The sequence below is a fragment of the Armigeres subalbatus genome, chromosome 3 (assembly GCF_024139115.2).
Source record: "Armigeres subalbatus isolate Guangzhou_Male chromosome 3, GZ_Asu_2, whole genome shotgun sequence".
In the NCBI taxonomy this organism is placed as follows: Eukaryota; Metazoa; Arthropoda; class Insecta; order Diptera; family Culicidae; genus Armigeres; species Armigeres subalbatus.
The window spans coordinates 2174362-2318540 of NC_085141.1; the positions used below are offsets into that span (position 1 = coordinate 2174362).

Consider the following 144179-nt stretch of genomic DNA (forward strand, 5'->3'; position numbering starts at 1 on the left):
TTTAGGGTAAAACGTCCTATCGTTGTGGTATGCCCTAATGTTGCGGTAGTGTTAAAGTAGTCCATTTTGGATATAATACCATTGAAAACAATTGTGGGTACGCTAAAACTCTTCGGATTAACGACTAGAACAGCTTTTGTTTGACAAAATTCCGTTCAAAATGATGAAAAATCAACATTTTTCGTTAAAAATTTGAATCCCTTGAACCTATTATTGCGGTAGTGCTAAGGTCCTATTGTTGCGGTATCGATCTCCATAAGAATTACATGCAATACCGCAACAATAGGACTGAACTTCAAAAATATCGCAACGATATGCGCAACTGCGTCCTATTATTGCGGTAGTTTGTTTCTATTGTGATAAAAACAAAACAATATAAGTTCAGCACAATTGACGTAATATTTACGCAACTATAGTTAACGAGCATCCTATTCAAGTACTACAATGTGGAAATCGACCAACAGGTAATGAAGAATTTTTGTAATCAATTTTGTTTTGACACGGTGCTTAACCCCTCCATAATAGGTCGTTTTACCCTACACGTTAACATCGTGTGGATGGTTTATGAACGGATGATGAATTCCGAATGAGCGAAGTCGTAAGTTTTACACATGACATTAATTTGCTTTGGCATTATGCGCAAATGTATGTGTGAAACACACGGTCCTCTCGTGTATTTTTTTATAGTGTATAGTTATATTTACCCGAGTCTTCCATCGAACGACACTTGATATCTCGCTTAACTTCTAAGGTCTTAATTAACATTTTTTTCATGAATTAATTTGAGTAGCGCAATCAACAGACCAATATGAAAGCTTTTGATTGCACTACTCAAATTAATTCATGAAAAAAATATTACTTAGGTCCTTTTGAAAAGTTAAGCGAGATATATTCTCAATTGATAAACAAAAATTTATTTGGAATACATGGTGGTTTGGTGCAAATTGGTCAACTGCCTGAAAAAATATCTCACTTTTACTCAATGTGTTGATTTTTTGACGTAGGACTACGTCTGTGTTCTCTATATTGGGGTACACTTTACGATTGCGAAAATCGGGGACCGTCACGAAAATATGATAGACTTTAAACCTTAATATCTCAGCCGTTTCTCGATGGATTTTCAATATTTTTGTACTGTTTGATCAAGGATGAGTCAACGTTTCTTTGTATTTATATGAAAATACTATTTTTCAACTATTTATTATCGATAATTGATGAAAAGTTTAGAAATAGGTAAACTAACCAATCATGTACATGCATCACTAGCACAGACATCAAAAATCAATCACTTGCGGGTTTGGATCTAATCCTCAGTTTGAACAAGATTTTACGTACACTGAAGATATTCTACACGCCCATGCTATTGGTTTCACACGTGAATCCTCACTATTTGAGATACATATTGAAGCAACGTGTAAAACCAGTCTCAAATGTCAAAAAATAAATCGTTCAATAGATTTGAATCGCATTATGATCTCACGTGTGAAACACGTTAAAATGCCGTAGAAGGTTTGAGAAAATGTATGATAATTTCACGTGTTTATCATGTGGATTCATTGTGTGTTATGCAAAAATACTCGTTTTAAATAATGATTAATTTATTCTTCGAGTCTATATAGGGGACTACTAATAAAACAAATTAAACACATCGGTAATTCTAAACATGAACATTTATTGATATATGTATGTTATCTCCTTTTAAATGCTCACTGAAACAGAACATGATTGTTCTGAGAACATGATGATGCGCTATCTGAGATCTGAACATTTGATTCCAGAAAACTAAAACATATAGGTAACAACAAAACAGGCTTCCACTCAAGCTTCCACTTGTAGCTTTATTGTAATAACACTTGGTACTCCTCAGCTGTGCGCGATTGTCCTTAGAACTTTCGAGATATGGTGGGATCTGTAATACAGATTGAACTTAAGAAATACTTCTAGAAAAAATTGATTATGAACATACCTCTCAGCTTACTGTTTTTTGCTGTAGGTCCGGAGAATGAAACAAGTTGACCTAGATCTTGTTTATTTCACACATTGCAGGAACTTTCGTCATCATGATTACTTTTTTATATGATTTTCTTCTACCGCTTGTCAGAAAACTGTTCAAAATAGGTTCAGTAGTCAACGATGTGCAAAACACGTTATATTGAGTAGAAATATCCAGTGGTATCGATTCAATAACATTTCTCAACATTTTAACGTGGAATGTTATTGAATTTTTGAATTGAAATAACACGTTCGATTAACGTGTAAAGGAATATTAAAGAAGCGTGTAGAATATTTTCAGTGTAGAGCGGACGCATCAAAGCGATCACAGCGGAGCGGACACAGCATCACGGAGGCGCTAATAACATTTTCAAAGAAAATCCATCACATTGGTGGTGGTGCTCGATGTGTTGCTGCAGATCATTCAATCTCAACGAACCAGCATTTCATATGAAGAAAGGGTTGACCATAAAAATAGCACTGTGGCGATCCCGCACCGCCAGTGCCGATGCTGAAAATTTATTACAAATTGTGGTGTCAGTTGGAAAGGAGCATCGAAAAAGAAAATTGGTTCTTCTCAGGACCAACATTTTATGAAAAGAAAGAGTTAACTGCGAAAATGGAGTTAACGGTGGCATCGGATTCGGCGTGGTAGCTTGGTTGCTGTTAGTAATTCCATCCATTCAAATTCACTACATCATCTCCCTCCGACGCGCTATCAAATTCGCTATTTACGATTGAGTTTTGCACTTTGAAGAAAGTTTATTTCGGATAGTCGGATCAAACTTCTTTTGTATAAAATCGATGAAGACGCCACCTCAGTAGAAACTTTCTACATCAATTACCCATCGGTGAACGTCGCTCGGACAAAAAGATGCCAAGAGATAATGTTTGGTAATATGAAGAACTTCGTCTTGAGTCAAATTTCTGCTGTTATTCCTCGCAACAATACGCATTTTGGATAAACAACATATCATAACCAAATTCAGAATCTTGCGAGAAAATTTCATAGGATTCTTAGAATTTGTCATTCTCCGAACGGTCCGTTATCTGCGGAATCCCGATCGAAATGGCTTGCGCGCGCCGGAAAGCAGCTTTCTTATATCTAATGAAGTAATTCCATTATCCCCGCCCCTTCATTAATCGTTATGAGTGCACATTATATTCACACCCATATCAGTCACAAAGGGGCGGGGCTAACGGGCTTAATTTATTAAATACAAGAAAGCTGCTGTTCGGCACGCGCGAGCCATTTTGATCGAGATTCCACAGAGAGCGGTTCGAAATTCGATGCAGCGGAGCGAACACAGCAGCACGAAGTGGGTGGCAGTGTGGCAATGCTGAAATTTTATTTCAACCTTAAGAGGCTTAGCGAAAAATCATCAAGTGGCGGTCGGACAGTTGCAACGCAAGGTGTCGACAAGCGATTGGATGCAGTTAGTTATTGGAAAGCCGCATTGGGAAAAGAAAATTGGTTCTTCTCAGGACCAACATTTTATGGAAAGAAAGAGTTAATTGCGTTAATAAACTGTTTCGGAGGCAACGGGTTTGGCGTGGTAGCTTGGTTGCTGTTAGTGATCCCATCCATTCAAATTAATTGCATCATCTCCCTCCGACACGCTATCAAATTCGCTATTTACGATTGAGTTTTGTACTTTGAAGAAAGATTATTTCGGATAGTCGGATCAACCTTCTTTTGTATAAAATCAATGAAGACGCCACCTCAGTGGAAACTATCTACAGCAACCACCCATCGGCGAACGTCGCTCGGACAGACAGATGCCAAGAGATAATGTTTTGAAATATGAAGAAACTTCGTCTTGAGTCAAATTTCTGTTGTCATCCCTCGCAACAGTACCGTCGTGCGGGGCTTCTTTTGACTCCGGGGGCTACTTTGGATTTTTGATTTCCTAGAAAAACAAAATGGAAAAAATATCAAATTTGAAACATAAAGTTGCCATTCAACTATTATCAAGACATCCACATGTTGATAATAACAATTTGAGATAAATTTACGCTGTAATTCTTGTTTCAAAATGTCCAAAGTAGCCCCCGATTTGTCAAAAGAAGCCCCGCACGACGGTACGCATCTTAGATAAACAACATCTCATAATCAAATTCAGAATCTTGCGAAAAAGTTTCATAGGATTCATAGAATTTGTCATTCTCCGAACGGTCCGTTGTCTGCAGAATGCCGATCGAAATGGCTCGCGCGCGCTGAAAAGCAGTTTTCTTATATCTAATGAAGAAATTCCATTAGCCCACCCCTTCATTAATCGTTACGAGTGCACATTATATTTACAACCATAGAGATCACAAAAGGGCGGGGCTAACGGGCTTAATTTATTGAATACAAGAAAGCTGCTTTCCGGAACGCGCGCGAGCCATTTTGATCGGGATTCCGCGGAAAGAGCGGAATAAGCGGTTCGACAAAATTTGATGCAGCGGAGCGGAAACAGCAGCATGAAGGCGTGGGTAGCAGTGGCAATGCTGAAAATTTATTCCAAATGGTGGAGGCTTAGCGAAAAATCATCAAGTGACGGTCGGACAATTTCAACGCAAGGTGCTGACAAGCGTTTGGATGCAGTTAGTTATTGGAAAGACGCATTGGGAAAAGAAAATTGGTTCTTCTCAGGACCAGCATTTTATAGAAAGAAAGAGTTAATTGCGAAAATGGATTGTTTCGGCGACATCGGGTTTGGCGTGGTAGTTTGGTTGCTGTTAGTGATTCCATCCGTTCAAATTAATTGCATCATCTCCCTCCGCCGCGCTATGAAATTTGCTAGTTACGATTGAGTTTTGCACTTTGAAGAAAGTTCATATCGGATTGTCGGATCAACCTTCTTTTGTATAAAGACCTTTTTGGAGGACACCATCCTCAAAAATGGCCGAAATAAAGGAGAAATAAGCAGAATCAGAAGTGGCGTGAAACCAAACGCAAATATATTAATTTGCAACGTTTGGTTTTCGCCCGCGATGTAAGCTTACGTGGTAAAGTAAGGACTGTAATGTCCCCGACTGAAAGCCAGTCGAGTGGCTTCAGCGGCCGATGAGTCATGTTAATTCCACGGTTAGAAAATCAAAGTCCATCCAACTGGGAACAACTATTCGACTTCTTGATTCAGTTGGCCTCCGAGCAGTTTGCTCATTGTAAATAAAACGACACCAATTATTATGGCAAATATCATCAATTTCTAATAGCTACGTAGTCCTACGTCACCTTTGCGTACAACCCGATTGGGCTGCACCTTTGAGTTTTTACAACAGTTCTAGTCCCGGAAAATTAATGACAAAAATAGGCATTCTTTCGTTTTACTCTATTTATATTGGGTTTCCGATTCTCGGGACTCTGTTGAACAATGGGAATTTATTAGAACTTACTCTACAGAAGCAACATAAAACTTAACGTCGTATACGGGTTCTTAGAACAAAACTGGGATGTAATACTGCGAGACTTATAGGATTTTGTCATGGATCATGTATTGTACGCAGGAACAGGATTTTTTTATTGGTTTGGTAGTATGAGTAGGCATTCGGTACTTACCGCTAAGAGCATCTTAAAACCGACATGCCTTCAGCTTATGCAGGAGATCTTTCAGATCCTGATGGTCAGCTTGGAGAAGTGACTTGGTGAAGATTCTGCGCTTCAACGCATCGGCTTCCATGGTTTTAGAAAGCTATTAGAAAGACATATGTTATTTTATTTGAATTCGAATAAGATAGGGTATAGAAAAGAATGATACCTCATGAGCCCGCTTGATAATGCAGGCCGGCATGCCAGCCAATTTTGCGGCATTGAATCCATACGACTTGGGACATGCTCCATCCGCATATTTGTAAAGGAATGTGACCGTTTCCTGGGTTGGATCTTCATCGTCTTCATTTTCCACCATACAAGCCTAGTTGAACAAATGTAACGTCAATTTTGAATTAGATTTGAGGATGTTGATAGATTTGCATACCATGTGACCCAACCGAACGCGACTGTCCATGGTGAAGCTGTCCACCAAGTTATGGTAATGGGTGGAAAACATCGAACGGCATTTCAGATCCGCCAAGTAATTGACCACCGCTCCAGCAATGGACGTTCCATCGTAGGTGGCCGTTCCTCGTCCCAACTCGTCCAACAGTACCAAACTTTTGCGAGTGGCGTGCTTCAAAATTGTAGACGTCTCGTTCAGCTCCACAAGAAAAGTGCTATGTCCTGCCATAATGTCATCGTTGGCTCCCAAGCGGGTGAAAATGCGATCGATCAAAGTCATCCGGCAACTTTCTGCGGGAATACGCGAACCGATTTGTGCCATGATGGCTAATATGCCGACCTGACGCATCAAAGTACTTTTGCCGCCCATATTGGGACCCGTCAGCAGCACAAGTGGAGCCCCTTCCCCACCGATGTTCACACCATTCGGAATATAATTTTCCGAATCGCTCACGCATGGATGAATCCCTTCTTCCAAGTCGAAGATCTGTCCTTGATCGTCATCCAACATTTCCGGTACGCACATATTTCCTTCGCTCCGGGCGTACTCCGCCAAAGAAGTTAGAACATCCAATGTTCCGGTAAGGTCGATGCAGACTTTCCACATTTCGTAACTGCTGGAGAACCTTTCGAAAATTCTTCGAGATAAATCTTTGAGAACCAGCTTGCGTTGATCCTCGGTTTGCAACATCCGTTTCAGAAAGTCGCGAGTCTCATCCGTGTGGTAGCGCTTGACGCCGTTCTTGCCTTTTTTCTGCCCTTCCAACGTATAACCACTGTTCGCCTTCTTGGCGGAGCTCTCTGGAATTTCCAACTGGAAGCGTTTCTTATCAGTTCCGAAGTAGACTATCTTACATCCGAAGTATTTTTCCTGCTTTCGTTTGTATTCTTCCAGTTCCTCTAGGATATCGTTAATTTCTTTTCCAACAGCATCGTACTCTGCGTCCAAGCCTTCTCCTGGGGCAATTACCCCGGTTTTGAGCGCTGCTTCATGATCAAAAGATTCTTCGAAGAAACGAATCTAATCCGCCATATCTGGGACATATTCGGGTGTCTGAGTCAATCGTATCATAAGCTTCGAGGAGGCTTTTTTAAACAATTCTGGCAGGCTGCACAGAGCTTTGAATCCTCTTAACGTGTTGATAAAGTCCTGGATTTTCTTCTTTCCGTAGGTTTGTTCTTCGTAGAGGATGGCCCTTCCATCTGGATGGTTTTTAACGCGATCTGCATTACCAAAGGTGTGAATTTGAGCCAGCATCCGCTCGAGATCTGGTAGTTCGCCGAGAATTTGTCGCACATCCTGCAGTAGCGAAACATCGTCCAACAGTTCTGAAACTGCCTCCTGACGTTCGACAATCACATGCCTTTCACAGCTAGGAGAACATATCCAATGATGGAGGAGACGTTTGCCAAACTTCGTGCAACAGTGATCCATCTTATTGATCAGTGATTGTTCCCCTTCAGTGATCCGGAGATTGTTCAAAGTAATGGAATCCAGCACCATAAAACGATTGGTGTTAACAATCTTTAAATCCTTGCGTATTTCTACATCATCTGGGGGAATATACAACTCAAAACTAGCCAGAGCTATAATTTGCTGATCCAATAGGCACCGCTTCAGATACCAAATGGAACCTCCTAAAGCTTTCAACGCTAATTTGTAATTATCATCGGGAGTCAATCCTAGATGATCGTTTTTGTCCAACAATGAACGAATCACCAGTGGCCACTTTGAATTCTGTTCCTCAGTAGAACCACCGTAGAAATTTTCCGCAAGGTATTTTAACGTTTTCTCAGCGGACCAAAATTGAGACTCGTTCGTTAGAGCCTCCTTCCTGATTCCTGCCAGAACAGTTTTAAAGATTTGTTGTGTCCCACTCGAAATCACATTCCTCTCTTGCAGAACCAGTACCGGCGCATAATGGGACAGGAGTGTGAGTAGCCGAGAACCTTGGGTGTCATCTTCGAACTCACCAACATGGAAGATTCCCAAGGAAGTGTCAATGAAACAAACGCCATATCGGCTGCCAACTTCACCTTTGATCCGTTCCGTAATAGCAAGCATATACTTTGGCTGATGGTTCAGTGTCAAATGAACTTGTTGGCCAAATACTTCTGTCCCCTTCAAAGATACTTGGCATATCTCACGCTTCACCACCTTGTCGTACTTGGTGTTGGATTTATTCTTTTTGCATCTTTCCTGCATCATATCCGGTGTTTCGGTTTGCTCGACCCTGGCCACTTTGAATCCTTTCTCGACTAACAAAGTGGCCATGCGCTCGTAGGCTTGCTCAGGAAATCCGGAGTGAGCAAATTCACCCTTCATATAAGAAAACCCCAATTCTTCAACCCCGACAGTGGCATCCATATGATAAAGTTCATAGAACTTTCCTACTTTGAAGAAAAGCACACAATCCATGTGGCGACATTTTAATTCCCACCATTGACGCATGGCCTGCAACAAAAAGAAGGTTCATATGCAAAAAAAAATTTCAAGCAACGACAAACTTACCGGCGTCAACGTATTGAGAAATGATTCCGGCACGTAAAGTGTTCGGGAGTCATACTTTTCGCTGCTCGGTCTGTTGCCCTGAATATCCTTGATCTTCTCCGGTTTTATGAAGTCCAGCTTCTGATGAGCCCACACGGTTGGTTCATCCAATACGGAGCCGGTAAGATCTTTCTCATCGCCCAGATCCGCCAAATCCTGCTGCCCTTCGCTGGAATCCGTCTTCTCGATTTTCACCCTTTTCTGCACCGGTGATTCTGAAGCATCGTCCTTTTCCACCCGCTTGAATGAGGACAACAACTCCGTCTTTGGGGGCGTCTTATCATTCTTGACACGGTTCTCGCTGTCCGAGTCTCCGTCTTCATCTTCCTGATCCACGATAATTCGCCTTCGCTTCTTCATCGGTTGAATCTCATCCTCATCTGTATCTCCGCGGGACTCATTTAAAACTTTTTCCTTTGTCGCCGGCGACGGTGCGACCTTCTCCTTTTTTACACTCTTTGGGGTGTCCGCTTTTGAAGCAACCGCTGCACTACTTACCGGTGTTCCGGGATTGGAAGCGGAGGCCGGTTTGATTTTTGGCGTTGCCGGCGATTTGGAAAAGTAATTGAACAGAGTATTCGAACTGTTCAATTTATCTTTGTTTTTGGACATGGCACTGTTATTTTTCTTCACTAGTCTTCACACAAAATCGCGGAACGTAGAAGCAAAGTTCGATACAGATGAAACGGCGACCGGCGATAGCAAAACAACGCGCGCATTTGAGTTTGGTTTGACTTTGACATCAAACAAAATAAATGAAGCTCACTGGCTGCGTACTTCAACCTCGTGCGGTAACCACAGCCAAATAGACGTGAAACTTTTTATTGCTTTTATTGTATTGAAAATTTTTGGGCACGGCAAATGCTGGGTAAAGGCACAGATAACAGATATTGAGGCAGGCAAAAGATATTTTAGTTACCAGATAAAGATTGTCGCTTCGGTTCCTTTTGTTCTTCTTAACAGGCGAACAAAATAAACAAGCGTTTAGACTCAGCGAAGAACTCAATAATACTGAATTTAGGAATGGGCGATACCGATACGATATATCGGGAATCGATATTTTCTCTCCGATTAATCGATATTTCGTATCGATTTTTTTAAGTTCGATATTTGACTGTATCGATTTTTTCTAGCGGATATCGGATTTCGATTTTTTGAATTCCAAAAATATAGCACATTAGGCACAATCTGTTAAAAACTGCGAAACAGCGAAACTTTGATGTGCGATTCGATGACCTGAAATAAAAAATCTAAACTAACCTGTTTTTTTTTTTTTTTTTTTTGCTCGTGCTTTTAATTTTTCGGGCGTATGGGCGTATCGATATATCGGAATATCGATGTTTCAACGCCGATATTTTTCGGCATCGATTTTACGACAATAAAAACATCGATTCGGCAGTATCGATATTTTTCCGAAAAACGCCCATTCCTAACTGAATTTATTCATGAAAACTAATAACAAATACAGTCATAAAATAATGGTCACATTTGAGTAAATCAATTTGCACAATGGTTACACTGTTAATATCTCCTTTCAATTGATGATTCCTAATTGTTATCTTAGTTTACGGAATCGTGGCGATGGTAATCCTTTTGTCAGAATATCTGCCACTTGTTCTTCGGTAGGCAGATACACCAATCGTATCTGTCCCTTCTCCACCAACTCTCTCACAAACGTTTGTGTTTACGAGGATCCTTTGTAACAGCGATGCACGGTTGATTGTCTTCGAAGATAGTAGTTGGCTCCTCAACTTTCTGTCCAATAGATATTAGCAAATTTCGTATCCACACCACATCGCAACTTGCTTGGCATAGAGCCATTAGTTCCGCCTCCGTAGTTGATAGGGCAACGGAACCTTGCTTCTTAGTCGCCCAAGTAATAGTTGACCCGTACAACTTAGTAACATACCCAGAAACCGATCTACGATCGTTCGGATCATTACCCCAGTCCGCATCAGCAAACGCTTCTAGCTTACTTGACGAGCTCTTTGAATGATACACCAGTTTGAAATTTTCAGTGCCTTTCAGATAGCGTAAAACACGTCTCAAGTGAATCCAATGTTCGGTTGTAGGATAACACTGAAAACCAGCAAAATAGTTTACCGCTGCTGATAAATCCGGCCTAGATGTCACCATCAAGTACATCAGACAGCCGACTAGCTCTCTGTACGGCTTGTCTGTTACCTCTTTTTTTATCTAGTCCTTTCTCTAGCTTTAGTCGTGGTTCCATTGGAGTAGCGGTGGGCTTACAATCGCTCATTCCAAATCTTTTGAGCACACTTCGAATGTATGCTTGTTGATCGATCGTCATAATTCTCTCTTCACGATTACGCCGAATATTTAATCCCAGAAAACAGCTCACTGTAGGTCTGTAGGTCTTTCATCCTGAAGGTCTTTCATTCCGAATTCTGTGGACAGTCGTTTTTCAGCATCCAAACTACTGGTGATCAAAATATCATCAACGTAGATGACCAGATACATCACCACTCCGTTTTGTCGTCGATAATACAAACAAAAATCATGTTCACTTCTGCAGAAACCAAGCCCGCTGATGAAATCATGGAACCGCTGATTCCAGCTTCGAGATGCTTGTTTAAGGCCATAAATGGCCTTATTCAGCTTACATACAAGACCATTACCCCTCTCAAAGCCAGCTGGTTCACGCATATAGATGTCCTCATTCAAAAAACCATTCAAAAATGCGCATGTGACATCCATCTGATGAACATGCCAGTCCTCTGAATTCGCAAGTGCCAATATAATCCGTAAGGTCGACATTTTAGCAACTGGTGAATAAGTCTCTGAGAAATCAAAACCAGGGCGCTGGGAAAAACCGCGAGCCACCAGTCTGGCTTTGTACCTCTCGACAGTATTGTCGCTGTTTCTTTTCACTTTAAAAACCCACTTATTGTCAATAAGCTTCCGACCAGCAGGTCGCTTCACTAAACACCAAGTATTGTTTTTCTCGAGTGATAGTAATTCTTCTTCAATTGCACTTTTCCACGACGGCCAATCGCTCCTCTTCTTAAGAGCTTCGATGTCCGATGGTATATCTTCCAAATAATCTTCGGCGCACAAGGCAAACGCTGTTGCACTCAAATCATAGTCATTATGCCACGCAGGCTGCACTCTTGAGCGACCGGTTCGTCGCAGACCCGTGTCGACGTCGTTCGAATTCATATCTGCCTCATGCCACTGTTCAGAGTCTTCGCCTGAATCACTTTCCTCTTCAAGATCAGTTGTCTCCGAGATTTTTTCTACTGTAGAAGATTGATCATTTTGATCAGTTCTACCATCATGCGCAAAGTTCTCGATCACAATCACATCACTTTCCGCTTCCTGAGAGTCTTCCGTAACGGAGCAATGTCTTAATTTTTCTTCGTTGAATATAACGTCTCGAGCAACAAATACCTTTTTCCCATTCCATACACGGAACCCATTTGGGGCATACCCGACGAAAATCACTTTTTCACTTTTCGAATCGAGTTTCTTCCGTAATTGTTTCGGAATGTGCACGTAGCACTCACTTCCAAAAACTCGAAGATTCGCAACATTCGGCTTTTTGCCATGCCAAACTTCATACGGTGTTCTGTTACCGTCCACGGCCACAGACGGACTCCGATTCAGAAGATAAACAGCTGCATAGACCGCCTCACCCCACATATTCTTCGATATTCCACTCGAAATCAACATAGTTCGAACTTTTTCCACTATCGTTCTGTTGAGGCGCTCACTTACACCATTCTGTTCGGGTGTATATGGCACAGTAGTTTGCATTCGAATACCGTTCTTACGGCAAAACATTTTGAATACGTTTCCCACATATTCTCCGCCGTTGTCGCAAACCAGTCGACCTATTTTCAAACCGAAATGCGCGAACGCCATAGCCTCAAACTCTTCAAAACATTTCAAAACCTCGCTTTTCGATCGCATGAGATACACAACAGAAACGTGAGTGTAATCATCTGTGAACGTGACGAAATAGTTATGTCCGTCCCACGTCACCGGGGTTATCGGTCCACAAACGTCACTGTGCACTATTTCCAGCGGTCGACTTGCTCGCTTTTCTACACGACACTGAAATGGTTCTCTGGTTTGCTTCCCAATGATGCAAGCTTCACATAACGTTTTCACGGATACATTTGGAATCTCTTCTATCTTCATACCTTCCACCATGTTCTTCGAAACCAGCTTCGCAAGATTTTCACTTCCCAAATGACCAAATCGCTGATGCCACAGTTCTAGCTTTTTGCAAACTTTTCCGGTCACCATAGCACTTTCACAGATGTTCTCTTTACGCTCGAAACTCATGCAGTATAACTTGCCAGCCTGCCTGCCAATTGCTACAATTTCACCATCAGCTTCCACCGTTACACAGCCACGATAGAAGATAACTTTCTTTCCAGAACTCTCCAGACGCCGAAGAGAAAGAAGATTCAATGCCAGATCTGGGATGTACAGCACATTTTTCATCACGATTTTGATCCGCTCGTTGTTCACTACAGCATACACAGCAACCGTTCCTTTCCGATGAGCCTGCAAAACAACTCCACTCTTCGCGGTCTGAACTGCAACCGGTGTGTTCAATCTTTCCATTGAATCAAATAATGTGCTGTCATTAACCATATGCTCAGACGCGCCACTATCAAGATACCACTTGGGATCATTCACCCCCTGCTCAACTGCCGCAGCAACCTCACTGTCAGCAGCTACAAAGCTTACGGTCTTCATACTCATGTGTGCTTTATGCACTAACTTTTTCTTTTCTGGCTTTCGGAGCTCGAAGCTTTCACTTTTATTACACTGTGCCTTCTTGTGGCCTAAACTACCACATCCAAAACACTTCACTTTAGACAACGCACCCATCTTTTGTTTCCCAGAAAATGCTGCTTCTTCTTTTCCTGCCGATGCTGTCCTCTTCGCTTAGCCTCGACGTCCAGGTATTTCCTTCGTACCATATCCAAAGTAAGATTCTCGGAAACCGCCTCCATAGCGGTGGTCACTGCATCGTACTTTTCCGGCATTGTAAGCATCAGATGACAAATAATGTCTTCTTCTTCCATCCTTGCTCCGGCTCCTTTAACCTCGCGCACCAATTGGTCGAACTTAAGAAAATGCTCCTGAAGACGTTCACTTTCATCGTAACGCATTGAAAGTAGCTGTCGCTTGAGCATAAAACGGTTTGTAATGCTCTTTCGTTCGAAAATATTATGAAGGCTATCCCATATCTGCTTCGGACTCACTTTATCTTTAACGTATTCAAGATGGCTATCCGCAATAGCTTGAATGAGTACGGATCGACACTTATTGTCCTGTTTAATGCGCGCCACCTGTTGAACTTTCTTGTTCTTTTTCACATCTTCGGAATCTGTACTTGGTACATGCCAAAAATCCTCATCTTCGGCAGCCATCTCGACGCAATGCAAAACATCCAGCTGCTGCAAATACGTCTTTATTCGGAAACACCAATTGTTAAATCCGGTGCCATCAAATGGCTTAATCCGAAGGGTCCTCGCTTCATCTTCCATACTAAACACCTTCTTGTGATCCGCGCTCCCGAAAAAAACTAGTTGGGCTGGTCCCATAACCTCTTAACAGGCGAACAAAATAAACAAGCGTTTAGACTCAGCGAAGAACTCAATAATACTGAATTTATTCATGAAAACTAATAACAAATACAGTCATAAAATAATGGTCACATTTGAGTAAATCAATTGGCACAATGGTTACACTGTTAATAGTTCTGCTGTCCGAAACATGAGTGGTACCCAACTGTCAAATCGTATGTATTTTTCCTTCGTTGACATTTAGATCCCTTATCCTCGCCAGCAAAAGATGTTCCGGACAGCGACGACAGCGACAATCTTCATCTGGAAACTAAAATATATTTTAGGCATCCGATACGTGTGTAAACATCCGCAACCGTTAATTCAAATATATTTTAAATTGGGACCGCGTTTGGCAATCGATTGGAGATCGAGATTACCGGCACATAAAATACAAATGCGCACAATGGAAAGCCTATTTATTCCAAGGGGTAAACCACTCGGCACATCGTGCCCGCGTCACAGTTCGGCACTCATTCGGCACATCCGGGCACCCTTCTTTTCGTTTTCTAGTTTTGACAGTTGAGCTTTCAGTATCAACTTGTCAAGAAGTTTTTGAAAAATAACGAACTCATCGGAAATCATTCTGGATGGATCGGATGGATGCATTTAACCTAGTAGAACAGAATTATGTTCCGCTCGGTTATACCACAGATACAGATATTTAGGCTAGAACAAATTTTATTGAAAATCCTGTGTAAACTTTTGAATTGATATACGTTGGTCCACTACTGCCATCTACTCAACTGATTGCGGAAGTACAATAGAGGTAATAAACTATAGAGGACTATTGTCGCTGCGGTTCCCATTGTTATCGTCCCCAAACATGTTGGGTACCTATCTGTCAAAACGTTCTGATTTTTCCTTTGTTGACATTTAGTGTCCTATCCTCGCCAGCAAAAGATGTTTCGCCAGTGACGACAGCGACAATCTTCCTCTATAAGGTTTTACATCAAATAAACATAACCTCAAAAACTCAATCGAATGAACTCAATTTGACATTTATCGGTGGTAGGTTCATGAGGTTCATCCTATCTCCCGCAGCAAGCGGATGAACCTTTGTTTATATACAAACCACCGATACCTGTCAAATATGGAAGAAATTCACCAGGACGCAGCCGTGGCTACATACGTGTGACGTCACACTGTGAAACCATATGGTCCAATGCACCGAATGAACACAATGACGTTTGAGACGGGCGCTGTTTACTAAAAATGAACACTTGCATGAACTCGATGAATGAAAAAGTATTCATTCTTAGTAAACAGCGCCCGTCTCAAACGTCAATGATCAACTCGGTGTATTGGACCATAGTTTATTACACTGATAAAAAAATACACGTTCGATTCATGTTTTTCGGAATATGGATATTTTCAATCGGCTTACACCATCAAGTCTGGTGTACTTCACATAGATGACATGTTCTTCACAAACTCATTTCATATGTCAATGTTTATGTCGTATTCCATACTTGTTCCACCATAATATGATGTGCATATCAATGGATACCGATAACAAATACACATTGGACGTATATGTTCCAAAATGTGAATATTTCATTTCAATTTACACCATGGAGTCTAATGCATTTCACATCACTAAGATGTTCTTCACAAACTCAGTTCAAATGTCATTATTTATAGCAATTTTCATACTTGATACACCACGATTTCTTATGTTTGTCTATGAAATGTTATAAAACTCAAACTAATAAGAGATGCATTCAAACAAACTTAATTGTGTTACTTTTTCAACGAGAAAGCACATGGTTCGAAAAATAAACGCTGTAAACTATAAATAATTTCTCCGATGAACATGGACGAAATCAGGAGTAAAATCGGTAGGTTGATAGTTCCACTATAGTGGAACATATTATAATCACCATGTATTTTTTCATCTCCTCATAAGTACCCAACAATCTTATATAGCAGCGGCCAACAATCCAACCGCACAAGTCGTACATCGCTGAACTACAACTTAAACAGAATTAGCAACCGTCGTCCCATCAACAGGTAATATTCGATTATGATAAGTGCTTCTATAAGGGGCTAGTTCTATAACTATATTCGTCTTTTAGTAAACAGCCGGATGTATTTGAGTATTCCAATTCCCTCCTGAGCTTTCCTGAGTCTTTCCTGAGCTCGTGAAACATCAAATAATGGAATGCTTAGAAGATCACCGTAACACTTACTACCATCTTACAAACAGGTAAGCATATTTATTTAATACACACAAGATAAATGGTCCGTGCCTCAACTCCCTCAATAAAACATATGTCTCATTAACAGTAAATCCATACAAGTACATCCACCAAACCAACATGGAATTTGGAAGCTGTCGCAGGACAGTAGTGAAGGTTTACTTCCCGATGGAGACGGTGGGGATGGGGAATAAATCAAGATCGGACTACGACACTCACGGAATTTCAACCAGAAGCATCACCTACCCATAGGAACTTTTATAACCGGCTGATTGATGCAAATAATGCTAAGTCATAACTTTCGTTCTATTGAAGAGGAAGACGGCAAAGATAAGCCCCAAACGCAATACAACGGAACGGCGACGGAAACGGCAAATTTAACAGAAAATATATGGGCTAACTGTCAAATTTTCCGTTTCCGTCGCCGTTCCGTTGTATTGCGTTTGGGGCTATACTCTCAAGCGTGAAGCGGCACCCGCTGGTAGCCAACCAATTCATTTTTATTAATTAAACGGAGCAATTTATTAATCATATATATTTTTTACATTCGTTTTCATTTTATTAGTTCCGCCCGGAATGCGATTTCCGTTAGAAGGACGAAAACCGAAGAAAGTTTTTTTTTCTATAACTCCATTGTTGATTCGGTGAAGTTATAGCAAAACAAATGTTTCTTCAATTGGGTTTCGATTCGATAACGGAAATCGGATTCCGGACGGAATTTGCATATACTTCATCATTATATAAATATGAAAGAAAACACGAAATTCATTTGTTAACAAATGAAGTTCATCTCGATTATACTTTAAAGTCATGCATAAAGCAAGCGAAAATGCCAAATGATTCAACTGAATTCGATTTGATTTACACGTTAACATCGTGTGGATGGTATACGAACAGATGATGAGTTTCGAATGATCGATGTCGTAAGTTTTACACATGACATTGATTTGCTTTGACAATTTGCGCAAATGTATGTGTTAAACACACGGTGTCTCGTGTATTTTTTTTTATATTGGCAGTACACACGGACGCAGCTGATTAACTAGCGTCGAACGCAGTCAATGCATTTGGCAGCCGCATTCGGGCTGCGTTTTCAATAAGGGTTCATTCACAAATTGCATAACGATAAAATAGACCATTTTCCAATCCAAATCCAATCCAAATCCAATCTAAATCCAATCCAAATCTATTCCAAATCCTATGTAATTATTTTTTTATGACTTTTCTTAATTTTTTTCTGACATATTATTTTCACGCGTTCTCTCTCTCTTTCTATATGCGTTTAGAATATCATGGCTTATCTTTTATCAACTGAGGTTTACCATTATTTTTTTTTGCCTTTTATGTAGCATGACTTACCATCATTTTTTTGCCATTTTTTCAGACTGAGGCTTAGGGGCCGTACACTAATTACGTAAGCACTTATGGGGGGAGGGGGGGTTGGCCATTTTCTTACGCTGCATATAAATAAAAAATTATTTGTATGGGAAAAATCTTACATGGGGGGAGGGGGGGTTGAAAAACCCAGAAAAACTGCTTACGTAATTAGTGTACGGCCCCTTACCACTATTTTTTGCTATATCTCGTCTGGGGTTTACCTTTTTTTTTACCCTTCACCAATCATAGCTTATCATTTTTTTTGCCATAATTTTCACGCCGGAGGCTTACCATATTTTTTTGCCTCATTCAGCTTTTCTCTACTGCTGACCTTTCTTACCTTGGGAGCAACGACTACGTCATTGTCGTAGCCAAGCAAATCCGTCTTCCGATTTGCCTTTTAGCAACGAAAACAAGCGCGGAACACCGAAGGATAATTCGCATGTTCACGCCTCAAATACATAACACTGAATGATCGTTTATTTTCACCGTTCGAATCATCTAGAATTCCTGTCTGTCCTGTCTATTGAGATTGAATTTCAAATTTCTTCTCATTGGCTTCTTAGTATGCTGGCATTTCAAATGCCAACTACGATTGAATTTCAAATTCGTTATCATTTTTTCTATTAATGGAATTTTTAAATATTTTAGTTTATTTCATTATTTTTATCATGAAATAAGAAATACGTTCCACTTTATCCATCAATGTAACCAACAAATGCAAATGCATTTTTCAGACTCACTTTATTCCCCACACATACTTCAGTGGACTGGTCCCTCAGTGTTAATGTTGGTAGAAAAACAGCAATAACTATTTTCAACAGAGAACCAGATAGAGGCCGTCGACTTCGTGGAGAGCCGCGCGTTGAAATCGGACCTGGGACCCTAACCGTTCGGAAAAACTGAAGGAACATCACCCAAGACCGACTATTATGGAACTCTACAATACGCCGCAGGCATAGTTGTATCGACGCAAGGTATCCAGAAAGGTATAATTAAAAAATCACTGATGACTCATGTTGGTGGTTTTGTTATAGAATGAAGTTTCTTTCAACTGACATTTTTTTCTTCAAATGGCAAATCTCATTAGGTTTATTGTTACATATGTTTTGAGAAATATTCAAACTACAATGGTTCTAAAAACAAAACATTCCTTGATTTAAGTAAAACATTAAAGTATAATATTACACATATAGTCAAATGTGTCATAATTAAATAAAATATAGATAAAACATATTGCATTCAATTGGTTAGTTTCACTAACGATTAATAGAAACAGTGTGGTGTGGTAACATCATGTTTGCTATATAATAATCATCAAACATTGCCGAATTGCGCGATGCTTCGACACATTCCTTTTTTTACTAATGAAACCTAACTCTTAAAACATACGAAACAACTAAAATCGTAGACTCAAATGTTCCTACTTGGTACTGTCTTTTTCATGTTTCACATCTCTTTTAATGTTAAATTGCTTTGGCTTAGTTAAACTATGTTTATTTGCTTATTTGTAGAATATCTCATTTTTTGTTACGTTACTCGTGATGAGGAAGGCACTCTTTTGCACAAAAGATCATACGATTTCAATCAAGGCACAACTCGCTTAGTCGAAGAATTAACGGGGACAGTTTGTTTGAGTGTCTTTTACAAGTTTGTCTAGAACAGGTATTTGATTGTTATGCTAAGGTAAAATGGAGAAGGGATTGAAGATTACTGTTTCGAGGTAGAATGACCTTTTGATAAACAATGCAATGGTTAGAATAGGAAATGATTTGGATATCTATGAAGGAACATTGATTGTGACTGACTGTTTAGAAGTTGTTGCATCAGAAAAGTCTATACAATTTGATCGACTATCACAGCTAGGGAAGAAGATATAAAAACAGAGAGAAGTAGAAAAAAGTATGTTTGTTAGGGATTTAACTAATTATAGATTTTATGTGTGTATATTACTTACCTACTTAATTTTAACAATTAATTTTAATAATGTCTTTTATAAATATGGTTCTGTGTTACTTCTGATCTGAGCATTTCTTCACCTAATTTTAAGCTTTTATATCAAAAGAAATGGTTTTGGTTCCCGCCAAATGCTATTTTTAAAGAGAAGCAAACATATCAGTGTTGCCAGATTTGGCTAAAAAATAGACTCATTTTGATGAATTTGGTTGTCCAACTTACATTTTTTATTCTGTTTATTTGCCGTAAATCACTCTTCGTTTTATCTTCAAATATTTACATAGCTCATTCAGGCATCTTATTTAATGTTGATGTTATCATTACAAAAAGTGTACTGATACCTTCAGTCGTGTATATAGAAAAACCGGCGAAGCCGAAAACAATTTAACTATTTTTACTAAATACAGTGTTCGTTCGCTAATTTGGCATGCGTGGATGTTGTTTACTCTCTTACGAACATTGAACTATCGAATATTGAATTTATCGATTTCGCTAAAAGTGAAAATAAAACGTGAGTTAGCGAATGTAGCGTAATTTGAAAATTTCGACTCAACATTCAAAAGTCAACTTAAGCTGCTAAATAAAATCCTTTATCTGGCAACACTGTATATGGCTTGGACATTTTTTTAATCCGGTCTTCTACAAACACGCCTAATTAGGTTCTGCAGCGTCTGCATCTAACCTCAAACTGATGACAGATTAGTAGTACTTCGCGTTGGACTCGGGGGCAGCCAACCAATCACGAACTCGAACCTTGTCGGAGTCAGTGGAAAGTACTACTGAACTGTCAAAAAAGTTCATTTGACGAGGACCGAATTCATTCGTGACGTCATGCTGCAGAACCTAATAGATCAATGCAAAATAAACTCCCCTAAGAAATTCTGCCGTTTGAGCGGCTCGTATAATGAACGTAAAATGAACTTTTGTTCGAGTAGACGACTCGCTCAAATGTCAAAATCCATCAGGTGAGTGAATTTGATGAACTCCTGCACAGGTCTATAGACTTATGCAGGGGTTCATCGAATTCACTCACTCGACGGATTTTGACATTTGAGCGGGTCGTCTTCTCGAACAAAAGTTCATTTTGCGTTCATTATGCGACCCGCTCAAACGTCATAATTTCTTGGGGGAGTTCATTTTGCGTTAGTCTATAGACGTGTGCTATAGAAATCACATAGTATTTTGCCTATTCCAAAATCTTTGCGATTTATACAACACGTGGAGCAGGAGACTCGACAGTTGATTTATGACTTCCCGCTTCATGAGACTCGACATTTTGAGCAGTGAAGATTTTTTATGGAAATTCTCCTAAAAATAATAAATTTACTTTTTTTGGGTGCACGAAAACATTTCACAATTATTCTGTTTTAGAAATTCTCATGCGACCACGCTTCAGCGGAGTATGGCTCATTCAGCGTAACACCTCGCCGTAACACTGTTGAAAAACAGTTCCGAAAACATTGACTAGTAGAACATTCATGGAGCAGAACCCACAACGGGAACAACGGGTTCTTCCGCAATCGATGGTTGACCTTCGTCCATGCTTACTGACGATCCTTTATTAGCCTTCGTGGCACAATCCGGGATGGACGGCGAAGGCGAACCGTTGTTCGCGCTTTCCGGTAGAAGGGTTGGATGGCTAAGATCCTTAGGTTGATTGAGGATGTCGGGTATTGGAGGTGTGGCAAGGGATGACGCAAGGGCACTGGGAATCGAAGCTGTATTGAAAAGAAGGGATTTTGGGGAAAAGGCAGACTGCATGGAGGCGGCCTGCTGTAGGAAAGTTGGAATCGAGACAATCGAATTGCCTTGCGATGTCAGATTTGCCAGAAGCTGGTTTGTGTGATGTTGTTGCTGCTGTTGCTGAAGGTGCAGCTGACTCGATTGATCGGAAAGAAATTCTTGTTTGATCATGTGGCTCATGGGGTTTTGGTCGTTGAGCATTTCCTGTTTGATTATCTGGCCCAGGTTTGCTTTGGATCGCTTTCGTTTGGTATCCGGGTCACATGGGCTAGGGGTTCCAGGATGACGATAGGATACGTGCTTTCGAAGAGCATCTTTGCTGCGGGAGACATGTGAACAAACCGTACAAGCGTACCTGTAAATAAATGAAAAAATAATAATTATGTTTTCAGAAATTTTTTTTACGAAAAATTAAATTCAATTTTTTATAAGAAGTAGTAGTATAATTTGGTCCCAGTTCGATACGACATATTTTTTCGATGAAAGATTAAAAAAATATTGTCTAAAATTATTGGGGCCTCTTCCCTTATTGTAAAGGGCATCCAGGAAGGTTACATTAGACTGGCCCAAAATGCATGAAATCCTGAATTTCAAACCTTGCACCCTTAAATGACAGTTTGGGGGTCCCAGAAGCTCCCCTGAAAATTTCAGTTCATTCGGTCCAGTGGTTGGCGTGCGCAAATGGCTCAAAGTTTGTATGGGAAAAGTGATCCAAATGTATGAGGAAACGCAATCGTTTCAGTTTTTTGCTTCTAGGTGGCGCTGTAGTCGACGGATTCCTGTTGTGGACAAAATGTTGAAATTGGCCAAGTTATAAGCATCCAACTTTATCTATTTTTCAGACGATTTTATCGTTAGCAGACAAACAATCTCAAGGGCCCGTGCAGAATATCGCGAAGAGATTGCTCAAAATATCCAAAGCAATTTTGATCTAAATGGACCACTTGTTGTACATTGGGATGAAAAGCTGCTTCAAGATCTCACCGGTAATATATTTGAGTATTTTTTATAGCATTGAAATGTGTTATTCTGTGTTATGATTTTTGGATATCTTCTAACTAAGCATGATTTGAAGTAATCGAAAGGTTTTTTTTTGTTTTTTGAAATTTCTTTCCTACAATTTTAGATTACATTTGGTATTTTTTTTTTTTTAAAGAATCTTTTTGTAACATATTTTTAACATTTTTAAATAATCTATCTGATTTTTTTTCTTTTCAGGTACTGACAAAGTAGAAAGATTGCCAGTTTTGGTATCTTCTGGAGCAAATGTTCAGCTGCTTGGAGTCCCAAAATTGTCTTCTGGAACTGGTGAAAGACAGGCAACCGAAGTTTCTAAATTGATGAATGCATGGGAACTAAGCGATCGCATCTATGCAATGGGATTTGATACAACAGCAGCAAATACAAGAATCATAAAAGGCGCTTGTACCCTAATCGAGAAGCGGATTGGCAGAGATCTTTTATGGCTGGCGTGTAGGCATCATATTGCCGAAGTTTTGATGACAGTAGCTTGGGAAAAACTATTTCCTTCAAAAGGCCCTTCTTCAAGTATTTTTATAAAATTTAAATCGGCATGGCCTACTATGGATCAATCCTTCGATGAAAATATGGTAGACGAAAACATTATTGAGATCCTTGGTGATGAAACACAACATTTGATTGAATTTTTGAAAAACCAACTCAATATTCAACAGCAACGACAAGACTATAAAGAATTGCTAAATTTATCTTTAGCATTTCTTGGTGAGAAAAGAATTAAATTTTCGCCACCAGGAGCACATAGCAATGCCAGATGGATGGCGAAAGCAATATATTGTCTTATGGCTGTTAAGAGGCCAATTTGACATGACCGTTGATGAAAGGCGAAAAATTCTAGTAATGTGTGCTTTTATTTTACGAGTTTACATTTGGTCTTGGTTTAAAGCTCCTTTACCCTCATCAGCAGCACGAAATGATCTAAACCTGGCAAAAAAATTGATAACTTTACGAGATACTTTCCCTGATCAATCAAGAAATGTGTATATGGCTGCGGCTTCAAGATTTGCAAATCATCTATGGTACTTGAGTGAAGAACTAGTCGCTCTGGCTTTTTTCGACCCAGAAATATCTACTGTTAAAAAAAATAGAAATGGCACACAATTTAAAATCTTGTAAGGGTGATGAAGTAAGAAAAATAAAATTGAAAGTATCTACGATCGATATGTTGACTTCTTGTACGCTTTCGGATTTTGTTTCTCAAAATACTTTTAATTTTTTTTTTGAAATTTCTGGTATATCTGCAAATTTTCTCAAAGAAGATCCTAGTAAATGGGATGAATTGGAAGAATTTGTTGAAAGTAGAAATAAAATTAATTCATTTTTGGTAGTGAATAACTGTGCTGAAAGAGAGTTAAACTAGTTCAAGATTTTTGTGGAAAACTGACAAAAAATGAAGAACAGCTTCAATATCTTCTCAAAGTTGCTCAACAGCATAGGCAAAATTTTCCAGGTTGCACTCGCTTTGTTATAAAGGAACGCCTAGCAGTTGAAATGAATAATTAATATAGGTATAAGTGTTGTTTGTTGATAACTTTGTAGTTTTATACAGTTAATAAATTATGCCGTAAACATTAAAACTGTTGTTTGAAAAATATATAACTTATATAATATCTCTCTGTCTTTCTGTCCTTCTGTCCCTCTGTCTGTAACGATTATATCATATCGTTCTAAAATTGATGCAACGAGCATCACGATGTCCGAAAACAACTCGTTACAAATATTTCATGAATTTTGTCTCCCCTTAAAAATTTCAGCTCGTTGGCTTCAGTGGTAAGTCACCCCCTCCCTCTCTAGCTACACTACTGTACAGAGCACGGAAAGTATTTACCAATCGGATAAAAATTCGCGAGATTGCGTGATAATCATGCATTTAATTTCGCACGGCACCGAATACGCCTGCATCGCCGCCGCAATGGTCGGAGCAACGTACCTCTCATTTTAAACACCCCTGGGAGACAGGCTCGACACCCTCGACTTTGGATGCTTATAACTTGGCCAATTTCAAAAGGATTTACATCCGGTCTTCACCAGTCGCTTCCTTATATAAAAAAGGTTCTACATTTTGTCCACAACAGGAATCCGTCGACTACAGCGCCACCTAGAAGCAAAAAACTGAAACGATTGCGTTTCCTCATACATTTGGATCACTTTTCCCATACAAACTTTGAGCCATTTGCGCACGTTAACCACTGGACCGAATGAGCTGAAATTTTCAGGGGAGCTTCTGGGGCCCCAAACTGTCATTTAAGGGTGCAAGGTTTGAAATTCCAGACTTTTCACTTTTTCCATATAAGCTTGGGCCACTCTAATGCCACATTGCTAAGTAATCAGTCTGTTGTACTGCAAGTCGCTCCGAAAAACGATTCCGAGGATGACTGTTTTAACTGATCAATTACGATTCCAGAAACGGGTGGAGTAAATTTACTAGCAATATGACGTCTGCTTGTGACGAACCAGGCCTTGTTTTAGGTGGATTTTCCCGGAGATTGATTTGCCGTAAGCAGTCTGCCACTTGTTCATGGTCCTTATTCACCATTCTGACCAGTTCTCGTGATGTAAAGCTCAACATCATCAGCAAGATATGAATTGAGCAATACTCCAGTACCGTTGGTAGATCGATGATGTGACAGCTGAAGAGTATTACTTTCACGCTACACCAGCGGTTCTCAACCTTTTTCTACCCCTTAGAACTTTTGCATTTATTGAGGTATCCACCTACATTACTAATTATTGGGACGATTAATCAACATGCGGTTTTCGTTGGGTGAAAGCTGTTGAGTATCCCTTTTAGCTATGTAGGTTTTCTTTTAACCTGCGCTTAATGGGGAAACGTCATTAACAGTATAATGAAAAAATAAAATTCCCCATACTAATTTGCATGCAAACTTGAAACGGCTTGTGCTAAATCAGTTTTAATCCAAATAAGCTCAAATTTTCAGAGGACACTCAGAACATGGTAAAGAATCAGATGAGCACTATGGAGCAAAATCGATTTTTTTGAACCACCCTAATATCTAGCCTGCTGCTACTTTCACGCGCGCACTTCTATCGATACAAGTGCCTATAATATGAATAAAAATTGAATAATATTGTTTATCTTACTATACTTTATACATACCGAAGTTTGAAGCCACACCACGATCTAGAATTGTGCATTATGGTTGCAACTAGTACGTGCGAAAGATTTAGCAGAAGAACACTAATCGGATTTTATAAAATGTTGTGGCAGCAACGGACGAGCAGAAATATTCTTTTCCGATTTGATTGAGTATCTTGAAAGGAAAGAAAGCTTCCGAGCTCCTTGGAAGAAGCTTTACGAGCTTCGTATAAGAAAGTTTATGTACCTCTTAAAATTAGGCCTTCGAACCTCTTGGGAGGATCCTTCCGAGCCTTTTGAAAGAAGGAGAAAAGAAAAAAAAAAGTTTAAAGGAGAAAGCTTCCAATTCTTTTGCAACAAAGCAACTGAGCCTTTCGGGAAAAGGTCTTCATGTCTCTCAAATGGAGGCTTCCGAATCTGTAGACTCTAGATTTTAGTAAGGAAGCATATTCTTAACATATTATTCAACTTTTTTTTCGATCAGGTAGAAGATTTTTAAAATTTGTTCATTCAATGTTTTGTACTTTTGATCTCTGCAGCTCCATCTACGATTTGTGCAAGGGTTCTATGCTATGCTATTCAAGGTTTTGTCCTTTTGATCCCTTGTCCCACTGGGCTGGTTGTGGAGGGCAGGATTTAATGGGCCATGATTATTATCAATGGGCCATTACCAATAGGTTTTGTTCAAAATTGTAATTCATCCGCCATTACGCTTTTTTGTCCTATGTACCCCCTGGGCCCTGCGAAGGTACCCCCCGGCGTACATGTACCCCAGGTTAAGAACCGCTGCCTTACACTACAACCGTGGGTTGATGCATTGTGCTATTACAACACCCCCTTTCTTTCCCATGAAAGTTGTCAAAGTCAAATACTCTTGGAGTCGTTGGGTGGGATCTGTTAGAGATATTGAGGCTTCGGCTCTGCCACGGGTTCCGGTTGAGGCGGTTCGTTGATTTGATCAGAACCATTTGCCAGTTCTATGAATTTGGCATCCCGACTGAGCGTTGATCGGTCTACAAAACGATACCCCTCTCGATCTTCTGCGTACCCTACGAAGGTAAGTTTCACCGATTAGTAATCCAGCTTCGACCGCTTTTGGTCCGGCACCTGTACGTACGCATCGCACCCGAATACTCCAAGGTTGTACAAGTCCGGTTTCTCGCTCGTACACATCTGTTACACTCAGGTCAGGTCACTGTTACATTAACAACATCTCGAATCAGGACATTACACCCACGCCTGATTGCAGGCGTACTTCGAGTCAGCAGCCGGTTGGAAATGCCCCAATTTCCATGAATCGGAAGCATCCCATTCTCAGAAAAAATATTTTACGCTCTTTTTAGTGGAATGTATTCAACCGTCTAGGACGAGTTTAGTACTTTCCATTTAATTTCACTACGTTTTGTAATCTTTGCAGATACGTATTTCGACCTCAACTGTGAGGCCGTCTTAGACCTCAGTGTTGGTAGCCTCAAGTGTTGGTAGTCAGTGTACGCGAATAATATTGGGCTCTCAACGCCCGATGTCTTGCCCGAATGATTATGCACAGATGCCTTCCTTGTTTCCGTAATAAGCCAGTGGTGCAGGATCAATTAGGCCGATCTCCCAGTGGAACGAATCACTACAGCTCCACCATTGCTCCGGGTTGGCGTTGACTATTGAGGCCCCTTCCTGATCTGCTACCCCAACAGAAGGAGAACTACGGTGAAGCATTACGCTGCAATCTTCGTATGCCTGGTGACCAAGGCGGTTCATATTGAGAATTTTGCAGAATTAACGACTCCAGGATTCCTGGGCGCTCTGAAGAGGTTCGTGGCCAGAAGGGGTAAACCAGCCCTCATAATGTGCGAACACTGGGCCTAATTTTGTTGGAACAAGGCGACAGTTAGACACATTAGCTGCACTTTTCAAGGATCAGCAGTGTTCAATCGCAACTGGTGCTGTGGACGTGGAAATTGAATTTAATTTCATTCCAGACAAGTCCCCAAATTTCTCCTCCACTCCAGACCACTCACGAAAATCCGCAACGACCCTAGTGACCTAAACGTACTGACAGCCGGCCATTTTCTTGTGTAGCGACCGCTGACTGCGGTGGCAGAGCCGTGGCTGAAGGATATTCCAGAGGGTCGACTCTCGACTTCGTTCTGCGTGTGTAGTCCAGATGGTCCACGCAATACTTGTCCGACTCGCATAACAGGATCAAGTGGTCCGGACAGAAGAACAATTTGTTCGTCGGCAATATGGTGCTGATAAAGGAGGACAACCAGCATCCTCTTAAATGGCTCCTAGGAAGGCTAGCTCAGGTTCATCCCGGAGCTGATGGAAATATCAGGGTCGTTACCGTTCAGACCAAGGACGGAAATTTTGTCCGTGCGATCTCGAAGATATGCATCCTTCCCATCTCCGACAACGACCAACCAACAACAATTGTGGAGAACTAGGCCTCTCCCAATGAAGACACAAGAGCGCCTGCGGGAGACATCCGGCTCCCGCATACTAGTTATATTGAATTAAAAACAACTGAAGGAATGTTTTGTTCGCATAGCCACCACTGCCGCAGCGGCCGACGGACGATCGTCGAAGCACCCACGAGAGACATCTTCATGAAAAACCATCGCTATCCCGCCTACACCCGAGATTGTCGAGAAGATAGGATTGCAGCATAGTCTAGCCGCTACTTCGCCGGGATGATTCCCGGATCGATTTCGTGATGAATTCTGCCGATATCATGGTATCAGGCACGGGGTGGCCTATGTTCGTTCGTCAAGCTACTACCTGTGCAACCATCAGTCTGCGGTCAATCTGGGAGGGTCCATCGCAACTGATTCATCGTGCTCTACTCGAGATCGTCACTAGGCTGCTTATTTCATCCATTCAACAAACACTGGATAACTGTCAGAGGTTTCCAAGAATTTTGGATATGCGACTTACCTAGCAGTATCCCAAATTGGTTGCGACCCAACAGGTACAAATGCATTGATTTTTATAAATTAGATAAAAATGAGTTCGCGTAAAATCATAATAAATTTATTCAAATCCCATCATTGTATCTTTTTTTCTTTTTGAATTGGATGTGGAATTTGATTGGATTTGGATGGTATTTGGATTGGTTTTGGGTTGATTTTGAATTGGATTTGGATTGAATTTTGATTGGATTTAGATAGGTTTTAGATTGAATTTGGATTGGATTTGCATTGGATTCGAAGTGGATGTAGATTTGATTTATATTGTATTTGAATTGGATTTGGATAATTATTAGATTTGGATATGATGTGATTGGATTGGATCGATTTTGTATTGGATTTAGATCGGATTTGAATTAGATTTTGATTTGAACTAGATTTGGATTTGATTTGGATTGGATTTGGATTGGATTATTTTTAGATTCGAAATAAAATTGGATTTGAATTTGATATGGATTGGATTTGGATTGTATTTGGATTGAATTTAAATTAGATTTGAAATTGAATTGGATTTGAATTAGATTTGGAATTAGATTTCGCTAGGTTTCGCAGTTTGCGACAGGATGATCTACGATGAATTACATCCCCGCTACTTCGACGTCGTGGCGCTGCAGGAGATTTGCTGGACAGGACAGAAAGTGTGGAAAAGCGGGCATCGAGCGGCTACCTTCTACCAAAGCTGTGGCACCACCAACGAGCTGGGAACCGGCTTCATAGTGCTGGGTAAGATGCGCCAACGCGTGATTGGGTGGCAGCCAATCAACGCAAGGATGTGCAAGCTGAGGATTAAAGACCGTTTCTTCAACTATAGCATCATCAACGTGCATAGCCAACACGAAGGGAGACCCGACGAAGAGAAAGAAGCGTTCAGCTGGAGCAGACATATGGATGCCCACTGCGGGTCGTCAAAATCGTCATCGGTGACATGAACGCACAGGTAGGAAGGGAGGAAATGTATAGACCGGTCATCGGACCGGATAGTCTGCACACCGTATCGAATGACAACGGCCAAAGATGCATAAACCTTGCAGCCTCCCGCGGAATGGTAGTCCGAAGCACCTTCTTTCCCTGCAAAAATATCCACAAGGTCACATGGAGATCACCTAACCTAGAAACGGAAAACCAAATCGACCACGTTCTAATCGACGGTAAATTCTTCTCCGACATCACGAACGTTCGCACTCGTATTGAATCCGACCACTACCTCGTAGCAGTATGCCTGCGCTCAAAACTCTCGACGTTGTACAACACGCGTCGAAGTCGGACGCCGCGGCTTAACATTGGGCGGCTACAAGACGGTAGACTAGCCCAAGACTACGTGCAGCAGCTGGAAGTGGCACTCCCAACGGAAGAGCAGCTAGGCGCAGCGTCTCTTGAAGATGGCTGGAGAGACATACGATCCGCCATTGGTAGCACCGCAACCGCTGCACTTGGCACGGTGCCCCCGGATCAGAGAAACGACTGGTATGACGGCGAATGTGAGCAGTTAGTAGAAGAGAAGAATGCAGCATGGGCGAGATTGCTGCAACACCGCACGAGGGCGAACGAGGCACGATATAAACAGGCTTAGAACAGACAAAACTCGATTTTCCGGAGGAAAAAGCGTCAGCAGGATCGAGACAGTGAAGAGACGGAGCAACTGTACCGCGCTAATATTTCACGAAAGTTCTATGAAAATTTGAACCGTTCACGTAAGGCCCACGTGCCACAGCCTGATATGTGTAAGGGCATAAACGGGAACCTTGTTACGAACGAGCGTGAGGTAATCCAAAAGAGGCGGCAGCACTATGAAGAGCACCTGAATGGCGATGTGGCAGACGAAGATTGCGGTATGGTGATGGACCTGGGGGAACGCGCGCGGGACATAATTCTACCGGCTCCGGATCTCCAGGAAATCCAGGAGGAGATTGGCCGGCTGAAGAACAACAAAGCCCCTGGGGTTGACCAACTACCAGGGGAGCTATTTAAACACGGTGGTGAGGCACTGGCTAGAGCGCTGCACTGGTTCATTACCAAGATTTGGGAGGAGGAAGTTTTGCCGCAGGAGTGGATGGCAGGTGTCGTGTGTCCCATCTACAAAAAGGGCGATAAGCTGGATTGTAGCAACTACCGCGCAATCACATTGCTGAACGCCGCCTACAAGGTACACTCCCAAATTTTATGCCGTCGACTAGCACCAATTGCAAGGGAGTTCGTGGGGCAGTACCAGGCGGGTTTTATGGGCGAACGCTCCACCACGGACCAGGTGTTCGCCATTCGCCAAGTACTGCAGAAATGCCGCGAATACAACGTGCCCACACATCATCTATTCATCGACTTCAAAGCCGCATATGATACAATCGATCGGGACTAGCTATGACAGCTAATCCACGAACACAGATTTCCGGATAAACTGACACGGTTGATCAAAGCGACGATGGATCGGGTGATGTGCGTAGTTCGAGTTTCAGGGGCATTCTCGAGTCCCTTCGAAACCCGCAGAGGGTTACGGCAAGGTGATGGTCTTTCGTGTCTGCTATTCAACATCGCTTTGGAAGGGGTAATATGAAGAGCAGGGTTTAACACGAGTGGTACAATTTTCAATAAGTCCGATCAGCTATTTGGTACACACGAAGTACATGATAGGAAGAGGTTCAAGAGAAGACAATGTGAGCCACCCACCGCGAGTTTGCATCGGTGGTGACGATATCGAGGTGGTAGAAGAATTTGTGTACTTGGGATCACTGGTGACTGCCGAACATGATACCAGCAGAGAAATTCGGATACGTATAGTGGCAGGAAATCGTACATACTTTGGATTCCGCAAGACGCTCCGTTCGAATAGAGTTCGCCGCCGTACCATACTGACAATCTACAAAACGCTCATTAGACCGGTAGTCCTCTACGGACACGAGACCTGGACGATGCTCGTGGAGGACCAACGCGCACTTGGAGTTTTCGAAAGGAAAGTGCTGCGTACCATCTATGGTGGGGTGCAGATGGCGGACGGTACGTGGAGGAGGCGAATGAACCACGAGTTGCATCAGCTGTTGGGAGAACCATCCATCGTTCACACCGCGAAAATCGGACGACTGCGGTGGGCCGGGCACGTAGCCAGAATGTCGGACAGTAACCCGGTGAAAATGGTTCTCGACAACAATCCGACGGGCACAAGAAGGCGAGGTGCGCACCGAGGTGCGAGGTGGAAGATGACTTGCGGACCCTCCGTAGACTGCGTGGTTGGCGACGTGTAGCCATGGACCGAGCCGAATGGAGAAGACTCTTATATACCGCACAGGCCACTTCGGCATTAGTATGAATAAATAAATAATATTTGAATTTGACATGGATCGGATTTAAATTAGATTTTGATTGAATTTTGATATAAATTAAACTTGGGTTTGATGTGATTTGGATTTAGATGGGTTTTGGATTTGATTTGAATTAGTTCTGGATTGGATTCTGATTAGATGTGGATTGTATTGAACTTCGTTCTATTTGTCATTTGTACAACAAAAGAAGGCCATTGACCTCTTTTAGTTTGTTATTCTCTAATCATCCAGTCATTACTTAGATCGGTATCTAAAAGCTGGTATAGATTTGTGGTACAAAATAGTGACAAAGGTATGAATCTAGATTTGTCTTTCGCGACTTAACATTGAGCCTACGACCCCCCGGGGGTCGCAAGCCACAGCTTGGCAATCCATGGTCTAGATTATTTTCCAATCCATTCAACCTGGTAAACGCAACGTCATCGGCGCGTCATCCGCGACAGGAAAGTCTTTGTTTTAACTGTTTTAAACTTTATTTTATTCAAGGTCAAATTTCCTAAACCCATATTTTTCGACGGCTCCATTTTTTAAAAATTTAAAACAAAAATAAAAAAAAAATGCTTTTTTTAAATTTGCCATTTCAACATTTGCTCGATTTTGAACGAACTTCGGGTGATTTTTTCAGGACGTTTCACACGTGCAGCACTTTTTCGGCTTTTTTTTCGATTTTCAAGGGGGAAAGACGGCTTTGGCAGGTTTTGTTCTATTATTGTCAGGGGGGTTTTTGTCGACCAAATTTCATGAAATTTGGCCACAATATTCTTTGATATGCAAAGAATGTTAAGGCCAAATTTGAGCATAGTCAGTCATAAAAAACCCCTCCGCCTATAATAGAACAAAACCTGCCAAAGCCGTCATTCCCCCTACTTAGATGCTTAAAAAAATATGGGTTCTTTGGGAGACAATAAAACGAGATTTTTTTTCATTTTTTTCCTGTCATAAGACGAGTTTGAACAATCCCATTGAATTCCACCACTTAATTTTTTTTTTAAAAAGCACACATATTATTTGTACGCAAAGTAGGCCATTTTATCTCGCAAGCACGAACTGTAATTACGATCTGGAATTGCAAAGAAATGATTTTCTCAAATTTTGGATTCGTCTCAAGAAAGGATTTTTATATAAGAGGAGGATAAATTGCCATGATTTTCCTATTATATCGCCGATGGGATATATTGTAATACCTCGTATATCTGATTTTTAATTACATTCCCCAGCTTTCTGTGAAAAAAATCGGAGTTACATGAAACTTCGATAATAATCCATTTTTTTAGAACGTGATCATCCAATTTCAAAAAATGTTTGGACCACAGATTTTATAGCGTTTCGTTCACCTAATCGACTAGAAATATAATCAAGATTTCCGTTGTTATGTTATTTGTCTGAAAGTTTTTTTTTCTGGGTACATATTCTAAAAAGTGACCTAGCAAAATAGCCAATGTGGAAATGCTGGAAGGGGAAACCGTTGCCTGAATGACATAACAAGTGGCTGTTATTCGTTGTGATTCATTGCTGTTGTGATGGTGTTCATTTAGAGACTTGGTACTAACATCTTTCTATTTTCTAAGAATTTATTCATTTCACACAATACATGGTCATGAAGCAGAGAAACTTATTTCGAAAGAAACATGCTTGAAATACTGTGCTGCAGTTCCAATTAATTTGACAATCTCTGATTTTGGCCACTGATGGCTTGTTTCACTCCGCTAGCGAATTTTAATTTCAAACCGATTCCCCTTTATTTAGTTTGCATAGGTACCACTCAACCACTCACCTGACATTTTGATGCGTCTCCAGATGCACCCGCAGATTGTACTGATTGCTGAGTTGCTTGTTGCAAATGAAACACGTGGCGTACAGCTTGGTGGGTGGTTTCTGCGGTGGCGTTCCGCTTGGGCTCAGGTGATGCCCAGCGGCGGCGGCGGCCTTCAGCATACTGTTCGCAGCACTAAGCGATGACGCTCCGACAATGTCCATCGCCATGGAAGGGGTAATCGTCGTAGCCGTCGTGCCGGAACAGGCGGACGAAGCAATCGGAGACATCGTTCCACCTGCGTGGTTCAGAAGCGTCCCTGCCGCGCCCCCCGAGCTGGGGTGAGCTGGATCCGGTAGAATCAGATTTTCTGGTGTTTTCGATGCAGACTCGTTCGTTAGGAAATGGTGCGCCAGAAAGGATGGCTGCTGATTGCTCACTGGCGTTGCGGTGGGGGGTTTGCTGAAGAAATGTAACTGCGAGAGTGACTGCGAGCTCGGTGGGAATTTCAAGGATTGCAGCAAATGCTTGTTGAATGAGGCTGCGGCGGCTGCAGCGGCGGCGGCAGCGGCTGCCGTAGCAGACGTTTGCGTGCGGAGATTCTCAGCAATTTTGTCGATTTTCTTTCGCTTGCTCTCCTGACTGGTGGATCTCTTGACAGAACAAGTGTTCAGGGAACGCTGTTCGTCTGGGATGCTGGAAGGCGTAGATGGTGTGGAATCATGCTGCGCGTGGGGAAGCTGAGTACCATCGAGATTAAATTTAGGATCTCCACCGGTGGCAGCCGATTCTGTGTCGTTTTTTGTCACATTCGGCTTCTCTCCCTGGGACTGACTGGTACTCTGACTGGTAATGTTGTTCTTATTATTAGCATTGACAGATTGTCGATCCTCTAAGTTGTTGCTGTTATTGGTGCTGGGACCATTATTGCTGCCACTTTTGTTGTCTCTATTTATAGTTTCACCTTCCTCATTCATCTTCCAAAGCGCTTCGCTTGGCATCATATCACACTTCTGCGGAAGAAATCGTGAAAACGGGTCCGCCGATTTACTTGAGGTGATGTTATTATTGTTATTGCTACTGCTATTATTGTTGTTGTGTGTCGCCAGGTTGAGTGCTTGCGGGAAAAGTGGCGAATGGAAATTGAAGGGTCGTGGAAAGTAGGAATCTCCTGGGGATTCCATTTTGATAGCTTGGTAAGGCGATGGGATTTCCGATTCCCGAGAAGAAGCTTCAGTCGTTGGAGTGCTGGATTTTTGCGAATTCTGAGAATGATTGTGTGTTAAATTTATTACAGTCTATTATGAGTAATTGTTTTTGTACTGGTCATATGCTTCTTGTTCGCTGAGTAGAATATATATGTCCAGTATATAAAAAAAACTATTCGAATCCATAATAATGCAGACGCTACGAAACATTTCTTTAGAAATAGGTGAGTGAATAAAAGCATAAGGGAATATAAATAAAGAGCTGGATTGTATACTTTTTGTCTGCTGCTTCTTTCAGGCTTAGACCAAAAGTGGTCAATCTTGCCTGCATACTTTTTATTCGCGAATATTTTTCTTATAGAAGTGTTTGGATTTTATCTTGCTGCCTTATTATGAGAATGATAACTCGATACTTACTCCACTGAAGTCCGCTAATCCTTTGATACCCAATGTCTCGGCCAGCGAGAGCAGGGTAGAGATTTGTTCCTCATATACATTAACCTCACCGGAGTACATGAAAGTGAGTAGTGCCACAACCGCGTGGAAAGAGGCGCCTGGTAGAACAACCACCGGATACAATGGCCCATCCAGCGTTCGAAACAGCTCCGAGAAGAATGTGCTGCAAGCGCTGAGGACCACGCGATGTGCCTTAATATTGCGTCCTTCTGCTATTAGCGTCACATCGGTCAAGTGGGACTGGTCCAGAAGCAGTGGTAAGGAGCTGAGTAGACTTGCCTGTTGGATTACAAAATTGAGCAGAATGTAAATGACATTCGATTACAATGTTATCGATATATTGATGTGCAGGTGATAATAGTTTGTTAGACTTAAAATACGTATGAAAGGCATGTTGAACTTCTTTTATACCAGAAAATCTCCCATTTTTGTTTCCTATATTTATTTTACTTTTCCATCAGAGTTTCAACCGGATCAGATCTATGGAATAAATTAACGAATCATTGAATGAAACGCAAAAAATATAAATGAGAAAACGGCTCAATCGTTCACACTTGTCTTCCTCCATCTTTTCTGTTTCGTAACATGAAGGGGAACTGTTCCATTCTCCATCTCACTGAACATATATTCATCTTATCGCGAAACAAAGAAATGCAGCACCAATGCTAAAAAAATCACAAAAATAAGAAACAAATCAAATTCCTTTTCATTGCTTTGTTTTTCGTAGGATGAATATCGGAGCTATGAGATGAAGTCCAGGAGCAGTAACCCTACATAACATGTTAGTTCAGCCAATCTCCGGCATTTGTTTGGTAAAATCACAATTAATCATTTAGCTTTCCTCTTCCCTACGAAGGAAAATTACATAGAAACTTAAAACTATCAAAAGCAGGATGTTTTCATTTAAACTCGTACTTTGGCTTTGAGATGAGATTCGGCTAGAAGACTTTAGGCCTAACGCGTTATTCGGCCAAGTGGCATTGGAACAAATGGCCTTTTGTCGAATATTTTTTGGCAAATGGTCCTTTGTTCGAAAAAGTCGTTTGGCCGAAATGGCTGTTTGGCATAAAGAAGTCGCCATTCTTGGTCATACTATCCCTTCAGCAAATAACATTTTCGGCCATATGACCCGTTTGACCAACTAGTAAATTACCAATTTGGCCGTATGTTGCTTTCGGCCAAACCGTTTACGACCTAATAACCATTTCAGCCAAACGTTCAGTTCGGCGAAGAGTACTTCAGCTGTATGACTTTTGGCTTAACATGTTGTTCGCCCATACGGCGGAAACGCCTTCGGCCAAACGGCCCTTTCTCTTTTTTGACAATTTACTGTGGAATTTCCGAGGAAGTTCTTCTAGGTAATAGAAATAATTTCCTGTTGAACTTCAAAGAAATACCTTCTAAATTAAAATCCAGTGCAAATTCTAAAGAGTTCCTTATGAGATTTCGTGAGATTTTCCTGTGGAACTTCCGAAGCATTTACCTTGGAACTTCTCGCTGAAGTCTATATAATTTGTTGTAGTAATCCACATGTTCAACAATTTTTCGCGAAAACTCTCAAATACTTTTCGTGGGAATTCCAAAGAATTCCACGAAGAAATTTTGTACAATTTCTGATGGATTTCTCATGGAAACTCCGAAGCAGTTACCGCGGAAATTGCGGAAAAAACTTCAAAGTATTTCTGAAAAGAAATTCCAAGAAAGGATTTTAAGGACATAGTTGGTAGAGTACCACGATGGCAGTCAATATGGCACCGGACCTTCCACGGGTCAACCCCACACCTCCCGCACTCCTCTCCCACCAACATTCGGATGCATTGAACAGCATCGAACAAAAGTCTAATATTGAAATTACTAACCTGTTCACAGCATATTTATTCACTTCCCGTGATAATGAACATGTTTATCCAAAGAGTCCTATGTATTTCGGCTCGAATATTATCATAAATCAGCAGTTTCGTGCCAATTTAATAGCCGTTCGCGATTTGGTGGGTATATCACTGCACTTCACTTCTTCTCAAAGGGCACGGAAACAATCAAGTTTTCACTCACTTCTCCGCACATGAGCAGCCCGAAATGTTGATGGAATGCAAATTAAACATCACTTTTCGAAATCTGTTACTTGTTTATACCAAAAACTAAATATAAACTGCTATTTTTGCCCGAAAAAACAATTAAAAACTGATCGCGGAGCGAATGTAAACACCGTGGTGCACCGGCACCGGCAGCAGCAAACTAATAAGTAGGGTGGTTCAAAAAATAATTTTGCTCCGCCACGCTCAGTCGTTTATGATTTATAATTTGAGTGTCATCCAATGGTTTGGGCTGGTTTGAATAGAGGCTTACCGTGCACAAGTCGTTTCAGGTTTGTATGACAGTTGATATGGCGAGGTTGAATTTTACATTATTCTGATTCTGGCACTCCGTCATTGGGCGCTAGCGAGGGGGAGACCATATGACTGGATGAAATATTCAAGAGCTTCAACTCCATAGACAATCCATATTGAATGGTCGTTCCAATAGTTGGGAGTCGATTTTAAGCGAGGTTGCGAATCTTTAGCATGATCATTAGGCTTCTCAGAAGGCATCAGTGAAACGTGCAATTCAACAAAATACCCAGAATTTGTCTGTGATATCTATCGCACCAGGGGCAGATACTTCTAGTCTAGTCTAGTCTTTACAATCGCACCAGGGGCAGATGCTTCATACAAAAAGTGTGACATAAGGGTGAGTGGGGTATAAAATGCTATATTTGCGTTACGTAATCAATAGATCTTTCCTGCAGTGCGGTTTTCGTTCAGTGAAGTCTCTGGAATGTTGCTTTCAGCTATGTGGGTTCTCTTTTCGCCAGCGTTTGGAGGGGAGGCGCCGTAGCCAGTGTAATAAAAGGTTTAGTTTCCCATACTAGTTTTCATACAAACTTGAACCGGCTTGCGCTCAACCAGTTTTTGTTCAAATCGGTTTTTGGAGCATGGGACGGAATCAAGTGAGCGTGGTGGAGCTGGGACGTTTTTTGAACCACCCTACTAATATTCTTTGTTATTTTATAAATACGACACCAATACTACTACAGTATATGACAGTTTTTATTGTACCAATACTTTCAAAGCTTTGTTTTGGTACTCAACCCACCTTCACCTTAAGGAAGCTTGGAAGTACTTTTCAGTGATTTATTTGGCTGTTCAGTCTGTTTTTTTAATGATATATATAATATGTTGTCTTTGGAGAAAGAAACTATTAGCTATTGAAAAGGCGTGACGCTGATCAAAATGCCGCAGCTTTGGAAGTCTATCCTGATAGGGGTGCGGAAGTGAGTCAAAGAGTTTTATGACTACTTGAAGGGCAACCACAATGTTTACACTAAGATCGAGCTTTTGGGGACGAGCATCAAATCCGCCGTTAAAGTAGCTAAACATGAGCAGATTGCGCTGGGAGCTGAAGCAGCAGAAAAGGTGCTGAAAGAAACTATGGGACATACAGCAGGCACCAAACAGCCCTCGAATTAATTATACGGAAAAGCGAGGCAGGGACTTGTCCGAAGAGTACGAAGTCCTGAAAATTCAGCGGCCCATGCAAGATTCAGGGGCCCTCCTTAGCCGTGCGGTAAGACGCGCGGCTACAAAGCAAGACCATGCTGAGGGTGGCTGGGTTCGATTCCCGGTGCCGGTCTAGGCAATTTTCGGATTGGAAATTGTCTCGACTTCCCTGGGCATAAAAGTATCATCGTGTTAGCCTCATGATATACGAATGCAAACATGGTAACCTGGCTTAGAAACCTCGCAGTTAATAACTGTGGAAGTGCTTAATGAACACTAAGCTGCGAGGCGGCTCTGTCCCAGTGTGGGGATGTAATGCCAATAAGAAGAAGAAGAAGAAGAAGAAGACATGCAAGATCGAATTTTGTATCTTTATTAAAGAGATTTTTAGCCCACAGCTGGCTCATCTCTATTTCAAACATCAGATTGAATTTCAATATTGACATAACATTTGTATTTTAACAAGGTTTTTGGTAAGGTTAACATTTAAATAATAATTTTGAGTTTATTATCATTATCATTCCAAAATTTGAAAATTTATCGCCGAGATAACTCGCCTACTTTTCACACCTGAGAAGCTATTAAATGGTTGTTCCGATCATTATCGTATGAGAATGATTCAGCACAACCCTGAACGTACTGAATGGAATTAACGTACTGAACGGTGATTGACACATTGTGAAAAGGACAGCAGAAGAGGAGGAAGAAGCAGAAAAAAGAACATGGAAAGAAAAAGGAGCAGAAGAAGAAAGAAAAACGTCGCGTCGGTCTCCTCGGGAAAGGATCAATGAGGACGCCTTCATAGTCAAAGTGAGCGATAAGACGACGTAGGTGAGAGAGGACCCGGATTTCTATGACTTGGGTGAAGAAGTACCCAGAAGAAGGAGTTACTGTTAGAGTTCAAGAAGGATCCCACGATCAAAAGCTCGACCTCCAATTTCTTATAAATAGTGAAGGAGTCTTGGACAAGATCACGACGGTAGACGAACTGAGAGTTAAAGTTCGCCCCTAGAGTCACCAAACAGAAGGAGCAATAATTTGAATGTATGGTGTTTGTTTTTCGGTGTTGAAATTAATCTGTAGATAAAAAAACACTTTAATAAAGAAGAAGGAAAAAAATGGTGTTTGGCCACAAGGCGCGAAATTATCCGTGTTTAGCTTTTGAGTCCTAACTTTATTATAATAATAACAAAAAAATTATGAACCACGCGAATACATTACCGCAGACTGTTAAATTCATATCGACGCTTCCAAATATCCTCATTTGGTTGATACACATGCTTTTAAACTTTTAGGAAAATCATCAACAATGCTCGCTAATTGCTCAACACATATAGCACATCATTCCACGTCGAGCATCCGAGCAAGACGGTTGTAAGTCCGCGTACGGTCTGCTTCTCTTTTGTTTTTTTTTCCTGAAGTACAGGTAGAGGTTTTTCCGAAAGTGTTTTGAAGCATAGTGCTTGAGTGGAAGTGGTGGTTAGCTGAAGCAGTTAAGTAGCCATTTCGTTGCTTTTGCAAGACAACGCAAAGTTTTGCAGCTTCTTCGGCGTCCATCGCAGTCGCAGGCATCATCGCCTCACGCCGGCAGTCATCATCCATCGTGCGTCTCCATCAACACAGACGCTGCCGTTCTGCCACCATCCATCCACCCAGTTGCAGTGTTGTCTGCGGCAATAACACCAACAACAGCGTGGTTCGCTTCGACTGCACCACCGCCCCGGCGATTGTCCATCCAGTCAGTGTGTGCTGCCAGAACCGTTAGCCGGCGACACAGCAGTGTGAACGCAAGTATTTACTTGAGCTCCCTCTCGTTGTTCCCCTCTCTTCTCCATCTTATTGGAATAGTTTTTTCCTTTTTCTTTAACTCGTCTTCCCCTCTCATTAATTTGTGTGTGTGTGTGTTTTTTTTTCTGCCTTGTGATAATTGTTTAGTTTTAAAATAGATTGTGCCTCGCTGCAGCGGCACATTTCGTGTCCGCAATGCGCGAAGGCGAAGTTGGCGGGGGTACTTCGTATTCCATGTCAGATGTTTCGTTGCATTCGGGTGTTCCAAACCAAAATGAAATGGACACCAGCAACGCTAAAATTTCCTCTACGAGCCCCCGTCCCAAGGTCTACCCTCACGACTCTAGTGGGCCGTATGTTGTTTTCTTTCGACCCAAAGGCAAACGTTTGAATATCAGCCAGATCAGCAAAGATCTGGAAAAGCGATTTTCGTCTGTCACGACCGTTGACATGGTTTGGTCCAGTAAACTCCATGTCACGGTCAGTGATCGCAAACAGGCCAACGAGATTGCCACCTGTGAGATTTTCACTCTCGAATATAAGGTGTATTTACCGTCAGTAGTGTGTGAGATCGCGGGGGTGGTGACGGAGGGAAGTATGACATGCGACGATTTGAAACAAGGTTTCGGTCGTTTCAAGAACGTTTCTTTGCCTCCTGTTGTGATATTGGATTGCGATCGATCTAGGTAGCTCTGACTCCGAGGTTGAAAATGGGGTTCCCTTTGTTTTCAATGGCTCAACGAGGAAGAGAATAAAACAGAGCCAGCGACACTCGAAAAAGCCTAGAAAACAGCCTCAAAGTGAGCTCCAATCCAACATGGTCAAATTCAAAGCGGGTGGAAATACTCAAAAACGTGATCGGAATGATCGAGAGTTTCCACCACTTCCGGGAACATCTAAAATCCCAGATGCCCCAATTTTTGCGATTTCTCAGTCGGAAAGAGAGCATAGAGAGCGAGCAGAAGAACTCCCGAGGGCTCCAATGTTCACACTTTCTGGCATCGTGGAGCTCATCCTCAACTTCTTTGAAGCTTCCGACCCCGTGAAGAACATGGTCAAAACTGTTCCCAAGCAGCACAACTTGTTTCACTACTGAACATTTCACTGTTTTGCAACTATTCGGAAAGAAACAATCTTTGCGTATGTGCCATCAAATATAACTCTTTTGCAATCTAAAAAGCGCAAGAGGTGGAGCCTACGGAAACATCCTTCGATTGCAGTAAAATTGCAATAATGTTGCAAAACACCACAGCGGAAAAAAAATAAAATAAAAATATAAAACTGGATTCGATTTATGGATCTTGTGATTGACAGTCCTTCACTCTACCACAGCACCATACAACACTTCGAAGGGACTGCATGTTGACTCACCATAAAAACCATACGATTATGAAGTTTTGTAGTCGGGTTTTCTGTTACTTGATTGCACCATCACTGGAAAAAAATTTGAGTTGTCAAAACGTTGAACGATGCTTAATTAAACATGAAGATGCACTCAACTTATCTGCAACTTAATTTAAACAAACAATTAAATTTTGAAAGACGCATTGAAGTTGCATGGTAAAAAATATGCAACTTCATGATTTTGTTTCGTGTTTGCAACATGAAGTGCAGTATTCTTTGGTTGTTTGTTTCCAAATGTCAAACACGTACTGCATTGCAATTTTAATGAAACATTGATCACAGTTCGAACGTTTTTGACATCTTGATGCAACTTTTTCGTGCTTTGATGTTTTTTCAATGCCTTTAATGAAACTGAATAGAAACAAGATGCTTTTTGGAAGATGTTGCGAGTGCTACTTGGGTTCTTCCTATTCTGACTCCTCTTCTGAAGCAGCTGGCTTCGAAAATGCCCCTCCTCGAGTCATTTGTATCCTTCGATGGCTAACTTAGTCAATAAGGGTAGCACGATTTCAATTCTATAGTGGAACTGTCGAAGTATTGTTCCAAAATTAGATATTTTAAAATTTTTAGTTAACAAATTACAATGCGATGCTTTTACTTTATGTGAAACTTGGCTAACACCAGATGTGAGCCTTCATTTTCCTAATTTCAACATAATCCGCCACGATCGGGCAAATCGATATGGAGGGGTGCTTTTAGGGATAAAAAAAACAGCACTCATTCTATAGAGTCGATCTTGCGCCAATGTCTGGCACCGAAGCTGTCGCATGTAGGTGACTATTCGAGGAAAAGACCTCAGTATCGCCTCGATATATCTTCCTCCAAACATTGTGATATCTCGTAGAGATCTCTCGCACATCTGCTCGGTTATGCCCGAGCCACGGTTGCTCTTGGGAGATTTTAACTCCCACGGAACAGGCTGGGAGGAACTGTACGACGACAACCGTTCAACAATGATATACGACCTCTGCGACGACTTTAATATGTCAATTTTGAATACAGGAGAAGTTACACGAGAAGCTCCTCCAGCAAGAGATAGCCGTCTAGATCTTTCCATTTGTTCGAGCTCATTATCGTTGGACTGTACTTGGAAGGTGGTCCAAGATCCGCATGGTAGTGATCATTTGCCGATCGAAGTCTCGATTTCCAATGGACGTAATCAATTTGTGTCTATCGACCTCTCATATGACTTCTCAAAGCACATCGATTAGGGCACATATGCGAAGGCCATCATTGATGGCGTAATGTCGATAGAAGCACTTCCCCCGCGAGAAGAGTACGAGTTTCTATCCCAGTTGATCCTTGACAGTGCTCTTCAGGCACAAAGCCGTGCCAGGAGCTTCGGTTCGTAGGAAACCGCACAGTCTATGGTGGGATGTCGAGTGTACACAACTTTATCGCGAGAAATCCGCCGCGTTCAAAGAATTTCGGAAACACGGTTCGATCGTTTTTCACAAACGGTACATCGCGCTCGAGATCCAGTTTAAGAAACTGGTCAAAGTGAAAAAACGTGGATATTGGCGCTCTTTTGTTGAAGGTTTATCGCGCGAGACTTCAATGAAAACTCTGTGGACCATCGGGAGAAGAATGCGCAACGCGTCGTCCGTAAATGAAGATCGTGAAAGCTCGTCGCGGTGGATACCTGACTTCGCAAAGAAGTTTTTCCGGATTCGGTGCCGGTGAAACAAGAGCTACGTGATGCTTTTGCTGACAGGGATGACATGGATGGCCCCTTTTCGATGATTGAATTCTCGCTTGCTCTCTTTTCATGTAACAATTCCGCTCCAGGGATGGATAGAATCAGGTTCAATTTGCCTAACAACCTCCCAGACGTCGCGAAGAGGCGCTTATTGAGCCTGTTCAACCAGGTACTGGAGTGCAACATTGTTCCGGATGATTGGAGGCAAGTGAGGGTGAAAGCCACCCAGAAGCCCGGAAAACCTTCGTCGGATTATAATTCGTATTGCCCAAGTTGTTGGAGAAGATGATTCTCTTCCGGCTAGACAAATGGGTTGAATCGAATAGTTTTTTGTCAGATACACAATTTGGTTTCCGCAGGGGCAAGGGAACGAACGACTGTCTTGCGTTGCTTTCTTCAGAAATTCAGATTACTTTATCTAAAAAAGAGTAAATGGGCTTCGTTTTTTTGGACATTAAGGGGGCTTTTGATTAAGTTTGCGTCGATGTCTTAGCCGACAAACTCCACTCGTGTGGACTTTCACCAATTTTAAATTATTTATTAATTTGTTGTCAGTTTTTGTACAATTTGTTGTCAGAGAAGCGTATTTTTTCGCGAGTTTTTCTCATGGTAGATGGCTGTATTCAATTCGCCCGCAGGTGTCGAAGCGTCCATGGTTCAAAAAATGAGCGTAAGGTGCTGCAGACAATACTCGGCAGTAAACAATAGAACGTTATCTGGCGGCGTCGCATGAATCACGAATTGTACCAGGTGTATAATGGGCTGGATATTGTTAAGCTTATACAACACGGCAGACTACGGTGGGCTGACCACGTTGTTCGTATGCCGGAAAAACGTCAATGGTTTTTTTGCAGTTGAAGAGGACCTGAGGGCGCTCAATGTTCAGGGCGACTGGAAGCGATTGGCCCAAGATCGAGTCCAGTGGAGAAGGATACTCCATTCGGCGTAGGTTCATCGAAGAGCTGTACTGCCGCTAACCGCAAGTCAAGCACATCTGAACTTTTGGCAATTTTGAGTATTTATCATATTTCACTTTATTTTCACATGTACTATGCGTTAGTCCCAAACTGTGGGTTCCGACCCCCAGGGGAGTCGCGAGCGGATTGTTGGTGGGTCGCGCAGAACAAATATTAATTCATTTTTTTTTTTCAGGAACATTATTTCAAGTTCAAACCGCATTTTATTTTAAATATCCATCACCGCGCTATTTTATTTAAACGTTTATGCCTAAAAGCTGTCCCCTTAATGAAGTAAAATAAAAACGACAAACAATACCATGTTCGTCATTTTTTGCATTTGTACATGTAAGGTAACGTGAATATTTTTTATGTGGAAGAAGCCGAAACAGATGACATTCTGATTCAATTAATGCTTAATACTACTTGGTAAAATGCATTTTTTCATAGGTGGGTTGCGAGACATATAGAATTTTTGTAGGTGGGTCGCATACCCAAAGGTTGGGAAGCTTTGCGTTAGGCTGTTCTATTCGAAAAGTTTGTTCTAGAAAAATGGAAAAAAATACCAAGTCAAATTGTCCCATATGGAAAAGTAATCGCAAGTCAGTCACATCGAGTCACTTCGTAGAATGGCATACAATTCATATTTGTTCAATACATGTTCAATACATGTGCTCAGAACACCTCTCAAAGACAAAAACAAATCATTTCGAAAGAAAAATACGGAAGAAAACTGTGTAAACATTTGTAATTTTAGTTTATGTTGTGGTTGGAAGTTAGGTTGAATTTAAGATTGATGCATAGAGGAATATACGTTGCATCAGTAAATTCCAATATAACGTGTTGAAACTTGCACGCTACATATACACTGACCCCACAATCATGGGTCACACACTAATATGAGTCATTTCCATTTAATCAACATGCAAATTTGAGTGACTAATTATTGTTACAAAGTGACCCATATATGTTGGGTCAGTGTAGCAAAAGTTCTTTGGAATATGTTTTAGTTTATGATAATGAAGACTTTTTAAGGTGATGTTTACTTCCCATTTTACTTAATAAACAACGAACTTACTATTGAGAAATCATTCTAATTTCTCACTCAGAGAATGAGTTGGATTTTAAACTGATTTACTTCAGGGCTTTGATACATTTACGCCTTGTTTTTTACCATTTAATCAATAAAATTAAATGATGAGAATAAGGCGTAATCAACCTATTTCCGAATGTTATTCATATGAGTCGCGATGCTATCCTTCAAAATCACAAGCGAGGTTGCGCATTTTTGAAATCTGAGAATGATTTTATCAACAGACTCATCTGCTAATAGAATCATTTACAATAAAATTGCTACTATTTGTATTCTCAGCAGGGTTCTCAATGAGTGCAAAAATCAATGATAGTCATGCTTACAGATACGTCCACATGCTAAAACATGGGTGGGCCTTGGGACAAAGCAGAAATGACGTAGCGGGATTCTTAAGAAGCATGAGATACATCCTGCAAGCTATGAAATTCATAGCCACTAATTTCAAGAAATGATCATTACCTTTCAGAAATGTATATGGATCGCTAAGAATTCTTTAAAAATCTTATGACCGTTCATGAATTTTCTAAAGTTCCGGTTCTTATTTCGAACAAGATATGTGGAATTAGGGATGGTTATGGTTTTACAATGGCCTTCCAACAATTTATCTAAACTTGGTAGAATTTATAACTAAACTTGTAATTAATCATATTAGCAGATTTCAACAATCTTTTTTTTTACAGAAAGTCATATAGAATTACGATTTTTTTTTAAAAGAAACCATTGCGTACTTCCTGTAAATGTTTAGTAACCTTAAGGAAAACCATCAAAACATTTAATTACTTGGAAATCCTAAACATTCTTGATTCCTGAGCCTTGGATTAAAAATACTTAGAAAACTTCTTGGATTAAAAATCCTTCCGGACTGTCAGGAGACTTTTTGGAAAAGAATACTTTTTTAAAATTCAGGATACCTTCACGATTATCAGTTTAATTTTAATTTAATTTTGAAATAATTAGTTTGAATAAATTTGTTAGTAGTAAAACTTTGTGGAAAAGTTTTTAAAGGTTGTTTCATACTTGTTAAGTCTTGATATCGATACTACATTACCGACATTATATTATGCCTATAACGGACTACCATCACGATATCACGAAAATCTGTGATGTGGGCTTTCAAAGCATCCAAGAGTTTCAAAATGTTTAGATTGCATGCTTCACCATGTTTGTTATTAGAGCATTATTTTTGTTTTTTACAAATTTAAATTTTGCTCGACGAAATGTGACTGACTTGCGGTTACTTTTCTCATTGAGATGAAAAGTAATCGCAGGTCAGTCACATTTCGATTTCCAACACGGCAAGTGAGTTTTTCACTTTGTACCCACTATGATCCATTAAATATTCAAACAATCTTTGGTGTGTGGCGTTTAGAGCTGATCAAAATTACTTATACACAATTTTTGACGAGAAAAATTACAAAAACTTTGCAAGCAGTTTTCTCATTTGTACGTTTTTCCAGATGTGATCGATTTGCGGTTAGCGGCAGTGTAGCCCATCAAGTATCAAGTAAGTATGTCGGACAGCATTGTTTGTTACACTGACGGCTCCCTCCTCGAAGGTAGAGCAGGTGCAGGCGTCTATTCGCGTGAATTGAGATTGGAACAGTCACACTCACTGGGTACACACTGTACTGTCTTTCAAGCGGAAATATTTGCCATCATGTGTGGAGTGCAATCTGCACTGCAGCAACGCATTATGGGCAAAGTAATATACTTCTGTTCAGATAGCCAAGCAGCTATTAGAGCTCTCACCTCGGCCAACTCAAGGTCGAAGTTAGTAATCGCATGTCGAACTCAAATTGAGGAATTGAATTCAGTTAATACTTTACACTTTATATGGGTACTTGGCCATTCTTCCATAGCTGGAAACGAATTGGCTGATGAGTTAACTCGTAATGGAGCATCGCATGACTTTATTGGTCCTGAGCCAGCTATTCCAATATCCAAGTGTTGGGTGAAGCTTTTGATCAACTCTTGGGCTGTCACTCAGCACAAATGGCATTGGAGTAGTAGTCTGGATTCGTGTCATCAAATAAAATTTCAATTTATCGCCGAGATAACTCGCCTACTTTTCACACCTGAGAAATGGTTGTTCCGATCATTATCGTATGAGAATGATTCAGCACAACCCTGAACGTACTGAATGGAATTAACGTACTGAACGGTGATTGACACATTGTGAAAAGGACAGCAGAAGAGGAGGAAGAAGCAGAAAAAAGAACATGGAAAGAAAAAGGAGCAGAAGAAGAAAGAAAAACGTCGCGTCGGTCTCCTCGGGAAAGGGTCAATGAGGACGCCTTCATAGTCAAAGTGAACGATAAGACGACGTAGGTGAGAGGGGTTTCTATGACTTGGGTGAAAAGGTACCCAGAAGAAGGAGTTACTGTTCGAGTTCAAGAAGGATCCCACATTCAAGAGCTCGACCTTCCTGAGAATTGAAGTTCGCCCCTAGAGTCACCCTAGCGATGGGGCAATAACACAGGGGAACAAAATTTAACTTTTTGCTGGTCCTCAGAACCAATTGATGTGTCTTCAGTAGATTTTGGCTCGCTGAATCCGAATCTGTCCTCAGATATGCTCTAACACGTGAGATATAGTTAAATTAATACCGCTAATTTGAAGAAATTAGCATTTTTCGAAGGACCTTCATGAAGCATATAAACATAATTTAAGGTCAATCAATTCCCGAAACGGTATAAGCACATCTGATCTAATGAATTTCCTTCAGCTTTGCACGTTACAATAGTTTTCTATTCGGTTTTCCTTGAATTTAGGTTCAGTGAATTTAATTTAAAAACATTCCATGCAAGTCCATTTTAAAACTTGCATGCAAACGCCATCAGCACCAGTTCGAAGCCACCAAAAATTCAACACGGCCATGAGGAACTGGGATATGAAAATGTTGAATGGAGTATAGAGATACTAGTCAGTTTGTAAATATATGTTTCGTTCGACTTTTCAATAAAATATACTTTGCACACAGTTGTGGTCGAAATACGTATCTGCAAAGATAACGAAAATTAACTGGTGGAATAAAATGGAGAGTACTTAATTAGTCTTAGACGGTTGTATAATAAAGGAGCTTCAATGACAGTAAATACACCATATCACTTGAGCAATTATTGAAAATTTATCGCGCCAGAGGAAATACAACATCATATTTACATTCAATAGAACTTACTTCAATAAAAACATATTATTTTTTTGCTTGGACAAAATATTATATTGAATTCTTTTTACTTTCCACTCAAAACCGTTAACAGACAATTACCAGGCTTGTACACAAGTTTTCGAAATAGGCTTGCATAAAACATATTTTTATATAACTTTCACTAACTGAAATTGTAGAAAAATCACTCTCATTATGTTTAAATTATTAAAAATTCACCACATTTCGAAAGATTAGATGTGTGTGATCCATTTTGGACCTTGATTGACTAGTAATTCTTTCTATAGGGTTAACGATGGCTTTTCTAAAATGCTCAAAATCATTGATTTTACGAAATTTATTGAGGTATATCTCAAAATCTCGACGTGTTAGAGAAAATCTGAAGTCAGATTCGGATTCAGCGAGCAAAAATCTACTAGGAACACATTATTTGGTGTTAGGGACAAAATCTTGTTGAGCTGTGTAATTTGAATGTATGGTGTTTGTGTTTCGGTGTTGAAATTAATCTGTAGATTAAAAAAAACACTTTAATAAAGAAGAAGGAATAAAATATGGTGTTTGGCCACAAGGCGCGAAATTATCCGTGTTTAGCTTTTGAGTCCTAACTTTATTATAATAATAACATGCCGATGGCACTATGAGACATAAGGACTAGCGGACTAAAATGAAAGACGAAGAATTTTGACAAGACTTTGACTCTCTATCGAAGCACTTCGAGTAGACATGCGCCGCACAAATCTCGAAGCAGATGAACTGACGGAAACTTGCGATGCACCGATGCCGAGGAAGCTAGATCAAATCACTTGTGGAACGATTCTCTAGCCAACCTTCGCGTAATCAGGTCAGTCGTTGAGGCTGCAGCTATCGGTTCTGCGTAGCGAGTTCTGGTTTGCGAAAAGAATTCTGGGTAGAAGTCGATTAGGGTTACGGTAGGCGTTCCGCAAAACTCCATACTCGGCCCAATGCTGCCGAACGTTATGTACAACAGGGTGCTAACGCTGTAGTTGCCCAAAGGCGTGCCAATCTTCGGATTCACGGTTCGTCCTAACGATAACCGAAGACTCGCTGGAAGAAGTAGAAATGTTGGTGGCGGAGATGACCGACGCAGTTGAAAAGTAGATGAATGGAGTCAAACTGCACCTTGCTCATCACAAAACAGAAGTGATGTTTAACAGCAACTGCTGAATGATCCAGCGGATGCAGAATATTGTATGAGGGCAAAACATACTGTATGTACGGACTTTGAGACACTTATGTGTGATGATCGATGATCGACTATTCCATGTCGACTATTCCTACGAAAAGGCGGCTGAAATGACCAGTGCGCTAGCAAGGATCATGCCAAACGTCGGTGTTCCGAAAGGCAGTAGTAGGCGTCTTCTGACGGCAGTATCATACTCGATACTACGTAACCGCCGAAAGTTGAACATCGTGTTTCGTCTAATGGCCATCCGAGTCACGAGTGCGTACAGAACCATTTTTTCGGAAGCAGTTTGCTTTATCAGTGTTTGGCCTTGGGTCGTCGAAGCGTTGATGAACCGGGAATCGTTGGTCCTACCTCGGCACTCTAACAGGCAACCTCTTAAAAAATGAGAAGCTCGTCGGGTATGTAGTTAAACGTTGAGATTCAGACAAGATCATCACAGTCGATGACCTGAAAGATACACTGAATGCGTAGTGTAACCTGGAAGACGCGCTAATGTCGATTCGTTTAAGGAAATCGTGCGGAGGCATACGGCGGCGATATTGACGTTGAGAGATTGCGACAGGATGTGGAAAACGAAGCACTTTGACAATAACCTCCTAGGCGAGTTACTTCGTGCGGCGAGAGGTAATCCAAACCTGAAAGCAGATCAGTTAACGAAACCTGTAGCGAGGGCATGTGACATGTCATTACCTAGAACAGAGCTTCCCAAACCTTTGGGTATGCGACCCACCTAGCAAAATTCTATATGTCTCGCGACCCACCTATGAAAAAATGCATTTTACCAAGTAGTATTAAGCATTAATTGAATCAGAATGTCATCTGTTTCGGCTTCTTCCACATAAAAAATATTCACGTTACCTTACATGTACAAATGCAAAAAAATGACGAACATGGTATTGTTTGTCAAAATGTTAGCGTTTTTATTTTACTTCATTAAGGGGACAGCTTTTAGGCATAAATGTTTAAATAAAATAGCGTGGTGATGGATATTTAAAATAAAATGCGGTTTGAACTTGAAATAATGTTCCTGAAAAAATGATCAAAAAGTTCGGCATTCGAGCTGCAATTAATATTTGTTCTGCGCGACCCACCAACAATCCGCTCGCGACCCCCCTGGGGGTCGGGACCCACAGTTTGGGAAACCATGACCCAGAATATTGAAACCACGCAATAGTCGCCGTCGGGCTTACTGGAGGAACGAGTCACTTAGAGATCTTCGAGCTGTATGTCAGAGGGCCAGAAGACGCGTTGCAGATGAGCGAGTAACATAAGGTGACATTTGTTGACGCCAGTTCTGCCGCGAGATCAAGTTGAGCAAGTTAAACTGCTACAAGGAGTTGTGCCGTGAAGCTGATGCCAATCCGTGGGGCAATGTTTATGTAGCCATCGACTCCATACGATGATGAAGACGACATTGTTGGCACTCAGATCTCCAATGAAGAGCTTGTACTTGTGCGAAAGGGTTGATGGTGAGAAAAGCTCCTGGTCCGGATGGAATTCCCAATATGGTATTGATGTCTGTTCTACTGGCGTTCCCGGACATGTTTGACACGGTAATGCAAAAATGCCTAAAGAAGGTTACTCCCCAGACCAAATGAAATTACAGAAGCTGTTACTGTTGTCAAAACCGGGAATCCACCACCGTACAGGCACATCTGTCTGTTAGACACCCTCGAAAAACTCTTGGAAAGGCTTATTTTCAACAGACTAACCAAATATACAGAAGGCGAGCGTGGAATATCTAATATGTAGTTCGAAAGCGTATATCGACGCTGAACGCAATCCGGAACGATCGAATGCGATGTACAACGAAGTGTTATCATTGGAGCTGCCCAAATAAGTCGTTATTGACGGATTTCTGTTGATAACTGGTGCGAAGGGGGGGTCAGTTTTCGGAGGAAATGATGGCAGCGAGAGACGGCTCGAGGACGCAGGAGGTCAATTTCAGGGAAACTTTTCATCGGTGTTGGCCAGATCCAACAAACATTGGAGACGGGCTAAAAAAATAGCTTTTTCGGTTAAAATTGTTTGTTGAGGATCCATCGCTGGGGACTAGGCCGAGTAGATCGTGGCACGTTAAGAGACCTGTTCTGGATCGCAAATGGTCCATTCGGAATCTCTGGATCGACTTCGGCCCTCGCCTGGTTATCCGTTGAAGTGATAAAGTGCTAAGAATTGCTGAACAAATGAATTATTAGCGTTGGTAACGTAATAAATAGTCTTCCACGGATGCGGGTCATCGGTATCGGGGAGTTTTCGCAGCCGGGGGACTCCCTGTCCGAGTGGGATACATTCGCCGCCGGGGACTATCTGAGAGGTTGCGACCACGTAGTTCAAACAGGAGTGGCTCTGAATGGCACGAGGCGTTGTCCTAATGCGCGGAATATCAGAACATCGGATAGAAGCGCCGTAAAACGTTTCCTGGTGTATAAAGTACATTAATTACTGCCCTATTATCTATTCCCTAGAATTAATACTGGAAGGCAGTCCCGGTGGGGAATTATGGTTGGAGCCCAAGGTGGGTTGAGTGGGTAGGGCCAGTCACGGCTGGAGGATTCCTATACTCTGATCTTCCTTAGCCATGTGGTAAGATGCACGGCTACAAAGCAAGACTATGCTGAAGGAGGCTGGGTTCGATTCCCGGTTCGGTCTAGGAAATTTTTTAGGCTTCCCTGAGGATAAAAGTATCATCATGTTAGCCTAGTGATATACGAGTGCAACAATGATAACTTGGCCTAGAAACCACGCAGTTGATAACTATGGAAGTGTTTAGAGAAGCTACGAGGCAGCAATGTCCTAGTGGGGATGTAAAGCCAATGAGAAGAAGTATACGAGAAAGTCAAAACGCATGCAGCAAAAACGCATTTCGAATAACTTCCGTGGTTTTCTTTGGAAAACAGAATTGTGAACCAATGCGTTTAATAGAAAATATATGCGGTCAGATGTTTAATATATGTTTTGAGTACATGAAGATAAAGATTGTATATGTACATTAGGTATCATGAGGCGGCGTTGTACAGAAGACAAAAATCTTCCAAGCAGGCGTCATCAAAGCTTTTCTAAATCGTCTATCAACTGTGCAAGAGCCGAGTCCGATGGATTTTGTTTCTTTTTCCTGCATTGTTCTAATTTTCTTTTGTATGGTGGAGTCAGAATAGCTTAAGTGACATGTCAGAATTGTAATATGTTCTAGCTATAATAACCGTGCTATACAAATTTTACAATAATTGTTTTTCCTTTGGTTACTTTACAATATAGACTTGAAATCCGAAAAGCGGATGTTTTCGATTGGAATATATTATAGCTGATTAGGAGCTCTCGATTGACTCACCTGATGATTATGCCATCGTAGGCAAAACTGCTGAGGACTGCTGCCGCCGCCTCCGTTCACCGTTCCACCACCATGTGATTGCGTGTCCATGCTGTTTCAATCACTGCGATCGATTTCAGGTCAATCTGCTGAAATAGACACGTCGATCGGAGCGTGTGAGAGAAAAAAAAATCACAATCACACACTGATTAATGAGCACCGTTCATGATCCTTGGTCCTTGATCTAAACTATATCAGACGAATTAAAAACACATTCAGAGCTATCCTGCCGTACTCCACCCACCACTGTCTCTGCGTTTCACGTCACTTCTCCCTGCGCCAACGCTGCACTTCACATGAATATGTCGATTCTCACTGAAGACGGAACATTCGTCATGCATTCCGTTTTCACTTCTTTTCTTCTAAGGAAAACACCATCCGCGAGGAACGCGCAAGGAAAGGCAATAAAATTGGATGAACCACTTGTTACACACCCATCATCATTAGGCGGTGATCGTTCGGAGACTGCAGCTAACCAGCGTGACCCTCTCACTTGCTCTCTACCACTGACTGCAGTGACGGTGAAACTCCGAGGATGGATTTGGATTTGATCGAGCGATTTTTTCTCCGCAGTCGCCAATCCATCAGCAACCGACGTCTACGGTGACGACGACAGATTGGATTTGAGGAGAAATAAAAATAACGCATAGTGTCTCGTCGGTCGGTAGTTGATCGGGGCCAGTCAGCAAGCCAGCCAACCTGCCAACAAAAGGGACAGCGCCAGGCCGAGATTTTCGTGAATAAAGGAGTGTGATGTGAAAATTCTCCACACGAACGGAAAATTGCCATTTGTCACACGTACTGACCGAACCACCAACCCCGCCTATCAATGTGCTGTGAATCGCGCACAGCAGGCAGGAAAAGATTACGGGGTACGATCAGGGATCGGTACAATAAGAGCGAAAGAAAACCACGACTATCGCAAAAACAATACGGATGGATCTTGGATCGTGGCAGAGGCGTTGGTAGGACGGTTTGACTAAGAATTCAATGGACATTTTTTAAAATGGCTAAATATAATAGTTCCTAACGATTTGAAGAATCACATTTAAAAATCGGGGTTCAAGCGCAAGCGCAATAAAAAAAATGTCCACGAAACTTCTCGTAACATTAGGGGTATTTACTTACGGGCATAGGTAGCTGCGTATCTGTTAATAGAAATGTTTCATAGTCGATTTAAAATATGTCCCTTATGATTGTGTATGAAATATTTCTGGTTACGCTGTTACGCTGTCAGGTGAATACCCTTATCAACCCTCAACTATACGTATGTTGCTATGGAGTTGGTGATGCTTTTTGGAAAAGCAATGCACCATCGACTAATGGGGATATCGAGCATTGAAATATTGAAATTAGCATACAGAAACCGATCAAAGTAACCAGAAAAGCTCCTTAGTCCCAAAGTTCAGAAGCACAAATCTCAACAAAGAAGAATCAAACAAACGCATAGACTACTTTTTTTATCTTTGCTCTGTTATGCGTAGAATAGGATTTTTAGTTTTGTTGATAATTTTTTTATTATAACTTGTGCCATTAAAAATAGAAATCCGGCCATGTTTTGGATTCCATTTCGCATCGTCCTTAAGCAGATCACGTGTTCAACATATGCATACTTACAACCTACTACATTACGACTTGAATTTCTCAACTCTGCTGCTGTCTATGTTTTTCAAATACATCGTATATTTGAGTTGGCTAAGCGAGGTAGTTTCCCGAGCAAAGCTTGAGAGCAAATCGATAACTAATTCTGTTGTTGTGAAATCGACTAATTTTGATAACTCAGGTTGATATCCTTTTGGTCGTTTTAACGGTTAAAAGATCAAAATCTACAGCAGAAAAATCTTACTGTGACATCAAATCGAAAACTATTCCTGCTATCGATGAGAGCAAATCGAAAACTAATTTTGATATTGGTTCCGATAACAAAATAAGTACACAGTTTGATGTCAGATCATACAATATAGAAATCAACAGCAAAATGAGATCAAAATATGTAATCAGTCATGATGATTCTTATTTGAAAACAAATTATGATTTCAATTTGATATCAATATCAAAATATGTTTTCTATTTCTATTATGTTTTCAGACTTTGCTCGGGTTACACCTCAACTCATTGTCAAGGAAACGAGAAAATTTCCCATCCGATACCTAACTTTCAATGAACTTTCATCAGAATATGATCAGACTTCTTCCCCCCTCTACTAAAGCACTGATGATGATGCTGGCGGTAGATCGTGTTTTGTCCGATAGCTAGATAGAAATTTAGAAAGTGCGCTTCGTGGCTGGTGGAAAAATAGAGACACCGATCCGTAGAATCACCGCAAACGGAGAGACACTCAAGCCCAGTGCAGTTGGTGTAGGTACATACCAAAACACTTACGTTTCACCGAAGGAGCAAATGCAATGCAACCAACAGCACTAATAAGACAATAAGAAAGTGCAGAGAAAGTCATGCAGTCGATCCAACCGAAAACAAGGCAGCGGAATTATATTTTATACGCATTGTATTGCAAGCGGAGATCAGGCTAAAATTAGACAATTTAATTATATGTACTGCTTGAGGCCACTTTACGCCATCTAATAAGGATACCGACCGGCCGACGGCATAATTGTTGGTCAATTGGTATCCGTCGCGAGCTTAGGCCGCGCACTCCTCTGATACGAATCTCTTTATTAGAGGTGAGAACGAAGCCACCAGCGAGTGAAATATGCCGGAAAATTATGAAAGTGCTAACGATCATTCGTAAGGGTAACGATGCGAGGAAATTTTTATTCACACGTTCGTTGTTTTATGAAAGTGGTCCGCTAATCGGGGCCGCCCGTCGACATCTATATGGGTGACAAATTAGACTCGATAGGTCGCGTCAGCCGGCTACAGGTGATATTATTTTAGTGGGTCCTAATAAATTTGGATGTTTGTTCGCTGCTAGAAGATGGGGTTGGATATTTGCTAGTAATGTTAGACTGGGATTCATGTTTGTTCAACAATGCACTAGACAGTGCGTTTAGGAGATCTTGCATACAGGAAAACGATTCGATCGTCACACGTATGCATATTAGAGTGGGGCGCAGTTGTATGGAAAAACGCAAACTTCATCCAATCAAGTGAGATCAAGGCTTTCCTGAATCGTTTTGGGACCCCGATCAACTGTGCAAGATATGGGCTCGTTTGATTGCGTCCTCGCTTTTCGCATCGCGTTTTCAATTTATATGGAGATTAGTATGGGAAATCGTACTTTTTCACATTTTTGCTCTTAGCGGCTTCAATTTATCGTCAATCACGTGACTCATTACGTTAGCATACAGTCTGAAAGATGCCGAAACACTTTGCTGAAGAAGGTACGTTGCTGGAACGTCTACAAAAAATGTTATTACGCTTCGAAGATTGATTGATTGAAATATAGGGAAGAAATCAATGTTTCCAATGCCAGCACTACCAGGTTACCTATGATTGTTTGTGGTCAAAACTTTTTTTTCATTCTTGACCTGAACGTTGAGAAATGATTCCGAATCACTCAAATTAGCATCCCAGCCCTATAAGATCAATAATTTTGAAATAACATACAGGGATATAACTTGTTTTTAGTAAACATTCTAACAACGCACCTTTTTTTGTGTGTCTTTATTAGGGAGACTTTCAGCCCTTTACAACGTACCTTCTTCAGCAATGTTTTTCGGCATCCTTTGGGTTATACTTTAACACAATGTGCCACTTTGTTTACGATGAACTGGAACCTCAAGAAGTAAAAACGCAAAAAAGTTCGTTTTCCATACGAACTTCAAACGCGATGCGGAAAGCGAGGAAGTAACCAATCGGGCTCAAATTTTGCTCAGTTGTTTGGGACCCCGAATGGCATCGAAAGACCATTGATTTGAAAACATGACCCTGATGCCCCACTCTAATGCACATGCTTCTAGGGAATTCTTTATTTTCATTCGTCAGAAGATACTTTACTACACTCCTCAACAGGTTAATGTCCATGAGAAAATTACGTTGAGCTTTAAGTAGAATGTCTTCGCTTGCAATAAGACGAGTTTGTTATTCCACCACTTGATTGCAACTTCAACAGATATACGTATTTAGACCGTTTTCACTGTCTCGTACTTGACTCGACTAAGTTAGCTTAGACTCGTATTTCAGCTGTATGAAATCTTGTTAAAGACATGTTGCGATGGGTTTTCATTGGCTTGAATTAAACTCTTTTGATAGCAGTGTCTTACACACAACTTCAAAGCTGGAATTTCCAATTAGTAACTATCAAATATAATATAAAAGTTTCCAATTCAATTTGCAAGCCGCCGAATTCATCACAACTGCACTCTACATTTCCTCAACACATTCAATTTACAGTATTGCTAGTTTCACAAATAATATCAACTCATTTTAACAGACATGATTGATCAAAGTACAATATGTGGAAAGAGTTAATATAACAGAGTATTAAAAATGAATTGTGGGTTTGAGTAAGATGCCTTCAGCGTGTGTTCACAGATTCACACCTCAACGTGTCAACGGGCGAGCAGCAAGCCATGCAGAGTCAGATCTCCACGGAGAGCGTCTGTCATTATTATTTTGTACCGGCCATTTAGGGTCACACACTTGTCCTAAGAGTGAAATCAGTAGTGATTCAGTTTCATTCTAAATTTTCGAACACTATTCTAGTTTGAATCTGGAGCAAAAACGAACATATTCGCCGGTTTCCCCAGCAGATTGATCCATTGAAAAAATGATCTCGTGATTCACGTGTGGTTCAAACCTGCAGAGATTATAACTGGGCGTTATACCAGTTATTTTCTCGATCTGTTCTCCGGAAACTTTTCCTACAAAATAAACAACTTTTTGAATAATGCTTGATAATGTATAATAGTGAGGAACACAGCAACTATTGCGCGCGGACGGCTGCTGCTAAATTTTCGTGTCAGGTTTTAACGTGTGATTCCGCTGATTTTTGTTTTTTTAATCTGTTGACAATTTAAAAAAGTATTTTATTTCTTTAAATATTATGTGTATTAGGACAGCGATGTAGTGCCCTTGCTGGATCCAGTTTTATTTGATGCAACAGACCTGCAAATGAAATTCCAGTGAGAGGTTCCAATTTTAACTCTTTTTGCTATTCTGTTCTGTTATCTGTAGATTGTGCAACTATGTAATTTTTAGAATAAATAGTTTAATCGTATTATTGTGCGTTTTATATTATTGGCCTATTATACCAAAAAATAGTAAAATCTCTCTGGCACCTGATTTCTACCTATCCTTTCTCTAAAGCGGGGTGTCGCTTTCTATCAGATTCTATAAAAATAATTTGTTCAATGTTATCATTTCGACTTTGTTAGGCATGTTGAAATAGTGAAATTATGCTCGTTTTGGACTTGGATTGGACTTAGAAATATGCAGGGGATTAGATAACATTTGCAATACTAAAATCTTTTGATTATGTTTGCTTTTCGTATATTCTTTTAAGCCATAGTTCCCACTAGCTGTATAGAATATTCGGATGACTTTCCGTCGGTCATATGTGTGATATAGAATTTTAAGAATTTTAGAATTTTAAGAAAATTTAAATAGTGTTGACTGATAATGTGTTAAGTCAAACTTAAAGGAGGCTACGCACAGTAAGATCAAATGAACAGATATGTGGCTTTAGTTTCATTATTCTTACTACATATCTAGAATATATTCTTGCTACTTCCTCCACCTTTTCTTTTCGACACCTTTCATATTCTCATACACTGGGAAGTGGGTTCCCTCCAAGGACAAGCTTTTGTTTCATTCACGCAAAATATATTTGAATAATTGTCGTATAATTCACTGAAACCCATGTTTTCATTGAAATCTTTAAAATACATACAGATCATGCATAAATATAAGCTTCCTATTAAATGCCCAAGCTTTAGGGCAGCAGGGACTATGTCCAAGGGCTTGACGATCCCTCCCCAGGCCATCTGCGAGTTGTGGGGCTTGCCTAGGATGTGGTGGGGTTTGACAGTGGGCCCTGTTAAACCTCTATAAAAAGCTGCATGTATCCGCAAGTAGGCCCCACCAAAGCGACCGTGTGCCGCTCAAAGCGCACAAGCCCAAGTCCTGGTGTTAGGTGGGACGCTAAACAGCCCTGACACGACGGCCCTCCGACGAGACAGGAGGTTTGCGCAGGCCCAATAAGCCGCCTAGAAAACCAATCATTACGAACAATATAAGAGATAATGCGACTCGATATAATCGGCAAAGACCTGAGCGACGAATACAGGATCACGATTGGAAGCTTGGAACATGGAATTGCAAGTCGCTAGGTTTCGCAGGTTGCGACAGGATGATCTACGATGAATTACATCCCCGCAACTTCGACGTCGTGGCGCTGCAGGAGATTTGCTGGACAGGACAGAAAGTGTGGAAAAGCGGGCATCGAGCGGCTACCTTCTACCAAAGCTGTGGCACCACCAACGAGCTGGGAACCGGCTTCATAGTGCTGGGTAAGATGCGCCAACGCGTGATTGGGTGGCAGCCAATCAACGCAAGGATGTGCAAGCTGAGGATTAAAGGCCGTTTCTTCAACTATAGCATCATCAACGTGCACTGCCCACACGAAGGAGACCCGACGACGAGAAAGAAGCGTTCTACGCACAGCTGGAGCAGACATACGATGGATGCCCACTGCGGGACGTTAAAATCGTCATCGGTGACATGAACGCACAGGTAGGAAGGGAGGAAATGTATAGACCGGTCATCGGACCGGATAGTCGTCACACCGTATCGAATGACAACGGCCAACGATGCATAAACTTCGCAGCCTCCCGCGGAATGGTAGTCCGAAGCACCTTCTTTCCCCGCAAAAATATCCACAAGGCCACATGGAGATCACCTAACCAAGAAACGGAAAACCAAATCGATCACGTTCTAATCGACGGTAAATTCTTCTCCGACATCACGAATGTCCGCACTTACCGCAGTGCGAATATTGAATCCGACCACTACCTCGTTGCAGTATGCCTGCGCTCAAAACTCTCGACGGTGTACAACACGCGTCGAAGTCGGACGCCGCGGCTTAACATTGGGCGGCTACAAGACGGTAGACTAGCCCAAGAATACGCGCAGCAGCTGGAAGTGGCACTTCCAACGGAAGAGCAGCTAGGCGCAGCGTCTCTTGAAGATGGCTGGAGAGATATTCGATCCGCCATTGGTAGCACCGCAACCGCTGCACTAGGCACGGTGCCCCCGGATCAGAGAAACGACTGGTATGACGGCGAATGTGATCAGTTAGTGGAAGAGAAGAATGCAGCATGGGCGAGATTGCTGCAACACCGCACGAGGGCGAACGAGGCACGATACAAACAGGCGCGGAACAGACAAAACTCGATTTTCCGGAGGAAAAAGCGCCAGCAGGAAGATCGAAACCGTGAAGAAACGGAGCAACTGTACCGCGCTAATAACACACGAAAGTTCTATGAGAAGTTAAACCGTTCACGTAAGGGCCACGTGCCACAGCCTGATATGTGTAAGGACATAAACGGGAACCTTCTTACGAACGAGCGTGAGGTGATCCAAAGGTGGCGGCAGCACTACGAAGAACACCTGAATGGCGATGTGGCAGACGAAGATGGCGGTATTGTGATGGACCTGGGAGAACGCGCGCAGGACATAATTCTACCGGCTCCGGATCTCCAGGAAATCCAGGAGGAGATTGACCGGCTGAAGAACAACAAAGCCCTGGGGTTGACCAACTATCAGGAGAGCTATTTACACACGGTGGTGAGGCACTGGCTAGAGCGCTGCACTGGGTCATTACCAAGATTTGGGAGAAGGAAGTTTTGCCGCAGGAGTGGATGGAAGGTGTCGTGTGTCCCATCTACAAAAGGGCGATAAGCTGGATTGTAGCAACTACCGCGCAATCACATTGCTGAACGCCGCCTACAAGGTACTCTCCCAAATTTTATGCCGTCGACTAGCACCAACTGCAAGGGAGTTCGTGGGGCAGTACCAGGCGGGTTTTATGGGCGAACGCTCCACCACGGACCAGGTGTTCGCCATTCGCCAAGTACTGCAGAAATGCCGCGAATACAACGTGCCCACACATCATCTATTCATCGACTTCAAAGCCGCATATGATACAATCGATCGGGACCAGCTATGGCAGCTAATGCACGAACACGGTTTTCCGGATAAACTGACACGGTTGATCAAAGCGACGATGGATCGGGTGATGTGCGTAGTTCGAGTTTCAGGGCATTCTCGAGTCCCTTCGAAACCCGCAGAGGGTTACGGCAAGGTGATGGTCTTTCGTGTTTGCTATTCAACATCGCTTTGGAAGGGTAATACGAAGAGCAGGGATTAACACGAGTGGTACAATTTTCAATAAGTCCGTCCAGCTATTTGGTTTCGCCGACGACATAGATATTATGGCACGTAACTTTGAGAAGATGGAGGAAGCCTACATCAGACTGAAGAGGGAAGCTAAGCGGATCGGACTAGTCATCAACACGTCGAAGACGAAGTACATGATAGGCAGAGGTTCAAGAGAAGACAATGTGAGCCACCCACCGCGAGTTTGCATCGGTGGTGACGAAATCGAGGTGGTAGAAGAATTTGTGTACTTGGGCTCACTGGTGACTGCCGAAAATGACACCAGCAGAGAAATTCGGAGACGCATAGTGGCTGGAAATCGTACGTACTTTGGACTCCGCAAGACGCTCCGATCGAATAGAGTTCGCCGCCGTACCAAACTGACAATCTACAAAACGCTAATTAGACCGGTAGTCCTTTACGGACACGAGACCTGGACGATGCTCGTGGAGGACCAACGCGCACTTGGAGTTTTCGAAAGGAAAGTGCTGCGTACCATCTATGGTGGGGTGCAGATGGCGGACGGTACGTGGAGGAGGCGAATGAACCACGAATTGCATCAGCTGTTGGGAGAACCATCCATCGTTCACACCGCGAAAATCGGACGACTGCGATGGGCCGGGCACGTAGCCAGAATGTCGGACAATAACCCGGTGAAAATTGTTCTCGACAACGATCCGACGGGCACAAGAAGGCGAGGTGCGCAGCGGGCAAGGTGGATCGATCAGGTGGAAGATGACTTGCGGACCCTCCATAGACTGCGTGATTGGCGACGTGTAGCCATGGACCGAGCCGAATGGAGAAGACTCTTATATACCGCACAGGCCACTTCGGCCTTAGTCTGAATAAATAATAATTTAATCAAGGGGCCGTACACTAATTACGTAAGCATTTTTCTGGGTTTTCCATACCCACCTCCCCCCATGTAAGATTTTTCCCATACAAATAATTTTTTATTTATATGGAACGTAAGAAAATGGCAGATCCCCCTCCCCCTATAAGTGCTTACGTAATTAGTGTACGACCCCCAAGTGCCTCTCTGTTTTAGTAACTATTACGAACGACATAGAAGATAATACTTCAACAAAAACTTCAACTTCAACAGCAACTTCGATGTCGTAGCGCTGCAGGAAATCTGCTGGACAGGACAGAAAGTGTGGAAAAGCGGGCATCGAGCGGCTACCTTCTACCAAAGCTGTGGCACCACCAACGAGCTGGGAACCGGCTTCATAGTGCTGGGAAAGATGCGCCAACGCGTGATTGGGTGGCAGCCAATCAACGCAAGGATGTGCAAGCTGAGGATAAAAGGCCTTTTCTTTAACTATAGCATCAGTTGAGGTTGAAGAAAAGGCCTTTAGTTGAGGAGAAGAATGCAGCATGGGCGAAATTGCTGCACGAGGGCGAACGAGGCACGATACAAACGGGCGCGGAACAGACAAAACTCGATTTTCCGGAGGAAAAAGCGCCAGCAGGAAGATCGAGACCGTGAAGAGACGGAGGAACTGTACCGCGCTAATAACACACGAAAGTTCTATGAGAAGCTGAACCGTTCACGTAAGGGCCACGTGCCACAGCCCGATATGTGCAAGGACATAAACGGGAACCTTCTTACAAACGAGCGCGAGGTGATCCAAAGGTGGCGGCAGCACTACGAAGAGCACCTGAATGGCGATATGGCAGACAACGGTGGCGGTATAATAATGAACCTAGGAGCACGTGCGCAGGACATACGACTTCCGGCTCCGAATATCCAGGAAATCCAGGTCGGCTGAAAAATAACAAAGCCCCTGGAGTTGACCAACTACCAGGAGAGCTGTTTAAACACGGTGGTGAAGCACTGGCTAGAGCGCTGCACTGGGTGATTACCAAGGTTTGGGAAGATGAGGTTCTGCCACAGGAGTGGATGGAAGGTGTCGTGTGTCCCATCTACAAAAAGGGCGATAAGCTGGATTGTAGCAACTACTGCGCAAGTTACAGAGTTCGTGGGGCAGTACCAGGCGGGATTTATGGGTGAACGCTCTACCACAGACCAGGTGTTCGCCATACGTCAGGTATTGCAGAAATGCCGCGAATACAACGTGCCCACACATCATCTATTTAACGACTTCAAAGCCGCATATGATACAATCGATCGGGACCAGCTATGGCAGCTAATGCACGAACACGGATTTCCGGATAAACTGATACGGTTGATCAAGGCGACGATGGATCGGGTGATGTGCGTAGTTCGAGTTTCAGGGGCATTCTCGAGTCCCTTCGAAACGCGTAGAGGGTTACGGCAAGGTGATGGTCTTTCGTGTCTGCTATTCAACATCGCTTTGGAGGGAGTAATACGAAGGGCAGGGATTGACACGAGTGGTACGATTTTCACGAAGTCCGTCCAGTCCGACGACATTGATATCATGGCACGTAACTTTGAGAGGATGGAGGAAGCCTACATCAGACTGAAAAGCGAAGCTAATCGGATTGGACTAGTCATCAACACGTCGAAGACGAAGTACATGATAGGAAGAGGCTCAAGAGAGGTCAATGTAAGCCACCCACCACAAGTTTCTATCGGTGGTGACGAAATCGAGGTGGTTGAAGAATTCGTGTAATTCGTGTAATTGTAATTGGGTCACCAGTGAACCGACGATAACGATACCAGCAGAGAAATTCGGAGGCGCATAGTGGCTGGAAATCGTACGTACTTTGGACTCCGCAAGACGCTCCGATCAAATAGAGTTCGCCGCCGTACCAAACTGACTATCTTCACCCAACCGGCGGTTGTTAGATTTTCCAACAATTATGCATTAGAATCTACCAAAACCTGTATAAGAATTGGGCATATGCGAAATTGCTAGATTCTTATACAAATGTTGTATAAGAATCTAACAATGTTGTAAGCTTTTCTTACATTTTTTGTACAAAAATCTAACAATTTCGCATATGCCCAGTTTTTATACATGTTTTGGTAGATTCTTATACAGAATTGTTAGAAAATCTAACAATCGCCGGTTGGGTGTACAAAACGCTAATAAGACCGGTAGTTCTCTACGGACACGAGACCTGGACGATGCTCGTGGAGGACCAACGCGCACTGGGAGTTTTTGAAAGGAAAGTGCTGCGTACCATCTATGGTGGGGTGCAGATGGCGGACGGTACGTGGAGGAGGCGAATGAACCACGAGTTGTATCAGCTGTTGGGAGAACCATCCATCGTTCACACCGCGAAAATCGGAAGACTGCGGTGGGCCGGGCACGTAGCCAGAATGTCGGACAGTAATCCGGTGAAAATGATTCTCGACAATGATCCGACGGGAACAAGAAAGCGAGGTGCACAGCGGGCAAGGTGGAGGGCGATTTGTGGACCCTCCGAAGACTGCATGGTTGGCGAAGTGCAGCCATGGACCGAGCTGAATGGAGAAGACTTTTATGTGCAGCACAGGCCACTTCGGCCTTAGTCTGATAATAAATAAATCTGTTTTAGTAAATCTATCTCTTTTTTCTTAATACTGTTTTATTCATTATAAAAAGGCATTCTGCATGTAGCTATTTAATCTTAAAATTGAAATTAGATTTAAAAGGTTAGAAAAACCCGTATAAAGAAGAAAAACAAACATGTTGTTACTTTGGATAGTTTGGTGTAAATATTCGGTTTCCTGACTTAATTTCTTAAAAATTGAGGTTTGTTTTTTTCCAAATCTTGAGAAAAAAAAACAGAGCACCCTTTATTGATACTCTTCGCATTTATAAAATAGCCGACCGAAAATTTAAAGTTTCGTGCTACCTTTTTGGTTTCTTATTAAAAAATTTCGTTGTAAATTGAGTCGCCCCTGGAGAGAGACTATGAACTATATTTTGGAGAATTATGACCTTTAAGAGTATTATTTCCTGCAGAAGACAAGCTATGCTATTTTATGAATTAGATCATATATTTTTCATCGACTATATGTACTTGATCCGTATATTATCTCTTCCGCAAACGTTCCTTATTCTATGATTTCTTTAATGTAGTATGTTCGTTACTCGCTGTGTGAAATTCAACATTTGTTAAGGCAATGCTATAACTAGAAATAAGTAAAATACTTGTTTCTACACTATATAAAGCTGTATATTATTGACTCTACCCTGTTCCAGTAGTTTATGTTATTTAAAGATCAGTAACAACTAGTAGAATAGAAGTTACATAGATCACATCACTTTCCATGGTGAATCCCGATCTATGTTCCTGATTACCCCACCCAACTAACTTCCTTCACGTGGTAATTGTGGAGATGCAGAGGTATTCTCGGTCTCTAGTAGCAACAATTACTACACACTAACATTCCCTTCCTATCCCAACTGACTGTAAGGACTTGGCCGGCGCCGTTATTGATCAACATTTTCGAGCTGCTGAAATGTGCACTTTGAGAATATTTGGTAAATCCCAACCACTGTCCATTTGGATCAAAGTGCAATTTGCACCAGTTCAGATCAATCACGAAGTAGCAACCATTGATATGTAGAGTCAGTCTAAGCTAAACTAATGAAATGGTCTGTGTTCGTATTCGCATAACTCGAAAACGGCTGTATGGATTTTCTTCATTCTTTCAGCAAGTATGTTGGTTATCGTTTCCAACGGGTTTATATGATATTTCCTCAAGCGAAAATCATAAGTTTGTTGAGTAAATCGAGATAAAATAAAACTAAGATTCGTATGGAAATTTCTCACGGGCAGTTTACAACGCGCATTATCGTCTACTATGCAGGACAACGTCTGCCGGGTCGACTAGTGTATAATAGTTCCAAACGAAAAAAAAATCGTTTTCGGTAGAATAAAATTAAACACGTTTAATTAAACCACAATAGAATGTATTGAACGGACGGAAAATTAAAACGATGGATAATTTGTAATTAACACCAGACCAAGCTATGGGTTGTACGCTAAATATTTCAAGCGACGGTTCTCAAGTGCCAGTTTGAGGAAGAAGAAATCTGACAGATCTCGTTGCCAAAGAGAGTTTAAGGTTTTTGAAGGCGGTAGGTTTGGAATCTTGCGGTAGTGCCGGAACGCAGTAAATAGCAATGAGACGAAGTTCTTATTGAGGGATTTCCGGAGACGTTCCTCGATTAGATGCGAACATAATACATATAATACATTTAATTATATAATATTTAATTATATAATACTTTTAATTTTATTGGCATATCGGTCTCGATGCTGCTCGTATAGAGGAAGGGAGCAGCGTGTGTGCGAAAGCAGATGGGAAAGAAACGGAGTCCAAATGTTATCGCTAGGCAGCGACAAGTGTGAAAATGGTTGATAGGTGTTGAAGTATGCGAGGGCCATTTGAGAATAATTAAATTATCGAAGCGTCCGTCTTTGCCGTACATCCTTTCTGGGGATGGCTCGGGCAGTGAATGAAAGTCACTGTTACCGAGACTGGCAAAAACGGAGGCAACGATACGCATATTTATTATTCGGCTAATACTTAATTAGTTCTAGCGATCGATGTTCATCATTTGGAGAATCATCGATGGTCGTGTATGGTTTGTACACATTGCACCGAGTCTCTCCCGATGCCACCATATGATGCTATTGGAACCACAATTCTTATTTACATAAATTTAGGCGATACTTCTTCTTCTTATTGGCATTACATCCCACACTGGGACAGAGCCGCCTCGCAGCTTAGTGTAAATTAGTGCACTTCCACAGTTATTAACTGCGAGGTTTCTTAGCCAGGTTACCATTTTTGCATTCGTATATCATGAGGCTAACACGATGATACTTTTATGCCCAGGGAAGTCGAGACAATTTCCAATCCGAAAATTGCCTAGACCGGCACCGGCAATCGAACCCAGCCATCCTCAGCATAGTCTTGCTTTGTATCCGCGCGTCTTACCGCACGGCTAAGGCGATACATAAATGTAAATTCATCCGAAGTTGTATCATTTAGCAGCAAATTTAGTCATGATTAAGATACCTGACTCACAATAAGTATTTGTAATAACAATAATTTATTCATTTCTTGAAAATGGTTAAACTGATCAATATTACCCGGCGATCAAAGTTTTTTTTCGGATTACGGTACCTCGATTACACTGATAGACAATAAATTTATATTCGCGATGCTCATGTGTTGCATTGGTAGTTCTCGACCTCTAAAATCGACTGGTTACTGGCGTTTTTGATTTAATAAGGAAAATTCCGTGATTATTTGGTCACAAGGTAGGGAGGGGATCATCGCTTTATCGGCGCTGAAATCACTTGCATGTTTGCATGATTGCATGTTCAGATAAGTTAAAATACTAAGTTATTACGATAATCTAAGTTATTACGATATCTTAATGTCCCCATGAGTGTTTTTCAAGCAAAAATGGGCCTCCTTGGGGACACAACAGGTAAGGATACTGAAAACTGTTCAAGCCGCATATAAGCATAAAAGCATATGGAGACGCTTGGTACATTTGTGCAACGATTAATCTTGTGACTGAACTTTTTATGCAAATCTATTAAATAAATGAACAAGTATAGAAGCATTTATATGGAACTCGTATTTAAGGAAACCTCAACCTTATTGCATGTTGGGAAATACATGTTCTTGGTTTACATGTCGAATACTGCGATCAAGAAATCCTAAGAATAATGATTTTAAACAGCACCCAAGTAACAATTCCTAAGCTTGTTGGATTTATTTAATTCTTATAGCGGATTTATGATAGCAATTACCATGGCTAGTTGCTCAATTTTATTGGCACTCTTATTACTATCAATAAACCTCTCATAAATCTGCTGAAAAAGCTCCAAACATCAAATGCCATTTGATTTTATGAGCTGCTCTACGGTTGTGATGAAGAGCGCAATAAGTCATATTTTCAAAGCTCGATAAAAGCCACAATTTTTGGTCGTAATGTGGTCAAATGAGAAACCGCAATAAGGATATTTGCATTGCAAAGAGTTTATAAGGGTTTAAAATAAGAACAACATTTTTCTGATCGGAGTTCATGATGGCCATATTAGAAAATAAGAATCATTTTCAAGTCAGTGAAATTTATCACTGAAATCCATAATCAGATAATAATTTCGTCGCGTAGAACACTTCTCCTGGTAAATTATTATAATTGGAAATATATTAGGGTGAAAAACCTACAGATTAAGTGGATATTTTCGATGTTGATATTATAATTGATTTCAATTTATTGCACTGAACTACATTATTTTGCCGGCGCGTGGTATAGAGTCTTATTCTTTACCTAGCTTTCACCATAAAATTGAAAGCGCAACTTATTTTAACGATAGTATATTGCAAAACAAACCTGAATAAATATTATTGTGTTGACATCCTCATCATAATTTGCATCATCAGTCCATTTTGTTATTATTTTTCCGCAATTTTGTTTCCCTTTTTTTTAAACCAACATTTTTGACAGCTGCCGCAGCCAAATTCCCTTTTCTGTGGGTGGTTTAAAAGGGGTTTCAAATTGTTCAAATTACGCTTATAAGAGGTTTATAGTGGTCATGTAGAGAGGGCCACTTGGTCATACCTTACTCTTATAGAGGTAACCAGATGGTTGTCGTGAGTTTTATTGTTAGTTCTTATAATTTGATCGTGAAAACGATTCCAAGAGTGGAATAAAACTTGAAATGTTAATTGGGGCAGGTTCCCGGCAGAGTTCAAAGCGATTTTCATAATTCTTTCATGGTTGTCTTATCCACCTCCACCACCAAACTATATAGTTTGCTAGTTTGTTATGTTTCAAGAGATCCGTATTTCTTTGCCAGATCAACTTTAGTACGAATGCTGTCATTTAGAATGTAGAAAATTTTGATTTACCAAATTCAATATGAGTAAAATTCACCCATTCGATACAAGTAGATGATTAAATGAACTTTTATATAGTTTTTATTCGACTCGATCAATAAATCCTTTAACATTTTTTATAGCTTTTATATTCGACTCGATCAATAAATCCAAAATTACACAATCCAGTTCCTAATAAAGCTGCCGAAAGCAAAGTAAAAGTTCCTTTGATCATCGAACAATGTTCTGTGAATTTGTTCTGTAACATACCAACTGACCTTTTTGCAATGTTGAGCTCAATCGAGCGATCAGAACCAAATTCCAGATCGAATGAGTGACGGAGGTGTGTTTTTCTATATATTTTTGCTGAAATCCCCATACAAACTTCAAATCAAATGCGCCAGCTTATGCAACAAGCGATTGAGCTGAAATGTTGAGAGATTGATTTTCTCACCAAAAGAAACAATCCTGGAGGGTGCCCCGTGGCACCTTTTTTCTCCCCATACTGGGCAAATCTAATGTGTATCATTAATCAAAAACAGATACGGTCAAGTCCTTTTAAACATTTGTTTGGAATATCCATAAGGGGGAGGGGTTTCGCTCGCACCACCCAAGAAACTTATCTTCCCTTCCAAAACCTCCACATGCCCGATTTGGTTCCATTTGCTTGATTTATTCTCGAATTATGAAGAAATTGGTGTTTCATTTGTATGGGAGCACCCTTTCCAAAGGAAGGAGAGCATACAAATTTTAACGGTAATCGGATCAGTAGTTTCCAGGTCTATAAGAATTTTATGTAAATAGAATATGTTGTCCAAAGATAATTGTGGTTTGGGGTCGTACAATAACTATGCATGCACTTTTGGGGAGGGGTCTGCCATTTTCCAATGTTCCATATAAACAAAAATGATTTGTATGGTAAAAATTTTACATTGGGAGAGGGTTGAAAAACAGTTTTTGTTGTTTTCTCGAAATAGTAAAACAAAGAAGGTTGATCTCCTTCCAAAATTTAATTGCCATGCTGGTACCCCAATTTTTTCAAATTTTCTCAAATTCAGGTCATAAAAACTCGTTCAATTTGTAACTGACTTAAGTGTCGCTTGTTTCAAAAACGTTATAGTTTTTAACTTAAATGTTTGTTATAGTTTTTTTTTGTTTTTAAACCTTCCCAAGTAAGGGAGGTTTATATAATGCTGTGAATTTGAGTTCAATATTTTTCCTAACAAAGGCAGTTAAAGACTTGTTTCAGGATGTTGTTAAAATAACTAAAAATTCTAACATAGATAATTTTGTTAAGGAAAAATGCTTAAACAAACTATAATACCCCAATTATATCACTAGTTGTTATAAAAAATTGAAGTTTTCACAATTGGGTTAAAACTTTCTGTGCCTTCCTACTCGGGTTGGCTCTGGTCAGTTGTACGGAGTGAAAATATTCATCGTCCTTGCGGATTTTCGCCTCATAAAATGAATGTGGCTGATGAGGTGGCTGTAAATAAAAGAGAGTTGCTTTCTGTTCCGGATGTTCATCTCATAGATGAGTGCTATATGGATTATTTAAAAAAATAATATAATCAAAAACGAAAGGGTTTGTTTATTTTATGTTTGTACGCAAGCTGGTGTACTATAAAATCAAACGAATCTGGTGGTTTATTCTTTTCCATCGTGATAAGCCCACTTTGTTTTCATGGGATGAAAAATGGAACAGTTCCTCCATCACAATTTGAAATCTGAGCCAGCTGACTTAATGCGTCATGATCAGGCCCTTCAATCATGGAGCCGCATGGTACCTCACTCGGAGCTTGCCACAGATGATGCTGAAAGTCAAGATCAATGCACTGGCTGTGATCCGTAGGTGTGGGATGCCATACATTATATATAAATGTGTATACAATAATAAACCGTGTCATCTAACAAGTGTCACACCTTCCTTGTTTACAATTTGTCTGGTTTAGAGTTGTTGTTGTTGTTTTTGGCGGTGCCATTGAATTATGCTTCGGTTCAAACGCAAGGTACGGTGGCGTCGGCAGTTGGTTGCGGCGGTGGTGCGACGTCATCGAGCCATTCAGAGTGCAGAACTTTGGTGGGTTTTCGAATCAGTTCATGTGGGGGAGTTTTCACCCAAGAGAATATCGGCGTGCGGCTAGCTCGGGTCGGGATTAGGCAGTTGTTGTTGTTTGTCATGGTGGTTTTGGCTTTTCCCACATTTTAACGTCGTTTTCTTTATACAGTGTTTTACTCAACCGAACAAGTGTAAATGAAAACATACTCAACGGTTGTTCATCGCACGCGTTCGAATAGATGTTGGCGTTGAGCAGGTCTCGTGTATACTGTTAAGATGATGTGAGTACTTGAAGGAAGTAGGCAAGCAACTTACTTTTGAGGCCATCCACAAACCACGAGGTTCAATTTGAATAATTATGAAATTTCCTTCTCTATGTTGGATATTTAAAAATATTTGTTGAATCACAAAAAAAGATATGTTCAAATTGTATTGCGCATAAGAAAATCACCAGCCATCGACAAAAAAGGTTGAAATTAGAGTAAAAATAATATCCTCAAGAATGTTTGATACTGAAACTGTTAAAGTTTCCTCTAAAACATCGTAGTTTATGAATGGCCTTCCACTGGCCTGGCAGTTGATTCGATGTGATTAACGAGCCGTATTCGCTCCCAGGAGACACTCTGAAAGGAGCGGGCAACAAGCAGCTGTTCTAGATGTATGTTGCGATGTGCGCCGTTGTTGTCTTCCCGGCTTCGCAGCGGTGTATCTTCATCTTCATGGAAAATGTGATCTCCCAGCGATCCTCTGACCATGTGTGTCATGTGATTGGTCTCCTCCAAATGGCGAATTGCTCCAACAACGTGTGCTATACCTAACTACACTTTGCACGCTTGGCTGGCGTGGCGAGACGACGCGAGTCTGATGCGCCCGATTTAGTCACCCAAATAGTGTGGCAAATATTTCGAGTGCTGAGCTGCCGAGCTGGCCGACAAAACTATGCTGAGCTAACGCGTGTGCTGCCGATCGGCTTGGCTGGTATTGTGTGTAATTCGGTTTGGGGATTGCGATTGGAAGTGTTGGTACCTTTTTTTACTTTCTAATGTATTATTCAGAATTAGAGTGACCAATTGTCCTCAAATGATTTTGAATAAATCAATAAGTATCCATTAAATTGCGATACAGATAAGTGAGATACGAAATAAAAATGTCAAATTCTATTATCCCGGATGAGCAACAACTCCGAATGGGACAATCACCCGAATAATACACTACTTCAAATGCTACACAACCTTTAAAGGCATAAAATTTGAGTTTGTGGAAGTTGCAACATTGAAGACAAACCTAATAAGAATAATTCTTCGTGGAAATTCCATATTTTGTAGAATTTCCAGCAGAAACACCGGAGGATTTCCGCGGAAATTTGGCAGCATTTTCCAGAAGCATTCCCAAAATTTTCTCTTGGAAAATCTGAAGTAGGTATTTTGCAAGAAAATTCTCAGAAGTATTCAAATAAATTGCCGAGTAAATTCCGAAAGTTTCCTTAGGAAATTCCGAACATTATTTACGAAGCAATTCCGAAGAATTTCCCGAGAAAATTGCGAAGAATTTCCCCAAGAAATTTCGAAGTATTTCCCAAGGAAACTCCGAAGCATTTTCCGAGTATATTCTGAAAAAAAATCCGTGGAAATTTTGAATAATTTCCCAAGGAAATTCTGAATAATTTCCCGACGAAAGTCCGAAGAAGGTTCCGAGGAAGTTCCGAAGAATTTCCCGAGGAAATTCCGAAGAATTTCTCGAGGAAATTCCGAAGAATTTCTCGAGGAAATTCGAAGAATTTCGAGGAAATTCGAAGAATTTCGAGGAAATTCCGAAGAATTTCGAGGAAATTCGAAGAATTTCGAGGAAATTCCGAAGAATTTCGAGGATATTCGAAGAATTTCGAGGAAATTCGAAGAATTACCCGAGGAAATTCGAAGAATTTCCTGAGAAAACTCGAAGAATTTCGAGAAAATTCGAAGAATTTCCCGAGGAAATTCGAAGAATTTCAGAGGAAATTCGAAGAATTTCGAGGAAATTCGAAGAATTTCCTGAGGAAATTCGAAGAATTTCGAGGAAATTCGAAGAATTTCGAGGAAATTCGAAGAATTTCCTGAGGAAATTCGAAGAATTTCGAGGAAATTCCGAAGAATTTCGAGGAAATTCGAAGAATTTCGAGGAAATTCGGAAGAATTTCGAGGAAATTCGAAGAATTTCCGAGGAAATTCCGAAGAATTTCGAGGAAATTCCGAAGAATTTCGAGGAGATTCGAAGAATTTCCGAGGAAATTTCGAAGATTTTCGAGGAAATTCCGAAGAATTTACCGAGGAAATTCCGAAGAATTTCCTGAGGAAATTCGAAGAGTTTCGAGGAAATTCCGAAGAGTTTCCCGAGGAAATTCGAAGAGTTTCGAGGAAATTCTGAAGAATTTCCGAAAACTCCGATGAATTTCGAGGAAATTCGAAGAATTTCTCGAGGAAATTCGAAGAATTTCGAGGAAATTCGAAGAATTTCGAGGAAATTCGAAGAATTTCGAGGAAATTCCGAAGAATTTCCCGAGGAAATTCCGAAGAGTTTCCCGAGGAAATTCCGAAGAGTTTCCCGAGGAAATTCTGAAGAATCTCCCGAGAAAATTCCGATGAATTTCCCGAGGAAATTCCGATGAATTTCCCGAGGAAATTCCGATTAATTTTCCGAGGAAATTCCGAAGAATTTACCCAGAAAATTCCGAAGAATTTACCGAGAAAACTCCGACGATTTCCCGAGGAAATTTTGAAGAATTTCCCGAGGAAATTCCAAAGAATTCCCCGAAGAATTTCCCGAGGAGAATCCGAAGAATTTCACTAGGAAATTCCGAAGAATTTCCCGAGGAACTTCCGAACAATTTCCCGAGGAACTCCCGAACAGTTTCCAAAGGAAATTCCAAAAAATTTCCCAAGGAAATTCCAATGAACTTCTCGAGAAGATTCAGAAGAATTTCCCGAGGAAATTTTGAAGAATTTCCCGAGGAGATTTCGAAGAATTTCCTGAGAAAATATACCGAGATTCCAATTTATCGGTCATAACGGAGTGTCCCACTTGTAGATGGGTATTCGAGCAAATATGGGACAGTTGAAAATTGTAACTGGATTAATTGGTTGTAGTAGTAAAATATGAAAGGTGTTCTTCTTATATTGTTTTAAGGTTCGTAACCGTGTAAAAAATCCCAAAACGAAAGAATTAAAATTTTCTCGGATTAGGGATTGTTCAAAAATTACCTCTATCGAATTTCGGCATTTCAGCATCTTTTTTTACTTCTAAGATGGACAGCATGGATATTCTGATGAACATTAGGATGATAGACGTGGTGGCGATCGCTTTGGGCTTTCACCGAAAAGAAACACTTTCTATCGACAACAGACAGTGAAAGATGTTAGGATTTCCGTATAGTTTAGGACTCCAGCTATCTGCCTCCTATCAAGCATCAATTAAAGACACATGCCACACCCACTTGGTCACCCTAGCCCCTAGGGATCGGTATGTTGTTTTCCTTCAGAGGCGCGCTGCTCCGCTGGTTAACTCTTGTGTTCGACGACAAGGTACCAACAACCAACCCGATGGCGATGGTGTGACGGCGACGACGGCAAGTTGACGAAAACACGGACACGGGACAGTCGCTTCTTGGCTCTCCGTGCTCGCTCATCATTACCTAGCGGCGGATTCGTATTTTTAAATTTTCCATACTCTCACTGCTGGTTGAAAATTGGTACCACTGCTGATAGAATTTCTTAAAATAAACCGTTTCAAACAACAAAAGATGGTGATAACTAACTGGTATGTGGACCGTCCACAAATACTAGGACCAGCTCGCTCCAACAATCGAGGAAGTGCCGTTCATGTATCTCTGTATCTATTGGACGGCCTGGTGGCTGGTATTTTTAGGGACTTCCAATTACAACCACTCTCTTCTGACCACGACGACCGACCGTCCGACCAACGGCGGACGCGGGCAGAAATCGAGCAGAAAAAGGTGATCAACTTGGACACTTTTGTGCTTCGATTTTATTCTGTCTTGTCGGCTCTCGGCATGATGCGAGATGGATGTGTGGAAGATTGATGATCGCACCCGAAGAAGCTCTTCGGTGATGGGATTTATCGAGGTTACGCGACACAATGATATTTGTCCCCATGGAATCGGACGGCCGGCGCTCGTCTGGGAAACGCACAGTGGGTGGTGTTCATACAAGCTGGTGGTCAAGAATATATTTTCGAAGAGGAAAAATGTCACAATGAATTGGATTGATTACGAATACATTTCATATTCAACATTAAAACAAACATAATTACAAGAAAGAATATATATTAGATTAAACATTATGATTAATCTATTCCAGTAAAAGACTATTTAAAATAAATTCTGGAAAAATCTTTTCCGATTGTTACCGTCGAGTAGACCACAGTGCAGCAGGAGGCTGATTTTTCCTCACTATTTGGCGCGTCGCATTGGGCTTGGGAGATTGTGCGAGTGTGCGGCGGTGATTAAATTATACAGAATACGACGGAAAAGACGGTTTAGTGGAAAACTAATGCGAAGTAGTTCAAATGGCCAACCGGGAGGCGAGCGCTTTTTTTGGGAGATGGAAAAATGGCAAAACGGTGTCACCATATGGACGACCCGGTGCTTTTCGGGTAGATTTATTGGTTTTGAACGTTGCGGTTGCATCAGTTCCAAGAAACTAGCATCGTTGCACAATGCGGAGATGCATATGTTGACAGATGGAAAGATGAGAATAGATATTCAAGAAACAGTTCGACATACTAAACGAGTATTTCTACATTCCAAAGACTGTTAGGCAATGATGAAAACAATATTCTAACATTCTACACATTGATGTACAATGTTTGGGCATACCAAGAAATTGATGCTAAAATCAAAGCATCGTACTGAAAGATAAAACAAATTAATCCAAATATTAGTGATACTACCTTACTCACATTTAGCTAAGACACCAACACCGATAGTTGTAGCTGTACAATAGAGGTAATAAACCTTAGAGGAAGATTGTCGCTGCGGTTTCCTTTGTTCTTGTTATCAAACATGTTGGGACACGTAGCGTTCTATCCTGTAGGAAATAGTACTATTTCCTACATATCCTCGCCAGCAAAAGATGTTTCGCCTGTGACGACAGCGACAATCCTCTTCTATAGCTTATTATAAAGTGACCAGATTTTTCTCAGGAAAATCCGGAACACTTGATACATCACATGTTTTAAAAGCGTATCAAATCGTTCAAAAAGAGAGTTTTATTAATATCAACCTACATTTTCAAAGAAAAAATACCACAAAATCTTTAGATTATCCGATTATTTTTGAAAAAAATAACTGTTTTACACCTTTGTAGATCTCCTTGCTGTGTGAGGCATGAGGTGGTAGTTAGATTCCAGCTCTAGTTGCGGAAACTCTGATAAGTGAAAGATTATTCAATGGTTTGGATATTGTATTTTGCATGTAAGTTTTCAGTCTGAACTACCATTTGCAGACAAAAAATCGTCTTTTTCAATCTTCTGATGGTCAGGCGTTTTCCTGATTTTGCAGTTGTTTGAATATTTGCAAATTTACGGATTTTCTGATTGATTACGCATTTTCTGGTATCTCATCCATCCGTTTCAGATCATTGTCATATCCTAAAATTTACCGCATATCTTCAGATATGTGTGATTCCGTAAATCATGCACATTATCTAGAATCTTCAGGTTTTTCAAAAGCTTCAGATTCCTAAGATGTCTGCGTTATCCGCTGACAAATCAACTCAACTTTTGTTGATCCTTTAAAATGCCTAACTCTCTAATCAAGAAAATTGTCTAGTTTTTCAAAATTATTCAAACCTTCATTCTCCAAGCTTAGTAGACCCTCTAAACTGCCCAAATTCATCTTTTTCTTCTGATCATTTAGATCTGTTACAGATTTTCTAGATATCCCATTTCCTACGGATATTCTAGATTCTCCAGCATTTACAGATTCATCATAGAATGCAGGACGTTTTACGGGACGCCTGGTTATGCGGGACAAGTAGGCGAAATCCGGGACGGTCCCGCATAATCCGGGACGTCTGGTCACCTTAGTTCATGACCTCTATTGGCTGTAAGTGTAACTATTGATAGTTGTGCCATTATCTTCAACGCATTATCTACAACTCGGTGCTCCATATATCGATATTCTCATTTTTCCAATCCACATACATTTTTGAATTTGACATCTCTTTAACTTCTCTATGGTAAAAGTCATGGGTGTTCCTACAGTTGCGGTAGTGTTGTTTTTACACAATCTACATATTAAAGGCAGCAACCCATCAAGTCTATCAATATGTTGACCTGTCATTACACGGAATAAAAGTAAACAGTTTGATAATTGCATCAAAGAACGGTAAAGTATCACTAAAATACCTTATAATTTTCTCTGCTGCGCACCATTAGTTGCGGTAGTGCTCATATAGTTGCTAGTCCTGTATGAAAGCAATGGGATTTGCAACACGAATAAAAAACTATTGGAACACTGATGGATTCTACTACAAATGATGGATTCTATTGCGTATTTTCGTTTTAAAATATAATTGATGTGCTTTCAAATCCACACTAGAGGTAAGTAGAATTAATTACAGACTTGGTGTTGGCGAAGAAATAGTGGTTGAACTTCCTTAGTTCCTCCATTATTGGGTCTTTCGATATCCCTCCATCCCGATGTGGAAAGTTCCACAAAGTACGTCACGCAAAAATTGACGATTTTCAACCGAACTCTTTTCATCTCGACCGGCTCAACAAATCTACAGAGATCAAATTCAAAGTTACTCAAAACTGGTGAACTATCATCAATTTTCATTAGTACAACTTTATTGTCTTTGCACCAATATTTGCAGTAGTGCTCCTATCAGGGAATCAATATTCGAGCAACGCCTAACAATATACGCTTTGTCATCAACAGAGTTTGTTACTGACAAACGCACTTCGCAACAAGCCTTTATCAGAACCCGAACACAATATGACAAGAATGGAAATGCATGTTCTGATATTTCCGAAAATACGATGCTATTTTCGTAATCAGAGTTAGATTCTAGAATATTTGCCTAAACGCAGAAACTACGATAGCATAAAACCGAAATTTGCTGTAGAGGTAATGCAAAATAACGGGATGAAAAGTTTGCAACTTTTGTCTTCTTTTTTGTTTCTGACAAAAATTTTCGGATCTTTGTCATTATTTTCTCCCACAAAAACAAAGCTTTGTCGTTGATTCTCTTTTGTCGCTTGTTTCGCAAGCGCATCCAAGAAAAATTGATTCCCTGGCTCCGAGCCCAATATCCAAATAATATGGTAGGTAGGTCGTTTGGCAGAACGCCGTTTGACATTGAAACGCTCCTAAAACCGGGAGTGAACGTCGACATCCCGAACTTTCACCAGTGTTCACACTCACTTCCTAGCAGTGAAAACTGAAAATAATTAGCAGCAACAATCGAAGATAAAGTAAACCAAATACCTATTTTCTCATTGCACACGCAGCCCGCAGTGACAGTCCATTCAGTTCGCTCGCTGGTGCTTGAAAGTGACGGCCCTATATACATGCATGGGTAAATACTATCACTTGAAAGAAAAAAAGGAAATTTGTGCCGAATGGTCATCAGCTTCAGCCCGCTGTTGGCAAACCGAGTAAGGCTAAATTATTCATGCTTTGTCTTTCTGACTGAAAGGCATCGTCATAGGCAAAGAGAAGCAGAGAATAATACAGAACAAAAGAATCGCAGTCAGCAGGCATTATTGATAAATTGCACCACTGACTTTCACATCGTACGACTCGACCGGCCGTCCAGAGGAGGTGGTGTGGTCATCGCACTTCAATACAACATCAACTGTTACCTGCTGCCAAGCTACTAGCTGAGTATCATCGAGGCCATTGATGTCCAAGCGACTACTTCTGTCAGCACAATCACGCTCATCACGGCGTACTGCTCAACTCAAGCCAAAGCCGGCGATAGTTCATCGGTCGCTCTGCAGAGGGGCATCATCAAGCTTACTCTGAGGCAAGTTCAGTACATCATTGCTGGCGACCTGAATGCCAAACATCAAGCCTGGGGCTACAGTCGCGGAAATCTAAATGGCACTATGGAGCAACGATATGGAGGAAGGCCACTACACGATCCTGAGTCCGGATTCCTCCACTCGACTGTGCCGGTCCAGAGTGCATGCTACAATCGATCTGTTCATCACAAATATGCACGATCACATTTCGCAGCCGGTTGTCTACCAGGAGCTCAGCTAGGACCACTATCCGATGGTGGCGGAAGTTGGCTCCTTGGTCAATCAGCATCAGCAGCTCCGGCAAAATTAACATTGAGCAAACTGGGAACAGTTACAGCAGGTCGTCGATTCTAACATCAACTACTAGGCACCTCTCGGAACTTCGGAGGACATCGAACAGGCGATTTCGCTGGCATCAGGTAAGCAACATCCTAACCATTGATTCACCAAAGATTTGATCCGTTTACGAAATGTTACTCGCAGGCAGTACCTGGACTACCTGCGCTAATGACACGTTGCAATCGCTTGACCAAAGTCATTCAGCCCCGAAATTGTGGATCTTAAAGAATAATGATTTATCTTATAAAATCCGCACTCTTCCAGACTGTGCGAAGCCGTCCTGGAAATTAAACAAAATCCAAACCTCGGCCCATTCCACCTAAGGATCACTTGATAACTCCTGCAGAGAATGTCGCCGAAATAGGTCGTCACTTTGTCAGCTAACACAACCTTGTACAACACATCGTCAGTCCACACCAAGCAGCTGTTAACGAGCATGCAAACAACATCCATCTCATTCCCAACGACTGCTCGGAGGAGTTGAAGATCTTTGCTGGCGAATTGACGGCCTATATCAAATCATCGAAAAACATGTAACCGTTTGGTTACAAATTGTAGATTTTTGTTTTAGTATACTGTTGTTTGTTTCGGAACCTTCACGTTTCTCGTGTAAAAACAGCAGAGCTATCACAGAAGCGTTGAGGTTTGGTACCGCTGATTGGGAAAATGCCATGTTGGATGAAATTACATGTAGAATAGCGGGAAAGTTATGAAGGGAACTCTTTTAAAAGAGAAGCCGTGTGCTGTAGACGAGTGCAGTGAGAACAGTGACCAACCTCCCTCCCACTTTTCCTAGCAGGAGCTAGATTACACATTGGGGGAAAGTGTTCAGGTAACTCAACGTTGTGTACTGCAAAACCAGTTTTTAATACCAGCTTGTCCTTTAGGACCTTTAGGACTGCCAATTCGTCCAGCACACGGTTTGGCCCGCAAAGTCATTTGGCTTCTGCGCCTAATCCGTTAAGCATACTGACGTCCCCCATCGGACGATTCCTCGAGGAATTCCCCTCTCGTACGTCCAAGGTGGCTTAGCCACGGCCGGCCGATCACGCCAACGAGGGAAGACGCCTGCCTAACATCACCCAGCAACGCCCGCTGGTCCCGTCGGACGACGAATATTGTCCACATCGACGCTTGCCTCACTATTCCGGCGAGATTCCTGGACAGTTGCTGTGCCTGCTATTCCGGCCTCACCAAGCCCAGCGGTATGTACCGGTACAAACAGTGAAAATAAGGTTACACATAACAAATAATTTGAATAAACAGAACAACACGCCACAATAAGTTAAATAAAATTGGTGTTAGTTTTTGTTTACCGCGAAAAACCTTTGGTTACCCAGTAGTTAGCCGAACCTGGAATTACCAGAGAGCCTCCTGCATCTAGGTTTGGCTCTTTACTGCATATTGTCGAGGTAGTTTCAAACATGAAGGCCCCAGGCTCCGCTAACATCCTGAATCTCGAACTCAAACATTTGAGTGCTCTGTTCTTCGAGCACCTTAAGCTGATATTTAATAAGTGTGTCCGCCTTAGCTACTTCCCATCGTCCTGGAAGTCAGCGAATGTCATCCCCATCCGAAAGCCTGGTAAGGACCCTTCCTCCCCATAAAGTTATCGTCCTATTAACCTTCTCTCATGAGCTATTTGAAATGGAAATTCACAGCTGGCCTGACCGACCCGAGCTGTCAACGTCCTCAGACGGAACAAGTCTGTCTCTAAAACATCCTTCATGGCGTTACCCGATGTTGAGAAGGCGTTCGACAATATATGGCATGATGGCCTGGTCTACAAACCACAACGCTACAATCTTCCCAGCTACCTGGTGAAAATCATCAACAATTACCAGCAGGCAAGGACATTCCGGGGTTCAACCAGCAGCGGAGTGAGTTCCAATGTACACTATATCGTCGCAGGAGCTCCTCAGGGCAGTATCATCGGGGCTCTGCTCTATTCACCTCCTCTACCTATTCACCTCCGATCGATAGTGGCAAAACTCCAACGAGGCTTGGACTGCCCATGATTTCATAGTTGACATAACAACCATTGCACTTTCGCATCTATTTTGTATAATTTAGAGACACACATCGCAAATTTAAAACATTTCAATTCGTAAGCACTTAAATGAGGCTTGGAACAAGCCACGGATCGATGTTGCAGTGATTGAATTGCCCTAGTAAACGCGTAATGAGTCAAATTCGCTGAAATTTCAAATGATTGATACTAGAGATGGGCAAAAAGGATCACTTCATTGAACGGTTCAGATCTGGGTCATTCAGTGTAATGATCCGGATCTTTCATACGGATCAGATCTTTGAAACATAACGAAAGGAGAATGCGGAATGATGAAACGGTTGTCATTCAGGATCACACTTTTGACCCGTACAGACAATCATTTCACCTTTCTCTCGCACACAAGCATATTTAACATGTGTAGAAGACTACAATAAACTTGTTATTCTGTCATTGTCTTACAAATGGTTAGATAATTTGCTGATCTGGTGAGCCGGATCTTTTAAAAAGTGAGCTACGAATCATTCACTCACTTCAAAGATCCGGATCATTTTAACGGTTCCGGATCTGAACGCCCATCTCTAGTTGATACGTTCGGTTTTTTTTTTCAAATTTCCTGGGGTACAACATGTCGGAGCGTGTAGAAGGCTTATGGGCCAAACACAATTGATACGTTTGCGTGCGTTTTGACAGTTTTCCCATGGAAAAACTGTCAAAACGCACGCAAACGTACCAATTGTGTTTGACCCATTAGTGTTTTAAAGATTATTCAAATAACATTTAATCTTCAGTAATATACAGAAATTTAGTGCCTAAAAGTTGATGTGGATTGCAGCAAATTAACTTCAGGATTTATTGAAATATTGTAAGGGGCTTCACGCAGAAGAAACTTGTACGATTGAAACAACTATTTGCATGGTTTCGTCAAACAACGTGAACATAGTTGTTTCAAGCTCCAATACTGTTGTCTCAACGTTGATTCACTGTTTCAATCGACTATTGTTGTTGTTTCAATCCTGCATCACATACTTGAAACAATAATAAAATCGTTCTTCTGACAAACAGTTCATAATATGGAGAAACGGTATAAACTGATCATCAAAAATTATCTTTTTGACATGCAAGAAGCATGGAGTAGAGGTAAGGTTCAACATTGCGCTAGAAGGTGTCATGCGGAGAGCCGGGTGTAACAGCCGGGGTACGATTTTCAACAGATCCAGTCAATTTATTTGTTTCGCGGATGACATGGACATTGTCGGCCGAACATTTGTAAAGGTGGCAGAACTGTACACCCGCCTGAAACGTGAAGCAACAAAAGTTGGACTGGTGGTGAATGCCTCAAAGACAAAGTACATGCTTGTGAGCGGAACAGAGCGCGACAGGGCCCGCCTGGGAAGCAGTGTTACGATAGACGGGGATACCTTCGAGGTGGTCGAGGAATTCGTCTACCTCGGATCCTTGCTAACGGCTGATAACAATGTTATTTGTGAAATACGAAGGCGCATCATTTGTGGAAGTCGGACCTACTACGGGCTCCAGAAGAAACTGCGGTTTAAAAAGATTCGCCACCGCACCAAATGAGTCATGTACAAGACGCTTATAAGACCAGTTGTCCTCTACGGACATGAAACATGGTCAATGTTCGAGGAGGACTTGCAAGCACTCGGAGTATTCGAGATACGGGTGCTTAGGACCATCTTTGGCGGTGTGCAAGAAGACTGGCCCATCTCTACGGCGAACCCAGTATTCAGAAGGTAGCTAAAGCCAGAAGGGTACGATGGGCAGGGCATGTTGCAAGAATGCCGGACAGCAACCCTGTAAAGATGGTGTTCGCTTCCGATCCGGCAGGTACAAGACGACGAGGATCGCAGCGAGCGAGATGGGCAGACCAGGTGCAGAACGACTTGGCGAGCGTGGGGCGTATTCGAGGATGGAGAGATGCGGCTGCGAACCGTGTATTGTGGCGTCAAATTGTTGATTCAGTGTTATCTGTTTAGATGTAGACTAAATAAATAAATGAAGAGGTAAGGTTAACGGCTCTTAATCCCCATGTACGTAGTTCGATTCTGTTTATATCGCCTTTTCCTCTTTTGTCGCTGTCATCGCATTGCCGATAAAGAAGTTTCACAGTCGTTTGCAAAAGTAAAAACAACAATACATATTGTTGTTTTCTGGTGTATCAAATGGTTCAATAGGATCCAAATAGGTTGAAACAAATGTGTATCAGAGTTGAACCAACTATCGAGCATTCCCAGTCAACACAAAATCGTATATGATGCAATATAAGATGCTAATGTGGAGGCGATATACGTGTGTGGCCTAATTCCGCCGAACGAGCCAACCGTTGATGTGATCGCTTGTGTACTGTCTTCTCGAGCGTGCATCTCCGGGCGCGCCCGATGAGGAAAGAGGCAAAGTCATGGCCTACTATTCACTAGTCAATGTTGGCAACCGAACCGTTATACGGATGATATTTACATGTCTGTCATCAGTGCATGCTCAGAGAGGATTGCCCAATTCATATTGAATCTCACCCTCACATTCCCCTTTTTTCTCTCATCAAAAAAGAGGAAAAAAACATTGACTTGCGATTTTCATAAAACAACTATTTACATAATTTTTTTTACGCATTTTTTTACGTTACTGCCAAATTTATTTTTACAATTCAGTATCCAATATCCGTACTCAATTCCCATATTCAAAATCGTCCTAATTCAAATATTTCAATCTCACGTTTGATACGATTTTCCAATCCATACGCAAGTGCATATTTACTAAACACATTAATCCAGCCGTTTTTCGGAACCTTCTGAACTATCAATTTTTTTATGTTCATGACCCTTAATCTGTATTCCTTCTTATTTTTTTGTAAATATATCCAGCATTGCAATCCAAAACCAAATAGAATTCGAGCCTTCAGACCATATCCAATACAATTTTGATGGCCTTCCAACAGGAAAAGTCAAAACAATATCGGTGGCTTTCCAAACATACTCTGTATTGGTCCTTCAAGCTTAAGCCAATCAGTCCGGCACTCTCACACAACACCTGTGAAATTCAAATTTAAAACGCGAACAATCCGCCCCTCTTCTACACAACCATCAAAAGCTGCAACAATCCGATACTCTTCCAGAGCACCTTCGACAACACAAGCAGAAAACCGATGAGAAAACAAATCATTTATTCCGAAAACAAATCATATTTAATCGAAACCGATAAGAACAACAAATCATTCAATCTGGTACCTTCGACATTACAAGTAGAAAACGAATCATTTGCTTCGACGCTACTTTAGAGTTCTTCCGATATTTAAACTCGTCAAACCGATAAGAAAACAAATAAATTATTTCAGCACTCTTCCAGAGCGTCTTCGACGTCACAAGCCAAGACTGATGGGCAAATCATTCAATCCGGTGCTCTACCACAGCAGCTTATCACATCACATATCAAAACCGATGAGAAAATAAATCATTTATGCTGGCGCTCTTCCAGATCGCACATGAGCACATGTCTGTCTGTCCGTGTGTATGTGTGTGTGTTATGTGTGCACAAAAGCTATAAAAAACATTGAACAACTTTTCGTATAGTAATCCTTAACCGATTTTCTCGCAACAAGTTTTATTCGACAGGGGACAAAGCCTTGTTGATCACTATTCATCACTATATTTGATAACGATCGGTCATTGCGTTTAAAAGTTATGAAGAAAATGGTACATCGGACCATATAAACTCCATATAAGGTTGGTGTCTTAACTAAATGCGAGAAAGTCACCACCACCGCTAGGTGGATTAATCTGGGTTTTTTATTCAACAAAAGGTATCTATAATATTGGGACCGAGGGTGTGTCACGCTACCCGTTCTATTTAATATGTTAAACCTGTGTCGGGGATGTGACTCCTGTCGAAAATACCAGTCGTTGTCCCTTCTAGAGCATTGCTTATTCCTCTCGACGAGAGGATAAGAGCTGAGCAAGCCTTCCATACACTTATGCTTTTCTCTACGTTCCTTCACTGTCGATGGATGTTAGTAGTAAGTTAACTATAACACTAAGCTGTAATACAGAATATTTCACTCTTATTTCATTATTCGAGTGAATATGAACAGCTATTCATTATCTACTTCGAAAAGTTAGAAGGTATCTACAACTGTTCACAGAATTTGGCGTTAATAATATTTTGGGATGATTGTGATGACATTCTTAATGTCAAATCAAAGTGACTTTTAAACCATTTTTAATTCGACAATTGTCGAACGAGCGGGGTACGGATTAAAAAGTGTCGTATTAAATGGTGTCGAATGAGCGGGGTTACTACGTTTCTAGTGAAATTCAAACAACGAACCATTAGGCAGAGTTGTAGAAAAACCTTCACACTAGAGGTCCAACATACAACACATTTTGAAATTCAGCTTCTGGAATGCGTTATTGGAAAACTACTAAATGATCGAACGCAAATTATTAAATGATCGATACACTGGTCTATTGGGGAAGGTGGGTAGACTTGATCCCTTGGGAGACTTGATCCATCCCTGTTTTACCGAGAACCAAAGTAGATTTGTTCTGGCGTATTTTTTGTATCTTCTTCTTCTTCATTGGCATTACATCCCCCACTGGGACATTGCCGCCTCGCAGCTTAGTGTTCACTAAGCACTTCCACAGTTATTAACTGCGAGGTTTCTAAGCCAAGTTACCATTTTTGCATTCGTATATCATGAGGCTAACACGATGATACTTTTATGCCCAGGGAAGTCGAGACAATTTCCAATCCGAAAATTACCTAGACCGGCACCGGGAATCGAACCTAGCCACCCTCAGCATGGTCTTGCTTTGTAGCCGCGCGTCTTACCGCACGGCTAAGGAGGGTCCCATTTTTTGTATAGATTCTCTTACTAGACAAACGGTGATTATGTAGTGACTATTTTTTGGATTGACAACCTTGCAAATTAACCAGGAGGGTTTGTGTGTTTGGACCCTTCAAAAAATTTTGGATTTTAAGTTATGGCCTCAATATGGCCACTTGATCCATTTTTAGTCACCATGCACAAATTTGGCGGAAAAATTCAAAAAAATTTAAATTTATTCTCAGATGCCTAATTGTACCTTCTTCTTCTTCAATGGCTCTACATTCCAACTGGAACTTGGCCTGCTTTTCAACTTAGTATTCTATTAGCATTTCCTCAGTTATTAATTGAAAGCTTTTCTGTGGCCGCCATTGCATGAGTATTAGGGTGTCCCAAAATTGGACCAAGTCTGGGATTTTGGGGTCTCAACCTTCAAATGAAAGCTTAGGGTATAACAAAAGAAAAATTGTTCTACGACAACTCTGGGAAATGACGTTTAGGGGTGGCCCCGACGCGTTTTATGAAAAAAGTGCATTTTTAAAGGTAACATCGAAAATACCGGTATATCGGAAAGAAATTCGATGAAACCCATCCATTTTATGTTTTTTACATTTAAATTAGGGTCTATACTTTATGGTAAAACTTTGATACCGCATGTTTTAGGTCTATATATTTTTCACTGATGCTTTAAATGCCCAAAAATAATGAATTTTTCTTAATATTTTTTTATTAATGCATCCAAAACGGGTATCCATCATAATGCTTTCGAAACTAGATATACATAGAAAGGAGGCCCTCCTTAGCCGTGCGGTAAGACGCGCGGCTACAAAGCAAGACCATGCTGAAAATTGGCTGGGTTCGATTCCCGATGCCAGTCTAGCTATTTTCGGATTGGAAATTGTCTCGACTTCCCTGGGCATAAAAAGTATCATCGTGCTAGCCTCATGATATACGAATGCAAAAATGGTAACCTGGCTTAGAAACCTCGCAGTTAATAACTGTGGAAGTGCTTAATGAACACTAAGCTGCGAGGCGGCTCTGTCCCAGTGTTGGGATGTAATGCCAGTACGAAGAAGAAGAAGAAGAAGAAGAAGAAGAAGAAGAAGAAGAAGAAAGGTGGGGAATTTTATAACGAATATTTTGCTAAAAATAGCAACCTCCTATCTCTATCCGTTTAAAAGTTATTCACGATTTACTGCAGCTTGGAAAAAGACTTTTTGAAATTTCGGATCATAATACCTGGATCATGTTTAAGTAAAAAAACGCCTACTTTTCCATACCAACCAAATGAGCGCTTTAAGAACCAATATAGTATTCATATGAGTTGCATAAAATTGATTTTAATACTTATTTGAGTGTTATAATGGAAACCCAACGATGGACCAGCAGTAACATGACTGACTACAAATTGTTCAGTTAGTCTGGGTGAGTGCTCAAATAGATTGATGAATATGGTTTCAAAACTACCCATATGTAGGTTCAGTTTTCGTGTCATGGTTTGTCGAGCTGTGCAATGTTTCTCGATAACATGGAAATTAGTTGTTTTGTGACCATATTGATTTTTTGCAAGAACGATCATGTGAAGCAAATCCAACTAGATCATTTTGATATCGATTTGTCATATTTTACGCCATATTGAAGCTCATTTTACGCCATTGCAAAAAATAGTGTGTGCAACTAATTGCAAAACTCGATTTTATCAGCACTCGTAGTATTGATCTCATTCGGCAAGCCTCGTTGGATAAACGTACAACCATGCTGATTAAATCATCTTTTTGCAACTAGTTACACAAATTACTATTATCATTATTATTTTATAATGCATATTGAAATATTTGGCATCTACCATCTACGGAATCTCTGGAAATAAGAACAATCTACACTAATTACTAACTATTTTGCCTACCAATACTGAATACAATGATAAATTGATTGCATCGATAAATCGGGACCAAAATGATCCAGCCGGATTAACTTCACATGATCGTGCTGGTTAAAAAATCAAGTTGGTCAGAAAACAATTAATTTCCATGTTATCGTGAAACATCGCACAGCTCATCAAACCATGAAACGATAGCTGAACCTACCTATGGGTAGTTTTGAAACCATAATCAACAATCTATTTGAGTACTCACCCAGACTAACTGAACAATTTGTAGTCAGTCATGTTACTGCTGGTCCATCGTTGGGTTTCCATTATAACACTCAAATAAGTATTAAAATCAATTTTATGCAACTCATATGAATGCTATATTGGTTATTAAAGCACTCATTTGGTTGGTATGGAAAAGTAGGCGTCTCTTTGCTTAAACATGATCCAGGTATTATGATCCGAAATTTCAAAAAGTCTTTTTCCAAGCTGCAGTAAATCGTGAATAACTTTAAACGGATAGAGATAGGAGGTTGCTATTTTTAGCAAAATGTTCGTTATAAAATTCCCCACCTTTCTATGTATATCTAGTTTCGAAAGCATTATGATGGATACCCGTTTTGGATGCATTAATAAAAAAATATTAAGAAAAATTCATCATTTTTGGGTATTTAAAGCATCAGTGAAAAATATATAGACCTAAAACATGCGGTATCAAAGTTTTACCATAAAGTATAGACCCTAAGTTAAATGTAAAACATATAAAATGGATGGGTTTCATCGAATTTCTTTCCGATATACCGGTATTTTCAATGTTACCTTTAAAAAATGCACTTTTTTCATAAAACGCGTCGGAGCCACCCCTAAACGTCATTTCCCAGAGTTGTCGTAGAACATTTTTTCTTTCATTTGAAGGTTGAGCCCCCAAAATCCCAGACTTGGTCCAATTTTGGGACACCCTAATGAGTATGCATCTTGTGTGGCAAGTACAATGGATACACTATTCCCAGGGAGTCGAGAATGTTCCCAACCCGTAAACATCCTAATGGCTAATTGTTCCTAGATTTGACAGATCTGATGAAGGGTCGGCTCGAAAAAAAAATTGAGTGGATATAATGAAAAAAGGATCAAGTCTCCCGTAATCCTAAGATTGCATGCGCTGTCGAATTCTATAACAAAAATCGTTCATGAATACGCACGGCAAATCGTAAAATCTGCGTATTTTTCAAGTTCGTGGAGAGGGATTAATTCCCCCCGAATATTTTTAAATAAGATTTTTGACAGCACTCCAAAAAATCGATTATATATCAATAACAACAACAAATTACATATTGTTCGTTGTTCCCACATCGTTTGAAATAAATTGCAACTAGTATCCATATTGACAGTCAAGTTTTTTAATTGCTCCAGTGAAAATGGTTTACACCCATGGTGAATTTAACTTTTCGCCGCATTTGTGTAACCTGTACCAAATGTGAATACACCGCCACCCCAGAGAGATGATTATATTTCGAACAGTGTTTACATGACAATATTTATGTTATGTGGTTATTGATGTTCTAGTTACTTGTATTGTTTCCTCTCGGTAGGATGGAGTGTACTTCAGAGTATTGCATGACGCTGTAAAATCTCGCCTGATTGCTTCAGTTTACAGCTCTGTTCTGGTGTTGTATGATTTTGTGACATTTATTAATATCTATTATAGAATTAAAGATTGCAGGAGCACAAAAATCAAGTATCATTGGAAAGGTTAACGCGAAATACAATTATCATTCACTTTTTCCTGTCACACGTTCTCGCACTTGCACTTATGGCCAATATATATTGTTGAACATTTTACTTTCTTCGTCGCTTTCGCTTTGGAAAACTGAACTCTGCGACATTTACCGTTCGCTGGTCGATTTTACTCAGTAATGGTGGGTGGTGGGTTTGATTTATTTTGTCGAAATCAAAACGATTTCAGTCCAAACTGAAAAAATAAAATTCGCACGCACTTATCATAGCATAGTTGATCGGTGACTAATTGGTTAATGTGTTCAGGATCCGCGACCGACCCACATGTGTATCGGAAATTCTTCTTATTTCATGCCGTCTTCGTCTACACTACACTAATCATCACTGATTCACGCTGAGGCACACGGATTGGCGAAGGGAGAGAGAGAAACGCAGTAGTGAACGTAGGAATGCTAGTCCTTAAGATTAAAATGCACTGTCGAGAGGGTGGGTTGTTTGTAAAATGCACACTCGTATCACCTTGAGGTTGAAGGACTCGAAGAACCCTTCCGGATGCCTCCAAATTGAACAATTACTTTTCCGATGAGCTACGTCGTAACAACAGTTGACGGTCCGTCGCGACGATCACCACGTTCTGCAATAAATAGATCAGCCGAAAAAAGTGCCAATGCAGGCTGGGACCAAGCTGGGCACCGAACGCCGTGCCGCGCTGAGCTACTTTGACATCTCCCAAAAATCCAGGCCGTATTGTACTATTTTTAGTCTCTGGTGGCCTGGAGAACTACCACTACTAACACTACTAGCGGTTTCGGAGCTACTCTCTAATGTCACGCGTGCTCCTCTTCTGCCGCCGAGAGCATGTGTGATCGTATGGCGGAAAAAGAAGATCTGCGCGCTGCACGATCGGTGGCGGCTTTTGAAAAACCGCGATCTCTTCGCGAGAATGTTTTCCACACGTTCGACACGCCAAAAGGGACAGAGCGTGGACACTCGCGCACGATGACGACGATGACGGCGACGGTAACGATGTTTACGCTTTTTGCTCACTGTCGTTGTTCTTCCAAGATGCTACGATCAACGGACGGCACCGCGATCTGCATCATGTGTTGCTCTTGAGGGTGTCTGTACTGCTAAGCGCCGTCAACGGACGCGGCTTGTGATCGAGCTTCGTCTCCGACGATTGACTGACCGAGACTAACTGGCATGTTTGGCGAATTTTCCTCGCGGTGTGCGAGAGCTTGTGCCGAGGAAAACTCACTGCGCAGCTTTCTAAGCATCTCGACCGAGTGGAGGACAAGATCGAAAGAGTCGGGGCCCTCGATGGCTACAGTGACACCTCGTTGATTTGGCGTTTTATTTGACTTTGATTACTGCTCGAAAGCGACCCGTTTCAAATGCACGGCTTTCTGAGCAACAATCAAAATTTTATAGAAACACCCACAGTGGTTGTAGAATATGATTGTAAGACAGAACTATGGAGCAAATTCTAGGTGGCCCCTTTTTCACGATTTAAGAACTTTATTTCTGCAAATATTCCATGCTATGAATGTGTGCAGGTGCCGTTCACTAATTACGTAATGTTTATTTCAGGATTTTTCAACCCCTTTCCGTTATGAAAGAATATCATCGTTAAAACTAATTTGTATTTATGTGGAATGTATGGCAAACCGTCCCCTCCCCCCGTTTTTAGCTTTTAGGTATTTTGGGTACCGCGCCAAACACTGTATTTTTATGTCATCACAATGGTTGGGTTTTTTGAACTTCAGGACAAAAAAAGCAAACATTCGCAAAAAATAAAAATAAATAAACTATACAAACATTGGTCTATGAAACTTGTCTAAGAAACAATTCCGGAAGAAATTATCGATTTTTTTAAACGTTCTGATAATATTCTAAATTCTTTTTTCTCAACGAATGGCTGCATAAATTTATGAAATCAACTGCAAAACAAAATCCTGAAAATAAAAACACTAAAGAAATTTTAGAAAATAACTCCATGGATTAATTTGAAAGAAAAACTTCATTTATAACTAATAAAATTTTTTTTTCAAGTTCGTTTACTTGGTAGGCTCATGCGTGTATAGCACTTTACGGAGCCATGGTTATTTGTGATGTATACAATCAATATCTTTTTATTACATAGTTAGTAAGAGAAGGGTAGAAGCTAACATACTCGTGGTGACTCGAGGTTAGTTTACAATGTTCACGGATGGACGGGGCTTTGGATTTGGGATCAGGGAATTTCAGCTTCTCTTCTGGGCATTTAACGTCAGAGACTATGTGGCGTGGTTCGACTGGGAGCATCTTCCGGATCGCAATGACTATGGAGCTCTACGGAGCAGAAAGGCAGAGACTCAGAAGTACAAAGAAAACTATAAATGACCTGCATATAGAGAATATCACGATCTCCCAAAACACTTCGAACTTCCCTAATGGGTTGTGTACCTCGGGCCACAAGGTTCCTCTCTGGAGCCGACATTTTCCGAGCAGCCCTGCATAAGTTGCTATCGAGAAGGTTTATTATGTACAGATGTGTGTTTAGTGAATAGTGATTGGACATAAGTCTCGACAACATGCGGATGAAGGCTCGACATAAGTCCTCACCTCTGAACCACGGTCACCCAGAAAATTTTTGAAATATGTAAATTAGCCACCATTCACGTTCGTTGTATGTCCAATTTCTCTGCCAACTCTGACGGACTAATGGGGAAAAAAAATGTTTCAAGATATAAACGAAACCTTTAACAAAGTCGTGTAAAAATTTAATGAATATCTTCATTAATTCAACTGAAGAAATATGTGAAGAAATAATTGATGGAACATCTGGAAGAATTTCGGATTTAGCTTCCTTAAAATGTTTTTCAAAGAATACACAACTAGAAAAACAACCCTGTTTTTACATTTCCGAAACCATTGGGTTTTCCGGAGTGATAGTAAGAGTTTTTTTTTTGTAGTAAAAGAAACTCCTGCATGATTCGCTTGTGAAATGGAGAAATGAGGATTTTCCATCCATCTATTTCCTGTCCATCTGTTTTTTTCTTTCGAAAATATGTATTCTAAAAAGTTGATTAGGTTGATAGCTCACACAGAGCTCCATTGTTGGTGTCTGAAATTCTGGAACGGAAATGAAGCTAGGTCAGCCACACTTAACCTAGGGGCGAAATGAAATTTGCCAACTAAACATCGAAACCAAACAGTACACCGCGTTAGAGGCACATCCAGAGGCTCATTATGGCATAGCCCTTATAAACATTAAAAGAAGAAGGAAAGCAAAATCTAACGTGGCAATAGGTTAACCCTTTCAGGCCCACAGGGTCGTATATGACCCCAACAGAAAAATGGATGTATAAAATCGCACGATGGATAAAAGTGAAAGAGCAAAATTGCTTGAAATTAACTCGTCTATCAGGGAAAAATATCAGGCATAAGCGATCAATGCGAAAACCTATAGAACGTCATGAACACGGTGAAGTTAGGAAAGGGAAAATTTTAGGAGTATTGAGCAAAAATGAGATTTTTATTCAAACGGATCCGTAGAGTTACTGTGATGTACAATAAACTATTTTTGAAGTTCCTTGGACGTCCTAGACCATCCAAACATTCCTTGAGTTTGAGACTTGAAATCTACAGCTATAAGAAAATCGTTTTCCAGTACTGAAAGCTTCAATATGCATTCAATTATATCCATTACACCTCCCAAAAGGACAAAGGATATCGTAGGATAGTTTTGAGATATTCTGGGCAATCCAAACTGTCCTTGAATTTGGGACTTGAGATCTACAGCTGCTTAGAAGCTCTTTTCGGTACTCAAAGCTCCAATATTCATTCAATTATACCCCTTACATCTCCCGGGAGATCAACGAATATGGTAAGATAGTTACGAGTTATTCTGGGCAATCCAAACTATTCTTTAGTTCAGGACTTGAGATCTACAGCTGCTTAGAAGCTCTTTTCGATACTCAAAGCCTCAATATCCGTTCAATTCTATCCATTACACCTCTCGGGAGGTCAACGGATATGGTAATATAGTTTTGAGATATTCTGGACAAATGTTGGTGCTGGTATATTTAACAGAATTAATGACATACATATAGTAACTTTGAAAAAAAAAAATGGATTGTTTGAGCCGATAAATTGGAGCTTTGAGTGACGGAAACCCAGAGTAACCATTAGCACTATATTTTGCCTTCTCGGTAATATAAAGCTATATAAGCCAAGCTCTATAACCCGAGCGAAGATGAATATCTAATTGATAATAAATTCCATTATCCGGTTATCGGACATTTTGATAGCTGAACTTGTTATCATTTTGGCTGAATTAACAGCCAACATAACAAAAATGATACCAGAATTTTGTGAGTGAAATATTTTAATGAAAACAAATTAAGTTATCACTGATACCCAGTTGATAACACATTTTGCTATACATGCTATTTACTCAAAATAACTTATTTAGTTATCATTTAGTTATCAGCCATCACTGTTTTATCGACCAAAATAGTTAAATCTTCTTTGCCGACTTCATTACGCATTGGAAAAAATATTGGCATTCATTGAGATTCGAACTCGAACTCGTCTCGTCTCGTCTCTTGCCACTCATCCAATTACACTTTCTTGAGAAGCAGAAGAGAAGAGCACTACGCTTTCTACAATCTTGCATTTACTGAAGACTATTTATAATTAAATCACGATGCCATGAACGTAATATGTAAATAAATGTCGGCTGGACAGAGCGCAAAACAGAATAACTTATTGATAACCAACTTTATTATCCAGTTATATTGATAACTAGAATTGTTATTATTTTGGTTAAATTACCAGTCAACATAACAAACATGTTAACCGAATTTAATTCAAAATAGCAAACCCGCGATCAAATACAGTTCATCGTCCTGTTAACAAAAAAATATATAAATACAAGGCAATCGTTACCGACCTTGCTCAGGATAGTTTTTCTCACTAACTGTAAGTGAACCTAACTGTTAATCATTAGGTTGTTAGCAACAACTTTGTAATTTCGCAGTGAAACGTTCCATATTTTCATATACATATTTAAACACTGCTGATCCCTGGAGGAATTAATCCATGAAAAAAGGTTGCTATTTGGAGAATATCCTTTTGCTAGTTAAATCGAGACAACAGAAACCTCAACTCATTATTACTTATGTACAGTCGAACCTCCAGGAGTCGATGTTCTATGACTCGATATCGACTCATGGAAGCAAATTTTTCCATACTAAAAATTGTTTTACGGGTTACTGTGATGAAAAGATTTTCTTTTCCATATCTCGATATTTCCATGAGTCGACCGTCCCTTAACTATGGACTCATGACTCATGATTGTAGATAACGATCTTGGGTTTGTATTTTGCGTTTAAACCTAGGTTCTAACTGTTAATAGTTAAGAATTTTGCAGCGCCGCACTCTAGATCGACTTCATTGGCAGTCTAATGTTGCATGAAGAAGAAGAAACAGAAAAGATGATATTGGAAAAAAATTGCACGGGGAAGCATACGAAGAAAATTTTGAAACTCTTTTTAAAACTTCTAGAAGCAATTTAAATAAAAACGGTTAGCAGTACGGGGTCGGAAATTTCTTATATTGTATAATAACCACATCATTTCGATTTAAAATTTTATTTAGTGATATTGCACTTTATACACAGTATAAGAAATTTTCGACCACGCACTGTTAACCGTTTTTAATTAAATTGCTTCTAGAATTTTTAAAAAGAGTTTCAAAATTTTCTTCGTATGCTTCCCTGTGCTTTTTCGAATATCATCTTTATGCTTCTTCTTCTCCATGCAACGTTTGTTCGCCAATTGCGAGCATGATTGTTTTCTCCAAATCACACCAGATCGTTGCAATTTCTCGATTATCCGGCATGTCTAGTAAAATTTTCTGCTTCCTCATATATATGAACACTGCGGTAGACTGGCCCAGGATACAAAAAGTCGTCCGATTCTATGGGGCACCCTCCAGGATTTTGCCTTTATGTAAGAAAATCATTCTCTGAAAATTTCAGCCTGATCGGTTATTGCATAAGCTGGCGCAATTGATTTGCAGTTAATATGGGGGTTTCAGCCGAAATATATGGGAAAATACACCTCTGTTACTATTTCGTACAGGAAATTGGATGGAAGAGCCCGATTGAGCCCAGATTTGCAGGAAATTAAGTTAACATGTCAATGAACAATTCGGCATAAAATTCTACTATGATTAAATAAACTTTAAATTAATTTTTAGCTGAATTATTTGGAGTTGGGTTGAGCACTTTGAAATTCATTAATTGCCTTGAAAACAAGCGCATGTAATCGAAGGTAGCTGCGATATGTGTTGTGGCGCGCGGCCAGTTGCTTATGTTTCAGTGCGCGCGAAATCACGCATCGCAGGCACCTTTGATTGCATGCATATGTTTTCATGGCGATTAAAGAATTTCAAAGTGCTCAACCCAACTCCAAATAAATAAGCCAAAAACTGGTTTAAAGTTTATTAAGTGATAGTAGAATTTTATGTCAAATTGTTCATTGACATGTTAACTTCATTTCCTGCAAATCTATGCTTAATCGGGCTCTTCCATCCAATTTCCTGTACGAAATAGTAACAGAGGTGTATTTTTCCATATATTTCGGCCGAAACCCCCATATTAACTTCAAATCAATTGCGCCAGCTTATGCAATAACCGATCAGGCTGAAATTTTCAGAGAATGATTTTCTTACCTAAAGGCAAAATCCTGGAGGGTGCCCCGTAGAATCCGATGACTTTTTTCTCCCCATACTAGGCTGGGCCACTCTACTGCGGATCCCAAGATGAATTTTATTGCCGTCCATGAATTATATTGCCTGAAAGCAAATGCAAACTCATTTTTATATATAGACGTTGTTATGCAAAGTAGGCGGTTAGTCAAGAGTGTTCACCATTCCTGAATGAGCACATTCTCTTGTTCCTAGTCTTGGATCATATGTTCCGGGAGTTGCAAGGCTACTAATTTGTAGTTGAATTGGTTCTCAGATACATACATATTTCATTATTCAACGACACCTGAAATAAAAGTTAAGTTTATAAGCATAGTATAAAACAAATAAGAAAACTTGAACTCTCGCGTAAATTGCTTTGTTGACAGAGAAATAAATAAAATCAATAAATATCGTTGGTAACGGTGAAAATAATCGTCTGCTTAAACGAAAATTTCAGTTCAGTGTTTGGAAACAGTTCTTGTTACACTTTTTATAACATCCACCATTATGGTTAGAATGGCAAGCTGGATTAATATTAATCCTATTATGTATGATAAATCTGTTTAAAAGAATCGCTGTTTTTTGACCCTTCCTTCGGAAGTGTCTATAATTTCACTTTGTATGCGTTACGCAGATGTGTTACCTATTAATCTATCAAGAAATCTCGTGAATTATTAAATAAAATGTATGATATTTGAAACAAATTCACTTTGATATTGAAAATATAATTATAACAAATGAAGTGATATGTAATTATGCCTATTTTTCTTATTTGTTTCAAAGAAACAAATGATTTTAATTGAGGAGCATATAGAAGCATGTCCAAAAAAAATTCTTCTCAGAAAAGCAAAAACGTAAAAATTGAAAGGGATTTCAAAAATATCTTCAGTGGAAGCTAGATACCAAATGTGAGCATGTTTTGAGACACTAATAGACCACTTGTATGCATGTATGTGTGCGTATGTGTGCAAATTCTGAAATTTACTACCATAAAAATCTAGCTCATTTTTAAGGTATTATTGAACAAGTTTAGTTCTACCAAATTAAGCATCCATAAGGCAAAATATATGTTATTATTGAACGCTATTGAGTTTCGCTCAGATCAATGACTGATTTAGTTAGTTCTGGATTAATTAATATCGAGGTCTCTGTGAATTACGAGTGCAATATATGCAACCAGCGTTACGATTGTTACTAACCATGTCACAATAGTTATTCAATCCGACGAGCGCCTTATAGATAGGCAGCATGAAGTACAGTACGTTATCATTCGTTAAGTTGTCACTCAATCCAAGACATCCGCCTTTGGGTAGGCAATTATTTTGTCACTTTCACGGTAAATCGCCGTGGGAAGCTGAGTAGTTTTATCTCGTTTTAAATACTGGAGACTGGAAAAAAATTCCTTATAACTAAGGAAGGGTCAAAATCTCACTGTAGGTGGATTAATCTGGGTTTTTTGGTATAGTTTTAACTCGTGTTGAATATATTAGGATGACCATTCACCATAAAATATGTCCCTAGGGAAGATGTTTCCATAAGTTGGTTTGTTTACAAGAATAGAATGCTTAGCACGATACCTGAACGACGCGATATTTTGAATTTTTTTTTCAAAGCTTGCAGCAATGCATTCAAATGACCGTAAATGGATATGAATTGATGGAAAAAGTAAAATCTATCCCCCTAAAGGGCTATTTCGACCTCTTTTATGTGTTTTTCATATTCAAGCCTACACACCAAATTTTTTTCGCCAAAAATCAGCATAATTTTTCTGAATTTTGCCGAGCAATTTTCAATTTTCAGCGAAAAAAAGTTACTGAAAATTTCAGCAAAGTGAAGTGTCATTCCATTTGACAACTATTTGCTGAATCATCAGCAAATCCAAAGGGTTTACCGAAAATTCAGTAGGTTCGGCCATTACGGAGTTTGATTTGAGTTTAATTTAATCAGCTTTCAGCTATCCATTAAGAAACGAAAAAACGTTACGAAGGTTTTTTAAATTTATTTACCTTTTATAAATGTACATTGAAAAAATAATCAATAATTTAAAATACTGCTGTACATATGAAATGGATAGGAGGGAATGACCAGGATTGCCCAACGATCTCTAGAATTATTTGCACTAGCTCGCCGCCTGAAAAATATTTAAATTGATCACATGACTGTTCTCCGCTAATATAATGTATGCGGTATAGATCATTAGTTATGAAATACTTACAGGTTACAGGATACATGTTGAATTAAAATAAAATTTCACACCTAATCACACAACACCGAGCACAACACAATATAAAGCATAACTAAAAATGGCTGTTGGGGGTCCCGTAGCGTAGATGGCTACACGTTCGCCTTTCAACCGAATGGTCATGGGTTCGATTCCCAGCCCCTCCACCAAAACCCTCGTCAGTCGCCGGATGCGCAGCCTATGCGGTGGCGTATTGGGGTGCACGCCTCACCGTCACGGCTGCCTGATGACGACTGACAACTTGTTCTTCTCGGAGGCATTCCTCCAACGTTACCCGGATAAATGGCAACCGGACAATGCAACGATCATTGGATACACGACATGGACAGAAAGGAACACAATGGACTCACGACGAGATGGACCAGCAACGACAACAACAATGAATAATGGAAAAATCTAAAAATAGATTCTGTGTGGATTCTGGCTGCAGAATACCACAGTAGATCTCGGCACAGTATTGGTTAAGTAACACAGAGTGCCTATCAAATAAATAAAGGAATAAAATAAAAAAAAAAAAACTAAAAATGGCTGCTTTTTTCTGAAGTTTGACAGTAAATAGTCAGTCGATGGGAAAAGCTGATCGATCAGTAAAGTATGCTGATTTTCAGTAAACCTCATAATTGCTGGTTTTCATTTTGCTGAAAAACTTTTTAAGAATTTGGTGTGTACACGCAAAAAAATATTGCAGTCGAAACTACCATACTGAGGGTTATTCTAAGAATATGTACCGACGATTTTTAGCAGATAACAATCCCGTTTGATTTTACCATGCGCGCAGTAAAATGGCCCATGCGGAATGTTGTCACATGTACTGAAACGGTGGTGTATTTCTCTGAAACCATGGTAAAATTCACTGAAATTTCATGGTAGTTTTAAAAACAGAGCGTAGTCTACAAAATAGTAGTTTTTACCACGGAATTTTTTTCTTTGTACCTAACATATATTATCGGCTAACCCGCTTGGCAAGTGCAACATTGTTCAAATTGAAATCTTGTAGGGTATTGGTTAATTTACACTACTGCTGACTAATGACAAATTTGTGTGATTGCTTATTTACATTTTCTGCATACTACATGCTGAATAGGCGCGATGCATCGCATATTACATCTTTGGTCGCAGCATGCGTGGAATAATAAAAATGGCAGTTGAGCGTAGGTTCCGTTTTGAATGGAGTGCTCTTGAAAACGCGAAATTCCAGGATGCTTGTCCTTAATAAGTTTGAATCCCTGAAGTCCATGCGAGTTCATGAGTTACTGGAAGCCTAATCACTCCTAGAAGCAGTACCTTAAGAATTTATAGGAAATCGTAGGTAAATATGGTCGTTCACAAAGACTCAAGAATGTGCACAGAACTCCATCATGTTATAGGCTTCTGGGGCCCTCATACACCTTCCGGAATTCTCACGGACTCCCTCGAGTCGCGATAGACCTCCAAGACTACTGACGGACTTCTTCAAATCGTTAACGTTTTCATCATCTTGCATAATTTGACACGACTTTTGAACTCTTTCCAAACAATCGAAGGAGCTTCTAGAAATCCTTTGAATTCCCTTAAAATAGTTGAAGATATGCAGGTATTATCGTGGAAACCTCCATTGGCTCTCAAGTATACTTACTACGGAGTAAGAAATCTTGTTCGCTCTCTGTGGGGTTTATGGACTTCTTAAAAAAAGTCACGAACTGTCAGCAAACCTCCAGATATTCAAGAACTCAGTGCCTACAAGCTCCGATAAATCCATTCAGCACTTACAGTAGGCCAGGAAAACATTCTAACCACTGCGATTCTTCAAATATTTTGGTCAGTATACACTCAGGCCGTTTGTTTTTTAGTGGAATTGCACGAAAACGCATCGGATATTATTTGCCAAAATACAATACTAAATACTTCCAATTATTAGGGGGATTTTTATAAGAACTATTTGGCCGCAACAGTGACGTGACCATTTGAGCAACGTGGCTCAGGAACGTCTTATATTGATTTGATCTAAAATGGAGACTAATGAAAGCCAATTTGATTACCGTGGGGAACATGGAATGGGTCCGGAGTAGAATTTTAATCTTCAGACTGAAAATTTGGGTTGATTTTTTTCCCAGACCTTATTCGAAATTCCCTGACTTTCCCTGACATTCCAGGTCCAAATTGAAATTCCCTGACTTTCCCTGACTTTCCAGGTTTTTTCAGGTAGTCGACACCCTGTAACATAATTGTGAACAGCGCTTTTGGCATTTCATTTGGCATTTCGTAGAAAGCATGCATTAACTGGGTTTAAAGCAATGATAATTATTATACTTCCATCGAAATCATTGTCTTCCCAGTAAAAAGCAATGATCAATGCGTTTCCTTCTGGATGGTGGATGTAATTTCATCTTCAGAGGTAGACATTTGCTAGGAATAAGGCAACAATGAATGTGGTTTGTTTTTTTTAAATAAGCGTTTTCTCGGATTAAGGCAATAGTAGATGTGATATCTTCTTTAAAAGCAACCGTTTCCCCGGAATAAAGCAACTGAGGATATGATCTTTACTTTGAAAGTACATCAAATAACCCTTGCTTTTTCACGGTTCCAAATTACGTCAAATGACTCAGACCACCTTGAAAATGACATTTTCCTGACAATATAATTTCAAAAGAAATCCCCTGGAAATATCATTTAGATTATAACTAGAACTTATTCAACGGAGTCAATTTTATTAATAGTGAAGTCTGCCTTCTTTTCTTCAAATGACGAAATATCATTAACAAAACTCAATTACCCTGATGACAAGAGACATTGGTTAGTTTAATATTTGGCCATCAAGAGTTGGTATATATGAAATAATTATTTACGACTACACCTATATGGAAAAATTTAAAATATTTTTGCTCCCCGAAGCTACTGTGAATATTTCAACCATATCCAACAAGTCTGAAATGGTGTTCAACAAGCATGAAGTTTAAATGGGAAAAAATGACAGAATATATCGGAAAATTAATCCCATTCACTATGTCTAGGTGCCGCTGTACTCATTCAATGTCGGCTGAGATATAGTTCATGCTCTTAGCGATACAAAGACTAAAATAACAAGTGGTCACTAAAAACGGTAATTGCAGCAATTCAATGCTTTTCTATGAGAACATTAATACTTTCAGAGAAATATTTCCTTATGTGAATAAATCCTTAGAAAGTGTCGCCCAATGTGAAAATGTTTCGAAAACTGTTAAAGGATGTTTGGTCTACTGAGCTTTATTATATAGAAAGGTGATTGGAAGGCCAAAAACACAAAGCAACTCATCAATAGGATCAGAAGCATCATCCGGAAATGGCAGCCGTAGAGCGGTCATGTGATACCTGCAAGATTAAACAACGTGCTAGTCGGACCACGGACCATATGCTATTATTCATTAATCTAAGTTTAAAGATTAAGGCCAATTCTTTATACAACGTATATAACGTTCCTTTTTTGGCATGTTGGTCCTTGGATAACGAAGGGGGTGGTAAATAAAAAAATATTGGATAAATTAATAAAATCGTAAAAGTCATTTGTTTTCTTAAATAATTTTCTGGGAAAGCTCAATATTTTATTTATTTTTCCAATAAAATTTCGTATTCCCCCCTCAAAAGATTAAATAAATCCACACAAAATCGAGATATTTGCTCCGGACTTATGAACTCTGCCATTTAGGGGGTCGGATTGTGAACCATCTCCCCTACGTATTCTGTTAACGCATTCTTTTCTTGGTATCAGGTGCCATATTTCAAAACAAGCTGGCTAATCTTTTGTAATGGATGTAGGTTCAAAGGTCTTAGCTCAAAAAAACTTGAATGACCATACACTGTTGAATCAACAGTATTGATGTAGCATCGTGCGGGGCTTCTTTTGACAAATCGAGTGCTACTTTAGACATTTTGAAACAAGAATTATAACGTAAATTACTATCAAATTGCCATTACCATCTGTGTCTTGTTGATAGCTGGATGGCAACTTTGACATTTATTTCGTTTAATTTTTTTAGAAAATCAAAAATTCAAAGTAGCTCCCGGAGTAAAAAAAGCCCCGCGCGACGGTAATCTAATATTTCAATCACTAGGAGTATTATACAATCACAAAATGTCAAAATCCAGTGTAGGGCATACAAGAGCACCTTACAAAGATTTCATGCACCATGAGCAAGCCCCATGATTAAATCAAACGTGATTTATCACATTCCCGAAACGATAGTTCCGAATACAATAAGACTCCAAGATCTCTGGCTTTGTTGAGGCCACCGGCTGGTAGGTATTCTTTCAAGTTCACGATGTATTATGAGATATGGTTTTTGGGAATAACAGTCACGTTTTCTGGAACATTCTGGAAAACGTGACTGGTTTTCCCGAATCCATGACTTACACCACGGTGTGTTTTTGCTGGTTTACGATTTTGGGAACGCTTTTTTTGTGCAGCATCGTTTATAAAAGGAAAAACGAGAGAGAACCTTACTCGCTTTCGGGGCACCTGACACTGTTGAAATACACCTAGAATGCGCTGCATCTACCCTTACTTCAATTAAACTTCTGGGTAAGTACGGTTCGAAATAATCGATGAGTCCAACACTGATACACTGTGCTTCTACGTTTTACGCATATACAGCATCTGCCTGAAGTTTAACATCCATTGAGCCGCATGAATTTGACTATCCGACCAGTAGATGGTAACAGATTTATACCAGAACTCGTTATTCTGTTACAGCATTTTTTTTATTACAGAGGTTGTTCTAAAACATGTTCTTTTAGTAGTTAAAGTAACAAAAAATGTAACAAAAGTTCTTCTAGTTTAAACAAAAACATTACTAAATATGTTTTCCATGGAACAAAAATATAACTCGATGTGATACATGAAAGAGATGAAAATCCCTAGAATTATTAAAAATTATGTTATTGGAAAAAACAAAGTAGGGACACGGCAGGTACTTTCGTTCATCGTCATAGGGGCTAAAACCAATGAAAGCAACGCCATTTTGCTAGAACTCCACTATAGCAGAACGTTTCGCCTAAGCTTACGATTCGGTACGGATGAATTTGGCAAAAAAGCTTCTATTTTATTGATATTCGAGACTATGACGATAAGAGGAAAGTCTGCCTTAACCCTAATCATTTATTTATGTCTTTATTATCGTGATAAAGTTATCATTGGTTGTGCTACAAATATTGTAATTCCTATTAATTATATCACATTATGTTATAATTTTGTTATTACGATCATGAGTTTTTCTATTCTTTATCTAAGACAAATAAATTATACAAAATTATTGCAGATATTGTTATTTGTAACACATATTGATATAATTTTGTTATAACTAACTGGTCGGGTAGGCTTGCAGGCTGTAGTAAAGGCTGTTGTATTTGATATACACTAGTGTCACTTTTTCCACGTTTGGATCTCATTAGTTTCTTGATCTACCTCAATGTCCACAACTTTTTAAATATCAGCTGATTTTTCTTTGATTTTTGCAGTTTTTCTTATTGTGGGGCAAACTTAATGTTTTATAAACTATAAGAGCCAGAAACAACCAAAAACAAACCGCGTAAAAAGCAACACCAGTGCACTGAAGATGTATTTATGTCAGTTTTCATGGTAAAATAACTTGCAATTGTAACTGATACTACTTTTTCGATGCATCCAAGTTAAACTTGCCCAAAAAATATTCATTTCAGTTTTCTAATGATTTATTGCGAAAGAAGATAACTACTTGGAAAGTGGTTTCGTAATTTCGAATGATTCTAATAGCATATATAGCATAGATCATCGAATGCATTGCAATGAGAGGTCAATTATCAACAAGCTTTTTAAATATTTTTGTTACACTTGTGTTAATCAATAGAATAATATTTTATTTGATGGTATCTGCTACCTGTAGTATGATTTCCATAAATCATCGCAAAAATCTAACTGAGTTGCAATTATTATCAAACATAAAAAAGTTTGAAACATACTCACAGTTCAATTTCCTTAATTTTGGCCAGCTGATGCGACTCTGTTGTGTCTCACCCAGCAGCCAATGCACCTTATGATTTCCCACGAAACACAGAACTCTGCACACTGTCACCGGTCGCGAAGAAATGCATCCTCGCGTGCGGTGAACCCTTTCGACGGCACAGCTGATTGCAAACTGAATGCACCGGACTGCAAACAGCAAAAAGCTTACCGCGTCCGATTTTGTTTGTCTGCCAGGCCGGCTGAGAAGTATTTTCCCAGACTCCACTCCGTTCTACATGGCCGCGGCGCAGTAAATAATTGTCCTGTGTACAAGACGGTAGCGCATGGTTGTTTTCGGCATGTGATTGCTGGAATGCGCGAAAAGGGACTAATTTGTTATGTGTCTTCTGCTGCTTCGATGGACCATGTGTGCAGTGTGCATTTGTTACCGGGCTTTGTTTTTGTTCTTGCTATTGTCGGCTGGATTATGTCTCGCAGCCACGTGCCAGCCATTCTTCGCGCGGGTTCTTGCTTTCCTCTTCGCTGCTTTTTTTCTCGTTGTAACTAGTTGATGTAGCGAAAACTATGATGACGAATCCATTCTTATTTAGGGGGTGATCGGTACATTCCGGTACATGATATAGTTCCATCTCTTCTACGACATAGTGCTCCATAAGGTATACAATCAATAGTTCCGCCTACAAAAGAAAAGTAAATATGATTATTGTGATTTTGCGCCAGCTTCGGATACTAAAGTGCATTTGATGCTATTTTTAAGGAGGGGTGGTCGATGTTAAATGCAGAAATTAATGATTTTATTTATATGCCATAGAATTGTAGTTTAGAGATATTAAGAGCTGAAGATTAGAAAAAATCCCAGAAATCAAATTATTGGATTCATGTATGCCTAATGTATGACTAATTTGAAAAGGAAATTGTAAAGTGGGCTCACCGTTTCATTCGGCATCTTACTGTAACATATTCAATATTCATCCCATCGCGGAAGCACCAATTCTATCGTACGCTTTTACAAACAAGTTTTTCCATGCTCACATAAGAAACATATTCATTTGTGTTTCATTTCTTCGTTTTTCATATGATGGATACCTCTATAGCTAACAATTATATAAGTAAAGATATATGCTTTTCAAAGCAACACCAGTCAAATATGCTCGTTAAAAACTATGTTATTTTTACAACAAAAATGATAGTAATTCCTAATTTGTTTTGGTATTAAAGACAAAATTTAAGGAGGTTTTTTTAGCAACTTTTCATTTTTAATAAATGTGTTTATGTAAAAACTACATAATCACTCCAAAATCTTTTTTTGCAAACTACATTAAAAAAACTATAATAATAATAAAAATAATCAATTCAGCTCGACGGCTTGAGCCTATATGGAAAGTCTCTCCCGGTCGACACTAAAATAGCATTCGGGCTGTTCAAGTGCTGCATTTGTAGCTCACGACCTCAGAAATCGATTGGTAACATGCGAGAGTTGATTGATTGGGGGAAATTTTGAGATTATTTGGTATAATTGGCATAATAGGGCCTTCCTTGGCGTTGAAGTCACTTGCAAGTTGAAATACTGATAGGCAGGGATATAATGTGCATATTCTTAATAAGCATACGAGGATATGGAGACGCATGGTACATCTGTGTATTGGTGCATCAACTCTTATGACTAAACCTGTTGGGCAAACACATCTGTTAAGGTACAATAATACTAGAATTCGTGTGGAAACTTCTATGAAGGAAACCCTGATCCAAATTACCTGTTGGGGAGTACGTGTTTTCGGTTAACATGACGAATACCGCAATCAGGAAATCATAAGCATAACTAACTTAGTTCAAACAGCTGGATCTCGGGTGACTTCTGAACTATTCTCTTATTTCAGGATTTTCTTATCCATCTCATCTAGTTTCTTCTTGCTAGCCAGTTGGTTATGTGTGGAAGGGTAAGAATGCTGTCTTGTAAAATATAGAAAACCAAAACACAAACGTAACATATTTCAATGTGGGCACAATGTTCAGCTTAAAAAAATATTTGGCTTTACTATTTGTCGTAGCCAAGGAAATCCGTTCTCCAACTTGATTTTTTTTTATGAAAATAAGCATTGGACACTTACAATCAAATGGCGTGTCTACGCCTCAAGAAACGAACACTGAATCCTCTTTATTTACTTTCTTTGTCCCCTTCTAACAATTTAGAATTCCCTGTCAGCCTACTGAGATTCAATTTCAAATTTCTTCTCATTAGCGTCTTAGTATGCTGGCATTTCAAATGCCTACTACGCTAGAATTTCAAATTCGTTATCATTTTATTTTATTTAGCAACCCAATAACCAGAGACCGGCGGAGTGAAAAACTGACGAAATGGCAACGTATGAAAATGCTTGAAATCGTTTAAATTATACTGGCAGCACTTGAACTTTTTACTTGCTTCTTATGGAAGCAAAAAGTAAATAAGTCGAATTGGAACCGCTTTTGACGGTTCGATTGGAAACAAGATGGTGTCTTCGCCAATCTCTTATTCTAGTATTTCTAATTTTATTTAAATTATATTTTATTTATCAATATAACCAAAAACTGCAAATGCTTTTTTTCAGGCTCACTTTATTCCCCACACTGTTGTCCCTGTGGCCCATGTAAAAATATCTTCGAATTGAACAAGGTAAGTGATCTAGGATCTTCAAATTAACTCAACATTTCCATGCAATTCGTCAAAGCTCTTGTTTATTTATTATTTGAGATTCATATTCATTTAATTCAGATGTTCGAGGTACTCCAAATTGTTCTGGAGTTGGAATCAATTGGTCAGGTCCACTACGCATTTAGTAAACATGAGTTGAAATTTCTTCACATTGAACCAATGGGGGCACTAGCAGCGCCATCTTTTGAACAATCTACTTGAATAAATGCCATGATGATTTTACATTTAATGTTCCATTTTTAGATGCCGCGTTTTGATCGTTTACTTTTACAGAAACCCCCACACATCCACTTCTAAGAGCATCGTGATAAGTGTTACTATGGTTGCTAAATGGATAAATGGAAATGGTAAATGGAAACCAATGAAAAAGTTCGAAAAGTCGATGTAAAATTGTATTTATTTCAGGATCTGTATGCTTTTCCACACTTTGGAAAAAATGGGTTGAATACCGCTTCTCCGAATAAGAACAGCGCAAATCTTTCGAAATCAGGTTAACGCATAGTTTGTGGGCAAAATCCAACTTAGTTGATCACTCCAGATTTCAACTGATTCCTATATACAGGGGATGTCCAAAATAACTGGGATAGGCAAATTTTGGGCATAATTAGATGTGTTGTAACTATGTCAATTATTATTCGATTTTGACAATTCAGGGATGCCTGAACTAGAAATTTAATGTAGTTTCACCATATGTTTATGGAACCGACCATGGTCATCGGATACCGGATATATTCCGGGATTTTCGAGGGTAGGTTCAGAACCGTGAATTGGTGGTGGGTAATAGGATAAGTTGTGGTTAAAAACAGAATAATATTAGTAACCACAAATAAAGTAGGGTTCTTTCTGATTTGAACCATATGTTGAAATTCGACATCGGACATGGATCAAGTGAGATAAGGCCATTTGTTTAGAATCGGTGCCGATCCGGAGGTTTAAAAGGGACCAGGCCACAAATTTATTTGAATCAAGCTGCTGACCGATCTTCCATTATGATTAAATTCCAGAAGTTTTCTGACGCGTCAAGAATGAAAAACCAACCCAAAATACGGATCCTGAAGTCGCTGGGGTGCCCCTGGGGAACCCGTAGAAGGGGACATTTCAGTTTTTGCTCCAAAACTGGTCATTCGACGGTTCGTTTTTCATGGTTTTCTATCAGGAAGCGAGGTATGTGTATAAATTGGACCATTGACGGCTTTGACCGCTTCCGGGACCTACGGATTGTCCCCGGGGAACCCGTAGAGAGGATATTTCAGTTTTGGAACCAAAGCTAGTCGTTCGACGGTTCGTTTTTCATGGTTTTCTATCATGAAGCGAGGTATGAATATAAAATGGACCACTGACGGCTTTGACCGCTTCCGGGACCTACGGATTATCCCCGGGGAACCTGTAGAAGGGGACATTTCAGTTTTGGCGTCAAAACCGGTCATTCGACGTTTCATTTTTCATGGTTTTCTATCAGGAAGCGAGGTACGAATATAAAATGGACCATTGACGGCTCTGACCGATTCCGGGATCTACGGATTGTCCCCTGGGAACCTGTATAAGGGGACATTTCAGTTTTAGCGTCAAAACTGGTCATTCGACGGTTCGTTTTTCATGGTTTTCTATCAGGAAGCGAGGTACGAATATAAAATGGACCACTGACTTTGACCGATTCCGGGACCTACGGACTGTCCCCGGGGAACCTGTAGAAAAGGGACATTTCAGTTTTAGCGTCAAAACTGGTCATTCGACGGTTCGTTTTTCATGGTTTTCTATCATGAAGCGTGGTATGAATATAAAATGGACCACTGACGGCTTTGACCGATTCCGGGACCTACGGATTGTCCCCGGGGAATTTGTAGAAGGAGACATGTCAGTTTTAGCGCCAAAACTGGTCATTCGACGGTTCGTTTTTCATGGTTTTCTATCAGAAAGCGAGGTATGAATATAAAATGGACCACTGACAATTCGACTACTCTTTTTTCATGCTTTGCGATCATGAAGCAAGGAATAAACATAAAATGGATTATTGGTGATTCTGATAACTTCCGGAACCTATGGATTGCTCCAGGTGATCTTATAGACGGGGACATTAAAGTTTTGACGCCAAAACTAGTCATTCGATGGATCTTTTTTTTCATGGTTTTTGATCAGTAAGCGAGGTACAAATATAGAATGGACCATTGACGATTCTGACCGCTTCCGTGACTTATGGATTGACACAGGGAAACTTGAATAAAGTGATATTTCAGTTTTAGCAGTAAAACCAGTCATACTTCGTTTGGCGCTAAAACATAAAGGTCCCCTTCTACGGGTTCCCCTGGAGCAATCAGTTGGTCCTTGAAGAAGCATATTCATACCTTGCTTCCTGACAGAAAACTATTAAAAAAGAAACGTCGAATAACTAGGTCTTGCGCAGAAACAAAAATTCATCCTTCTGCAGGTAACCCATGGGCAGTACTGGAATTTCTCATTTTCAATGAGAGATGTCACGCGATGTTTACATATCTGCTCCTTTCAATATCTATAGAAACACGAAGGATGAATGGCATGCTACAAAAATCTCAAAAAATATTTGTCCCGTGACAGGGCATGAAAATGTGCAATATTTGCTTTATTGTTGTGTTTTTTGACACGTTCAACGCAGCGAATTAAAGGAATATGATTAATTTATCGACTAGTCACTGTTCTTCACATATATCTTTTAAAATAATTTAGAAATTATAGTTGTAAAATAAAGTGCAACATCCTTTCATGACTGCCTTTCATGCGATATTGATCAAAGAACCCACGATTCTTTCATTTGGTCGCCTGAAATAGAAAAAGGCGCTTTGCTCTTTGTCTTGTGACGATCACGACCTTTTCCAGTACTGCCCTTGGGTAATCTGTTGGTTCCGGAAGCAATCAAAGTAGTCAATGATCTATTTTATATTCATACCTCGCCTACTGATAGAAAACCATAAGCAACGAGCCGTTGAATGACTAGCTTTGGTGCTAAAACTGAAATGTCTCCTCAACAGGTTCTAGGGGACAATCCGTAGGTCCCGGAAGCGGTCAAAGCCGTCACCGGTCCATTTTATACACATACCTCGCTTCATGATAGAAAACCATGAAAAACGAACCGTCGAATGGCCAGTTTTGGCGCTAAAACTGAAATGTCCCCTTCTACAGGTTCCCCGGGGACAATCCGTAGGTCTCGGTAGCGGTCAAAGCCGTCAGTGGTCCATTTTATATTCATACCTCGCTTCCTGAAAGAAAACCATGAAAAACGAACCGTCGAATGACCAGTTTTGGCGCTAAAACTGAAATGTCCCCTTCTACAGGTTCCCCGGAGACAATCCGTAGGTCCCGGTAGCGGTCAAAGCCGTCAGTGGCCCATTTTATATTCATACCTCGCTTCCTGATAGAAAACCATGAAAAACGAACCGTCGAATGACCAGTTTTGACGCTAAAACTAAAATGTCCCCTTCTACAGGTTCCCGGGGACAATCCGTAGGTCCCGGAAGCGGTCAAAGCCGTCACCGGTCCATTTTATACACATACCTCGCTTCCTGATAGAAAACCATGAAAAACGAACCGTCGAATGACCAGTTTTGGCGCTAAAACTGAAATGTCCCCTTCTACAGGTTCCCCGGGGACAATCCGTAGGTCCCGGTAGCGGTCAAAGCCGTCAGTGGTCCATTTTATATTCATACCTCGCTTCCTGATAGAAAACCATGAAAAACGAACCGTCGAATGACCAGTTTTGGCGCTGAAACAGAAATGTCCCTTTCCACAGGTTCCCCGACTTCGACTTCGAGTCAAGTACGAGACACTGAAGACGACCACACAGTTGTGGTCGAAATACGTATCTGCAAAGATAACGAAAATTAACTGGTGGAATTAAATGGACAGTACTTAATTCGTCTTAGACGGTTTAATTGGTGAAAGTCGATTTTCTGATTAAAGTCTTGCTAAATCCCCATAGTTTAATGGTAATGTGTACATCAAAGGCTAATCGATTGTAATCGAACTTTTTAACACTAATGCATTAAATTTTGCTCCATTATGCTGTTACATGCTAGAGCTTATTTTATAAAATTATTTAAACTATAACTTGGTAATATCAAAATATGAGAAATTCTGGTGTTGTGCATTTTTTGTCTCAAAAACGCCTAACACGCCTTGATACCATAGACACTATAGAGCCCATAGACGAGCTGAGGCGAAGGCGAATGTAGCCAAACGAACTGCGAGTTAAGGGTCGAACACAATGCTGCGTCATCGCAGACTTCAACTTCATCGCGTATGGATCCGGCCATATGCGATGAAGTTGAACTCTGCGATGACGCAGCATTGTGTTCGCCCCATTAGTGTAGCCGAGCGAGCATTCTGTCCATTGCAGATTGAAATACCTGCCCAATTCTGCCCCTTCGTAGAAACGACATATTTAGAGATTTTTCCTCAAATGGGCGTAATTGATTTTGACCTTGGTTTTTGGAACAGCGATTGTGCGCTTCATTGCAACTATTTTCGTCAACGAATGTGCCGAGCAGAAAGACCTGGGCAGAATGCATGAACAGAATAACAAAACATTATATGTATTTGATTGATAATAGAGACAATAGAACGGTCAACAATATCAATATGCTATGCTATGGATAAGAACTATGGATAAGAACAAACTAATGCCACATAATATTTATCACTTCATACAAATATCATAACTTGATCTCCTCATGATATTTTAGTACAAAATAGAGGCCTGACCTGAATAAGAGAAACGCGGATAGAAAATATGACTCTGCCAACACTACATTCGATCTTCTTCATCAAAGATCAACACATGAAAAGGAAGAAATGGTTTATGTAGATAAAATCTCACAATCCGCTATTTTATGTGTCCACATCACCTATCAATAGAATCCAATAAACAAAGGAATTTTATTTCATAATCTATGAATGACTTGCATATATTATTGCAAACTAATGTAAAATACATTCAATTTCGTTTATTTAAAAATGGCATAAAATCAAATTTGGCCGTTTTCAGCATTTGAGGCAATATTTTGGCTACTTGACAGGTCTCGATTGGCTGCTGTTTTTTGACGGTTCGATTGGCGGCACATACCTATCCGCGTTTCTCTTATTCAGGCCTCTAGTACAAAATATTGATATTGTCGTCTGATCTTTTAGCTTTTATATCAATCATGTCAATATCACATTTTACTATCTTAACAATATTTGATATTATTGAGCTATTTTCGTCTACTCGGAGAATGGATCCTAATCTATCTGATGGTAGCGTTAGTTGAACAAAATATGATCAATAGGATAGAGTAAAAGCTATTTCAAATTTGAAGGTCAGATACAATTACGCCCATTTGAATTTGTTTTCTTGATATGTACAAAGTATGGAAGTTGGGTTCGTTATCAAACCAAGTGTTTGCTAGAATGCAAGTTCTCGAAAAGGCAGGTTAAGAAGCTTAAAGAACAAAAACCAAAAAAAATTTTTTTTCAAATCTTTCTATTAGAAATTCGTCATATGTTTTCGTTTTATTTTTTAATTCAACTAAATACTAAAGAAATGTTGTTCAATTTTACTATTGAAGCGTTTAAGGTCACTCCTGACAGAATCCAAGTTTCAAGTGCTCATGTTTTCGGGGGCAAACCCCTCGATACGGAAGCAACGCACAACTGTCATTTTTATTTTTTCAAGCATGCTGCGACGCAGCAAAGCTGAATCAACAAAAATGACAGTTGTCCGCCGCCTCCGTATCGACTAGTGTTCGAAGTTATAATCCGTAGCTTCTCCTGCTTCCATCCATGCCGTTAGTTTTTTTTTTCGAGAAACTTGAACTGTCAAATTCTCTCTAATCATGGCCATCATATATGTTGAAAAACAACCAATCGGCATTTGTAACAGCCAATCGATCTTGTACATAAGCAATTCAGCATGGATATAAACCACATTATTGCCACCTCTAAACATTATGATTTTATAGTTGATTTCATAGAAGCAAAACAATTTGAACCAATGAATCTCGAAAAATCATCTTGTATGTCATCGCCATATTTGTTTCACTTCACTCTAGTAGATATTTTGAATCCAAATACTGCATTACATTCATGGTTACAGCTATGCGATATTATATAAACGATTCAGCTACGAACAATAAATAATAAATGATGATAATTTAGTAAAAAAGTGCAAATTTTGATTTCTTGAAAAAAAAATTGTTTTGAAAAATAATTATTGAAACTGGGTTTACTGATAGCGCGTCAATTTTATCGGTGTTTTGCACTAAATGACACAATAAATCTCACTCCGCACTTAAAATTAATGCATCGTAAGTCACTTCTCCTTTTATTATTATTATCGATGATTGAGAATATTTTAATTGAATTTTTGATTATGGCATTTTGGGTCTTCATGTTCAATGTATAAGTTTAATTTATTTTCTCGAGACTGAACGTATTATATAAATTCATATGATTGTTTGAATAAAGCTATATCTAGAGAATTCGGAAGGCATCGAGATTAAATGGCTTAGAAAAGGTTTTAAATGATACCAACTTTCTTTTATAGTAGTTTGCTAAATGATTTCGAAAGGTTTTTGGTGCCGAGATTGTATTCATTTTTCGTCATACTCTGATCTTGAATCCCGTCTTATATTTACACTTCAAAACCGTTGCAAGAGTGGGTCAGCTAGGCAGATGCTACTCTTCAAGAGGTTTAGGTGTAAACTACGTAGAAGCAGTTGCCTTGACTAGGGTTTTATTGGCGTAGGAACAAAATACTCTTGAAGTAAATCATAAAACTGAAAATGTTACTTGGGTTCACTTGTCATAAGACGAGTTTGTACAATCCCATTGAATACCACCACTTACTTGTATCTTGACAGATACGTATTTCGACCTCAACAGTAAGGCCGTCTTCAGTTTCTCGTACTTGACTCGACTAAGTCGTGGTGGAATTAAGTGGTTAAGTGGTGGAATTCAATGGGATTGTACAAAATCGTCTTATGACAAGATCAGTTTGAAGTTTAGCGGTCCGATAACTATCGAATTGCAGTTAAAAAGCATTGCAGTTGAATGACTTGCAGTTATCGAACGTTTACTGTATGACAAAAACGATAAAAAATAGACTTCGTCATAGCATTCAACGACACAACACCTATTCGGTTTATTCGCGCCGCATGCCTACCACGAAGACAGTCGCGCAGCCAAAAGTTATGACTATTCCTATCGTCACTACTTCACATAACTGACTGCTCGTCATTATAGATGGACTGGTTAAAAAACATGACAAACAACAAATAGTAGGAACTTTAGTAACATAAATGCATCAATAACATTTATAACGACTTCATACGTTACTTTAAATTCATTATTACGAAGTTTTAATAAAAATCTTCGCATGGCAGCTGCCGTTTGAACAGTAATGTTATGAAGCCTTCGTTCTTCGAAGTCGTCATGCCGATTTGGTTGCACGACGAAAGCTTACGTTGTGTGCGTCATCGACGATGCGTCGAGTAGCAATGAAGACAATACAATTCGTCGCTACTGTGGCATTTCGTACTGCGACGATGACTATTATCTGCCCTGTAACGCCTCCAAAAAATAAATGAATGTTGAGCTTATTACTAATTTTGACGTACGTAGTTTTAAGTATGTCCTATATTATGGAAGATTATAATTGGCAGGAAATTTTGAGGGAGGTGTCTATTTAAAAATAAATGCGCAGTTGGTGATTCGGCAATTTGTTTTGAGCAGAACACAATGTTACCCATAATTACCGATATCGACTTTGCTGTTCCTTCAATCACTCCCTAGGTATGATAAACAGCTTCTCTTTAATTCCACTACTTTATTGTACCTTTGCCAGATACGTATTTCGACCTCAACATACTTCGCTTTAAAAATGCGGAATTGAAACGCAAAGATTTTTATTGATGTATTGGGTAATGGAATCTAATGTTCATTTTGTATACAAAAGTTTGCGAGTTTGGTTACAAAATTCTGTTCTCAAAATTAGTAAGCCGCAGACTAGTTTAAACCAAGATAAATACATACAGGTGTTCAAATATGTTAATTTTATGATTAAGCCATCTTGGATTTTTGTATGGCCACCGAGCACGTTTTGTAATTAAAATAATGTTTTTACATCCGCGCTCATCACGGTCGGCATCGGTGGTTAAGTGGTAAACGGGACTGCCTTTCAACTCAACAGGTCTTGGTTGAATCCCAGTCGGCGCGGTCGGCATTTTCTAAGACGAAAAAGTCCTACGTCAAAATGCGTCTGGTCACGCTGTCCTTCGAATAAAGCCGTAAGTCCCGTGTTGATGGGTACGATATGTAGGGTCCAGATGGAGTCGTCTTCCTGGCGTCGGTGGTTGTTTTCGGGAGGAAATATGTCGATGGAAAATAAAAGCAATTAAAAAACCCGTGCTCATCTTTTCTTTCTACTGACAAAATGGTTAAACTTTGATGTCAGAACCTAGGTTAGGGGTGTCAATAAGGATCGTTTTTCTATACACCTTTGTCGGTAAATGAAGAAAGTAGAATGGAAATAAGAAAATTGAAAGAATTGTAATTAAATATAATTGGAAAGAATTGGTAATGATAAGATTTGATTACAGTTGAATGGAATCAAACTGTAGACAATAAAATTGAATTGCAAATAAATAAATGGAATTAAAATGTATTAATAGAATATAATCGGAATGATTTTCATCGAAAATAACTGAATAGAATTGTATATAACTAAACAGAATTGATTAGATTTTTATATAATTAAATATACAAATGTGTTCCGATTTTATAAAGTTCCGAATTTGTTACGCTCCGATTCCGTCAACAAAATTATTCCGTTTTTATCAACAAGAAAATTCAATAATTTTTTATTAGAGATTTAGCATTGAAAATAAAACAACTTGGGTTAGTTTTTGGCCAAATGTTGTATTTATAATATTTCAAGCACTAACGGTAATACCCTAGCAGCACACATGTTTCACGTGGGTTACTGCAACTCGCATTCATGTTGCTGCGACCATTTTTGCCTAACTTGTGCTACTCGGGTAAGGCCGTAACTAACAAGAGAGGATTCTCTTCACCGACTTCCCCTCATTGTAATAAAAGTGACAAGATGCAGTTTTGTTTGCACTTTATTACTTCAGAACAAAAGCTTACATTGTTATCTTGCGTTCTGATATAACTGAAAAACCGTAGAAATATTTTTTCGGATGTTCTAGGCCATCCAAACTCTTCTGGAGTACATATCCTCGAATGTATCAGGAAATATGTCTACAAACAAAATGTCCTAAGCTGTGATACATATATGTCCAAAAATATCTATGTGATCATGAGACTAGAATTGATCGAGTTTTGAATAAACGTAAACTATTTCAGGGTCTTCAAAACGTCCTGGAGTTCAGAACATGTGATCTACCCGCTCAACCAAGTCCTGAACAACGTATCCGTGAATCGTTGAACATCCCAGCAGGTGTATTGAGCAGATAAGATTTCACTCATTACATCCACAAGCTTCTACAGGCCTTTTCGGTTCTCCAAAACTTCCTCGAGTTCAGAACAGTATGTAAAATTAATAAGTTTTTCGAAATTGATTTACAATAGTTTCCGTTCACTAGAATTCATGAAATTTTGTATTTGACTCAGTTTTTATAATATATTCATGATATGTAATACTTTAAATACCCATAGAAACCCCATTTTAACTCAATTTTGTCCTGTTAGTGCTGCGTACGAGCCGAAACAAAGAAGTTTATACAAATGCTCGGGGCACGGACGACACGATACTCTCACGCAGCAGCAAACATACAGTCTTCGAATGAAGAAAAAATGTCAACATTTCGCGGCAAAAACTGTAACATAATAGCCCCCTAAAAAAATCATTATTGGCTTCTTTTTCTCAAATTATTCTTCCATAATGGCATCGCATCCCCTAACTGAGGCTAGCTCGATGACTTTTCGGGATGCCACGCAAAATTTCTTCCTGGAAATTTCCTAAACCAAACCCACCCAATTTTTAAGGATTCGATCCTGCCTTTAGTGTGGTCTGCTGAGTAATAAAAGGCCGTGAAGCAAATTTAACTAAACGAAAATTTACGAATGGCTGATTTAGCATAGCTGAAGACGAAGAAATTAATAGATCAGTTATTCTAAACTGTTGAATTTTATGTAGGTACAACATATGATTTCTATATATATACTGAATTCTTGTTTAACAAAATACGTATTATGGCAAAAAATACGATTTTTTTGTCCAAATGTTTGGTGCCTATTTGTTCAAAAACAGTTTTTATTGTTTTCTCGCAATTGTGTAAAATGAATGTATGTAGTCTTTCAAACAAATGGTTCATTTATTTTTTATATTTTTTCATTCCTTGGAATATGCTTATGAAATTACTGAAACCATGTCCCCAACTTATCGTTTATGCTATCGCTTGTAGCGTTGTTAATTGATTCATATTAATGCAATCATATCCCGATTGCCAAAAGTTGTATCCACTCAATTAGGGTCATACCAAACCGTGCAACATCCGTGACAGAGCCATCGAAATTTGCATTCCATTTTCTCGTGCTCCCACCTTCTCTTTCCCTTCATCTGGATCTGTTCATCATCCGCTCTATCATAAATGTCTCACTAAAAGCAATCATTTTGATTTGTTAATTACGATATGTCATCGCTGGTTTACCTTCCCGTAACCAACTGGCAGCGCATCGTATGACTTGTGGCTCTCGTTGCTGCATCTATGTTTCCACTTACTGTTCGGTTTCCGGGAATGCAACTACCAGCTACCACACGTGTTGAGTGAAGTTGAAAGACACGTGAGTGTCGATTGCGCATTGCAAAATAGATATCCATCGATTATGGTCCGAAGATTTGACACGCTCGCCAGTCGTACACGTTGAAAGCTCTAAAATCACCAGCTCTTGATGCAGTTTTCGTGTTATTTTTTCCGTATGAGAACCGGTGTGCATAATTAAATAAATTATTGTGTGGAAACGAGCCCTGACAGCTGGGGAAACTGACACTTTACGTCTGTCTAAAATACCATGCATAAATTATCCTTCTGGTCGGATGCTTGGCAAATCCCGTACAGCTCCGGCAATCGACTTTCGGTATCGTGAAAAAAGGCAACCGATTATCAACCCATTCCGGAAGGTAAATTTGCACTTATTATAACTGGCAGGATCACGAACTCTCGATGCTCGGTTCCTCAGTTCCACCCCGCCAACTAACTGTTGAATGTGATGCATTCGTCCTTTGTGCGGAAGGTAGCGAATGCAATGCTTCTCACATTCGCACAGTTAGACCGGGACATCGAGTCAGGATGTAGTGTTGGTTAGGTGGATTTCGTTTCGCACCGATTGGTATTTATCAAATATTAACGAAAATGTCGTTTGTTACAGCCAGTGTCAAAGAGGAAGAACGTAATAGTCGATTTAGTAAACATAATATTACTGATTCGAATAAAACCATGAAATAGTTTTCTACTTACATATCTCAAATAAATTGAACATTTTTTATGTTTCCAACAGGCTTCTTTAAGGTATCCATTATAAGATACCACTCATGACCAAAGTAACTCCATGATGCTGTTCATTTTAAGTTCGTTCTGTCGGAACAATTGGCAGTAACTAACAGCTACTTGGAAAGTGTGGCTCCATCACCATCCAGCCCTTACTATGCTTGCCAGCAAAACAGGAAAAGCTATTTTCAATCCTTACTGCTAATGCCAATGCCTCGGTCTCCGACATTCGTGGTCCATGGGAAATAAACACTCTTCTGCTAACAGCTCAGCTCCCCGAGTGTGCTACAGGAATGAATGATTAATAATTTAACCCTTCCACTTTAATTTACCATAGATGCAATGCATGCTGTACATTCGAGCTTTACAATGTAAACTGCACCATCAATCAAATGTTTATTTTAGCCTTTTCCTACGATCTGTGCGGGAAGGCAGTTCCGGGTAGCTCTTCGAATCAAGGTGAATCAGACAAATCATTATCATTCTAATGTGCCAGCTTCGTCCTTTCTGCCAGCCGATGATTCAAGTCTCAGAGCAGTCTGTCTGCTACAGCCACCACGAATCGTTCCGTCTGTTTGTATTACATATTACTACAACTGCAGCCCCTGTTTTCTCAGCGATGAGCATGACAAGAGGGGGATAAGTCCTATTTGGTGAGGTGTGCGTATAACCTCAGATTGAGGCGCACACCTTTATATGTTTTTCTTTTGCTCTTATTCGACCCTTATCTTTGAATAATGTGTAAAGAAATGTTTTCCTTTATTCATGTTTAAGGCTTTTGATGGCAATGATCATTTATACATATTTCAGATGAATCCAATATAGTGTGACTGGAAAAGTAATCAAGTAAAAGGGGAACGGTTCGGCACTTCATCTCATAGCTCCCATTTCCATCCCATTAAAAACAAAGCGATGAAAAGGAAAAAAAAATCTTCCTTTTACTTCCACTATTTTTTTTACGTGTCTAGACAAATACGTATTTTGTCCACTACTTGTGTAAAAGGAAGATAATTTTTTTTCAAAACGTGTAACATTTTCCCCTAAGACGCTCAAAATTAATTATTAATGATGAAAAGGAGTTTGATTTGTTTTTTATTTTTTATTTTTATGATTTTTTTTCAGCAGTGAGCACGTAGGGTAAGACGGTATAATATGCCCCCCTAAGGCAACTCCTTGATAACTTTTTACTTTTCAACGCAATTTATGCAAACTTTGTGTTACTTGGTGGTCCAGCAAGTCGCAAATCCATTGCCCATGAGTAGTCATATAAAAATATTACAGATAACACGTAATAAAGCTTTTTTGAAAAGTCGTAAAAATCAATTTCAAAAGTGCCTGGGCAATACGCCCCACCTTAACCAAAGACGATTCATAGCCCATCATTAGTATTTTATCAATCCCATAATAAAAAGGTTACAAATCCTTATGCGCTTGACATTAAAAAACCAACATAGGTCCATTTAAGCAAGTGTGATTTACATTTCAATATTGTCCATACAATTTGGAAGCATCTGTTGCAGGCTCGCTGCGCTTGTGTCCAGTTGGTAAGGGCATATCGTCCTGCCTACACTGGGGCGTTTTGGCCAGTGAAACATGTTTTCGAAAATTGTTACATTTTTGAAGATAAAAGCAATTTTCATAATCATATTAACTACTGAGAAAAATTATTTTGTTGCCCAACTGAGTGTTCCAGTGCAAGTTTTGCGGGCAGTATGCTAGAGTCGCTCCAGAATGTTGAGCAAACAAATATCAAAAGTTACATCAAAACTGTAACTTTTTGTATTTTGCTATTATTTTCATTATGTAATACAAAAATACTTCCACATTCACATAGCATGATGGGTTTACAAATACTTATAGGTACCAACTGATTTTGACCCTTAATTAGTTATAGTTTTCTAGAAATCAAAGGGGGGCGTTTTGGCCAGGTGGGGCGCATTATACCGTCTTACCCTATGTTGGCTAAAAGAAGCGACGAGATTGGTGCTGTATTTCTTTATTTTGCGATAAGATGCGATGATTTGTCCTCGACTAGTATTAGCTGGTAACAAGCTAAAGGCATGCATGCAGTAAAATACATCACTGCTTCGAATTTGAACAAATGGATCGGTGGGCATGCACATAACTAATTTAGCTTCAAGTGCTTGTGCGGAATTTCCCAGTGAGCTTGAGATCCTGGACAAGCAGTACACACTATTATTTTTTTCGCCGATATCGTAGCACTTGTTGTTTATTTTCCCAAGTTGGGCCCCGCCGCGTTTCAGTAAAGATGATTTTTGCTGAGATCTCAGTAAAAGTGACGTTTCGGTTGCTGATACATGGCAAATATTCTGCTGAGGATCAGTAATAAACGGAATTTTCTGCCGAAATTCAGTAATTGCAGTAATTAAAGCATAAACTCCATGGTTTATCTTTTCAGATTTATTTTTACTTTCTTTTCAAACTTATTTTTCTAATTTACCCCTTTCAAGCCCAAATTTTTCTAAGCAGTATTAACTAGTAAATTTGATATGTTACATTTGTTTTCGTGATTTATAATGGAGAAATGGCAAAACAAGTTGAAAACTATTTTTTCGGGTTTTGTTAGATCATCCAAACCGTCCTTGTGTTCAGAACTTACGATCTACAATCATCACTCTAGCTTTTTTCGTCATTACAAGCTTGAATATGTATTCAAATATGATCATAACATATTCGTGAAGACCAAGAGACATGAGAAGATGGTTCTGGGATATCCCGGGTCATCCAAACCGTCCTTGAGTTCAGAACTTGCTATTTACAGCCACTCTAGCTTTTTCGTCGTTAAAAGATAGTTTTTTGATCTACGTGATGAACTTAAAAAATAATAAATAATTAAGATAATAAATAAGTAACAAAAAACCTCTAGGTATTCCATTATACTCCAAACTTCGTCTGGCATACAAAAAATATATGTGACGAAATATAAACACACAGATAAAAACAACCGTCTAAGACGAGTTTTGTACTTTCCATTTAATTCCACTAAGATTTGTTATCTTTGCAGATATGAATTTCGACCTCTCAGAAGACGACTTCACAGTTGAGGTTGAAATTCCTTATCTGCAAAGATGACAAATCTTAGTGGAATTAAATGGAAAGTACTAAACTCGTCTTAGACGGTTGAATACATTTCACTAAAAAGAGCTTAAAATAATTTTTCCACACAAATAAAATTTGAAAAAAAAAATGTGACGGAAGAGGCTTTTTAGTTGCAGTCGATCTGAAGTCCCGAACTCAAGGAAAGCTTTGATGACCTATATCCAAAGAATCATACCCGTAACGCTGGGTAGACACCTTTACGTGGTGTGTTACGGGGTAAGATCTACCACATAAAAAGTACCACATCAACACTTCCTTCCTCTCCCTAGTTAAAGTGAAGATGGGCGTGGCCAGGAGTAGTCGTCCTCATGCTTTTGTTATTTTTGTCTAAGACTGGAATCAAGAATCACTCTTCTTCTTGATTTCTGATAGCATTCTAGATAAGGATCTCAAAAGTCAAACATGAGTATCACTAGGGTCCAATCTACGAATTACACCGTAACAATGCTAATGCTATGCTAATGCCTACAGTATATCCAAACAATCAGCCTATAAATACAAGGATTTCAACTTCGAAGAGATGTAATGGAAATGGAAATCATGAGTAGCGGAAAATGGTACAACCACAACTGTTGATTGCAAGTCTTGAACTCAAGAAAAGTTTGGACGAATATTTAAAAGAATATTTAAAAACTATAACATATATAGTGAATATTTTTAGAATATTTAAAAACTATCTTACAATGTCTTCTTGTCTTATAGAAGATGTAACGCACATTGTTGGATACATATAGAAACTTTGAGCAACAGAAGAAGTCTTCAGAGCAGCTATAGTCCTGGAAAGTTCAGATTATGCAGACAATATAGAAACTATTTTACGATGTATATTGACCATCCAGGAGCTGTATCGCACATGGTTAAATATCCCAGGTTAAATACATTTATAAACTTTGAGTGACGAAAGAGCTACTTTCGCAGATGTAGATCTCGATTCACGAAATCAAGGATAGTTTGGATGACGCCGAATATCTCAAAAATATTGTACCATATCCGTTGACCTCCTCGAAGGTGTAATGGATATAATTGAACAGATATTGTAGCTTTGAGTACCGAAAAGAGCTTCTAAGCAGATGTAGATCTACGAAATCCTTCGTCCTCCCGGGACGTGTAATGGATATAATTGAATCCATGTCAAAGCTTTAAGTACTCAGTAATAATTTGGATAACCCAGTACTACCTTGCGGTGCTTTCATCACCTTCTGCAAGATGTAATAAACATGGTTGAATACTCAAACAAACTTTGAGTAACGAAAAAAGCTTTCTTGCAGCTGTAGATTTCAAGTCCTGAACTCAAGGATAGTTCGGATGGAAGTCCAAAGATCCTAGGAAGTTAAAAACGTATTTTATTGTAACTGTAACATATTGTATATATTGTAACATCACAGTAACTTGACGGATACGTTTAATGATGTGAAGATGAAAAACTTATTTTGAAACAGTACAATCCGTTGCAAATATACCTAATATTTTATCTTTCGTCGCTTCACTTTGTTCGTTCTAGGTTGTCGTAGGGCCTTGATCGTCCATGCATGATATTTTTCCCTGATAGGGGAATTAATTTCAAGCATTTTTGCTGAAGTTAGTGTTCACTTTTATCCATCGAGTGATTTTATACATCAATTTTTCTGTTGGGGTCATAAAGTGCGTTTAAAAAATATAACGCCACCTTATTATTTACAAATAATCCTGAAAGTGTTTATCAGTAGACTTGATTTTATATGGTATATTAATGCACTATTAAAACAAATCATGATCACCACTATAACGATCAAATTGCATATTTGCTAGGATATGTGACCACCGACATTCAAAATCTTTTATGTCGAATTCGTTTTTAAACCTGGGTCAGTGCCAACCCGAACCCTGAATTTCCATTCAGTTCCATCTGTCATTGGATACGTTGGTGTGCGTTGCATCATGTTTGTTTTGATAATTCATCTAATAGATTCCCTATTCTACAGGAATTCATCTAAGAATTCTCTCTTGAAATTCCAATCAATATTCCTGCAAGAGTGTTTTTTTCTCTCTGAAAATCATTCAGCAGCTTGTAATAAAAATCCTCCAGGATTTGCTAAATTTTTTTTTTCGGAAAATCCTCGCAACCCCTCCTAATAATTCTGCAAAAGCAGTTTCCCCTGTAAATCGTCCGTAAATTCATCCAAGAAAGTCCTCCTGAAAATATTCCTGAACTTGTCGTAAGACGATGAGTCGAGTCAAGTACGAGAGACTGAAGACGACGTTACTATTGAGGTCGAAATACGTATCTGTCAAGGTACAATTAAGTGTTGGAATTAAATGGGATTGTACAAACTCGTCTTACGACAAGTGAAGACATTCCACTAAAAGCTCAAAATAATTTTCTTAACATATTCCAGAAATTGATCCTGGAAATCCTGTGAGAGTTCCTACCTAGTCCTACAGGAGGAATTCCTGGAGGAACTTCTGAAGGCATTCCTGGAAGAACTTTTGAAGGAATTCTTGGAGGAAGTTTTGAAGGAACTCCTGGAGACACTTCTGAAGGAATTCCTGGAGGAACCTCCAGGAGGAATTCCTGGAGGAACTTCCGGAGGAATTTTTGGAGGAACTTCCGGAGGAATTTCTGGAGGAACTTCCGGAGGAATCCCTGGAGGAACTTCCGGAGGAACTTCCGAAAGAATTTCTGGATAAACTTCCGAAGGAAATCCTGGAGGAACTTGCAAAGGAAATCCTAGAGGAACTGCCGAAGGAATTCCTGGAGAAACTTCCGAAGGCATTCCTGGAGGAACGTCTGGAGGAACTCCTGGAGTAACTTCCGGAGGAATTCCTGGAGGAACTCCCGGAAGAATTTCTGGAGGAACTTCCGGAGGAATTCCTGGAGGAACTTCCAGAAGAATTCCTGAAGGAATTTCCGGAGTTTGTGGAGGAAGTTCCAAAGAAATTTCTGAAGGATCTATCGGAAGAATTTCTGAAAGAACTTCCGGTGCTATTCCTGCAAGAGCTTTCGGAGGGATTCCTGAAAGACCATCTGGAGGAATTCCTAAAGGATTTTCCTGTGGAATTACTAATGGATCTTATCCAGAGGAATTCCTGAAGGAACTCGAAAGGAATGATTAAAAGAGCTTTAGAAAGTATTCCAGAGAAGTTGCCTGGAGGAACTATTGCAGGAATTTCCGTATTAACTCCTGAGCAACTTTCAGAGAAAGTGCTCAAAAAATTCCTAAAAAAATTACCAAAAGAATTAATCACGAAGGAATTCATTGAAAGAAAGTTGTCACTGAGGAATTCCTGGAAGATATCGTGCAATTTATCGCAGGCTCGGAAGAAGTCACTGTGTTGTTCAAAATTTTCTCAAAGAACCATCAAATTACAATAAGAAACGTCAATCCGGACGCAAAAGAATAATAGACAGAAGAATAATAGAATTAGCAAAAGAATAATAGAATTAGTCGAGAATTTTCCGACAGGCGATAAATTTCCCACAAAGTTTGACTTCAATGATAAACGTTACTGGTGTGAAAGCATCGAAATCATCTGTTTGGAGAGTTCTACATCGAAGTGAAAATATCAAATTTGCAAAAATGAAGCTAGCTCGAGACTACTCAAGCGTCATAAAGATGCAAGACTAGAGTTCGTGCGGTAAGACGCGCAGCTACAAAGCGTAACTTTGGCGATGGAAGTGTAATGGTTTGGAGAGCATTCACGGCTTCGAAATGTCTTGATTCACAGTTTACAACGAGTCGGATGAATAGAAGAGTATATTAACGTTGTACCATTTTTGAGAAGGAACCGATCCAAAAAGTTAACATTTCAGCAAGATAATGCGAGAATTCATGTTAGTCGTGAGACCATGGCATGGTTTTCAAGCAACAAAATTAACGTTATGGATTGGCCAGCGTCGGGGGAGCACGACCTTAATTCAATTGAGAACCTTTGGGGGATCATGGTTCGACGTGTTTACAAAGATAATCGATATAGATTGAGACAGTTGAAGAGCTTAAAGCGGCCATTATGCAAACTTGGACCTCGCTGGACAACGAATTGTTGTAGAACTTAATCGGAAGCATGAAAAATCGTATTCTTGAGGTTATCAAGAAGAATGGGAAGGAGTTGGAGAAATGAAAGCTGTTTTGAAATACAAAAATATTATTTTTGTTAGTTTCGGTATAAATACGAAATGCCTAAATAAACATTCCGTTCAGGTATTCATACAAGATAGATATTTTTTTATTTCCGCACATACACAAGAAAAAGTCTCAAATGAGTGTGACAAATGCTGGGTAAAGCGTACCATTGGTACTTCGCGTACCTGAAGGAATAAAATAGACCCCATCTCGCGGTCCTTAGCCTCTTACCCAGCAACTCCTATCCCTACCTTCCCGCGGTGCTGGCCGGGATAAGAGCAACCTTAGGGAAGATCGGGTAACCAACCCCGGTGGGAACTATGGTCGTATGCTGACAGGGAAGGGGGTCTGCTCCTCTCCGGAGGTGCAAATCTTATTGAGCGCCTGTTCTCCATGTCAGGATCGGCTCACAACAGCGTCTGTTCTCCATGTTAGGGGCGGCTGATCATCGTCCGAGTGCCAGCGAGGGACTCTAAAGTGAAACTGTGCACCATGGTCCACCGGAAATAAGGAGGAATGGTCCTCCGGAAATTTAGGGGTTTGGTGTCAGGCCCTGCAAGCCAGCCTTTAAAAATCATAAGCAACGAACAATCAACAAGAGAGTACGGACCGGAACCATCGGCGAAGACCACTGCGACGAAAAGGGACTAGCGATTGGAAACTCGGTTCGTGGAACTGCAAATCTCTCAACTTCATCGGGAGCACACGCATACTCGCCGATGTGCTCAAGGACCGTGGATTCGGCATCGTAGCGCTGCAGGAGGTTTGTTGGAAGGGATCAATGGTGCGAACGTTTAGAGGTAATCATACCATCTACCAGAGCTGCGGCAACACACACGAGCTGGGAACAGCTTTCATAGTGATGGGCGATATGCAAAGGCGCGTGATCGGGTGGTGGCCGATCAATGAAAGAATGTGCAGGTTGAGGATCAAAGGCCGGTTCTTCAACTTCAGCATAATCAACGTCCATAGCCCACACTCCGGAAGCACTGATGATGATAAGGACGCATTCTACGCGCAGCTGGAACGTGAGTACGACAGCTGCCCAAGACACGACGTCAAAATCATCATAGGAGATTTGAACGCTCAGGTTGGCCAAGAGGAGGAGTTTAGACCGACTATTGGAAAGTTCAGCGCTCACCGGCTGACGAACGAAAACGGCCTACGACTAATTGATTTCGCCGCCTCCAAGAATATGGCCATTCGTAGCACCTACTTCCAACACAGCCTCCCGTATCGGTACACCTGGAGATCACCACTGCAGACAGAATCACAAATCGACCACGTTCTGATTGATGGACGGCACTTCTCCGACATTATCGACGTCAGGACATATCGTGGCGCTAACATCGACTCTGACCACTATCTGGTGATGGTTAAACTGCGCCCAAAACTATCCGTCATCAACAATGTTCGGTACCGACGACCGCCGCGGTACGACCTAGAGCGACTGAAGCAACCTGATGTCGCCACTGCATACGCGCAGCATCTCGAGGCAGCGTTGCCGGAAGAGGGTGAGCTCGAGGACTGCTGGAGTACAGTTAAAGCAGCCATTAACGACGCAGCGGAGAACAACGTCGGGTATATGGGTCGAAGTCGACGGAACGATTGGTTCGACGAAGAGTGCAGACAGATTCTGGAGGAGAAGGACGCAGCGCGGGCGGTTGCGCTGCAGCAAGGTACCCGGCAGAACGTGGAACGTTATAGACGGAAGCGGAGACAGCAGACCCGCCTTTTTCAGGAGAAGAAACGCCGCCTGGAAGAAGCGGAGTGCGAGGAGATGGAACAGCTGTGCCGTTCTCAAGATACACGCAAGTTCTATCAGAAGCTCAACGCATCCCGCAAAGGCTTCGTGCCGCGAGCCGAAATGTGCCGGGATAAGGATGGGAGCATCTTGACGGACGAACGTGTGGTGATCGAAAGGTGGAAGCAGCACTACGAGGAACATCTGAATGGCGCTGAGAGTACAGGCAGTGAAAGTCAAGGCAGCGGAGGAGATGACTACGTCAGTTCAGCGGACGATGGAAGCCAACCAGCCCCCACCTTGAGGGAAGTTAAGGATGCCATTCAACAGCTAAAGACCAATAAATCAGCTGGTAAGGATGGTATCGGAGCTGAGCTCATCAAGATGGGCCCGGAAAAGCTGGCCACTTGCCTGCACAAACTGATAGTCAGAATCTGGGAAACCGAACAGCTACCGGAGGAGTGGAAGGAAGGGGTTATATGCCCCATCTACAAGAAAGGCGACAAACTGGAGTGTGAGAACTTTCGAGCGATCACCATCCTTAATGCCGCCTACAAAGTGATATCCCAGATCATCTTCCGTCGTCTGTCACCATTAGTGAACGAGTTCGTGGGAAGTTATCAAGCCGGCTTCGTTGACGGCCGCTCGACAACGGACCAGATCTTTACTGTACGGCAAATCCTTCAAAAATGCCGTGAATACCAGGTCCCAACGCACCATCTGTTCGTTGATTTCAAGGCGGCATACGACAGTATAGACCGCGTAGAGCTATGGAAAATTATGGACGAGAACAGCTTCCCTGGGAAGCTTATCAGACTGATCAAAGCAACGGTGGATGGTGTGCAAAACTGTGTGAAGATTTCGGGCGAACACTCCAGTTCGTTCGAATCGCGCCGGGGACTAAGACAAGGTGATGGACTTTCGTGCCTGTTGTTCAACATTGCGCTAGAAGGTGTCATGCGGAGAGCCGGGTGTAACAGCCGGGGTACGATTTTCAACAGATCCAGTCAATTTATTTGCTTCGCGGATGACATGGACATTGTCGGCCGAACATTTGCAAAGGTGGCAGAACTGTATACCCGCCTGAAACGTGAAGCAACAAAAGTTGGACTGGTGGTGAATGCGTCAAAGACAAAGTACATGCTTGTGGGCGGAACCGAGCGCGACAGGGCCCGCCTGGGAAGCAGTGTTACGATAGACGGGGATACCTTCGAGGTGGTCGAGGAATTCGTCTACCTCGGATCCTTGCTAACGGCTGACAACAACGTTAGTCGTGAAATACGAAGGCGCATCATCTGTGGAAGTCGGGCCTACTACGGGCTCCAGAAGAAACTGCGGTCGAAAAAGATTCGCCACCGCACCAAATGTCATGTACAAGACGTTAATAAGACCGGTAGTCCTCTACGGACATGAAACATGGACAATGCTCGAGGAGGACTTGCAAGCACTCGGAGTATTCGAGAGACGGGTGCTTAGGACCATCTTTGGCGGTGTGCAAGAAGACGGTGTGTGGCGGCGAAGAATGAACCATGAGCTCGCCCAACTCTACGGCGAACCCAGTATCCAGAAGGTGGCTAAAGCCGGAAGGGTACGATGGGCAGGACATGTTGCAAGAATGCCGGACAGCAACCCTGCAAAGATGGTGTTCGCTTCCGATCCGGCAGGTACGAGACGGCGTGGAGCGCAGCGAGCGAGATGGGCAGACCAGGTGCAGAACGACTTGGCGAGCGTGGGGCGTATCCGAGGATGGAGAGATGCGGCCTCGAACCGTGCATTGTGGCGTCAAATTGTTGATTCAGTGTTATCTGTTTAGATGTTAACTAAATAAATGAAAAAAAATGAGTGTGACAAATGATCAAATGAACATAGATGTCTGACCTCCCCTAAAAGGTTTACCATACGAATCACACGTGGCGTTATACTTATGAAACGGACTTTATATGACTCCTTAGGCCTGAAAGGGTTAACAAATCCAATGAGTTTTTTTTTTTAATTTTATTTGTTTTAATATTTATTTTTTATTTTCTACCCCTTTAACCACTAGAACAGTACTAGGACAAATTTTGTATTATATTTAAAACGTGGTTATACTAGTAACCTGGGACGGGACTTGCAAAGAGAAAAAAATGTAACTTTATCTACTGCCAGTCAACAGCTTTCACGAACTGTCAGTTGCCGCCAGCAGCTTTTTGTGTAAAAGTATTGATATCCCAAATAAAATATTTTGCGTGATTTTTGTTTTACGAAGACTTTTTCACTTTAACGAATATTCCAAATCATCCGTTTAGCTTATTATTAATCAGTTATAAACGTGTGTTTTGTTCCCGGTATAAAAATCCTTATGAAAATGAATTTACCAATTCGCGAATTAGATACACTTTTATTGTGCTCAGAAGAGTTCACCCGGGGCTTAGGTGAAACAGTTGAAACTGGATGGTCAACTGTGATGAAAAGAAGAACAAGTGTCAAAACAAGGGAAAAGAAGCAGCGTCTTTGGTCGCGTCTCAGCTAGTAACGTGTTATTACGCGAACAGAACATTATTTGTTCGGTTCAACTCAAAAGATGCAAAAACGTTCTACAGATTGAGCTTGCGATGGATCGTGTTATAGCTTAGCACGCTGCTAACTGGTTCTGTAAGAACGTCAAGTGCAATCAAACGTCATGATTAGTAGCAAACCTAGAAGATCGATCAGTACATTATCTAAGCCGGAACAAATTTTATCATCTTCTTCTTATCATCCCCACCTCCCCTTAATTCTGATTTGAGAAGGGGATAATTATTTTTAAACATAAAAATAATAATGTTTTGAACTTTCATAGAAAACTTTTTTTTTTTAAATTATGCGTTTTTCGGCTTTATCAGTTCAAACATTTTTTGAATTTTCCACCGACTTCATTATCAAAAGATCAATGCGACAAAAGAAGGAAATAATATTTGTTCCGGCCTTATTGCACTTTGCATTGCGTTTATGTTTTGTATCAATCAAACTGTACGTTACCAGAATGAGCCTAGCCACACTTTCCATTCATCTAAAATCCCAGTGGTTACTCTGGGAAGTGCAGATGAATCGTCAACATTTTCCTCCTATTCCTTAATTGACCTATGTGTTTTATGTTTATTGTTTAATGTTTAATGTTTAATGTTTAATGTTTAATGTTTAATGTTTCATGTTTAATGTTTAATGTTTAATGTTTAATGTTTGATGTTTAACATTAATGTTTAATGTTTAATGTTTAATGTTTAATGTTTAATGGTTAATGTTTGATGTTTGATGTTTGATGTTTGATGTTTAATGTTTAATGTTTAATGTTTAATGTTTAATGTTTAATGTTTAATGTTTAATGTTTAATGTTTAATGTTTAATGTTTAATGTTTAATGTTTAATGTTTAATGTTTAATGTTTAATGTTTAATGTTTAATGTTTAATGTTTAATGTTTAATGTTCAATGTTCAATGTTTAATGTTTAATGTTTAATGTTCAATTTATAATGTTTAATTTTAACATTAATGTTTAGTGTTTAATGTTTAATGTTTAATGTTTAATGTTTAATGTTTAATGTTTAATGTTTAATGTTTAATGTTTAATGTTTAATGTTTAATGTTTAATGTTTAATGTTTAATGTTTAATGTTTAATGTTTAATGTTTAATGTTTAATGTTTAATGTTTAATGTTTAATGTTTAATGTTTAATGTTTAATGTTTAATGTTTAATGTTTAATGTTTAATGTTTAATGTTAATGTTCAATGTTTTTAACCTAATAGAAGTTGAAAAATATTCTTTCAATATTTTGTATTACCTTGTAAAATCTGTATAGCATAAGGCTTGAAGTCTTGTTCACGACAAAATCTGGGCACAACATTGAAATTTAAGAAAAACTATGTAGTCAATGATATGGAAATGCTAATATCATCTTCCAAACTTAGACATAAATGTTCATGATAGAATTAGATGCGAAACTATAGATTTGATAGTTCCGTGTCGAAAGGTTGGTCCTCCTCTGTAGTATTTGTTTCACCTTTCCATCCTTCTGGTGATTGTCTAAATCCGTTCTTGTTCCACTTCTTGGCATCCTCTATGTTGTCAAAAAAGAATAAAATTATTTCAAGATTCTATGAACAGCGCTTACATGGAAACAAGAGCTTTTAAGCAAGATTTAGAATTAAAAGGCCTAGATTTTAGTGGCGGCTGCACACAATTGATGATCGAATCTGCTCTCACTTGTAATACTAATAAACAAAATATTTTGTGATAGTTCAGACATACGTTCATCACTCCAATAAATATTAAATAAGACTGATTACAGATTGATCGGTGATCAAACGCGATTGCCAATTGCACAGTGTTTTAGTTGCCGTACACTGTTGTCGTAAACGCTTATATGGGGGATGGTATATTCTTACATCTCATACAAAAAATGTCTAAAGGTTGATGTATAAAATTATGCTCCGAAGAAGAGAGCATCAAACATTTGCTAATGAAGAATTAACTCTGGATAAAAATTCATACTAATAATGTTGAAAGAACAACATCTCAGTTATCTTTCTATTTTCGAGAAACTCCACTTTGTGATACACATTATCATAAGACTATCCCATTTAATTCCACCATTTGACTGTAATTTGATAAATGCGTATTTCGACCTCAACAGTAAGGCCGACTTCAGTGTCTCGTACTTGACTCGACGGGTCTCCTCCGAACATGACGAGTTCGATTCTCGGTCCAATCTACGATGTTTTCCGGTTGGAAACTTTCTCGACACATAGATTACTTTTGGCAGACATCGAACTGTTTCTGGCAGATGTCTTAGGGGCCCCATACACGATCCGACATGTTGTACAACTTTTTGGAAAAAAATGTAACAGGAAATTTGGTTTGGTCGGATTAAAGTCGGACCTTCTGTGGGCAAGTTGTCCAATAGTCGTACAACTTTCCCACAGACGATCCGACTTTACTCCGACCGAGACAAATTTCCTGGGGGCGGAGTCAAAGTTGTACAACATGTTGGAACGTGTGTGGGGCTCTTTATTTATCTTATACTATAAAGCACCTACTTATACTTTTAACGGGGTTACTTTTTATGTTTAAGCTAAGAAAATTATTTTGAGCTTTTTGTGGAATGTCTTCACTTGTCTTATGACAAGTGATGTTTAAGCTGTCACTTTAAGGTTTCTTGTGTGGCAAATGCAATGGATACACTATGCTACATGTCGATGTCTGTCAAAAGTATTCTAACTCCGATTTTAGTTCAATTCGGGACATGAGACGAAGCCCATGAAAACGCATATTTTCGATGGCAAATTATAGTTCCGTGGTTAATAATAATTTATTTTTTCTATTATAAACAGAACTAGACTTATGTAGGTATGGAGATAAAAACAACATCTAACGATTTGCAAGGCAAAACGCTTTAGTGGCTTACATCTGTGAAGTACGTCGCGCCTCCACGCACTGTTCATATATCGAAATGAGTGATAGGAATGCCTGATACGTCGCTCTCTAATAATTGCCAACAATCGGGCATTTGGCATCGGGCATTTCCTGCAACAGACCATCATCACTTCATGAAAGTGAATAGCGTTATTGATGATATGGTATGGTCCCTCTTCCGTTATCGTGTGTCCTCACTCGAGAATTTACAGATGCAATGCAGACGCAATAGCGGCTTTATAGGAGTGTGCCGAAGCACAATAGCCTGCCGGGAATACCTGCCGATAACCTATTTTTAAAGTTATTTAGATTTTCTGCAAACTCAGGATGGCATCAGCTAGTAATGTTTCTAAGCTGTCGTGAGAGATAAAAATCCCCGTATAGTTACTTAGCTAGAGCGTATTCCTCTCTTTCTCCTAATAATAAAAGGTGCAAGGAAATTCTGTATTGGAGATTTGTCCCCATATATCTGTTGCAACAACAGAAAGTTGCAAAGGCGATTTAGCACTTTTTCATATAACGAAGTTCAAAGCTAACTATTTATATACCTTTTATCATTTCAGCATTCAACAATGTAGTGTCCTTTTAGAACAATGATTTCGGTAGACATTCATTTGACTTACCCAGAATTGACAGCTTTTCCAACATTTGGTCCGGGATTAATATGACACAGGAAAAAAAGCTTTCCATCCATAGATTGTTTACTTTGCATCGTTAGCGTGTCCTGTTGCCTTTCGCCAATTTCCATGCACTGTACGCCACTATCCTTGAAAATTTCAATAACGGAAGACTCCATTCACATCCGTTTTGCTTTTCGGCACTTATTTTCGGATAGTTGACCCTTCTGTAGCGGCATTAGAATCCGATTTCGTTGCAGGTACACGAGAATTATACAACGCTTCCGTTCGAAAAACGCCATCTTCACGCACTCACTCACCCACTCACATCTTGTCCGAAGGATCTGCTGGCCCAGGCTGCGGACATAGGCAATTTAAGGATCGCAATAAGGGTGCACTTGAACATTTTCGGGATTTCTATAATTTTGTAATACGGATATCAATCATTATTGTACCAAATTGATAAAAAAATGTGTAGCATATTATCATTCTTTTTTCTGAGATCTAAAATGATGTGTACTTTTAATTTAAGAAAAGAATGCTACGTGATTTGCTCATAAGAATACAAAAATAAGACCAAGAAGATAAATTAGTTATGTGATCAAAGCTGTACATTTCAGTTTTGCGAGTATCGAAACTTTGAGAATATCGAAACATTACCTCCTGATTTTCCTAAAATATTAACTTAATTTATAAACATCCACAATTGTACGACAAAGGATATATTCTGTTAAAAATATGAGGTTGTCCATTATCTGATAACATCCAAGTTTGTTTTAATACAATCAAGTTTCCGTATTAAATACAATCAGCAAAATCTGTCAAGGAATCTGCATAGCTCTGTCGCCGGTTAATTTCCATACCCCTTACTCTAAAACAATAATGCGTCATTTATGTAAAAATAATGTTTGATTGAATGAAATAAATAAGATCCTATATTTTTTTGTGGGGCTCTCATGCTGAAAGTGTGACGATTCTAGAGAATGAGAGTGACGAGCAATTTGAAATGGCCAGATTTAGCATGCAAATCTTCCCATAAAACTTCATTATTTGTCAAATTTGTGTTCCCAAAGTGTTTAATGTTTTATGTGAACCAAAGTGAATTACCCATTTAAAAGCCCTTAATAAAAATATTTAAATGATTGAATTTTTATTTTCCGATATAAAAAGAAAAATACAATCATGCGTTTGCTTCAAGTTTTTGTTGCTTTGTATTCTCAAAGTGCAATCCTTTTGTTTGTGAAATTATTGGGAGGTTTCGAGCAACATTGATACGCCTTTGGTCACTATGGAGGAGGATATGGCAAACCTTTCACCAGAGCTTCGTTTCCAATCACAATTTATGACGGACAACGCATTTTCAAGATAATCATTTGAGTTCTAAATGTTTACCACCTTATCAAGTAATCCGAAAAGAATAATAATTGTTTGTTTACAGTAATTGAGAACAAAATTCTATAAGTTTGCACTGCCATCAAAACTTTCAAAACACTACCGCAATTTTCCCACCGCCATCGCCGGTGCCGTGGAGCCATCTTGCTGTTTCGGACAAAACAAAGTAGCCGGGGGTCGGCGGACTGCAGCAATCACTCTCCGTCTCCCTTTCTCATCCGCACGGCCTATCGCCCGTTCATGCTCACTTCGTGTTGGCCATTCACACTCGCGGTTGGGTGGTGAGTGGGTGGAATATGTCGCTCTCGGGCGAAAAAAAGCCCACTCATTTTCGGAACTTTCTCCTACGCACACTGCACGTTCTAATCTTGTCCAAACTAACATATTTTCCCGCAATACGCACACAAAAAAAAAAACACCATTTGGGTTCGCAAACCGCACGGGAAGGAGATGCGCACGCACTACTGCTTCTATTCGGACTGAACCGTGCTGGGCCTGTGGGGTCCGCAAAGGGGTGCGAAATTCTCGTCGGAAAAATCATCCCTTCCGTCGTCCTCGACGTCGCGTCATCGTTCGCTCTATAGTGCCGCGCGTACCTTGACGATTGAATCGAAACGGGTTGCCGGCGCTCGAATTACGCATTACTGTAGTGGATTGATGCATGCTTTTGAGTTTTGGGCGCTTTCTCAGCTCCTGTTCTCTCATTTTTTTTATTTCGCCAGTTGTTGTTCTTTGATTTGCGATGCTTAAAGAACTCTCATTCGCATTGAAGATTGCAATTGCATGGCACGAGAAATACTTATACGATAGCAAATGCATGTCATGACGATGAGATAAAATAAAAGATGTGTCTGGAGAGGTGAAAAAACAAATGGTACTAATGTCGTGTGTAGAAGCAACCTTCGCACATTGGGAATTAGACGTTGAACTACAAAGTTGATCTGGAAATGTTGGAACTACATATTTAATAGAGATTATGAATATCGTTACAATGTTTTAGAAATTATCAAGAGAAAGTGATACATATAGTGATTTAATCTGTGGACATTCCCTTTTGCACGCACTCATTTGGAAACTATGTATTTCTGTTGATATTAAAAGATGAGGAGGTTTTGCGCCCATTTGAGAAAGATCACAAGAGCAGTTCTACTCAAATGGGCTTTTCCCTGCTCCAAATAAAGAAAATAAAGATAAAGATAATAAAGAAATAAATGTAATGTTTTATACGAAAGGTTCCAATGCTTTTATAGAAGCAGTTATGGTTATACTAGTTATTTAAGGGACCATGCTTTCGTCATAGTCCGCCACGAAATTTTAACAAGATTTTTTACATAAAACTCAAACATAAAATTCGAACCTAATGCCCGGAACATGTATGGTGTAGTATGCTATCAAAATGTTTCACTTTCAATGACACGTGATTGTTTTGGTATGTAGAAGGATAAAAGTATTTGTTTTGATTGTAGGTAGGTACAAGAAATACTTTAATCTCAATCGGCATCAATATTTTCCTTGTTAGAAATCAGCCTGAGACAGTATGTTTAGCAAGTTAAATTATATGTCCATCCATGGTAGTTTCTTCTTCATCCATTTTTTTTACCGACTGCAGTTTCCTCTTCGCCACAGGCACCAAAAATATCACTACAGTTGGATAGTTTTGAAAAAAGTGGTACATTGGTATTATCGGCGAAATTATTGATTGGAGACTCTTGACTCTTGACTTTTGGGGAATGGGGAGTGTCTTTATTTTTAGAGCACTTTATTTGAGGAGTAAGAAAAATTGACTGTAAAAGGTGCATCCATAGAATTTAAAAAAAATATTACCAAAATTATTTAAAATGTATGGAGTTGTTGTAGAAATGGCAATTTCAAGACACTGTCAAAAATGAGGATATGTGGTATTTCGAGAAAAATGTTTCAGGTTATTCGAAACGAAACTCCGCGGAATTTGAGCATGGCCAAATCTGATTTCGATTCGTTTCGTTAAATGTAAACAACTTCGCCAGCAAAAACTAGATTTTAACGAAATTAAACGGAATTCCACGGAATTTCAAAACAAATTTTCATCGTGAATGATTTGTTTATCGGCTTTATCGGTCATTTCTCTCCATACCACTAACCAAGCCGTCCACAACCAGGGCGTTAGGCAAGAAGATTCACGCTTCGATTGTGTGCTGTTCAATAGATGGTCTTCCTTTCCCCCTTTCACCCTCTATCGCTTCATACTTGTTCGCGCCCTAGCGAACGACTTTCAATCTGTTGATTTTCAATTATCTTTCGATTATCTACTCCCTCACACTTTGAGTAGAAATGACCGATAAAGCCGATAAACAAATCATTCACCACAATTACGGTCGTAAAATCTGTTTCAATTATCAAATTTTCATCGATGCCCAATTTTGTATACTCATAAAATATCGGCTGAATAAAATCATGAAGGATATTTTCAAGATTATAAGATAAATAAAGTCTTCTATTAACCCCTACTATGTAATTCCTTTCTGAATTAAAGAACATGTTTAGTTTTCTACTAGTAAATCTTTTCAGTGTGTTGTTACAAATGTTCCAGCAGTAAATGAAAAATTGTTGATTAAAATATAGGCAAGAATATTTTAATGCACATATTTGGTGCATGCAAATAAACGTAACATTCAATCGATCTCACTTTTCTAATAAATTTAATTTCTAAATAAATTTAAACGGTGCTTGATTGTAAAATTCAGACAAATTTAATTGAATATCGAATGTTATTTCGTTTGTTGGGGTTAGCGACAATTTTACACGTCGTTGAATTTTCAAAATTATTTGCTGTGTTGTTAAACAAGCAAAATTACATGTTTTTGTTGAACATTGTAACATTCCATCTAACATACAACAAAATTTATCTCTAAATTATACTTATTTTGAGAAATATTTCCACTTATAATTACTCCCTTAATTGCAAAAAGTCGCAAATTTCTTCACTTTCGTCGACAAGAGTCTTCTCGTTTGCTGTGTTAAAAACTTGTAAACCTATGAATAATAATAATATTTGAATAACTTTGGTTTTATAAGAGATAGAAAGTTACAATGTTCAGCAAAAACATGTATCTTTGCTGGATTGACAACTTTGTACAAGAGACGAAAAATGTGAAAAATCATCAGAATTAGTTCTAGTTGAAAGAATTGAATCGCAGTTGCCAAGCGATAGAATCGCGTCGCGTGTGTTTGGGGGAACCTTTAAGCCGAGGCTTCATTCGCAGGATGCCGAGGCTTATGTCCAATCACTATTCACTAGACGCGCATCTCTGCAGAATAAACCTTGTCGATAGAAACTTATGTAGGTGTGGAGCCGTATAGGATGACATCGATATGGCAGTTGGGAATTGCTCGGAAAACGAGGCCTCCAGAAAGCAACTATTGGATACCCTTGTGGCCCGAGGTAAACCATCCTACAGGAAAGTGAGAAGGGTTTTTGGGGATCGCAAAGTGGTGTATATTTATGCAGGCTATCTATGTCTTTCTTTGCTTGTCTGACAATACCCGGATGAGCAGCTATAATACCTCAAACCCAAATCTCAACCTCGTCCGTCCTGAGAATACGCAATCTAACCTTGAGTCGCCATGAGTATATTAGTCTATGTCCTTTCCCCCCTACTAACTGTTGATAATAAGATGATATCGATTGTGAGTATCATAAAGAGTCTCGGCTCCGTTTCGTGTCATGCTGCCTGAGCCTGTCAAATATACGCAATAGATGAAAAAATATATTCCAACTACCAACTTGATCTGATTTTCTGCTTATCATTTTAGAGATGAGCCAACCTAGGACTGCATAATAAATACAAATATTTTACGGTTTTCAGCATTTCCTTAGAATTTTTGTTGTAAAAAAAGGTATGAGAGATTAATTTTTTCAATATTTTTTTTCGTAAACGGCTTATATTTGTAACACAAAAAACAAAAGCGTTCACAAGCAAAAAACACTGTTTTCATGTCATGGATTCGGGAACACCAGTCATGTTTTCCAGAACTTTCCAGAAATAGTGATAGTTGTACCCGAAATTGTGATTCAAAATACCCCATGATCAGGGATCGTAATTCAAACTATTGTAAACAAGCTGTTTCTTCTTCAATAATGTTACATCTAACTCAAAAATTAGGAACAATATAATCATTTTATCGACTAGTCATCGTTATTTGCACAGATCTATTAAAACTATTTAGAAATTTAGATTTCAAAACAAAGCAACATTCCCATCATGACTGCTTGTAATGTGACAGGTGACCGGGAGCCCGCTACATTTTCATTTGGTCTCTTGAAAATGAAAATGCAACTGTTTTCGCTTTCACATGACGATCACGAAAACTACCAGTACTGCTTCTCACTCCTACTTCTCACTTTTATCTTCTAACTTTAACTTTAACTTCTCACTCCCCGCTTTGAATTTATTTCTCATTTCTCAGTTTTACATCACACGCGTTAATACCGAAGCTCCATCACTGCTAGAGATTCAAACAGCTATCCAAAGCATGAAATCGAAAAAAGTCCCAGGGGTCTATCGCATATCAGCCGAGATGCTCAAAGCTGTCCCCATAACATCCGCTCAACTACTTAATCGTTTATTTTGTAATATCTGGTACACCACAACTGTCCCGGTCGACTGGATGCAAGGTATCTTAGTGAAGGTGCCCAAAAAGTGTGACCTGGCTGTATGCGATAGCTGTTGAGGCATTGTTGCTGTGTACCGTTCTCAAACTTCTATGCAAATTTAGGCTCCACCCCAGTACCCCGAATCCCAGTACCCCGAATGCCATTACCCCGAAGGCCACTACCCCGAATGGTACAGTGCCCCGAAAGTCATTACCCCGAATGGGACACTACCCCGGCAATTACCCCGAAAACATTTAGAATCTATAGTATTCTATTATTATATTTAACACCAACTGATATCGCTGAATCCCAAAATTTTTGAACCAACCAGTTGAACCAACAGTTTTGATTTTTCTTCTAATTAGCTTTAACTGTCACTCCTGTCATTATGACCTGGAAAAGTACTATTCTACGAAATGGAGTAAGAGATCCTTTTTTCCAACAGAACGCGTTTTTCCGGTATAAGGCGAACAGAGGAGATGATGCCTTGTTTTAATGAACGAGTTTGCCCGGTATAAGGCATACAGGGTAAATATGATCTTTTTTAATAAACGCGTTTGCCCGGTATAAGGCAGAAAGGGGAGATGATGACTTCTTTAAATGGACGTGTTTGCCCGGTATAAGGCAGACAGATGAAATGATGCGTTCTTTAAATGGATGGGTTTGCCCTGTATAAGGCACACCGAGTAAATAATGCCTTGTTTAAATGAACGCGTTTGCCTGGTATAAGACAGACAGAGGAGATGACGCCTTCTTGAAATGGACGGGTTTGCCCGGTATAAGGCATACAGAGGAAATTATTCCTCGTTTAAATGAACGCGTTTGCCCGGTATAAAAAGACAGAATCACCGTCTTCGACCAGAGGTCGCACAGACTGAACACTTAACATCTAGCATGAGACAACGGACAAGGACATTTACACAACACCCAGTGGACCAGTGGAGAACTTTCCGTTTTACGAAAAGTTTTCTCCTTACCGGGGCGGGAATCGAACCCACACTCCACAGCACATGCGTTCAGACGATTGACGTCGCTAACCGCACGGCCACGAAGCCCACTATAAGGCAGACAGAGGAGATGATGCCTTCTTTAAATGGACGCGTTTGCCCGGTATAAGGCAGACAGAGAAGATGATGCCTTCTTTAAATGGACGCGTTTGTCCGGTATAAGGCAGACAGAGGAGATGATGCCTTCTTTAAATGGACGCGTTTGTCCGGTATAAGGCAGACAGAGGAGATGATGCCTTCTTTAAATGGACGCGTTTGCCCGGTATAAGGCACACAGAGGAAATTATGCCTTGTTTGAAGGGACGCGTTTGCCCGGTATAAGGCAGACAGAGGAGATGATACCACCTTTTAACGAACGTGATTATACCTCGATAAGGCACAAAGAGGTGCTTTTTTAAAAGGAACGTCTGCTCGATAGAAGGGGAAACGAGATCATGCCTTCTTTAAGTCAACGCAACTTCCCGAAGACGAACAAGATCTCCCTCTCTCTCACTCTCATACACAAACTCTCACTCACTCACTTCCTCTGTCTCACTAATTATTACTCATTCACCCACTCTCATTCATTCACCCACTTTTACTCACTTAACCACTCTTACTCACTCATCCACTTTAACTCATTCATTTACTTTCAATCATTCGCTCTCTCTTTCTCGCTCACTCTTACTCACTCACTCTTACTCGCTCACTCACACACTCACTCTTACTCACTCACTCTTACTCGCTCACTCACACACTCACTCTTACTCACCCACTCTTACTCACCCATTCACCCCCTCGTCGATTTTGAGATTTAGACCACGCTTCATCCAGAATCCGTTGCTTTTACTACATCGACCAAGGAACAACTTCTACCTTGTTGCCCTAGTAGCCATGCTGACGTGGACCGCAATCGCCTCCAACTCTCTGCATAATCTCCCCCTGCCATTCAGGAATCCTGAAGAGTGCCATACGAAGTGGAACGGGATCTTACGGAGTAAGAATACTTAGATCCATACTGCATTAAAACAGTTTCAGTTCCAATTATTGTTCATTCATATGAAATTTGAATAAACTTTTATTGAGTAACATTTTTTTCATTGAAATGAAGTATTAACTTGAAATAATGACTAATTCGGGATACTGGCTCATTCGGGGTAGTGTTCCATTAGGGGTAATGGCATTCAGGGTAGTGACTCATTCGGGGTTGTGGCGTTCGGGGTAGTGGCCTTCGGGGTAATGGCATTATGGGTAATGGAATTATGGGTAGTGTCGTAGAGTCGCAAATTTATCCTAGCCCAGATTCAAAAGAAGATCGATGCGACCCTCCGGCGGCAGCAGGTCGGATTCCGTGCCGGAAGATCCTGTGTGGACCATATTGTCACGCTCCGTATCATTATGGAGCAGGTCAACGAATTCCAAGAGTCCCTTTACTTGGTATTCATTGACTACGAAAAAGCTTTCCACCGTCTCAATCACGAGAATATGTGGGGCGCCCTGAGACTCAAGGGGGTTCCTGAGAAAATCATTGGCCTCATCGAGGCACAGTACGAAGCCTTCTCGTGTAGAGTGCTGCACAACGGGGTCTTATCTGGCCCTATCCGGGTCGTAGCTGGTGTGAGGCAAGGATGTATTCTATCACCGTTACTGTTCCTCATTCTTATTGATGAGATTCTGGTAGGTGCGATTGACCGTGAACCAAACCGCGGGCTGTTAAGGCAGCCTTAACCATGGAGCACCTAAACGACTTCGAATCGACTTTGCCGAGTGCTCCTCTTCGGCAGGTTAAGTCATCAACGTCAACAAAACCAAATCGTTGGATGTAAACACGGTGACTCCTTCCAGTTTCACAGTAGCCGGGCAACCAGTGGAGAATGTTGAAAGCTTCCAATATCTTGGTAGCCAAATGGCGTCAGACGGCGGTACCAAGATCGACATAGGCGCACGGATCAAGAAAGCAAGGGCTGCCTTTGCGAGTTTAAGAATTATCTGAAAAAAACAGGCAGATAAGTAAACGCACCAAAATACGAATTTTCAACTCTAACGTGAAATCTATGCTGTTATACGAAAGCGAAACATGGTGTGTATCAGTGGAGAACACTCAACGGCTGCAGGTGTTCATCAACAGATGCCTGCGGTATATAATTCGGGCCTGGTGGCCTCACAACTGGATCTCAAAGAACGAGCTCCATCGTCGTTGTCACCAGAGGCCGATAGCAACAGAAATTCAGGATCGGAAATGGGACTGGGTCGGCCACACTCTACGTAGGAGCGGAAACGAAATCTGTAAACAAGCATTAAACTGGAACCCCGCGGGACATCGCAGCAGAGGCAGAGGCTCATGGCGTCGAGGCCTCAATAAAGAAATAAAAGAAGTCGACCGAAATCTAACCTGACAACAGGTTAAAGCGATACCTGGACAACACTCAGGATATAGATCTTTCGGCTTTTTGCACCACCGGAGGTGTACAGGATCCATAAGTAAGTAAAACATCTCATTTTTAACTTTTCATCTCACAATCATTCATCTCTCAATCTCACTCACTTCTCAATTCTCAATTCCCACTTCACACTTCTTACTTT

General features: G+C 40.1%; 2 protein-coding genes and 1 long non-coding RNA gene across 8 annotated transcripts; 1 reads left to right on the forward strand and 2 right to left on the reverse strand.

The window, feature by feature from the left end:
* Positions 1 to 5340: 5340 nt before the first annotated feature.
* On the reverse strand, positions 5341 to 9258 carry LOC134227752 (probable DNA mismatch repair protein Msh6). Its single transcript, XM_062709426.1, is given in 4 exon segments — positions 5341 to 5669; positions 5736 to 5891; positions 5955 to 8429; positions 8487 to 9258. Coding segments are annotated over 4 exon segments (3402 nt in total). The 5' UTR covers positions 9138 to 9258; the 3' UTR covers positions 5341 to 5549.
* Positions 9259 to 15870: 6612 nt separating this feature from the next.
* Positions 15871 to 17137, forward strand: LOC134223742 (uncharacterized). The gene is made up of 3 exons (XR_009982700.1): positions 15871 to 16144; positions 16210 to 16340; positions 16421 to 17137. It is a non-coding gene; the product is annotated as an uncharacterized LOC134223742 (long non-coding RNA).
* A 3623-nt stretch (positions 17138 to 20760) lies between these two features.
* Positions 20761 to 91624, reverse strand: LOC134220109 (protein abrupt). Of its 6 annotated transcripts, none has more exons than XM_062699090.1 (5): positions 90953 to 91624; positions 53415 to 53539; positions 35196 to 35513; positions 33592 to 34835; positions 20761 to 21763 (listed from the first exon to the last, which is right to left on the reverse strand). In XM_062699090.1, the coding sequence occupies exons 2-5, from the start codon at positions 53502 to 53504 to the stop codon at positions 21142 to 21144; spliced, it is 2274 nt and encodes a 757-aa protein (XP_062555074.1). In that variant the 5' UTR covers positions 53505 to 53539; positions 90953 to 91624; the 3' UTR covers positions 20761 to 21141. The 6 variants fall into 6 exon arrangements, with proteins under 6 accessions (XP_062555074.1, XP_062555073.1, XP_062555078.1 ...); XM_062699089.1 differs by having other exon boundaries at positions 53415 to 53542; XM_062699094.1 differs by lacking the exon at positions 90953 to 91624 and adding an exon at positions 53888 to 54151 and having other exon boundaries at positions 53415 to 53542.
* Positions 91625 to 144179: the final 52555 nt, after the last annotated feature.

What these genes read in the sequence shown, in the direction of transcription:
- LOC134220109 (XM_062699090.1), bottom strand. Translation starts at nt 53,504, where the DNA reads ATGGACACGCAATCACATGGTGGTGGAACGGTGAACGGAGGCGGCGGC. An exon ending in TACGATGGCATAATCATCAG is followed by an intron (nt 35,514 to 53,414) that starts GTGAGTCAATCG and finishes GTAATCCAACAG; the next exon opens with GCAAGTCTACTCAGCTCCTT. An exon ending in GAGACGCATCAAAATGTCAG is followed by an intron (nt 21,764 to 33,591) that starts GTGAGTGGTTGA and finishes ATTTATTTACAG; the next exon opens with GTACGCTTGTACGGTTTGTT.